General features: G+C 40.5%; 10 protein-coding genes across 19 annotated transcripts; 4 read left to right on the top strand and 6 right to left on the bottom strand.

Annotated features, from left to right (window-relative positions):
- Positions 1 to 5444: 5444 nt before the first annotated feature.
- cpxm2 (carboxypeptidase X (M14 family), member 2) lies at positions 5445 to 29990 on the top strand. Its single transcript, XM_046377578.1, has 15 exons — positions 5445 to 5514; positions 5775 to 6243; positions 8357 to 8458; positions 13282 to 13391; positions 15874 to 16013; positions 19432 to 19516; positions 20605 to 20755; positions 21695 to 21783; positions 23416 to 23539; positions 23741 to 23937; positions 24907 to 25086; positions 25913 to 26210; positions 26538 to 26677; positions 27317 to 27416; positions 28806 to 29990. Exons 2-15 carry the CDS (start codon positions 5961 to 5963, stop codon positions 29060 to 29062), a joined length of 2256 nt encoding a protein of 751 aa, XP_046233534.1. The 5' UTR covers positions 5445 to 5514; positions 5775 to 5960; the 3' UTR covers positions 29063 to 29990.
- A 9417-nt stretch (positions 29991 to 39407) lies between these two features.
- On the bottom strand, positions 39408 to 45648 carry LOC124053285 (G-protein coupled receptor 26-like). Its single transcript, XM_046378353.1, has 3 exons — positions 44598 to 45648; positions 43755 to 43868; positions 39408 to 41867 (listed from the first exon to the last, which is right to left on the bottom strand). Exons 1-3 carry the CDS (start codon positions 45263 to 45265, stop codon positions 41639 to 41641), a joined length of 1011 nt encoding a protein of 336 aa, XP_046234309.1. The 5' UTR covers positions 45266 to 45648; the 3' UTR covers positions 39408 to 41638.
- Positions 45649 to 59649: 14001 nt separating this feature from the next.
- si:zfos-911d5.4 lies at positions 59650 to 75576 on the top strand. 5 transcript variants are annotated; one of them, XM_046377499.1, is made up of 8 exons: positions 59720 to 59797; positions 59966 to 59980; positions 60454 to 60578; positions 60951 to 61051; positions 61452 to 61600; positions 62795 to 63023; positions 63213 to 63433; positions 73586 to 75576. In XM_046377499.1, the coding sequence occupies exons 1-8, from the start codon at positions 59735 to 59737 to the stop codon at positions 73751 to 73753; spliced, it is 1071 nt and encodes a 356-aa protein (XP_046233455.1). In that variant the 5' UTR covers positions 59720 to 59734; the 3' UTR covers positions 73754 to 75576. The 5 variants fall into 5 exon arrangements, with proteins under 5 accessions (XP_046233456.1, XP_046233455.1, XP_046233459.1 ...); XM_046377503.1 differs by lacking the exon at positions 73586 to 75576 and adding an exon at positions 65033 to 67100; XM_046377500.1 differs by lacking the exon at positions 59966 to 59980 and having other exon boundaries at positions 59650 to 59797.
- A 9141-nt stretch (positions 75577 to 84717) lies between these two features.
- bub3 (BUB3 mitotic checkpoint protein) lies at positions 84718 to 88779 on the bottom strand. The gene is made up of 8 exons (XM_046378027.1): positions 88593 to 88779; positions 87494 to 87688; positions 87330 to 87399; positions 87039 to 87190; positions 86561 to 86719; positions 86219 to 86396; positions 85785 to 86001; positions 84718 to 84950 (listed from the first exon to the last, which is right to left on the bottom strand). Exons 2-8 carry the CDS (start codon positions 87686 to 87688, stop codon positions 84941 to 84943), a joined length of 981 nt encoding a protein of 326 aa, XP_046233983.1. The 5' UTR covers positions 88593 to 88779; the 3' UTR covers positions 84718 to 84940.
- A 1476-nt stretch (positions 88780 to 90255) lies between these two features.
- hmx3b (H6 family homeobox 3b) lies at positions 90256 to 91774 on the bottom strand. Its single transcript, XM_046377374.1, has 2 exons — positions 91356 to 91774; positions 90256 to 91045 (listed from the first exon to the last, which is right to left on the bottom strand). Exons 1-2 carry the CDS (start codon positions 91633 to 91635, stop codon positions 90453 to 90455), a joined length of 873 nt encoding a protein of 290 aa, XP_046233330.1. The 5' UTR covers positions 91636 to 91774; the 3' UTR covers positions 90256 to 90452.
- Positions 91775 to 95161: 3387 nt separating this feature from the next.
- On the bottom strand, positions 95162 to 99124 carry acadsb (acyl-CoA dehydrogenase short/branched chain). The gene is made up of 11 exons (XM_046378155.1): positions 98997 to 99124; positions 98497 to 98659; positions 98308 to 98408; positions 97995 to 98201; positions 97627 to 97797; positions 97335 to 97460; positions 97154 to 97246; positions 96960 to 97049; positions 96719 to 96856; positions 96338 to 96437; positions 95162 to 95859 (listed from the first exon to the last, which is right to left on the bottom strand). Exons 1-11 carry the CDS (start codon positions 99027 to 99029, stop codon positions 95783 to 95785), a joined length of 1299 nt encoding a protein of 432 aa, XP_046234111.1. The 5' UTR covers positions 99030 to 99124; the 3' UTR covers positions 95162 to 95782.
- Positions 99125 to 99292: 168 nt separating this feature from the next.
- On the top strand, positions 99293 to 101827 carry LOC124053165 (zinc finger protein Pegasus-like). Its single transcript, XM_046378156.1, has 4 exons — positions 99293 to 99452; positions 99670 to 99826; positions 99914 to 100102; positions 100894 to 101827. Exons 2-4 carry the CDS (start codon positions 99691 to 99693, stop codon positions 101793 to 101795), a joined length of 1227 nt encoding a protein of 408 aa, XP_046234112.1. The 5' UTR covers positions 99293 to 99452; positions 99670 to 99690; the 3' UTR covers positions 101796 to 101827.
- Positions 101828 to 102918: 1091 nt separating this feature from the next.
- Positions 102919 to 105380, bottom strand: LOC124053166 (L-seryl-tRNA(Sec) kinase). The gene is made up of 6 exons (XM_046378157.1): positions 105041 to 105380; positions 104313 to 104565; positions 103619 to 103820; positions 103428 to 103503; positions 103232 to 103325; positions 102919 to 103145 (listed from the first exon to the last, which is right to left on the bottom strand). Exons 1-6 carry the CDS (start codon positions 105311 to 105313, stop codon positions 102928 to 102930), a joined length of 1116 nt encoding a protein of 371 aa, XP_046234113.1. The 5' UTR covers positions 105314 to 105380; the 3' UTR covers positions 102919 to 102927.
- A 432-nt stretch (positions 105381 to 105812) lies between these two features.
- zgc:174164 (uncharacterized protein LOC570656 homolog) lies at positions 105813 to 113112 on the bottom strand. Its single transcript, XM_046378147.1, has 22 exons — positions 112924 to 113112; positions 112553 to 112653; positions 112380 to 112456; positions 112215 to 112293; positions 112058 to 112131; positions 111339 to 111534; positions 111175 to 111237; positions 110850 to 110921; positions 110548 to 110717; positions 110359 to 110449; positions 109618 to 109748; positions 109064 to 109235; positions 108812 to 108901; positions 108494 to 108683; positions 108243 to 108354; positions 107788 to 107968; positions 107537 to 107623; positions 107345 to 107450; positions 106781 to 106922; positions 106578 to 106662; positions 106413 to 106450; positions 105813 to 106300 (listed from the first exon to the last, which is right to left on the bottom strand). The coding sequence occupies exons 1-22, from the start codon at positions 112988 to 112990 to the stop codon at positions 106177 to 106179; spliced, it is 2448 nt and encodes an 815-aa protein (XP_046234103.1). The 5' UTR covers positions 112991 to 113112; the 3' UTR covers positions 105813 to 106176.
- Positions 113108 to 135615, top strand: LOC124053163 (poly(ADP-ribose) glycohydrolase). 6 transcript variants are annotated; one of them, XM_046378152.1, is made up of 18 exons: positions 113148 to 113165; positions 113972 to 114064; positions 114178 to 114266; positions 114365 to 115068; positions 115522 to 115644; positions 116019 to 116105; positions 116350 to 116424; positions 119885 to 119977; positions 120737 to 120891; positions 122957 to 123036; positions 123123 to 123183; positions 123336 to 123411; positions 124704 to 124851; positions 128832 to 128910; positions 129294 to 129402; positions 131033 to 131138; positions 132318 to 132446; positions 132739 to 135615. In XM_046378152.1, the coding sequence occupies exons 3-18, from the start codon at positions 114179 to 114181 to the stop codon at positions 132912 to 132914; spliced, it is 2289 nt and encodes a 762-aa protein (XP_046234108.1). In that variant the 5' UTR covers positions 113148 to 113165; positions 113972 to 114064; position 114178; the 3' UTR covers positions 132915 to 135615. The 6 variants fall into 6 exon arrangements, with proteins under 6 accessions (XP_046234109.1, XP_046234108.1, XP_046234107.1 ...); XM_046378151.1 differs by lacking the exon at positions 113148 to 113165 and adding an exon at positions 113458 to 113611; XM_046378149.1 differs by lacking the exon at positions 113148 to 113165 and adding an exon at positions 113467 to 113821.
- The last annotated feature ends 6416 nt before the right edge of the window (positions 135616 to 142031 follow it).

Genomic DNA, 142031 nt, shown 5'->3' with positions numbered 1-142031 from the left:
TGCTTATTTCTTCACATAGTCTGCTAAGCTAAGCTAAGATACCATTGTGATTTTTCCATGCTCTTGCAAAGATTGCTGCCCACGTGGGGGGGTGAGTTGTATTTCCAAAGGGAAGCTAACACCTTCAGGAATATTTTAAACCTCAAGAGCTTCTTTTCATGGATGTTTTCATGCTAATTATTTGTCCTAATGGTTCTGTTTAGCGTTGACAAGGCTCCACGTGACTCAGTTTATTGATTCAGCTGCTGTGTTAGACAAATCACTCAAAGAGACAGTTCAAACCAATGTTTCTTTGCAGAAATCATGACATTCTTACTCAAGATGATCCACAGACCTTGTTGTGAGCACTTTCATATCGGTACAACTCTCCTTCTACCAAGCTACACAACTTAACTGTATCATGGATGTGCTAAACCACATTATATTTCTTCTGAGGGTTTTTGTTCCTGTCATCCCAGGCCTCTTGTGTCTTTGCTGTCGTGTCATTGTTCAACAAGGTTCCATGGATCCGGGGTCGTTGCTCCGCATTAGCTGTCATCTCAGACTCTGGCCAAGCGTTTCCCAACAGTGACACTACAGAATTCTAATGTGGTTACATCTGTGCCTGGGCGTACCACAGCCTTGCGAAAGCTAAAGTGCCAGATGTCCTTCAGGGTGCCCGTAGAACACTCACAGCTCCTTGCATGGTCAATATACCGAACGCAGCTGCATCATCAAATCCTTGATGGTGTATCGGAGAAATCCTTGGTGTTTTAGAAGCAGATTACCTCTCCAACAAACAGTTTGTCAACAAACTCCTAACAGCTGAATGTGGTATCAAGTTTTATTACATTTGCTTGTGCCCATATGCATGCCTCCTTCAGGATTCTCTTTCCATTCAAATTAAAAAAACGCTGTTATTAGATGAAAACATCTGGCCTGTTTTGGTTACATCCAGCTGGAACACATCCCAGCCACACTGAATGTGGACAAAGAATTAAAAACCCAGGTGTTCAGGAAGGGAGCGTTTTCAGGGAGGAAACTGAGGACGGCTGTGCTGAAACGTATCGGGATCCAAGTCACCAAGCAGTAAAGCTGACATTGTTACAGAGCAGCTTGAGGTTTAAGTGTGTGATGAATAGATAAGGAGCTTTTCATCACCCAAGGGTCTACGAAGGGGAGAAATTCTCAGTAACCCCTTGAAACCACAACTAGGACTTTGACAAATGTTTAAGTGTCTGCGTGGATCATAAAATACTGAAAGTAGAAAAGGCTGTAGCCAGTGCAAAAGACAGATGTTCAGAGTAGTTTTTGTGTCAGTTGGCCTGAATGAACAGCTTACTGTGCACTTTTACGTGTTATTTTTCACATACAAGTGAAAACATTTGCTTTAAGTTTTTAGCAAAAGTAACTTTTGCATTAGAGTATCAATAATTTATTCAATATTTATTCATTTACACAACACTGACATTGGAGCAGTGTTCCAAGGAGTTGTGTTTCACTAAACACCAGGTTTGGTATTGTTTTGATTCTGTATTACAAAATCAAAAGAAAGAAAGAGAAGCATCTTACAGCGCTGTTACCAATCAACCAAACCCGCAAATGAAAGATAGAAGAGTTACATATCTGATCCTGACCTTTATTTGCACAATATCTGAAATCTGCTTGAGCTTTAGAATCCACATAAGAAATATCATCATGAGACTGTTATATGATGTGACCCTGCTACGGCGCTAGACATAGCGACCACCAGTAAAAACAAATTTCGTCTTTCACTTGACTGGCAAACAGGTTGGGACTGCTGAGTTCCAAGAGGGCTACCAGGAAAACATAAGCTGACACAGACCTAAAGCCTCAAAGCATACTGTTCTGCATGTGTGCGAGTCCAGCAAATTGACCATCGCTACGTTTCACACAGTTTCCATGGACACGGGAGAAATCCTGCTAAAATCCAACACCAGCCTTTTATTGTCTTCTCTGATTGTACAGTGATCAGGAAGCCAAATTTGGAAGTGCACACAGCATACAACCAATGTGATATGATAACGTGATGTGACACGTATTTCAAGCCTCCAAATAGAAGAAGAAGAGCGGAACTGGCTCTAATGTGTTTATTGTTATGTTATTCAAATTTATATCACACCACCAAGTCAAACAATGACAGCTCTAAAAGCACTCTAGTGGGGACATTCAGTTTGTCTTTCAATTCAAGGTGAATGAAGATCTGGCTTGTAGATTTAGTTTCTGTGCCCTTTGGGGGGAGTTGAGATTGAAAGTGGACATGCTTTAAAGCAATAAATCTGGCCTTGTAATGTGCCAGGTTTTGGATCCATAAATGCATCACATTACAAATCAGACGTGTAAATTAACAAAATAAGACAAGGAGGGTTTGTCCCTGTCCAACAGGGGTGTATCCGTTTGTCCTCAATGAACTGTTAGCTTCGGAAATAATTAGAAATATTGGCCACAAGCCAGTTCGACACTCTGAAGGTTGTATTTGATGGATGATCACAAAATGTGTGTGTGTGCATACATTTATGTCTCTGAGCGTACAGAATGTGTGAGAATACACAACATTTAGCAGATTCTGCCCTCATGAAAGAAGCCACATTTTTTAGCCACCAAGGATGCATTTTTGATTTTAAGTCATGTAATGTTTAAATAGCAGAACTGAGTCGGTGAATCTGCTTTTATGTGTTTCACTTCGAATCTAAATCTTCACTAACTACAGGTTGTTGTCAAGGAAGATGTAGCCTTACCATATCCTGCTGAACAGTACAGTACCATTGAACATTATTCTTCTGACCCTCAGATTCTCTGTCTCAACCTAGTTCCCCCTTTTTCATCAATTACAAGGTGCCAGAGCAGCAGCAGGGTGATATTTGACACTGAGCTTCTATCCTGTCACTCTGAGCACTGATGTCCAATTAATGAGAATTCAGCCGGGGATTTTCCTTCCCTCAAGAGATTATGGAGAGATGCAGGAGCCGTCACTCTCCCACCTTGGGTGCTCTTCACTGAAAAGACAGCTATTGTCACAACATTCCTGCCTCAAGCTGCTCTGCTGCACAGCGTGATCAGAGACTGTTTGATCTGTCTGTTTCAGACCATAGCAGATATTTTAATAGACACATTCAGGCTGTTTTAGACAGCGAGTTCTAAGTAGTAATTTCATGCTTTAATAAATGTTGACTGTGTCTAAGTAACTCCTCAACTACATGCATACGTTGTCTGTCAGCCATTGCAAGACAAATGTGGTCCATAAAGAGAGTTTCTGTTCACTATAAACATATTTGTGGTTTATGGAGCATTTCTCAACTAAAAACATATGAAAGAACATTCTTAGGCAAAAGAAAGTCAAGGACAAACAAAGATGTTTGTTCAAATGCTTAGATAAACCTGTGTTTATGTTTTCCAGACAAACAGCTTATTATAGTCACGAAAATGACTACTGTCCTTTCTCAGAAGAGAGGAGGAATGCACAAGTGGTTTGATTTGATTTTGATCTCCTTCCAACAGTCAACATCCTGGTCTCTCCTTTAACCATGACCATACACGTTCAGCCTTAACGCCTGATGAAAACATCAGCACTGTAAAATATTCAGTTACAAAATCAGCAATACCTGGCAAATATGGCATGAACAGTTAGTCCATGGTTGTGTTAGGTAGCTGAAACATTTAAGGTCCAGGAAAGATTAAGTTAAGGTTAATCAAAGGGCAATTGAACATCTTTCAGGGAATGCAAACTAAATGCAAAAAAGTCAGATTAACTACACGCCAACCCCAACATCCACACTGTACGTAAGTAGAAATGAACCGCCACCAATCATCAGCATTGCCACAGAGTTGGGACTACATGTAAACCACAATGTGAAATCGTCCAACATGGACTTGATCCCTTGGGATGAACCTTATCTAAATGGTTTTTAGCTGTGTAACAACCAAATCTTGCCAATAGTGATGGCAAATCAGAAAATATGAATCATCTTTTAATGGTCAGATGTGCAGTTTTAGTAAGGCAGTACAATTGCATCCGCAGCCAAATTGATCACTTTGCCATCTTTAAAGGGTGGTGAACAGAAAAAAGAAGATGCTTGTGTTCATTTGCTGTTTTACAAAGCCTTAAAGTAATGGCTCATGTAAAGTAGACCTGTCTCCAGAGGCATCGCAGCTACAGTTTAGTCATGCATTCAGAGAAACCTGACACTCCGACAGGAACGGTTGTTTTGAGGTGAACAGGGAGGGAGGATATTTTGTGTTTTGAAGCCTTAGAGGTAAAATGCTACAGCTCTCTTGGCTGCCTCCCTTGTCACATCCCTCCTTCTGTTTCCTCCCCCCTTCTTCCTCCAAGACACATCAGGATGGGTGTAGTCTGGATGAGGAGTGGGCGAGCAGCAAATGCCTGCCTAGCTGGCGAGAGACTGTGCCAGCTGAGCATGGAGCCTTCCAGCCTTGAGCTGTCCACCCACTCCAGATCCTGTTCTTTTGTGATTAGCCTGCAGCCTGAGCCTCCTTTAGCCACCATTCAGAAACCCACTCAGTCTCAGGTGTAAAGTCTGAGTTCCATACAACCTTTTTGGACTTTTCTATACGCAGTGTCTACCCACATCAGTTATGTGTAATGAACCAGTGCATTTAAATTGGGGAGCATCCAAGCGGGGGATCGGGCTTGTTAAGGGATAATTATCTTTGCCTTAGTTTGTCTTGCCTCAGGTTTATGAAATGTCAAAGGCTGTACTTATTAGCTGTGCAAATGACTTCATCGAGCTGTGCTCGATGAAGTCCTTCTTCTTCTTATGATAAAATCAATTAAGCCCTAGCAAGACATTTCTGTGCCTCTGTGCTTGTGATGAAACCTACTGCTCTTTTTTTTAACGTATTTATTTAATTAATTAATTTACATTTAACTTAAAGAACTTTGAGACTTATACAATATGGATTTAATCATGAGCATGCAAGTTTGACTGCTGGGTTTGGGATTTCTTATTGTCTTCTTGAGGTTCCGTCAGCTGCTGTAGTCACATTTGTGTGTGTGAGTGTGTGTGATAGGCAGAAAATGAGAGAACGAGCTTCATGAGGAACAGACAGTGCTGATGAGATGAGCTGTGACACACCGGGTATGGCTCCATCCCTGCGTTGGAACATGCCCTCATGCTCCACGGAGAGTTTGTCCTGTTAAATTTCAGCTGCTTGCTGTAATGTGTAAATTACTGCAGAGTCCAAAGAGGTCTTGGCTGCAAACAAGAAAAAGCCTCAGCTTGAAGAGGAGCAACAAGTTAATTATCTTTCCCAGTAAAGGGACATCGTGAAATAATTACACTTTTACTAAACTAACAACTGTACACCCAGCTGCTACTGTTTGTTTGGGAATGCATATTTTGTGAACACACCCTGCAGGAAACCCGTCTGTTTCTCCTTAGGATAAACAGAATTGCAAACTGGTTACAAGCAGTTTGAGTTCAGGAGTTGATGACTGATTTCCTCTGGTCAAAGCTGTGCCTGCCTTAGACAGAGTGGGAGGAGATGGCGACGAAAGTAGGTGCTGAATGTGTCAATGTGTGTTTCTCAGAGAGATTTCTTTTTCACTTCTACCCACACCACTGAAATGACTCCGCATTGTCTCTGCAGCCTGGACTGGTTTCAATCTGAAAGAGAGAAAAAAAAAGGTTTCTTTCTGAGTCACCTGCCAGCATCAAAAGAATTGAACCGTACTGTCTGTCTCCCTGCCTCTTCCCTCTCCTCTTCCACATCTCATGCTCTCTGTTTTTCACCCTCCCTCACTGCATTTTTCCCAGGCTGAGGCGTCCATGGACCCTCTGGCTCCTCTGCTTTCGTCAGTGACTTGGAGCGCTCTGAGAACTTTGTGAACTCTCCGTGTTGGAATAGGAAGGGAGAGGAAGGGGAGCAGTTAATGGGACGCAGCCCGACAGCAGCGGCAGGCTCCTCTCGGGACTCTCAACTGGAGATAATCCCCCGGGGTCATGACAAGACAGCGCCACAGCCTCCTAACCCCCCTGGCACTGCTGGGACTCCTTGTGGGGCTTGCAGAACTCAGCCATGGCTCTGCCGGTGAGGATGAGGATTACTACATGCAGGAGCTTCTGACAAGAGATCAGTACAACCGGGTCCAAATGCTGGAGAAGCCTGTGGCCTCGATACCTGACAGACACGAGCACCCCAGCCAAAACCCTGTGAAGAAAGTGCCCAAGGGAAAGGCAGAAAGCAGCCGGCAGATGGATAAAACCACAGCTGATACAAAATCAGGTAAAAGAACTCTTACAGGGACAACTTGAGAAAGAGTTCCTTTTCTTAAGGTTTGAGTCTGAAGCTCTCTTGTGCATAGAGTAGCAAAACTTTTTTCTTTCTCTAGAAATCCTGACAAATTTATCTGTTTGTTTCCATAGGCAATCATTAGGCAATAAAGATTTTTAAAAATCTGACACATCCAAGCTGAAGAACTTGAGTTGTGATGAAAACTTTACTTTGACTTTATGAGTCAGTTTTGCCACTAGATGACAGTGTATGGCTAATCATTTGAGGTTTTTAATACATGTTTTTGTTAGATGTTTCAAACATATAAACATGCCAGCATTGTGTGCAATGAGAATGAAAATATATGTTTTGGAAGTAAACAGTAAAACAAAAACAGTCATGAGAAATAAGACCTGGTTCTGTGGCTGCTTCCGTCGGCTGAAAGCTCAAATTTTAGAAGTGGGAAGTTGCAGTTTAGTATTTAGAAAATTACTGTTGAATGTTTTTTTTCAATCAGCTAAAGTGCCCCACACACTCACACTGCTGAAAATAAGTTGAGTTCAAACAGAAAATTTTGGGTGACTTCAGAGGAGCAGCTGAATTCAATTGGCACAGTGATAGATGTGGATGGAAAAAAAAAAAACAAAAAACAATGACCTCCACAGGTAGTCCTCCTCCTCCTCTTCCTCCTCCTCCTCCTCATGCCTTCATAGATCAGAGCCATATTTCTGTGTGGCCTCTGCATGACAACAGGATTAACAGCCTCATGCATGGCAGAGGTCAGGACTGCATTACAACATAGGAGCCAGAACACGTGAAGTCCACGTTTTCCCAAAAGCAACGCGTCGCAGCAATGCAGTCCTGTTCATACAGAAATTTACAGCTTAAACCTCTCTGTCTTTGTTACTGTGCAGCACATGCAGTAGCAGGTTTGTAGGTATGTTTGAAATCCTGTCAGGTGATTGGAGGACAGTAGCAGACGCGAAGGCTTTGGTTGGCTCATGGCAGATGATTTAGAGCAGCTGTGTCGACAGTGACCTCATGTCTGAGGCATCTGGCTCCACGTGTCTCAGCAGAGATACCTGCGGCAGGTGGGACTATAGGGGAACAATGATAACAGCGTTAACAGTTGCAGAAGCCATACAGAGCTGCTTATCCCTTTCACACTGCACCATGTGAACAAGATAAATTGTTAATATAGGCAAGGATGTTCAAGTGAAATTATTTAAGCTGGGTTAGATGAGCTCTCAGAGCAATTTAGCACTTTCTAAAATGTCTTAAGTTGGAAAAGAGGGTTTTGCAGTCATTTGTATGTTAAAGCACCCAGAATTTAAAAACTATGGAGCATTTTACTGCTTAAATGCGTTTACTTAAAAATTATTTTTAACGCAGGACGCTTACATTTTGTGTTTATTGTGCTGTTATTACTTTAAACAACTTGAAATGGTCGGTATGAGCATTGCCTGCGCCTCACCAGCATCTAAATCATCATGTGCCAGAGCCGTCTGTATCTGTTATGCTGAACCACACATGCAGCTCGGAGCGCTGTTGAGGATTTAACCTGTCCCCGGAATGAGACGAGGATAAAGACTTTCAGATGTGAGAAGGATTGTTATCACGTGGGGCCTATCCTGACCTGACACTCAGTCAAATAAAAAGCACACTCCTCTCTTCCATCTTCAGCTGCTGCAGTGCGACTCCCTGCCCCCATCCTGCCTCTTGTACAGGACATTCCTATGACTGATTTGAACATTGGGGCAGCTATTTCATATATGGACGTATCACAATGTATTAAAGGAATGAGAGTGCAAATTGAAAAAGCAGCATTGCCTTATAGCTACCGTGAGGGAGACTAATGTATGGGGTGGAATATAAGGAGCCCAAGAGTTAAAAGTTTTCAAATTCTATGCCCAGATTGTCTCTTGGTTCAATCCCCAATCTTGAATCTATCCATATGTGTAGGACTGAATCCAACCAAGGCTTTTCTTCTGTGCTTTTCCCCTCTCTCTGTTGACAGCAATGATTCAGCTATTTTTTTTAAAGGCGATTCGATCTGTCAAAGCCCCTTTTAAAAATAAAAAAGGTTTTGTTTCTTTTCCTGTCTTAATATTATTTCCTCCCTTAGTGAAAGCAGCCAACAAAAAGACTGAGAAGAACAAGAAGAGCATCCTGAAAACCCCAAACAGCATCTCAGAGGGAGAAGGACAATACAGCTCCATAAAAGAGGGTGAGTGAACAAGCAATGTCACTCTCACTTGTTATGGGAAATTCACGATCTCATAAAAATTCATCTTCCCTTCATTGTGCAGGGATCATTTCTCCGCTTTCACAGGAGCTGTTACGATGGGAAAAAAGCAACAAATGATCAGAGACGATAAATATTTTGGAGAAGGGATGCGTTTTCAGAAAGCAGATTTTCTTTTCCTGAGAGGAAAAGTCTGACAACATGAAATGATGCTCTCACAGGAGGAGTCAGGCCACAGAGGCAATGATGTCCTCTTTGTATATGAAGCATTGTGTTTTGTTTCCATGGATCACAGCATATTTGCTAAACTGAAGCCAGGATGCCCAAGTAGCCTCTCCGTCATGCTGGTGACAGATTAAACTCACGTGTGCTTTGACCTCAGACTTTCCACAGCTCTTAACGTGCTGATAACGCCCTTATAATACTTATATACACAGTATCAGTTTCTAGCATCAGTTGAAGCTGTATTTAATAATGCTGGGAGTTGAAGAGTGGCCAACTCTAAATTTATGTGTTTATGTTGAGGAGATTGCATGGAACCTACCGAGACAGACAGAAAGTTTGCCATTTTTAATTTGGCACTTGGGAATGGGAGCAGAAAGTTGGATATTCTTGCATGCTGGAAAATGGGAACTCCATACCGACACGCCTGGCACAAAGACGCCCACACAGTCAAAGGCTCTGCTTCATGTTTTCACGACTAAAACTGTGACTCAACACCAGACTGTTTTCCAAGTTTGTTTCACCGTCTCTTGGTAGCAGCTGATTTATCCCAGTTTATTCAACACAGTAATAAAAAAAAAAATCTAGAAATTTGCTTCAGATTTTTAATTAATCAGCAACTGTTGGAAGCAAAGCAGAGGCTCAGTGTCCGCCACATGCACAAAACATAAGGGAATCCATTAAACTGGGTCTCTCACCTAGCAATCAAGGTTTGATTGAGCAGATGTTTCAACAGCTCATTCATTGTGCCCACCAGCGTGTAGAAACAAGGTGTTGCTCAGATATCTCAGGTTGTAACGTGTGCAGTCAGAGTTTGATTTCTGGTTTTGAAAAATTGAAATATTCGTATCGTGGCTGATGCGATATGATTTGCAATGATGATTCTGAGGATGTCACATCAAGGTGTGCAAAAAAAAGTTCTTTTTAACAAATCAAGAGCTGAATCAATTAATAAAATGGCCAGATTTATAGCTTATGCTATATACCCTTATGCTGTCTGCTATGGCCATTACCTTATGGCAGCCAGTGTCCAAACAATCCAATTTTACAATTTTACTCCATTTGTGTTACTTTTCCACTGTTTATTTCAGTGGGTTTATCTAAAAATAAAGTGAGAAGTAAACATGCCTTTGCTCATCATGAGAAACGTTTGTTATTTCCTGCTTTTGGTCCCATTAACACAAGTATCGTGAACTGAAAACTGCTCCAAGATGGAAGCCAGTTCATGCAGATGAAAGTTGGTCACTCATATGGAAAAAATGAAAAGTTTTTGCAGAAAAAAAATCCAAGGCTGTCTCACTTTGATATTTACATGACACCACTTTTGTTTGGATTGTTGCTACAGTCTCAAAACATTTCTTCAAATATTCACTGTCAGCTAAAAAAGTTTGAATATTCACAGTACATAAACATGATCATATGAACAAATTATACATTTCAAGTATTTCAATATTGTATGGCCAGATGCAGAGAAGACATAAAACATGTGGCACACACAGCCTGACTGACCTTTGATCCCAGAATTGAGAATTAGACCTCAGCAGTAACATGGCTGTGTTGGTCCTCTTGCGATGGATTGTATGCAGATGGTGCTAATGATTTAGAGCTTTTCAACATGGCAGACATCCATCTATTTCTTCATCCTGCCAACCTTTGGCATATGTTGCGATCGCTCCATTCAGAAAGCATGTGGACATACAGTATGTGTCTGGTTCCAAGAGGAATTTTAAGTATAGGCACACAGGGTCAGCAGTAGATGAACACATGTGTTTTATTACTGTATAACATTACTGTGAATACCGCAATGACTGACTTTACCAGTGGCTTCACCTCTGGCTTGTTAAACAGCTTTTATACTTTAGTTTTACAGCAGAAATTAATTTAGTCTAAAGCTATGTTTGCTTTATGCACCAAGCATAAATTGTCTCATGCTCGTGTGGATTTTGGATGCGGATCATCTTTGACTGGCTTCTCTGAAAGTTCTGGTGCATGTGATTGACGGTCTTCAGTGTCTCATACACATCAGGCTGCTGGGACAGCAATACAATGCAAAACCAGCTTCCTTTATGGATTAGATATACTTTGCTGCAGAACTAGAAGTCCAAGTTCACATTATGTACAAGCAAAGTCCTGATCCGCAGTTAGAAAATTCCTTTGTGCCTGTTAGAGTCCTGGATGTTCCTTTTCGGGAGGGCAGTCCTGGCCGTATGACAGCGACATGTGCAGCATATGCTGCATGTACAAACAGACCGATGCCCAATCGGAAATTCTTGCTCTGAAATTCCATCGCTGTGATCCCGGGAAGTCTGCAAACAGCTTGATCTGACCCAAAGAGCCGTCGGGCACAGGGGATTTCACATGTCAACCTTGATTTGCCCATTTGGCTCTCACCGGTTGATATCCATTGTAGTGTAAAAGATGAGCCAATCTCACACAAAGACCTCTTTTTAGTGAGCACCATCTCAGTTTCTCCACTTACTTAAAGACAGACATTTGTTCAAATGAACTGCAAACGCCCTCCAGCAGCACATGAGAGCATTTTTTAGTGATATGCAGCTTTCTCTCTGAAGCACTGTGTTTTTCCAAAGTAAAGTTAGAGTGCTTTAATAATGGCTGCATGCAGTGAGTGTAAATGGATAAGTTGCATGCTCAAGAGTTAATTACAAGATGATTATTCATATTGATGGCTGCTGTTTTCCATCATCAGTACAGCCGGGGAACATATGAGCTCTGAGACACGGTGCATCGTCAGTCACTCATGTCCTTTGGCTGGCTTGGAGGATACCTGCACAGTAAAATATCCCCATCTGCACTATTGAACACGTGATTTAAAATTCGGTTTTAAAATTTCAAGATTCAAATAAATTTAACAACAGTTTCACTTGTTTCTGAATTTAAGATCATACGTCGTATGGAACAACATCATTTGCATTGGAAATGAAACTGAAATGAAATGAAAAACCCTTCGAAGAGACTGAAAGAAATGTGATTAAATGGCATGCTCTATGTCATGATGAGTATTGTTTGCGTTGCAGCATTTCTGCCTGACTGGACATGCAGCCATACTGTACAACATGCCTACAGCAAGACATCAAGGTCACACGCTACACAATCGCCCCAGCATCACGTCGCAGACCTGTGCTTCACAGCCGTGTTTGAGCTGACTTTACACATCGCGGTCCGTGCGCGAGTCACGAAGAGCGATTTTCAGCCAGGAGAAAATAACCCAGATGAGGTCACAGTGATGTCACCAGGGTTATTTGGAAAATCCCAACCAGAAATAAGCAAATAAAAAGTCATTAGTAGGTCACATTATGGGAAATATAGTTTCCCTAGCATTTTTACAGACTGACCCAAAAGTCAGAATATCAGAGAACTATAGATAAGTGGTGCAAAAGATTTTGAAGGATCACAATTTTTTTGACCCATTTATCACCTTATCCACTGTATATTAATTGGACTGACACCAAAACCCTCTCAGTCTACCGAGTATACCAGCGTTTCAGCATACAGAGGGTTAATCAGGGCTTTTGTGCAGAAATTTATTCATTTTTAATATATATTTTATATGTTTAACTCTCTCTCTTAAAATGCATTTTATCAGCAATGTGAGGATAAACCTTTGTGTAATCCGGTGTTGGTATTTTCTAGTTATACAACCTGTGGATCCAGCTGAAAAACAAAATCCTCGTCATCAGTGAACAGTTAATAAAAAAATCTTTCTGACATAGAAAGATCTTCCTTTGATCAGATGATTCATGTTCTAAACATACTTGACAGGTTTACAGCTACAGTTTTCCCATTTTCTCTCTTTCACAAATATTGCTCTCATTTAATCGAGCATTCAGGGTTCAGTTGGGTGACTGAGACAGGAGTGAGTCACAAAATGACAAAAAGGACGTGTTCATACTCCTGCTGCTGTTAATCAACCGTGGAGACTGAAACGCTTTGAAATGCACAGCAGCTAAGACATCAAAGCTTCTGTCATGCTGCTACACTCCATCTCAGTCACGCAGGATCACCTTCTGTAGCACGATTTTCCAGGTATTGTGAAACTGAACTGTTTACGCACTCAAACACAAATGTGTGACATCTGACACACAAGAACTTATTTGCCTCTCCATTTAAGGTCAAAGTGTGATGTTGGTACTGCAGGTAAAGACATTTCTGCAAATCATTGCTTGCTTGATGAAAGAGTTTCCATCTTCAGTTACTGTTCTTGATTGGGAGGGAGAATAAAAAACACCAACACTGATGATGTCCGTTATCATAAGAATCAAATTACAAGAATGAAGCAGTTTATTGTCCTCTATGTGCTGACTGCATAAGTTTTGCTGTACAGAGAAAGCTATTATTAAATGTCTTCAGTAACAAACACAGACCCCAGCTGCTATCTCGTTTGCTCCACAGGTTTGAGCTCATTGTACAGAGTTTAAATTGCTCATTACTGTTGAGTCTGGCTATTAACAAATGAGTGGTCCCTAATTTAGGAGCTGCACTGTGCAGAAAGCAATGCTCCTCGAGGAATGCACATGATACATAACACTGCTATCACAGACCAATTTGTCATTCTTGTTACCTAGAATGCCCTCCCATGGGACTGGAGACATTGAAGATTGATGATTTCCAGCTTCACGCTTCAACTACAAAACGCTACGGCCTTGGTGCTCACAGAGGTCGTCTTAACATTCAGGTAAGACAGAAATACAAAGTGTTGGCGTAGCTTGACTACGACTACCAGAAATGTTAGGGCTTGCATCGTACCCGGGGCAATCTCCCCTGTCTTTGGAAGCTTTCATGTCCTGGGGAGGCTTTTTTCCCCCCACAAAAAAGCAATAAAGAAATATGATCAAGAGATAGTATCTTTTAATTTCACGATCAGTTTAAATTCCTATTTAAGCTCCATGGAAAGATGCTGGCAATGATAACTGCTTCAGGTAAATGTGGAGGACATTATTCTGTTTCAGCTTGCAGCATGTTTTAATACTCCAACGCTAACTCAATAGAGAAAATAATATCGTTGCCGTCAAATGAGGGCACATCCCCAAACCTAATAAAGAGGACTGGCATCCAGGAGAAGAGGCATTTCCTGTTAGTGAAAGCTGTGCTATGAGGGTATGAGCCTAGCACAGCCTGCAGCAAGCCTCATCTTCTTCAGGCTGTACTGCTCTGAATGCTGCACAATTAATTAATGAAAGACACTCACACACACATACACACTTTTAATTCATTCAAGACAGCAAGGCATTATGTTTCAGGAAATCAACAAAACTAAGGACTTGTTGTTTGCTTTGTGTGTGGACCCTTGTGCGCCTGTCGGGGATCATTGAGGGACAGAGATAATGTCTGCTCAAGAGAACAATTATCTATAAATCAGGAGAAACACAGAGAAAGCAGATGTTACTTGTTGACTCAGGCCTGCAGCCAGTGAACTTGGTTTATTTCCGTTTTTGTAGCTGCTACAGTTTGTTTAGACTCCAGACACCAAGAGTTCTGTGATGCAGTAAACTTTCTTTTGATAAAAAGAGATGAATACTGGCTCAAATAGGAGTGTTCGGCAAGTTATCTAACAAAAAGTTATCTGCCTTGTCCTGCCACAAAATACATATAGTCAATTATAGGACATCTGTAGCAGATTTTTTTCATTCAAATAAGTAGTTCTTGAAAGGGCTGGTCTGAGGTGCACCTTGATCTGGATTGGCATCAAAAAGCAATCACTTACTGCATGGCCAAACCTTCTCCATAATTCAAACTATTCCGTCACAAGATGTATTTATTTCTTTAGTTTCAGATATCCTTCTAACTGTGAACAGGACATAAAACAGAGTCTCCTTGGCAGAATTATTTGGAACCCTCACAAATCATTCACCAGTAAAATAGACAAGCATTTCTGCTTCAGGAAGTTGGTTGAAGGAAGCAGAACATCTGACTGCAAGTAAATCAAAGTGTTGATATTATTCAGAGACTTTTGCATTTTCTTTTGAACATATTTTTTTCTTTTCTGTTTCAAACCCGCATCAGCAGGATGGTTCTCCCTTGTGAGCCGGGTCCTGCTCAAGGTTTCTTCCTTTTAAAGGGGAGTTTTTCCTTGCCACTGTCTGCTTGCCTGGGGGTTCAGGCTCTGAGTTTCTATAAAGCACCTACAGACAAGTTTGGTTATAAAAGGTGCTATATAAATAAAACTGAAATGAATTGGATCCTGATAGGAGGTTGCATCAACCTGTCAGCTCGTTTCAAGCAGAGTCATGCAACACATCAAGATTTGTGAGATATGCTCGTTAGCTCCTCCATATTCTTTCCTTCACAGACCCACAGAGATGTTTACACATGTGCTAGCAGAACTGTAATCTTACCTTTAACATGTAAATTCAAGTGTGTTCAGTCCTATTCATCTGTGTTCAGATCTTTAAATAAAATATAAAATCAGTTTTGTACCTCAAAGGGACTTGACAGTCATGGTAAAAACCTTGTGTGCTGGGCATGTACAGTGCAGCATGTCATCATAATGCTTATGTTTGAATGGAGAAGATGAACAGTGTGGCTTGTCAGCATATGAGTGTGGCTGTTCATGCATCTTGACCCGAGCCAACAGTGTCAGCTGCTTCAGGCTTTATGCAGGGGTCGTGTTATAGGCATTCCAATTACTTCAGCATTTTCAGCTGTTGAATCAAGCGAGCATCAAGAAAAAGCATCCTCTTGTTACATCGGTGACTTAAACTGTTGCAGAAGGATGAGGAATGCTGGGAAATGGAAAAAAAAAAGCCCAGTGTTTTCGACATTCAGCTCTGTCTGACAGATGTGTCCTGCATTCATTCCCGTAACTCACTGCATTGTTCAGCCCTTGTTCACTCTATTTAAGTATGACCCAGTGTGCTTTGACTAATGTTGCTTTCATGTGTCTTGATCATCTTAAAAGACACATTCTTCTGCCTTATCTGATTCTTATCTGGACAGCATATTTGAAACTCTCAGATGACCAAATTTAAACATCTGAACCTTATTGACTTCTGCATATTTAACCCTCACCACTGTCAACATTTTAACAGTAATAAATTAGTAACAAAAACAAGTAAAGCAGAGGTTGTCAGCATTACCAGTTGCTGTGTTGTATATACAGTATGTGCACTGCATTTGCACATGAACATCTGGAATAAAATTCTGTTTCTGGCCTGCAGGCTGGACTTTATGAAGATGACCTCTATGACGGGGCCTGGTGCGCTGGGAGAGATGACCCGCTGCAGTGGTTCGAGGTGGACGCCAGGAGGCTGACAAAGTTCACGGGGGTCATCACACAAGGCAGGAGCTCCCTCTGGTCGTGAGTAGGAACCCTGCAGACATGCATGGAGGGCTGCAGATGGTCAGGGATGAGGATTTTCATGTCCAAGCTAACTTAAAAAGCACCAGTTTTCTAAGCTGATATCTGGTGATGGTCTGTTCGAAGGTTGTTTTGAACCATTAGTGGACATCGATTAGCTTGACAATCCAGTACCTTTAATATGGATCTCTATGAGCTATGTCAGATTTTATTGTTTATTGTGCAAAGGTATTACGCTCTGCATTGTACAATACTTTTCACATTATTTCAGACCTGTATATGAGTAAAAGATGAAAAGGAGGGATAGTATCATGCTCAGTGTTCTGTCAATCACACAGAATCTGCAAGGAAAAATGGAAATCTTGACCAGGAAACAGTCCTACAAAAACAATTTGCTATTAATGCAAAACAGTGTCCTACATGCTTGTGGAAGGGGAAGATAAGGCAAAGAGTATTCGACTGGCTGCTACCTCACTGCTAGATGCCAGTAAATACTGCTTACTTGAATATGAAGTTCATATAAAATAAGACTCAGATTAAGCAAGTCTGTGAGGTTGTACTTACTGAAGGAGCAGTGGTGCTTTGGGCAAAATTTTAACCTCAAAACAGTAAAGTGCTCGCAGTGGCAGTTCTTACAAAGGGAAATTTTTCTGAATATATTGCAATGTTCAGCAAGTGTAATGTTTACCATGTTTACCATCATAGCACGTTAGCATGCTAAAAATTGCTAATCACCTTTAAACAAAAAGTACAGTTGGGTGATGGGGCATCCAATAGCTGCTGAACTCAAAAATACAATCTCAACTGAATGGTGGCACTATAGGAAATATGGAGAAGTCAGTAGGATTCATCCTCTGGGGATCATGAATGTCAATACAAAATGTCATGGCAATCCTTGAATATTTGTTGAGATGCATTCAGTCTGGACCAAAGTGGTGGAATGACCAACAGACCAACGTTTCCATTCACGGAAACACGTCACTAATGTGGCTAATGAAAATCCAAACACAGTAAATGTCCAAATAAAACTGAATTAATTATAGCATGAGTTCCAAAATATGAAGTAGACACACAGCAATACTTGCTCCAGAACTCTAAATGACTCTTGGACTTTCCTCTAAACCCAACTGGAAAATCTGACTTCCCAAATATAAACAAAACAAGCTTTTCAATCTTGTCCACACGGCGCTGAACCTTCTCTGGTGTTTGCCCTTTTCACAAGTCTTTCCTGATCCCCTCACTGTGGTATTAAGGACTTATGAGTCTGATTGATTGGAGTGCAGCCTGGTTCTTTCATCTCTTTTAAAAGGTCACTACATTATAAAAATAACACTGGAGAGAAAATGATCACACTCAGATGATGGGGAAAAACAGGGATGTAACAAACGGAGATGATTCTTTACAAATTGTAATATTTCAATATATTTTATATTTACAGTTAGTGTTTACTGACTACAATATGGGATAATTCATCCAGCTGTGCTCCTAATGGTGTCTACAAAGCTTGTTAAGATATGAATGCTTAACTGCTAAATACAACGGGGATGGGTATAATTGCACCTCCAGCTGCCTCAGCTCATCAGTACTTTAGTCTGCCAGGTTGTTTTGGGTATGAAGACATTTCCTTGCTAGACATCCCCACTGTTTCAGCTACTATGCCAGAGTGTAAATTACTACTTCTTTTTAAGTTCAAATAAAGATCAATAAAGCGGTGATATGATGCTGCGTACTACCAGTATGGATAGTAATTCAACAATAAATACAAGAAAAAAGTTGCTGTTCTAATATTTTCACACAGCCTACTATACAAGACATTTAGCCTTGGGTTTGAGTTGTTTTCTACCCACTGGGCAATGGGTGAGGCTATCTCAGTGCTGCACTGATGTTATATTGAAAATGATTGAATCCTCAGATTTTTAGTGTGCTTAAATGGACGGATATTACATATTTTATTGAATGAGTTCTTGAGATATATTTGATATATTCGTTTATTCGTAAATTCATAAAGTAATTTGCGTGTACTTTAGAGATAATCCATTAATAATAACAACTGCAGGGTTGTCAGGTTGTGGTCACATTAAGTTTCCCTCATGTTTGCTCCGTGGTTACAGCTCTTAAAAGGAATTCTGCTAACAATAAAGTGATAAACTGAAGGGAAAAGTTGTATTTTCGTTTAACTGTGGCTTCTGTTCAGATTTTCCGTGCCATCTACCTACTCTGACTTTGCTCTGTAATAATATTTGACAACTTTTGGCCTTTGTACTTCTTAATTGGATAGGGTGGCACAGACCTCTGGAAACTGCTGTGTAGTCAGAGAGCATGGGGAGAATCTTTATCAGACTGTGTTTGTAATTTTCCTTCAAGGCCAGCACAGTCTAAGGGCGCCGAACACGCCAATGCCTGAGACAGGATATCTCCACAATTAGCTCTGTAGGGCATGTAACTGTCTGTGGTGCCAGATCGAGGGCTTCTGTCTATAACAGCGCTTTAATTAACAGAACTGGGAATTCCTACTGGGCTGGACCAGCTCGGCACTGATGTCTTTACCCAGAAGCATGGAAGTCACCGCTAACCTACAAACCGCACACACTAGAAGGAGCTCTGGCTCGATGGGACATTAAGTCATTAGTCTTTTTCCAGACATAAAAAGCACTGTATTATTTTGATGTTTCACCCTTTTTATCTAAGCTACTTGGATAAAAGTATACTTTATAGGCAGTGTAAAATATAGAGGACAACTCCTGTTCAGTTTATGTTTGTGTTGACCATTTGCAAGTCCTTTATAATTTGACTGTAGCCAGGATTTCAGAGGTGCTAATTTACTGACTCCTGGCACAAATCTCACTTGTCTCTAGAATTTTTATCTATGTGCATTTTTCATATTTAGGTTATTCAATTCAATATACAGTGTATTTTCCTCTAAATTAATATATTCAGCTTGTATGTATGTAACTCCTCCAAGGTGGCCCTCAAATGTCGAGAGAAAATGCTGGTGACTTGATCTAAGTCCCCTCAGTGGCAGGTTAATTATGGCCCTGATCTTTATGCAGTAATGCAGTTTAAGACTGATCATTAAAGTCTCTGCTGCATTACCTCATAGCAATAAGTCACCCATATAAATAATATAAGGCACTGTATTAGCTATACCACCCACAGTTCTGACTGGTTCACATGTATAAATGAACAAAAATAAGTATGAATGAATGAATGAAAAAAGTAGCACTTTTGTCTGATTGTTAGGAATTCGGTATAAAATGAGGTCATTCCTTTGACTCCTGTCCCATTTTCCCATTTTTAAACAGACTTTTACGCCATGTCTGCTTGTGTGCTGCTGCACAACTTTCTCATAGTGACCTGCTCCATTTGCATTGAATCCAACCTGAAAAAATATTTCTTTTCTCCCCCCCAACATTAACAGGAGTGATTGGGTCACCTCATACAAGGTCATGGTGAGCAATGACAGTCACACCTGGATAACACTGAGGAATGGCTCGGAGGACATGGTGAGTAACAATCGTGACATTTAAATGTAGTAGTAGCCAATTATTATCACTTTATAAAGCATTTGAGCTCAAGCATTATTATTCAAGTAGCTTTATACACGGTCCCGTTTCATGTGTCCCTGATTGACTGGAACCCAATGGAAAAGTGAATTCTTGCTTGAGAGCAATTACAGAAGAAGATTTAGATCTCTGCTTATTTCCAAGCTTAATGAGCTGAGAGGCAGTCATAAATACTGATGATCCTCAAACAGATGGGAACCTCATCCTGGCCCATTGTCAGAGTTGCGTCTCTTCTCTACTGGGCACGTCATGTAATTGAATAGACAGAAACCAAATACTGGAGTACCTTGACAACAAACTAAAGCTGAAACTGATCACTGATGCATTTGGCTGTGGAATAATAACAACATTAATGATCCTATTATCGATGAACATGCAGATCGGATTAAGGTGGTATTTTTGAGGGAAATCCTATCCTTGGAGCGCCCTTCTGTGATTCACATCCCTGCTAATGAAATTTTGGTGTAACTGTACCCTCCCCTGGTTGATGACTTCATCCATGTGGGAGATAAAGCCCCTACAGTAATTTAGTCTCTGCTACAAGCTTCTCGCTCACCCACTCCTTCACCTTTTATATGCCAAACTACACTGTTTGCCTTTCCAAATGCCAAAAGGTGCAGTGAAGAACTATAGCTGTGGGTGGTAAAATTTGCAAGAAACTCTCAGTGGTATCAAGGTTTAATGACATTCCACAGGTTTATGTGTTTGTACAAGGGTTATGAGGATCTCATCTCTTTTCAGTTTGCTGGACATATTCTAGTTCCTAAAGCTTCTTTTTTTCATGTTCTGTCCTTTACGCACTGTGATTTTTTAAAAATTTTATTAGATTTTTAGGGTACCTTTGTCAGTGGATGACAGTTTGCATTCTAGGCTACATTTGGTTCACTTACAGCTGTTGATGAAAAGTCGTTGTCCATGAGAAGCACAGTAATAAATGAATGACTGAGCTCAAATCGACAAAGGTTCACATTACAAAAAAAAATCTTGTTCTTTATTCACCCTCTGGTTGAATGTGTTTGCTTCAGTAGATCTTCAGGGGAAACAGGGAAAAGGAGATCCCGGTCCGGAACATCTTCCCAGTTCCAGTGGTCGCTCGATACATTCGAGTAAACCCTCGCTCTTGGTTTAACAGCGGCAGTATCTGTATGAGAGTGGAGATTCTTGGCTGTCCAATGCCAGGTGACGGGTTTGTATGGACAAAGCAGACACATGAATCTGAATGATACAGGTCCTCTTTGCTGTAAAGCCAAGCAATGTCATGCTGCAAGGTTGCAAGTTGACTAATGAAACATGCTCAATTGCAATATTTCATAACATGGAGAGTGCTGTTGTTTACCTTATGATTAACATGACAAAGTTCTCCAAAGTAAACTACAAAATATAGCATACAGGCTCACAGAATGACATGAATAAGCGTTTGATCAGATGCCACTATTGACAGTTGGTCAATACTAAAATTACACCTTCTTTTATTAATGAACACTTGGTTACAGTAAGAGTGCGATCATAGTCATGGTTGAGTTCCAAGTTCCAGTTTGTTATGCAGACTTTGTGGATCAATAACAACATCAAACTATTTTCTCCCTTGCTTCAGATGGGAAAGAGATGACGAACAGCACTAACTTCTTTGGGGGCATTTGCTCAAACAATCAGTGCTCTAACAGATGATCCTAATCCTAATGGCCTAATGTGTGCACAAAGGTGATTTTCTAACAAAGAACATTTTCTACTGAAAAATAGTCCCAAAGGAAACTTTGGCCAGCCAGACTATCCACAAAAACATTTTTTCCTCTGGAAAGACAGCCTGCCTTTGAGTTATTAATGTGTAATTGTTAATTGCCGGGAGCACAACTTCCTTTTGTTGGGGCGGCGGCTGAAACCTCAAAGGCAGATATCTCAAAATCCTTGGTACAAAATAGAAAACTTTCCAGATAAATTATGGTTCTTTGTCATTTGGCTGAAAATATCCTAAGCTAGAGGAAAAGGAGCAGATGCGCAGCATTTTTTTAGTTTTGCCACACCTGGTGCGATTGATCATTTCATTTCCTTTCATTGCAAATCCATTTCCTTTAATCTCTGAATATCAATAACTATCATGCTTTTTAAAATTCCCAACAGATCCAAATAATTATTACCACAGACGCAATGAGGTCATAACAACAGATGACTTGGACTTCAGACACCACAGCTACAAAGAAATGAGGCAGGTGTGTAACAACCTACTTACAGAGGTGTGGCTCTTATTTCTTATTCAGCAGAGACACCAGAGCGTGGAGCGATAAAACATCCCGTGTGACTGTGAGCTAATAGCACACAAGTTGTGTCTTTTGCAAGAACAAAGTGCAGCAGCAAATGAACCCAGCGCTGCCAGCCACATGAAAATGCATTAAGCATCTCCTGGGTTGTGTCATTACTTATTCATATAGTTGTCACGAACAGTAGCCTGTTTGTACTGAAAGGAAAGACAGCTGTATTTGTCACTACTTACATGGTGACTGAGTGGTTGTGAAGGTACAAGCACCGTGAATCATGATCGTCTATAATGTAGCAGCTCCCCTGTGCCAAACAGTCAACTACACGTGTCCTAAACTGCTGTTTATCCAGTTAATATTCTGTAGGTTTGGCTCATTATAAAACAGCAGCCTTTTTTCTGGTGTGACAGCCTGAAAAGTAATATCAAAGTAAATTAAATGGACTGTTTGTCTTGTCTCTCTGTTCGCACCTTTGAGGTTAATGTGTGTCACGCTGGGTTTGCAGCCTCAATAGGCCTTCACAAAGGAACGAAGGACTATTTTTAAAACTAAGCTTTTAAAGCCTTTTCACCCTTGACATTTCTTTTCTCCATGCAGGTACCTGGTATCGTATCTCCCCCTCGTTCACTGCAGTTTAAATAGTGCTGTGCCAGAACCTCAAAGTAGAGACAGTTCATTGTGACTTCTCAAGTAAAGTACATGCTCCATGAGAGGATTGACAAAGATATGGTTTACATTGTTTGTAAGGGCCAAACCAAATGGCAGAAGAAATGTTGTCACAAACCACAGATATGTTGAAACTATAACTTTGTTATGTTTAAACTTTGTGTTGCATTTCAATTTTTAATTTTATGTTGACAATGCTGTGCTTAAGATCTGGTTAGGTGTAACTCCACTTGGTTAGGATAAGTACAAAGTTGTCATGTTTCGATTTAAAATGGTTGGTTTTGTTGCCAGGTACATGGATGGGAAATGTGCCCAATGTCCCCAACATTTAACAGAAATGTGGCTAAGGAATGTCCTGACATCTCCTTAAAGATGTTTTTGAAATTTTGGCTTGAACTGGACTTGACCAGAGGTCTCAAACAGTGATCTGTCACTTGCCAGCCTTTTCATTTCGGCTTTGTGTCTCCATGTCCACTGATGAGAAAGTTGGCTCATATACGTACATGTAAGCTGAATGTAATGACACCTGTTGTAGAAATGTTGATAGGACGCGTATGAAAAATATGAATTTAAGGTTCCTTTGTTTTACAAGCAAAACCACATGCTTGTTTAATGATTTTCTTGGTTAGAAAAGTTAAGATGCAACCCAGACTTAAGACCCAATCACTCCTGGCTGGCTAATGACATCAATGCAGTTGCTTTACTAAACAACTTCACTTGTAGTTGTTGTTAATCAGCTCCTCTACAAGTCTGTCTTCATAATTACCCCCGCCAGCCCCGCCGCCATCACCAAGGCATTTTCCACTTCTGCAATATCTATGTTGAACCCTACTGTTGATGTGAGTTCTGCAGTAGACTACTTTCAGGTTGAATTTTATAGAATTTATCATGAGCTGAAGCTTCATTATTTACCCTCCACAGCTTATGAAGGTGGTCAATGAAATGTGCCCCAACATCACCCGGATTTATAACATAGGAAAGAGTCACAGTGGGCTCAAGCTGTATGCCATAGAGATATCTGACAACCCAGGAGAGCACGAAGTTGGTGAGTATATTTAAGACAACGGTGTACTTTAATGGAACAGAACACAATTACTCAGTTTAATGTACAATAATAACAAAACAAGAGACGTCACACTTTGTTCCCCAGGGTGTTCTTCTCGCTGTGGCTGTGCACGTAGTTGCAGTGATTGCATATTTATCTATCTTCCCCTCATGTCTCCCTTCATGTGAACCTGTTGACCAGGTGAACCGGAGTTTCGTTACACAGCGGGTTCCCATGGTAACGAGGTGCTGGGACGAGAGCTGCTCCTCCTGCTGATGCAGTTCATGTGTCTGGAGTATCTGTCAGGCAACCAGCGGATACGTCACCTGGTGGAAGAGACCAGAATCCATCTATTGCCATCTGTCAACCCTGATGGGTACGAGAAAGCCTTTGAAGTGGTAGGTCTGCAAGATGGCCGGGAGTGACCTCATATCACACGATGGCCTCTGGTGAAAACAGAACCATATCTGCTTGGCAGGTCCTCTCCTGATGCGAGCACATGTGGTGCAAGTCAGTGCCAGAAAACTGCTTTGAAAGAACTGGTGGGAAGTATAAAAGGAACAGTGTATTATTTGAGTGGGTATAATCTGGTTTTTTTTGGCACAATAACGATAACAAACAATCAGATAGAGACAGAAAAGGGAGGTAGGGAGATGAGGGAGGTCAAAAGCCCAGTCTGACAGTGGAGGCTTTCGATATCATGTCATTTGGTGACATGATTCTGTGTCAGCCTGCGCTGAAGTTTGCCCATGGACACGCAGTTAAAAGATGTTAACCTTTTGAACTCTATGAGTCAAGTAAGAGGGCAGAGCAGTCTCAGCTACAGTTTTATCATGACTGATGTAATGGCAGAAGCTTCATTAAGCTATAATGTAAAAGTGCGCCAAGTAATCTTATGCGCAAAAAAGTTATCCATAACAACTTGATCAACTAACAGAATATCCAGGCTGTGTTTCTGTGAGTTTTACTGTCCCCAGCTGAGACAAAATGACTCAGAGCAGCTTTAAGTGCCTTTTGGTTGCCAGTGTTGAGCTTCCTCTGTTCCACAGTATCTTCCTTGGTTCAATAGCTGTGTGTGTGGACTGCTGGGCTTTGTGATCAGTAGGAGGTCAGCAGTTTTATGATTTGTTCAAATGTTTCTTCTGGATGAGCTGTGATGACAGGAAGGGAAAGTATGATGATGGTTCCCTCTGCACCTGTCCTTGACCTGACACCTCTGCTGGGTCTCCTAACTGATGAAGCCAAGTCTGCACTACTCATCAAGCCATTTGAAACGATGTTACAGGGCTCCATCTGCAATCATACAACTTCCATTACTATTAATAACTTCTTCATGCTGTGTTTCTTTTTCTTTTCTTTTTACCCAGGGTTCAGAGCTCAGCGGGTGGTCTCTGGGTCGATGGAGCAATGATGGAATAGACATTCACCATAACTTCCCTGATCTCAACTCCATCCTGTGGGAAGCTGAGGACAAGAAGTGGATCCCTCGCAAAATGTTCAACCACCATGTGTCCATCCCGGAGTGGTACCAGTCCAAAAATGCCTCAGTGAGTCTGATCAACTCAGATTAGGTCTTAGGGAAATTCCACATTTAAAGCCAAATATCTCCAGGCTGCAGATTTTGAGAAATTTAAATTCTAGCATTTGGTTTTGTTCTCCAGATTTTGCACTTTAGTTTATAGTTACACCAGTTTTACGAAGGCCACTGAATTTCCAATGACGTCACCCATAGGTGACAAATTCCGACAAATCCTTGTTCTGCATTGAATGCCTTCATTCTCTTGAAAAGGGTAAAGCAACCACGTGGGCATGTCAGTGCAATCTATTTTGGGAGAGGCTGATGCGTTTGCCATTTGTGACGCAGAGGCTGTGAGCTAAAATACACCCAGCGATCTATTTAAAGCTCATCCTCACGAGTGTTTTGACGTTACTGAGAACCACGAGTGAGTCACACAAAGCCTCCAGAATAGCTGCTGCAGCTGCAGAGCCGGGATCCCCATCTGTGCTCAGGAAGCTGTGAAAACTGTCCTCGCTTGCCTCGCTGACCAGCCCAACCGGTACTTAGAGATATCAGGGCTGGTTTAATTACATGAGCCCAAACAACAGGGGTAATTTTATCAATAACTTGATTGTAACATGCAAATTCAAGCCTCTGAATGCAAGATGCCTTGCTGCCTCCGGATGAAAATTGTTCAGTTTTCAAAATAAATATTAGTGGAATTAGAGTTCAGCACACAGCTGTGTCACTCCCTCTTGAGAGCACATTGCAGTGAAATTATTTTCAGCACAAGGGAGTTAACTTAGCCACCACAGTGTTACTGAGATGATTGCACAAATTATGTTATCCTCGCCTTTCTTGTGTCCCTGCTGTAGGTTGCTGTGGAGACGCGGGCTCTGATAACATGGATGGAGAAAATGCCCTTTGTGCTGGGCAGCAACCTCCAGGGAGGGGAGCTGGTGGTGACCTTCCCATACGACAAAACTCGCTCCCAAGGGGTGACCAGAAAGCAGACCCCCACCCCGGATGACCACGTCTTCCGCTGGTTGGCCTTTTCCTACGCGTCCACCCACCGCCTGATGACCGATGCCAGCCAAAGGGTCTGCCACACAGAGGATTTTGCCAAGGAGGACGGCACCATCAACGGAGCGTCCTGGCACACTGCAGCTGGCAGTTAGTGTCCATATCTACCTGGGTGTTTTCTCACTGCTCCTAACACTGTGTTATGCAAGTTTTGTCTGCCTGGCTCTGAGCCTCTGAGCTGTAGCTTTGTTTAGCACCCATGAGCACATCTGCATATTCAGTCCTGAAAGCCTTTATTTTTGTTGTTAGCTTGAAGCATCATGTAAGAATTCAAAGGCATGCAAACAAAAACAGACAAAAGTGAAAATGATTCAAATCCGTTTCACTCTTAATTATCACCACAAACTCTGGCCAATAACTGCAAAATGCTGACCTAAGTTGATACTGGCATACAGATATGTTTCTCTTTCTTGGCAGGTATGAATGATTTCAGTTACTTGCACACCAACTGCTTTGAGCTGTCGATGTATGTGGGTTGTGACAAATTTCCTCATGAGAGTGAACTGCCTGAGGAGTGGGAGAACAATCGTGAGTCTCTTCTCGTCTTCATGGAGCAGGTATAGAGGCAAAGCAGCCCCCGCAACTCACACATACAGACTAGAAAACTTGTGTGCATGCAAACAAGCTGCGTAAAAATATGCTTTTTATTATTATTATTATTGAGTTATTTTAAGAATGTGGCAGTCCATATTTGACTATTAATTTCTTATTCTTATGTTATTCTTCTCAAAAGTGCTGTACCAGTGCTATATGAGCTAATTTACTTGGTAAAGGTTATGGTAAAGCTGACAGCCTTGCTGAAATGTAATCACTGAATACCCTGAAGAACACAGTACAAAAACATTGCTCCGTCACAAAATTCAAAGTGAGACTGACAATGAAGTCAGTCTCACTTTGAAGAGACTTTGAAATGGGACCAGCTTGTCAGCCTGTTATGTTGTATTCTCTCTAATGATGTGCACTTCAGAGGATCCAGCCTCATGTTGGGATACAGCTTGTATTTAAATATTGAAGCTGGACGAAGAGTAAAGAAATTAAAAAAAAATGCTTAGCTGTTAAACTGCAGATCCTAAATATTACATCATACCATCACATCATGTCGTATACATTGTGTGAAGCTATGAAGTAGATATTGATGGGGTAAACTCTGGAGAAGATTCACACATGCTTGCGTGGGTCACGCTTTTCACATGCAGGTGCATCGTGGGATCAAAGGCGTGGTGAGGGACGTGCAAGGCCGTGGAATAGCCAATGCAATCATCTCCGTGGAGGGCATCAACCACGATATCCGCACAGGTACAAAATTTGATTTCACCTGACTGTTATGTCCAATTTCATTTATGGTTCATACGAGCAAGAAACCAAATACCAAACAAACATGCTCACTTCAGATTTTTGTTTTCCTTCCCTCCCTTAACTGACTCCACATTCTCAGGAATGAGTCACCCTCTCAGAAAGGTAGTATTTTTGGTGTAAGAGGGAATAAAAAGAAAAAACAAAAGCAGCTGCTGTATTTTTAACAGTGCAGCAGGTTGGAGTCTGACTCAGATCACTGTCATAACCAGTATCGTCGAGGCCCTCTGCTCTGAATTTGACTATTGATTGTGCAGCCTCAAGGCAACCTCTACTGATGCAACCTTCAAAATTAAAGTAGTTTTGTACTTAGAGCGTGAAATTGAATGTCCAAAAGGACATTATCCATTATTATTCCTGGAGGTAAGCATAAGTCACTGCCTCCTCTTAGAGCCCTTGCTATTCTCAGCAGCAGTTAAGAAAGATCTGAAGGGTTATTTATTGTGAAAACTGCCCCTTTCAGCTGCTATGAATTTGCTTTTGAGCTGTATTCACATACAGACGTTTTCACACCAGTAGTTCTTCCATCAGGCTGAATCACCTGTTTGTCACTGAAAAGGCAGGGCAGACAGTCTGGACTGAGAATTCACAAGCTTATTAGCATTTTATATTTCAGGAAACAATTAGTGTCCCTTCTGCTATCTGAATGTTAATAATGTGAGCACAGATGTCAACGTGAAATTGTTCAGATTAACTGTAGATCAGCGGCAGAAACAGACGTGGCATCATATTTCATTTGTCCCAGTGGACGCTCGGACGTGTCAGTTGGGTGCGCGTGGATGATCAGAAAGAAGCAAAACTCTTGTTTCTCTGAGTGAGTCCAACACCACAAGCACACCCGTGTTCCTAGGTCTGAACATTCAGCAGGGGGAGGCCAAGAAAATCCAACGTGACAAAGCAGAGCTATTTTTAAAAATCTGAGAAGGAATATAGCACACATCCCTCCTCAGAAGTGGAACACAAAGAACTCTCCAACTTTCATTTTAGGCTTCAGATGAAGGCTTTTGTGATGCTTGCGTTTTGCTGCTGCTTAGTGGGCCGTTTAAATTCAGTTTAAAAGGATATGATCTGCATATTACTGCTGTTGTGTGTGACGCTTGCAATGTTGCTTAAATGGACAGTTCACCCCTAAGTCAAAGATATCGGCCATTGAAAGGTCTTCCCTCTCTCAAAACCACAAACTGTTTTTCTAGTTTTACAATACTATCCTAAATTTTTCACAAAACCAAACTGGATCAGACTAACTTTATCGCAAGTTATTATCTATTCTGGTAGAGCATTTAATCAAATAGGCCGCTTATTTTGTGTGTGTGTGTGTGTGTGTGTTTTCAGCTGCTGATGGCGATTACTGGCGCTTGCTGAACCCCGGAGAGTACAGAGTAACCGCCAGGGCTGAGGGCTACAGCCTCACCAGCAAGAAGTGCGAGGTGGGCTACGAGATGGGCGCCACCAGGTGCGACTTCGTCATTGGCCGCACCAACCTGTCACGAATCAAAGAAATAATGGAAAAATTCAACAAGCAGCCCATCAGATTGCCCCTCCGGCAGCTCCACGCCCGCAGGTCCAGAGAGAGACGTCTGGGAACATAATGATTATTCAAGGAAGAGGGAGGAAGAAGAGGAAGAATTAAAACCAAACATCTGCTCTGATCAGACTGGGGTGAACTCCAAGCCAGGGTTTGGACCTCCGTCAGATTCCAAAGTGCTGTCAGTGGAATTAGTGTCTGAAGAATGAAAATGTGGTTTAATTTAAAAAGGGATGCTTTATTTGGTTTTTGTTATGTTTCATCCCCAGGCATAAGCTCTCTCTGTGTTCACTGTAGTCATCTCATCTTCTCTTGATATCCAGTGTAAACGTTTAAGTATTTCACTCTGTCAGAGACAACATTTATATTTTTTGACCCCCTTTTTTCAGCTTATATTCCACCATCAATACTGCAATACTGATATGATGATATGGTGACAGATATGAGAATTTAATCATGTCAAAACTTATTTTTGTAAATATAAAAAAAGTTTAATTTAGCACCTGATTTTAGCCACTGTGAGGAATGGCCATGACTGTCATTATGTACATACTTATTAACTTATGTAACAGTTATGCAAACCATTACAAAAGCTTTATTACCTGCACTTGTACAATTTTTGGTCCTTTAAGAAAAAAAGAAAAAAAAAACTTGTGGACTCAGTGACCTTTTGTGCGTCATTGATAGTTTTTGTACACTTTGCTTTTGACAAGTTATGAAATAAAGACAATGTTTGCACAGACTGAAGCTGTTCATTAGCTAATAGGGAAGCATGTGGCTTTTATTCATGTTAAGCACTCTGGAAATCAATCAAGTTTAATTTGTAAAGTACCTTTCACACCGGTTAGTGCAGTTCAAAAGTCTTTGGTAATGCATTATTTTACAGGTAAAGGTTCATAATCTCATGATTGTGCTTTGTTTTAAGGTTTTGTAATTGTTCCCTGGAATGAGCAATGCAAATTGGTAGTAATTAAAGAAAACCTGATACTCAATTTTGACACTTTGACTTAATTGATTGACCAAACTTTAGAACGTTAGAAACGTTAATGTTTGTCTGCAAATAAGCATACAGTTCAAATTATATGTAGTAATAAAAGGAAAATGTTGTAAGAACTGAACTGAGAAGTTGAACTTAAAGATAAAAAAAGATGCAATTTGTGGTTAGCAACTGAGCAGTTATAAAAACATTCCTGTTGTGTGAATTTGTTGTGTTAGAGGGGGCAGCCATTTTGTTTACATTTAAATTACAGATTGTGATTTAGAATATAGGCATACAATAAATAAATACTTAAAACTGTAAAGATCAAAAAAGAATCAAAGGAAAAATTCCATTCTATGGCCTATATAAGCAGCAGCTGTTCAGACAGTCATATCGTTCCAAACCCTTCAAACAGGCAACTACTGTGAAAACGTGCCGTATAACAAATGAAAATTTTCCCAAGCAGACACTGTTACAGAAGACATCTGCTCACTGGAAACAACATAAACCTGAGCGTAAACATAAACAGCAAGCAAAGAAAATGCAACAAGCGAGGAAAACAAGAGTGTTCCACAGGAAACCTGGACAGAGCTTCACAGACAGGTCCGGTCAATATCCCTCAATGGAGTGCTCTGTACCTCGTCAAGAAATTGATGAGCTGAAAGACGCTTTGGTGAAAGAGAAAGCCCTCTATTCAGGACAACGGAACAGCATAAAAGAACTTAGGAAGTAGCTGGACGAGACAAAAGAAGAGCTGAAAAGACAGAAAACCCTGAAAGTAATGTTCATCAACAAGGGAAAAGAGACAAAGAGAGAACTTGAGAGGCTGAGAGCTTACAGAGATCCTCACACTCTCTGCACTGCAAATATTGCCGCTCAGGTGAGAGATACTACCAGGGAAAAGAAAAAGAAAGTCCTCCACAAAGATTATGAGGAACTGCAAGTGGCTCACATAATCAGCCAGGAGAAGTTCACAGCTGAGTTCCAGGCAGAGATGGCGAAGAACCAGGCTCTCCAAACAAAACTGGACACAATTGGTGCTCAATACCATGAAATCACCCAAAAGCTTCAAGCTGAGATCAACATGGCCAGACAGCAGGCTGACACTCTTCAGTGTAAACTTCAGTGAGAAGGAATCGCAGCAAAGGATGATCCTTCTAAAGTACTATGAGGAGCTGCAAGAGAAGAACAGAAGACAGGCCTGCAAAGAGAATATGAAGAACTGCAAGCAGCACACATTCCCAGCCAGGAGACAACCTCAGCTGAGCTTCAGGAGGAGAGGGAGAAAAACAAGCTTCTCCTAGAAGAACTGGAGAAGATCAGAGATTCATACCGGGATATCAACAAAAGGTATGAAACTGATGTTCTCACTGCCAGACAGCAAGCTGACACCCTTCAGTGGCAGCTTGACAGAGAAATCAAAGCGCACTCAGAAAGCCGTTCAGAAGGTTGGAATGCAATCAACAAGCCGAAGGCTGAGAAGGAAGCCCTCTGTCAAAAGATAGCTGAGGAGAGCGACAACCTTCAGCAGAAAGAGAGACTTTTTGAGCGATAGCTGCAGGAGCTGAAAACACAGCTCAACGTCCAGATCGCACACAACAACAACAAGCTTTTCACTGAGCTCGAGGCAGAGAGAAAGAAATTGAATATTATGTGGCAAGAACTTGTACTTGTCTGAAACAAAAGACACCATCCACAGAAACACGTGCACCTCTAACTGGTATTGTCACTACTCAGCCATTTGAGCTGGTGTCAATAGATTTTCTCCACCTAGATGAGTGTAGTGGGGGTTATGAATATATAGGTTATTGTTGATCACTTCACAACAGTTTTGCACAGTCTAATGCTATGACCTCCAAGTCTGCCAAAACAGTTGCTGATTGAATATTCAACGATTATGCCTTGAAGTTTGGACTACCAGCACGGATACATCATGATCAAGGTGGTGAAATCGAGAACCAGCTTTTTGCCCAGCTGAAAAAGAACTGCATTGTACTTGACACACAACACCTTATCATCCACAAGGAAATGGACAAGTTGAACGCTTAAACAGAACATTGCAGTCCCTGAACAAGTTGATCTATGTATATAACTGTACACGATGTGATGTAACTGGTTTCTCTCCCTTTTATCTTCTATTTGGAAGGTCCCCAAGGTTACCCACTGATCTTTTGTTTGGCCTCACCACTGAGTCAGGAACAGAAGACCAATGAACCTACATGCAACAATGGAGACAGGAAATGCAGGCATATCACACAGTACAAAAGAACGCAAAAAAGTCATCAGAGAAAAGTAAAAGACATCGTGATGGAAAAGTAAGGAGCTCAGTGCTGCACCCTGGTGATTGCATTCTGGTGAAAAATCTGACTCCGAGAGGAGGCACTGGAAAGCTTCGCAGTCACTGGGAAGAGAACATTTATTTTGTGATTCACCAGGTTGGAGAAGACATCCCAGTTTATGAGATCAAGCCAGAACCGGGGAGAGGAAGTTCAAGAATCATACAGCGAAAACTTAATGCTGTTATGTGATCACACATCTTTGGAAATTCAGCTGAAAGCAGTAGCTCCAAAAAAGAAAAGGATGAATGGGACAGCAACAGAAAACATAACTCAGAAAAGGGATGAGAATGAGGCAGAATGGCAGTACTATTACAATACAGCGGTACAGTCTCAAATTCCCATCAATGACAAGACCATCGAACATGTCAAAATACATGCTGAAACACACGAAGAGAGAAAACAAGATAAAAATACATAAAGATATTCTATTAAAATTAAACAAGTTGAATATATTCTGTTAAAATTAAACAAGAAGGTCAAATTACACATGTATAAAATAATGTATGAATTCATTTTCTGTTCTTTATGTTTAACATGATATTGAGTTAGCAGTTGTTTGTAACACATTGAAATGATCATAAATGGAAGGAAGGTTCTAAAGTGATGAATGAAATCAAAGCATTTCCAGCAGAGATTAGGATGTAGGTTGTTATTTATGTGATTAACATTAAAATGAACTCATTTTACAGTCGTCGCTGCTTGATTGTACGTCCCTGATGTGAAATAGATTCCATTTCATAACTTGGTTGTGGTAATCACAGTGGTTAATTTTAGGCATCATATCATTTGATTTCTGCAGTAGTGAGATCGTATCTTGAGTGTGCTGAGGAGGAATGGCTCTAATTAACAGCGCTCTGCTGGGGCTTTTACAGATCACTGGCTTCCTCTGACAACAACACCAGCCTTCCTCCTCTCTGGCCAGCATGCAATTAGAGGAAGACCTCAGACTCGTATCTCCTCCTCCAAAGGTTATTGAACAAAAGCTCACACAGCTGTCATCATCTCAGAGCACCGAAGAATAGAAGACATAACTGATCATGTTAATATTACTATGCCATCTGTAGCACCGCACCATATTCACTATGGTAATAGTCTGTCTGAATGCAAAACAGAGGGAAAGCATATGTCAGTCCTACAGTGGACTTTTGCAGGTTTGCAAATGGTATAGCATCCAAAAATACAGTGTGTTAGATCATACAGACTGCCACTGGTTTTAGCTGTTGAAAATTAATCTAAATCAATTATCTCAAGGAAATTCAATCGAAAACACTAGTCCCAGCCTAGTCATGCGAGCAGGAACTGATGAAGCCTCTTGGATGAGAGGTGAAACGTCTTCAAAGACAAATATCTAAGTCCAGTTGCTTTCGATTGAATTTCCTTGAGATAACCATGACCTGGATGAATGAGAATATTCACAGGCTTATCTAAATCAATCTTCATTTCTTTCAGAGTTGTTCTCTTGACAAGTTTTAGTCTGGAGGACAAGACAGACATGGTTATGTCTTCCTCTGGGTGAATTCGCAGGAAGTACAACATCCCACAACGGTGAGGTGGTATGGACTTGGATATTGTCCATAAAGACGTGGTCGGATGAGTTTAGTGTGGAAGAATCTGACACAGAGCCCTGACCTCAACCCCTGCCAACACCTTTGGGATGAACTGGAATTGAGATTGTGAGCCAGACCTTTCGGTCCAACGTCAGTACCTGGAGTCACTATTGCTCTACTGCATGAATGTGCAAAATCTTGTGGAAAGCATTTTCAGAAGAGTGGAAGCTGTTGTAGCTGCAAAGCTGTCTATGTATTGTGAATGCGATGTCAGTAAAGACCCTGTCAGTGTAAAGGTCTTGCAAGGTATCCCAATAGCTTTGTCCATATAGTGTAGTGTAGTGTAGTGTAGCTTTTTTGCTGCAATGGTCTCATAAATAAACATTTAAATCTACTTCTAATTTCTTTTTGTAATTTTTTTGTGTTTTAATGTGCTAACATTTGCTAATTAGTGTAAAACAAAAATACTGCAGAGTCTGCTGCAGTCTGCAGGAAGGTATCAAAGTATCTGGTAAAATTCTGACCTAATGATGGCATTGAGGGAAAAGTCAGGGAATCTTCACGATTATTACAATTCATCATGTGGGAAAGAGCAGGAACATAGTGAAATTACATGCCAGTTCTTTCAATAGCTGTTAAACTTCATTAAAAACCTCAAATGTCAATCTGCTCGTGACACCAGAAGGAAAGTTAGGGGATCACTAAGATCATTATGATTCAAATCTGGTCACTATAATTATATATACAAAATGCCAAGGCAATCCTTCCCTGAAGCCGCTAGCATGGCTAAAAACAGATAACTGTTTTGTTATTTGTCCAAATTTGCACTTTGTTTTAAGACCCTGAAGTTCTCTATCTTACATTCTGGGCACTTTCTCCCAAAGTCAGTTAGGTATTACTGGAGACACTGGGCATTTCCTTGTAGCACATAAAAGAGATGTGGTTGGCAGGTATGCTTAAAGGACCAGGTGAGAGAGGTGTGACAATTCAGAAAGTGTCTTGTACAGTAAGTTGTAAAACCCGTTGGTTTCACCTTTAATTGGCCAGTAAAACAAATCTGAATAAGGAAGGTTTGACCATTAAACAGTATTGATGTTCTTTAATAAGAAGAAATTGCAAGACCAAGTGAGGACCAAGCATCTTTCAAATGGACTGCAGACAGTCCCTGTAAGTTAAGGTGGGTGTGGATGGGGAGGGGGGTTGTATAGCCTGCAGGATATGCGCTGTGGCCACCATGGCCTGCAGCTGTGATACCATGCATATGTGTGGGAAGACACAGCCAGCATTTGACCTTGCCAGCAGTTCAAAGGCCAGTGCTTCTTCAGAAGTCAGTCCAGCCTTTGAAGTGTTAGAGGAGTGAGTCACAGGAGTGAGTTACCATGCAGCGTTGGTGAACCAGCATTCACAGGACTGAGTTACCATGCAGCGTTGGTGAACCAGCATTCACAGGAGTGAGTTACCATGCAGCGTTGGTAAACCAGCTCTTAACCTCCACTCTGAGACATATTAGACTCCCTGGCTAGTTCTACAGACATCAAAGACGACAACCAGATAAGCAACAAGTCATTTCTGGATTAATTTATCACATTAGACACATTATACAGTCTTCAGTTTTGCTTCGCTGTAAGACAGAGACAATATTATCTTTAACTTGTTTCCACAAAACAAAATTCCAGTTCCTTGTAGCCCAGCCATACTTCCCACTGGCAATAATAACACTGTAGCTCTTGTAGCCTATGTTGTACTAAAAGTAATTGCAGACATCTGGGAATGTGGTGACATTGCTAACACAATGTCTGATGCAACAAGAAACACGAGCAGTCAGATGACTGGAAAGGTTTTAAACAAATCTCAAAGTTATTAAACTGTTCTGGAGGACAAAATGTCAAGAGTTTTAGTCAAACTTTTATGTGCAAGCATCACATATTACAGGCCAAATTCTGACCATTGCATTGACCATTGTAAATCTGCAGCTGATGACAAAAAATTGTGCTAATTCAAATTGTGGTGTATTTAAATCTTAGTTTTTGGAACACTATACAATATACTACTGGGTGTCTATTAAACAAGGTATGAGTGAATGATTTCAGACACATGCTGCATTCATGTTACATTCCCATCCATCCATCCATTTTCTATACCGCTTATCCGTCAGGGTCGCGGGGGAGCTGGAGCCTATCCCAGCTGACTACGGGCGAGAGGCGGGGTTCACCCTGGACTGGTCGCCAGTCAATCGCAGGGCTAACACACAAAGACAAACAACCACACACTCTCACACTCACACCTAGGGGCAATTTAGAGTAGCCAATTAACCTAATGTGCATGTTTTTGGTATTGTGGAAGGAAGCCGGAGTACCCAGAGAAAACCCACGCAGGCACAGGGAGAACATGCAAACTCCATAAAGAAACCCCTGGAACCCTGTTGCTATGAGGCGACAGTGCTAACCACTGCACCACCGTGCCGTGTCACATTCCCATTTCAGTGATTTTTGAAAACTTTTCCCCCTAAGTTTCTTTGAAAAATGTTTCAGATGTCATAGCGAGCAAACAAACAAAACCAAACACACAATTCTCTTCTGTGGGAGCGCACTAATGACACTTTGGAGCAGCAATACGTGTGTCATAACCTCGCAATATCAATTTCCGTCACATTTTCTAGCTCGCAGAGTCAAACCAAAAGCATATGGTGACGTGTGGGAGAGAAACAAGGCAACAATAGGCAGCACATGCTTTGCTTTTATTGATATATGAAGCAGATGCTGGATTCTCCATCACAGATTTCACTAATTCTGATGTGGAGGCAAAAGCCAAGGTCAAGTTTGTTGGGATTTTTGGAATTGAGGATGAGAGACAAAGCAGAATTTATAGCCTTCATTTGTGTCCTTTGTGCATTTTGATTGTTTTATTTTATGATTTGCTGCATGCAGCAAACACAGATTATTTGTTGTCATTGGTCTTTTCATCCTTTCTATATTTTTGGTTTTTGAGGCTTTCCAAGTACCTGTCAAAATGAAAGGTTACTCCACTCTTTTTTCACCATTTATTGGATAAATGTGTCATTTTACAAACATACAAAGACAAATCTTCACTGCACCTTTGTACACAACTTCGTGAAAGCATGAGTATGACTTTTATATCAGTGATCAAAAAATCTACTGCACCTAAGATTTAGACTTTCAGAGCTCTGAAGTTCATCTCTTTAGATTCCTGGTCCCAAGTCAAAGTGTTATGATGAGGGAAAACAACAAACACTCCTTTGTTTTACAGAACGAGGTGTCCACTTTTCACTTTGAGTTGTGCTTTATTTCTCACTCAAGGGGGTTGTTTGACCGAGTGGGTTCAGGCCAGCCATGATTAAGCTCTGTGTTATGGTCATCGCTGCCCACCTGAAGATAATCACTGGCTCCTGGGATGTGAATCAGTGTGCAGAATCTCAGTCATTTACAGCCGAGGCCATCTCAGCCTGCCGCTGATGTTGTTTCATTCCCACCTGCGCTGTGGTGTGAACAGAAAAATCGCTTCCCTCTGGCTCAGGCTGATTGCAAGTGGAAACAGTTGGAATTGCTGCGGATACAAAAGTTATAACGCTCTTGTCAAACTGTCCTCCTGTCCTCTCCTCAAATCCAGGGTGGATTTATTGCTCGACTGTAGTGGCGGTTTAGGCGTTACGACCGGTGATTCATCGCCATTGAAACTTAGCTGCATAGCCAACCTACTCCAGACTGGGCGAAACGTGAAATAACAGATCAAAACATATTGAAGCACCACCTACTAACCATTCAGTTGTCTGGAAAATGTCGTCAATATCATTCACAGACTGACGCTAAAGCGCTAAAGGCTTTTTGTACATACAAGATATGAAAGTACCACTTTGAATTTATATTTCATTTGTAATTTAAGTCCATTTGACATTTCTTGGGTTGGAGCTGAAAGAAAAAAGATTAAACTGTCATACATGTCATAAGAATATCTAAGCTCTACTTGTGCCCTAATTATGGGACAGTGAAATTATATGTAAACCAATTTATGTTGGGAATTCCTGGTTGACTCAATCATCAAGCTGATAACCAGCTTCTTGTGATTGCTTAGTGTGACTGTGACCGTTGCAGTTCATGAACAGAAATCCTCAGTATCCTGAAGTTGCTTCATCCTGCATCCTTGTCTCAGATCACATACTATGTACTAGGAGCCAAGACTGACTCACTTGGACCTGAGAAAACCCATGATGACCTCCAACCTGTCCAAGCTCTGGAACGAGTTTCAGCTTTGTCTCTAAATAGATGCTAGGAGAACGGAGGCTAGCTTTGAGAGAGTGAGAGCTGTGTTTCTGTGGGGTTGTTTTGGAATTTCTCTGCCTAAATAACATAATAATAAAGTTAACACAACTTTAAATACTAAGAGTCTGGGAGCAGGCTTTTCTGGAGGATTTGCAAAACCTTTTTTATTTTTTTGTCACAACAGTACCGAACCACTTTGGTAAAGTCTACAATATACTTTAATCATCATGGTCAAAATCTGACACAGTCATCCTCGTTTTCACAGACATTACAGTAACAGTCACCAACAAAATCAAATATGTTCATCTTATCATCAGCAGATGGAAGCAGCAGCTATCATCATCACCAACATCTCAGCCGTCTTTAGCAGCAGCAGCATCAAGCCAAAGGTTTAATAAATTAGGCGGTACATAACAAAACACTTCAGGCAGTCAAGTCAGTCACCATAACAAAATGAGGTATATTACACTCAATTCATTGTCAACTATCCACAACAAGTACATCTGAATTGCATTTGTAAGCAGCACATTCTGTAACACTCAAACAAATACAGTGTGGTTGTAAATCACATATACGTATATCAAAAAGACACAAAAATACTTTTCACATTTGTCATTTATCTAAATCTGTCAACATATATTGTTCCGTGTTTAGTTTTTCACCAATAACCATAGTCATTTATTAATGAGAAAAATAACTACTCTACATCAGTGCAAAACATCAGCAGGAAATTAACATGGAGAGCAGGATTAGGGTGCAGACATACAGAGGCAGATTCTAGATGATTATGTGTTGGTTAACAGAAGTGAATAAGGCAATGATTGATTTTATCTATATTGTTCAAGATATCCATATGCCATTGTGAATGGACAACCTCTAAACAACCATATATTACAGAATTTAAGGCATCGGTTATCTTGGAGTGTCATAAAGTACTGCGCAATGCATCATATGTCCAAGACAACCATTTCTCCTCTGTATAACCACAAATCCTTTATATCAAGGACACAAAATAAAAAGCAAATAATTCATAATTACATAAACATTTTTAGGAAATGAACCGCAGCTACAAATATTTGGCTCACTGGGCTTTGTAGATACTTTTGGCACTAACTGTAGATACATACAGAATCTCACCAGAGGCCCACTCAAATGCACAGTCTGCAAGCATTGTGAATCAAAATCCATGAACTGAAACAAAATCAGCATCCATAAAGTGAACTTTCCCATCCTGTGTTTTTTGGACTAAGACATTAAAGTACCTCTATCTACAGTAAGTCAACTCTATCACAAGTGGATCCCATTCGAGAGCCCTTTGACACAGAGCTGTGTGTCTTCTGATACAGAAAAAAATGGACATAATAGGTACAACATGAAGGGAGTCGGATAACACTTTGTCAGTCAAAAGGGCTTTTGGGCTAAAAAATGCCTGGAGACTATAAGCAATGGGACTAAATAAATATACAGTATATGTATCTACTCAGTGTGAGATTTAAAAGGTGATATTGCCGTCCTTCTATATCGATGCATTTTAATAATAATAAAAAACAAACTGGTTGCCAAGTATCTTCCTTACAAACACTGCAAGTGTCATTTTGATTTCCATGGATACATTTAACTATGCTGATGGTTATTTAGTTCTTTAGTTATCTTTTTTTATAGTGAAGAGAGGTTATTTCATAAGAAATGAAGTCTTTTTTTTTTTTTGCACAAACCCCATCTGAACTCTGCAGGCCCAGTTAAGCTGAAGGCTTACAGAGTTTCAAAAAATGAAGGTTAAAGTCATGACCATCAGCCAAACTTACACAATCATGTGCCAAAGCCTTGCAAAAAACTCCGAGTGTGTATCCTGCTTATAAAACTATGAGTGTCATGGGATGATTTTCAACATCTATTGCTTTTTTGGTTTGTTTCTGTCCTACTGTTTTGTTTTTTTTTTTGTTTGTTTGTTTTTTTTTTAAAGAAAACCACAAGTCACCTCTGGAGGTAGAAACTGTTGGGTCAGAGGCAAGGGTTAATATGGATACTAGTTGTTGCACTGCTAACTTAAATATTGCAATCTGGCCAGACTGAGGACATTTCCATTAGCTTGTTAGCTTAGCTGATGTGCTACATTCATAGCAGTCATACTACCCTAGAGAATGTATAACTGCTATGGTCATATCGGCACGTTGAAATTAATCTTGATTAGGAACATGATGATTCCAATCATTGGCTCTGATTTGCATTACAAACAGTTCGGTATTCAGTGTTCAATAACTTGAGAGCGGTGCCTTCGAGGTGCTGTCAGAAAGTGTTACACGTTCAGTGTGTGTCAGATGTTTGGTGACAGAAGGCAGAGACTATTTCTTTAGCTTTACCACTGATTTAGGCAGAGATATCATTTCTGCTTTGTTTTGGGGAAAGTTTTTATCTTTGCGTGGGCAGCTTTCGTTGCTTTTAAATACAGACATCAAAATAAAGACATAATAAAAAACATCGGATTTTCCTTTCTCGTCCAGCTTGCCCAAAGTTACCAGAAAGCATGAAGCAGTCTAATCGGGTTACTCCTCTCTGTGAGGGCAAATCCGGGTGAGTACAGTCAATCACGCTCCACTTGACCAAACAACCTGAGGGGCACATGTCAGTCATGAGGGCAGAGGCAGCCGGATTGAAAGTCCACTTTCCCCATTAAACCCTTTGCTTGACCGGGTCAATGAGTCCTTCACAATAGCTGCTGGGAGCACAAAGGAGGCGAATATGTTTATGCACATGAAGCACAAAATAATACAACATAACCTTGCTTTTTTTCCCCTTCATTTCACTACAAAGCGGTCATGTACTGCAAAAATTAAAGTACCCTAACATTTGTTTCACTGCATGTGTGTTTAACCCCATTAAGCCTGGAATAACCTGAGCCAAACTGTGTACTGTCTGCAGTATGTTTCCATCTGTAATAGTTAGGGGTTTTGTATCAAGTTTTGGCTTGGCTAGATTTCAGTGCTACATACAGTATCAGCATGTCACTTTGCACAGACTAAAACAAACAACACAGCCATTCCCCATCCTTTTTTAGATTATATGAACATAACTATATATATACTCCAGTAATCAAAACAAACAGATGTTCTGCTGAATTAATATATATTGTATCAGACTGAAAGCTACCCTAGTTAAAATCATGAGGCTATGAACCGGCTGTTCTTCTTGGGCGAGCAGATCTGTCTCTCCAGGTGAATGTGAAATCTGCCGTTGCTTACTGTCCTCAAAACGAGTTCACTGCACTGATCTGCTGTTCTGGGCACTCAGTATGCAAGCACAGTGGTATTACTGTGCAGGGATTTGCCCTTGTTCGTTGTGACTTTCTCGTTTTTAGTGATGGGGTTGGGGTGGGCATGTCAGACCAAATTCGAGCAGACGTGGACAGGAACAACCGATATTTGTTCTCTTGTTCATCGACGACAAATCAGCTTCATATTTCCCTGACAGTAGCCAGGTCGACCCTCTGAGTGCTCCACGTCACTCCGCCGTCGGTATGCTGCTGCCTTGGTTCTCATGCCTGGGCCCAGATGCGTTCAAGGAGCTGCGCTTCAGCAGCCTGTTGATGATGTCAGTGCATGTCTTCTTGTACTGGTGTCGGAGCAGGGAGTACACAAATGGGTCGCAGGCGGCCTTGCTGTAAGTTAAGCACTTGGAGACAATTCCCCAGTGGGGGTTGATAGGCACCGCTGGAAATAACTCCACGATCCTGTAGGCAAGCATAAAGAGGGGATGGTGAGAGAGAGAGAGAGAGAGAGAGAGAGAGAGAGAGAGAAATGAAAAAGACATGCATGCCCTAAGCTTATTATGCAGAAATAGAAATACATTTGCAAGGCACTGCTGCCCATAACATCCTTTTTTGGGAGCAGACTTCTTTACTTCTGAAATTATGCAAGAACACATGTTTATTTATATATAGTACACTTATTCTGTCTTCAGTTATTATTTGCAGTCACGAAACTTGAGGAGCTTGACTCTTTTTCTCTCGCAAGTGGATTAACAGTGTGAGGCTGCTTTTCCTTTCATTTCTAATCTGCAGCCAGCATCATTTCATGTCAGAAAAGGTAGAGCCACCTGAAGCATAAAACAGACCCGCTGAAGCCATAATGAGCATCTGGAAACAAGCCAATTCACTTTCATTATTATCTATTACACTGAGGGCTAAGCAGAGAACCTTAAAGAACAGTAAGTTGTTCCAGCAGTCTGCAGGAAAAATTACTTCTTTATACTTAAAACACTAATGAGCTTCACAGTCTTGACTGTTGTTCGCATCTCAAAGTGGCTGATCTCAGTCATGCTCATAAAAACAGAAAATCGGTGCTTTCACACTAATTTTTGTCAAGTGTAAAAGTATTTTACCATATAAGGGGTGTCATAAAGGGTGTAAAAAATCGCTGATCTTCTACTCCTCCACTCTATGTGATTACTCTGTCTACAATCAAGCTCCATCAGCACATTAACACTGACCTTACATGGGCCAGTAGCCATCACTGGAATTTGCCCACACACACACACACACACACACACTCCATGGCACTGGAGCGAACAGGAGGTGAAGTCAGCTGCCACACCACACAGCAGGACTTTTACTACACACATGATGAGCCCGACAACAAACGAGCATCAGAGGAGTCAGTGGAGGAGCTTTTAGCGTAATATATTCAGATTGTAATTAGCAAACCGCCATCTGCAGATTGAGAGTATAGACAGTGCTGCCATGGTCGCCCATTACTAACAGCTTACTGATAACAACAGGATGTCCAAGTGTGTGAACAACTCAGTACCAAAGCTTTTATTCATGACAACTTGGCTTCATTTCAAAAAGGCCAACTTGTCCTAATTTGAGATTTTAATTAAAGATGTTAAAGGGGAATGTTTGCCATAAAAATGACTGATGATTTCATATCCTACCAGACATTCATCTAATATTCATCTTCATCACCACAACATCTTTTGAACAGATCAGTTTGAAATAAGATATATGTACTAATCATTCAACAATCAATCATTAAACATTTCAAAACAAGTTTAAAGTAGCATAAAATTGAAACACTTAAGTCAAGTACAAGAAATGCCAAACTGTACTGAAACAATGAAAGTGAGATTTAAGAGGAACCAACGCCAATATGGTCAGTAATGATTTCTTAATTCAAAAAAGTGTGTCACTGCACACTGTATTAGTTTGATATTCTCACGTCCACTGTAAATAAAACTTCCTTCACACGTCTACTCGCACAACACTGAGCCACATGTGACAGCATCTGTTTGTCCAGTGATTGATACCAGTGGACTCTACCTGACTAACTGATGCACCCGACGAACTTGAGCAGAAAAGTGCTAATGCAGCAGCAACAGCCGAGCAGAGGCATATTACTTATCACAAGGTCAGCCAATCTCATCTTCCAACTCCGGCTGGTGTGGAGAGGAAGCAGAGAGGAGGTGGTAATGGGGGTGGGAAGGCTGACAGCAAAGGAGGGAGGTTTGGGGGATACCAGCAAAACAAAAAAAAAAAAAAAAGCTGCGTATGCCGCAGTGTGCCAGCATGGCTTCCCCTCCTCTCTCTCTCTCTCTTTCTCCCTCTCTCTTTAGCACTCACCTTGTGATCACATAGGGAGCGAAGCAGAACATGAAAGTGCCAATGAAGGTGCTGATCTTCCTTGTCGCTCTTTGTCGTCGCCTCTTCTGTTCCTCCAGGCAACGTTGGCGAACGCTGGAAACACAGAGCGTTCAGTGGGTTTATAATCAGTGGGACACACTCAGGGAAGACCACAAAGTGTCTCTAAAAAACAGCAAGGAGTGGATGTACCTTCTGTTCACCTCTGCTGTGCATGGGTTGATACAGGAGGAGCTAGCAGAGGCTGAGCTGAGGTAAAATCATAGGTTCACCCCAAAGACTCAGGTGTAACAAAATGTGAGGATCCCCACTTTAAGTCTGCAATTTGCATCTCCTGAGCATGCATGACTTTGATGTCCTGATGATAACACCCTGCTTCCAGTAATATTTTATCATCAAAGGAGGCTATCAGTGTGAGTCGAGGCAAGTGGGAGCTGAAGCACCAGCACACAGACTGTAGCTGTCATTTACAATATGTAACCCGGCTTACACACTGGCTACATATTGGTTTTTAATCACTCTGGATTTCAATACACTCAGTTTCGCAACCCCACTGAATACGAAGGAGAGAATTAAAATGTTAGCGCAAAGATGTCCAAGCATTAATAACTACAGAGATAGAATGTGACAGTGTCATTTCAGGCTTTAACATCACTGTGAAAAGACGAGGTTTATATTTGTTCTTGTTGTTCTAAATGGTCTTTTCTACCTGAACAACCTTCAAACTTTTTTTTTTCTTTGCAAACGTGAATCCACATCGTGGATTTCAAGAGGTGTCTGATGCAGGTGTAATGCAAACAGTGATGACACGTTGAGGGGGCTCACCTGGGGTGTATATCCACCAGCAGCACCAAAGTTTGCATCGTAATAACGTCGATCCTCTTGCAGTGAAATCTTGCCACTTTAAGCACTTTGAGGTATGTGACACACAGCACTATAAAAGACAGGAGAAAGGTGAAGGAGTGGAAAAAGACGGTGAAGATAACAAACTGGGTCCGAGTGCTCGCCCTCGGGTTGGACAGGGTGCAGGATGCGTAAAGTCGGTGGTATCCCACCCAGGAAAGGCTGGTGGCCACCGTGGAAAAGGACATGGAGTGCGCCCACGTGTACCCGAGCACAAAAGCCGCGTCTTTATGGCGCATTTTGGAGTGGTACCTCAGGGGGAACACCACCGCGATCCACCTGTCGATGCTCAGAGCTGCCATGCTCAGCATCGAGTTGGTGGACAGGAAGGTCTCCAAGAAGCCCACGATCTGGCAGAAACCGTCTCCTCCCGGTTGAGCCTTACTGACAAGTCCCACCAAAGTGAGGGGCATGTTGGACACGGTCAGCAACAAGTTGCAGAATGTGAGGTTGAGGTTGAACAAACCTGGGACCTGCTTGCGGATCTCCGGGTTGTACAGAAAGCAGATCAGCACCAGGACGTTGGACAGCAACGACACTATAATAATCACAACCACCAACACAGAGAGAATTATCTCCGCAGTGTCCATCCTGCGGGCCCCGGAACTCACTTATCCCCACTTTTTATGTGCATATCCAGTCTTGTTTACCAGCTGCAAAATGGCATTAATCACCCATAACCGTGTCCATGCATCCCCAGATCTCTCCATCGGTGGAGATCCCCTCTTTCTCTCCACTACATCGTCTCTTTACGCGAGCCAGCAAAGATGATCAGGAGGGTTCCGGCATGGTGAGAAGTATGTTTGTGGATTGGAAGGAACGATCTCCTTTTCTTCTCCTATAAACTATCGGAAAGCAGCTCCCGTTCCAAAGCTGCTCTATTCTGGCACTGCGTCTTGCAGTGGGGTTTTCTGTCGTCCTGTGATGCGCTCTCGAGGCATCACCCCTCCGCGCACACCGCACAGTGTGTGGGCTACTTGATCTCTCCCCCGTCTCCTCTGAGAAACAGTGAACAGAAAAAGAACACTAAGAAGGGTTAAGGAGGGATTCCTTCTAGAAAATTAAAAACAGAGAGGGAGAATTTATTTCATTTCACATGCTTGCAGAAAAAAAAGTCATGCAGATAAATAATGCAATAAATGACACAACTGATGTGTGTGAAATTATTTGTTTTATTTTTTACTTGAATCATTATTTTTTTTATAAAAAAATATAATTCACAATACAAGATGGCATCATTGTCTGATTCAGTGTGTATTTCTTTTGTTTTTTTTCTCTTCATCTGGCTAAGAAGGCAGCATGCAGTCATGACAATAAATGCCATACAAACAACATATTTAGGTCACATACTGCACAAATAAGCATAAACAAATTGAGAAGTTCATATTTCAGTTTTCAAAAATCATCACAAAGCAACGAAACCGGCTCAGTGATAAAGCAGTTGTGATTCCTTTTCTCCACTCTGGCTCAGTTAATCAGATTGACTGATAAAAGACAAATGAATTCATGTTAAGCTGGTCAAGTCTGGTTTCATTACTTTGAACCATGCATTCCAGCAGCATCTCTTCCCTTCATCCTTTACCCAAATATCTTTACAAATTAAGTTTGCTTCATCACATTGATAAGGAGCAGCATCTTCTGTTCCCCCTGGAAGCCGGATGACGCCCCCGCACTCTGCTGCCCCTCTGGACTTGAGCGTGGAGAAATTTTCCTGTGAAGCGTGGGACTCATCGGAGTGTGCTGCGGCACGTGAGCATCTGAAGGAGCTGGAGCAGGGTGAGGTGGTGTGGTTGTGGTTGCAATGAGGGGAAGAGGGGAATCAGAGTGAGAGTGTGTGGGTGGAAAGAGTTATTGTTGCTGCAACACACATGCACATGGTGGAGACGTGATTGTATGCAGGCCACCGTGTTCTCTTCACTCTCTCCTTAGTGGCTAAAGATGAACACGGAGAGGAGGAAATTTGTCTTGAAAGTGATGCTCATTAAAATGCTGTCCTATACAGTCACTGTGCCATCCTCTAATGGTGTCTGTGGAGTATATGGACTGATGTTTGCTCTCGATGCAAACAGGAGGCGACTGCAGGGGAAAGACAGACAACCCTGCCAGCTGCTGGGTGTTATTAAGCTGAAATGCAGCTCAGTCTTGCCCCTGAGTAAGGCATGGCTATGATGGATGCATTTCCACTATTATGCTTTCACATGTGATGGGGCAGTCAGCCTTTGGAGAAAGGAGCACTCGAGTGCTGTCATGGAACTGCTTATGCAGCTCTCTCCTGTCAGTTCAGAGGCCTTATCAACACCGAGCCACCAGTTGATCTCAGACACAAGTGCAGCTCTCTTTAATTATTCTTTTCATAATTAAATGCCAGCTTCACAGACAATAATGTCTGTGGAAAAAAGGAGGACTTTAAGGAGACTGAGTGATGCAGATGGATGTTTAATGTGCACAGGCGAGAGGATTCTACTTACAAGGCATCTTGTTTTTCTACCTCCCAGGTGTTCTTTAAGAAAAGGTGACACTAATGTTTTGCTAAATATGTATCAGAACAAAGCCACACAAACATCTCCATTAAGCACCATACCATATTAGACAGATGTGAATGCAAATAGCTTTTGATAGATATGGACGCTGTTTTCCAGCATTCTAAATCACCCTCCTGCATTCCATCTGAAAGAGGCTTTATTTGTAAGAGAGCATTATGTTAATGTAGATGCATGTAAATGAGGTCTGATTCAAGGTGGACACATGGGCTTCGACACCTCCTGGCCTCAGGTAATATCACCTTGAATTAATACAGCACAGCAGCTCCTTTGTCTGCTGTTGGCAGAATGTGTCTCACAGATTAATCATGCCAGATAGAGACACAATAATCACACCAAATATTGAGGACACCTGCATATTTTTATGTTGTAAACAGCACTGACGTCACTCCAGGTTAAAGCCTTTATTATCTCTTCCTGATTTCATCCATCACAGATTATTGATGAGTTACATTTTAATCCAAGTTAAAGACTCTTTAAATTGTCTTTACAGATTGTCATCTTAACTGTGTAAACTGGTAAAGATGGATCTTATACCTCCCAAAATCAGAGTTTCTGGATGGGGGGGCTTTGTGTTTACGTTTGAGACACGTCAAGACATCTCAAGTCAGCAGATCTGCACTTTGAAGATAATACTTCCTGTCAGAATATTTAACAAGTGCAGGACTTGACTGTGAGAGACGGTAGCATGAGAGAGAGAGAGCCTGCAGCACTCCCCCTTTTTGCTGTGACAGTGCGGATGTGAATTCACTGCCAGGTCCAATTCCACACTTGACTTCCCTCAGATTGACAGGCTGGCGTAAATTTTAAACCGAAATGTATGTGCTGTAGCTTCTACGTTTTGCAGACTCACCTTTTTGAAGCGAAGACTTGTCACTTGCATTTTGAACATATCCCAACCAGTGACACAGGATTTCTATATCAAGTTGAGAGGAACAAGGAAAAAGTTTGGGGAATTTGGTGTAAATTTGACAATTGAGAAACTTGCAAAACTCAGACTTGAGACCACATATTATGCAACTCAAGAGAGTGCATACATGTAGGCCTACTGTATGAGCTGACTGGTAGCACAGCAGTCTCATGGCTCATAAAGGTTTCAGAGGTGAAGACAGGAGGGGGACTCACTCTGACAGTTTCATACAAACGGAGTGAAATGCCATCCTGCAAGATGAAGGCGGAGGGAAGGTGTTGACACCTCTAACGACAGAGCTGAGATGCCAGCTTCCTCTTACCCCTGGCTTAGTCATCACCACTGCAAACCCGTCTGATACTGAACAGAGTTTGATGTGACAGCTTGCACATATATTTAAAAAAAACATATGTGACCAAAGACTTTGTCCAAGGCTGCCGGATCACTTGATGATGTTTTTTTTTTAGCTGCTCTAAAAACTGTGTCCAAAACTTTTATTTATATCTCACCGTAAAAATGTTGTGATATAAATCTTCTAATTTCCCTAAAATCAGTAATCCAATAATTGAGATTTTTCAATAAAACCAAAAGCTTAAAAGTAATTACGGTATTGTAATCAATTGGATAAAATAAACTTGACCTAATTACTTGTATATATATACAATTTTAGGTAATTTTTCCATTTTATGTCACTGTAAATTAATACATTTATACAGCAACTCTATTGCAATTAGAGACTTTTTATTTAAGACATATATAGCCATATACATATATATATATATATATGTTATAATGCATTGTTGACGCACTGTCTTCCCAAATGAGTAAGATTAACTCCATCACATCTGGCTACAATATTTAAATGCTTCTTATGTTAATGCTTCAGACATAATAATCCAATCATGTAATAACACAAGACTCTGAGTGATAAATGAATGTTAGAAAAGCCTCCCTGTTGAGAGGTTTTTGTTCCACTGCACCACCAAAACCCTCCTGAACAATCTGAGGCCACCACCTTTTAACATTAGCTGAAGTGAGGTCAAGGAAACCTGGCACTGAAGCCAGAGCTCGCAGTCAGCAATTTATAATCAGAACATTGTTAATACAGGCGCTGCACTATAGAGTACAAGCTTATTTTCATTAAGCATGCGGAAAGGTTTTAGCAACGGGACAACATGCTTCAAACAGGAACCTGTCACATGTACAATTGTTTAATGTGCATGCATTGTTTTGCAATAGGTGCTGACAAACTGTTTTTTTTCTAGCCTCCTTGTTAATTTTAGGACCATAAAACACTGAGCTGCAATTATTTTTTGTAGCTGGACAATTTTCTGCAAATGTTTGCTGTTCACCATCTGCTGGATGGAGTCAGATTTATGCCATAATTATGTAAGACTGTTGAACCTTAGAGAAGAGAGCTGAAATGAGCTGTATTTCAGGGCTGATGTTGACAACAGGAGAAGGGCCACTGGATTTGATACCAGTGGGATTTTTGCCACACTGAAAAATAAAAGACAGATGTGTTTGCACCCTTGAAGGTGACAAGCCAGGTCATATGACAACTCAGATGTGAGTCTTTCATCTCTTTATTTCACAGATGAGTTCACTTTGTCATTATCAGCTTTTCTTTGAAGCCTGTGCTACATCAAACAGCAAAAGAAAACAATTTGCAATGTATTGATCTTCTTATTAGCGATTCTCCAGCTAAGTACCAAGTGTAAGACTTGCTTTGATGCTTCAGGGCTCAGATTCAGTAAAATCCAGATGAACATACAGCTGAGGATTTTATTTTATCATATTAATATACTGAGATTCACAAACTGTATCTTGCAACTTAATTCAATTTTTCCTTTGTGCTGGAGTGTGAATTTTTAATCAGTTTGAGATTCATCTTGCCATATTTTGAAGGAGAAAGCAATCCTGCTCTCTAATAGACCTGCTATGTTTACTGCTTGAGATCACGACATGAGTGTCAGGCAGCACAGTCCAGTGCTAATGTAAAAGTCAGTGAGCAGATCAGTGATTATCGAGATCACTGACATATAAAGCCTGGAGCAACAGACTCAAAATCTTTGACTTTTGAACTTTGACCTTTAATTGACCCCATTAAAGATGAACCCACCTATCCCAATGAAATGTCAGCTGTTTTCAGTACATTGTCGGCTAAATAATCAATGGAAAATAAATAACTAGTATAGAAGAAAACTGAGGAAACTGATAACAACTCCTGGAAGTGTGGAGAGCCTAAGCTATGGTAACATTTCAGAAAATAAAAACACCAGCAGTAAAGGATTGTCCCAGCTGATTGAAAACGCAGTTAGTTAAACAAGAGCTGCTGCTGTCCATCCCTGAGAATCACCTGAGCTCAACAGCATGCGGCGCGTCTTGATTTAGACCAATCCCACCTTCTCATCCCCTGCTTTTGTTGAAAAGTCAATTTTCTCATTCAATGATCTAATTCACTGAAAGGATTAATTTGCTCCCTTAATTTGATTTCACAGTTATTTAATAAATCCTTAAAAAATTTCATCAGTATTCCCTTCACCTTTGAGGGAAACCTTAATTAGAAAAGCTAATGCGTAATTATTCTTTTATTTCCGGCTTAACGTAACCAGCATGAGCAGAATGCAACAAGGGGATGACAGCGGATTTTGCGCTTCAGAAAATTAATTTCACATCAGCATGATTACATGACTATGACAGTGTAATTTGTTTTTTTCCCCCCCAGTTTGCAGTCGCTCTATCCAGCTTGCAGAAGATTGCAATTAACCTCAAGTGTCCCCTCTCCAGCATGCAACTCTCTCACGGCGATGTAAGCATGAACGCATCATTAAGGTACCTAATTTGATGGAGCTTGTTAGCTTTACACAAATATTTGGGATTTATGACCAAACAATATGACTTATAATCACCGTGGATGCAAGTAATTTCATACGTAGAAACTATATGTGGAAAAATCGTGGATGGCCAGAATGAAAAGCAAAAGCTCTGACTCTCCTGTTTGTTCAGGTGGTAGCTTTATTAAGAGAGATTATCTTGGAAGTTCACAGCCATGATGACACACACTCAGTCATTACAGCATGCACTCCTGCCATCTAGTGAAACACTGCAGTATTACAAACCTTTGAACTGCTGCTCCACAGAGCAGTGAGCTATGACGGCAGCAAAATTTAATCAGTGGTTCCTCCTTGTGGCAAAGCAAGGTCAGTGCTGTTTTCATCTGCTTTGTCATTTTCCTGTTATTTATAGTGCAGGGCTTGTTATGAGGAATTTTGAAATTGGATGCCCTGTATGTCAAAGATGTATGAATTATTTTTGAGCGTAAGCAAGACGTGACTTATAGACTGGGATTTCAGCCAGGAGGCTGTTTGACAAGCTGAAATATTATTACCAAGTTTTTTTTTCTTTTGTAATTCTACAAGACATGACAAAGTGCTGTATTAATTTCTGTCCAAATATTTGCTCTTGCAAAACACACTGCTTCCATTATGAAAAAAAAGACTGTGCACGCACAGAAAAGTAATTCAATCGGGACAATATTCCTAATTTTACGGACAAGGTAATGGCAAGTAAAGGTGAGCCCACTGCTAGGACCTATTTAAATGTCACAGAGGGCCCAAGACAAAACTCCAATTAATCTGTACAGTGTTTTGGGAGGAGTTGTCCTTCTTCTGCAGCTGCAGTGAAGCCACTTCACTCCTTGTTGAGATTAATAGCAGGCACAGACAAGGGCCATTAATGTTGAAAAGCCACTGCCCCACCTCTTTCCCAGTGCTACCCTGGGAGCCACAACCTCCATAATGGTGCTACTTCCTGAATTAATGGCGCTTGCTGGCCATATGAAAAACCGTGATTTTAATTATAGGCATTGGTGATACCAGTGAGGAAACCTTTTGTGCCTTCAGAGGCGGCGCAGCCAAGCTAATTCAAGCTTTCATCAAATCCCATAGAGAAGAAGGGTTTTACTGCACGTGAAGTGAGACCGAAAATTATCAAACAGTTAATGTGTTTGACTTTCCCTCAAAAGTGTTTTGCTTAGACCTGGACTTCACTGTGTACTTTTGAAATGTAACCTCTAACTCACATGAGAATTTGGTTTGTCATCTCTTATGAACGTGTTTGATTTCTTTTCAGTATTTGCTTCTGAGGTACCGCTAGCATTATTTTTGCTTTACTTTCTTAACTTACATGGCTTTGTAGCCATTTATGAGGCAGGACTACTGCTGCAGGCCCCATGCCAGGCTCGGGATGTCCCCCTGCTGTCTGTCTGTAACAGTATCCAAGCAGAGCTGGACGAGCAGAGCCAGCACCTAAAGTAAATTTCCACAATCAACTGACAGCAACCAGCAGAGGATTTCTGAAACTTCTAAGCCTGCAGGAACAAGATCCCAGCACACTAATAAACAGATCATCATACAGATAATGTTTCAGACTGCAAAGCTTTCAGAACTGATTTCTTACTGGTCTTGTGCTTAAGATGTAGTGACATGAGTTAGACTGAGAGGCAACAAAGAGAAAAACATAGATTATTTTTGTTTTTGCAGATTTGTGGCGATGAATTTATGATGTCTTTCTTTGGTTTAGATGGGATTTAATAAGCCCATGGTAGATCCTCAAACAGGATCTGAGGGAGTTCTTCATTACAAAGTATTAGCAAAATCTTCCCATTGAAGCAGAGGTATTAAAAATACACATACTGCTGCATAAATAGGACACTCAGCGTTTACTGAGCCCTATAGAGGGCAGGGGAGATAGCCAGTCCATTGAACATCCCTTTCACCCGAAACCCAAGAAGCACCTCTTAAAAAGAGTCACTTGCAATCAGAAAAACCTCCATTTAATTACAACACACAGGAAATTACCGAGTGAATGGGTCAGGCGCTGATAAGAGGCTAAGCCCCAGGGATGAGGCTAAGCCCCCAGGATGACAGCTCCTGAAACCTGAGGAGACCCGATCTCAAAGCCGACTTATCACAAAGGCCAAGTTTGGAAGCCTGACAATCTGATTGTACTGTCATCCAGATTCATAATTAATATATTTATCAAATTAATCTCTGAAAAGAGCCCCGGCCTCTTGAACAGTAGGCAGATTCATTTGCCACCGGCTCGGCTTACCCCTAATAACGGTGTTGTCAGTGAAATAGGCCGAGAGTGGGCCAGTGCCCCAGACCTCATGACAGACAAATTGCTCATCTGTGTAGAGATGATATGGGGAATTTAGAGAGTGAACGAAAGAGAAAAATGTCATTGTTTGGTGACAACCACAATTGCATCCTTGTTTTGGATTGTGAGTACCAAGTTGGAGGGACATGAAAGGGGCATTTTCTTCTTTGGGAAGAGATGAAAATAGCTGTTGTTATACCTCTGGTTTTACAAATCACTCATCAAAGGAGCTGTCTCAGTCACTGCCACATGTTGTTCAAGTGGAGAAGAATGTTCACGATATTTCATCACCTGAGTGAAAATGAAACAGTATGATGTAACTCTCAGCCCCCAAAGCTCCTAGTTAACCAAGAAAACACATTAACTTTCACCAAGGCAAAATCTTATTCCATTATAAAAGCACCAGCACAGCAATACAAAGGTAATCAGTTACACGTAAAAGTTGTTTGTTCAAAAATCCCATGTGAATAAAATTATTGGCAAAAGAAAAAAAGAGTCTGTGACTGATATTTTATTATATCTGACACTATTGGCATTACTGTTAATCCTGATGCTGTGGTGAGTAAGCAGCATTTTAACTGCTGTATGTACAGTTAAGTAGTCCAGTGACTCGTTTAAATTTTCACAAGACAAATCTGAGGCAGTTGTAAGATGATCTTTAGGAGACAAAAGAAAAAAAATCTGTATTAACTTTTGTAAAACCTTTAATCTTTGACTTTGACTTGGTGAAATATTTCTTCTTCGGGCCTGAAAAGGTTGAGAAGCTTAGAGGGAAAATCTCTCTTGAACTGCTAACAACTTCCAGACACATTCTTAATCATAGTCTAACTTCTATGGAAGATCATGGAGTCCTGAAGTACTTCAGCCTCTGTACATTTGTGTAAAAACCTTCAGGTGTACAAAAGTTTCGATTTGGTCTTACTGTAACTTTCTATTACTTATTAGTTAAAAAAGAGCTTTTTTGTTCTCCCCCTCTATACGTTGAAATGAAATAGAGAAATGAATTGTGCTGTAAATAAAGAAAGATTTCACAGCTCTGTCAGGATCTGTGCATACACAAAGCTTCCTGTGCTGTTATTGTTGACAACAGAGCGCCCTTTAATTAGAGTAGACCTTTTCTCTGTCAAAGACTATCAGACATGTCAGGCCTTGCTCTGTTGGAGCTAATTACAAATCGGATACATATGGTTCAATTTGCAGCACTAATGAGAATCTTGAAAAACTGCTCATGGGGCCCCTTTTTGTCACCTAAATTCCCATCTGGGCCCATGAAAAGCATGAAATGGACCATAATCATTGGTCATCAACCCAGGCCATCAGTAACTGATTGTGGAGCTGTAATAGCATGATAAATGTCTGAATTATACATCTCAGAAACTCCCAGAAGACAAGGATCATGGACAGAGACATGCTTTTATTTTTTATTTCTTTTATTGCTTACTTCCTGTAGAGTTTATTACATGTAACATATTGAATAAATGAAATTAATGTTCCTAAGAATCCTGAAAAAGCAAATAGTCTCTTTCTTTGACAGTCTTCACATTTCTGTTGCTTTTTACAGCTGACCCTTCTGCTATATTTAAAATACTGTATACCATACACTAACTTCTCAGGTTCTGAGGTTTTGTAACTACCTTGATGCTTTTGTCTTGTTTATTAAAAATTAACAAATAAATTAAAAAGTGATTGTATAAAATTAAATTGAACAACATAATAACTGATAGAACGTGTGATAGAGCATTCATTGCATCATTGTGGAAATATTTCAAATGGAAACTGTATATTTCACAGTCAGTTTTGAAAAATAATACTTGAAGTTAAGTAGTAATGCTTTGTTGGCCTTTACTGAGAGGACACTATACAGGAAAAAAAATTAATCTCTGAGCCAAAACTCAATCCCAGACTCATTTGGTTTCAATAAAAGCTGCACTCAGAGGACATAAGCATGCAAAGATAATAAATTGCTACGCTGTGTGGGTTTTGGTTATGTCTATGTCTTTTGAGTTTTGGTCCACATGTCACATTTCATGTTTGTCTTGTCATGTGTATTAGTTTCCATGTATTATGTTCCAGGTTTTTGTCATGTCCTGTTTTGTTATGAAGGCGTCACTTCCTCTGTGTGTCTCTGTTTCATGTATCTTCACGTTGGTTCTTCTTGATTGCTTGCTCCTCCCTGATGTGTTTCACCTGTGTCTTGTTGTCTTGTCTATTTAGTCCTCGTCTTCCCATTCACTCTTTGTCAGTTTGTTGCTTTTCTGTCAAAGTGGGGCTGATGAAGAGAGCTGAACCCTGATGCAGAGACACCAAGCGAGGCAGTGGTCCAAAATAATAGTCTTTTTAATGCTTTCAAAAACTCAAAAGTGCACACTTATTGTGGCAAAATGAACAAGAAAACTGTAGCGACCCAATATGGCATGAAGAGACAAGAGATTCCTGGCATGAAGACGAAAAGAAAAGCAAAAATCAAAAGACAAGACCAAAAACCCACACAGCGTGAAATAAATTTAGTACAAAGATGAGGACAAGGCAGTAAAAATGTCCCAGGACAGCATGAAAAGACATGAAAGTGTTCTCATAGGCACTTCCAATGAACAATCTCTTGTTTACTTTGTAATAATGTTGTTTTAACATGTTGTCCTCCTCAGTACTTAGTTGGTGTTTATGCTGTCTGTCAGCAGCTAGTTGAAGTCCTTCTCCACAGTGAGAGCCCGGCTGGCTCAGCTCTGCAGGCTGAAAGGCCCAACTCTTCACTGCCAACGACTGCGCCAGGCAGGTAGCAGCGGCTTTTCAGCGCTGCCAGCCTGCATCAATCAACTTAGTTAGAGGGCTCTCTTTGTAATTGCTAACTATTAGAATATGTGACACGAGGGGTTCAACACTATTTTCAAACATGATGAAATGGCATCAAGGCCTCCTCTCACATCCAGTGATAATTGAACAATTAAACTTTAGCATACAAATTACCTCTTCATATGGCATAGCTAATTATTGAGGCAGACTAGTCACGCAGAAGGCCCTCCAGGTTTGATACCAAAACTTTTTTTCAAATTTTCAAGCTTAATTGTTGAGCCAATGGGGTTTATTATGTCAGTGGGCTGACCAGTTGTTTATTTTGTAAGTAATATTGCATTCAGCACTTTAGCAAATAATACAAAAAACAGCTCTAAAAAGAAACGTAGAATTTTAACAGTTTGAACCCCTGTTAAGCATCCATACTTTTGTTCAGTTAAAATTATCCTAATTATGCAGGTGATTGAGACCCAGGAACATTTTCAGACCGTTTATTTCAGGTCACCCGGCTGGAGGCCCTATTAAACATCCCGATCAGACAGGATTTAAATCCCCTGGTTTGATTGGGGCAGTTAAGCTCTTCACACTCTTCACTGTAAAATGCTAATTCTCTCCGCAATGAATGGACAAGAATACTCAGAGAGCATATGGAGAATCTCTCGTATTAATAATTCAAAGGAAATGAGCAAAAATGAGTGAGCAGAGCGTCAGCGGTGTCGTGCAGCCATTATTTCTGCAAATGAGAAATTTGATTTGAAAGACCGAAAATGGAAATACAACTGGGGAGAAAAATTTGGATTCTTTTTTGATTATTTTTTACAGTAGTGGAAACTGAACGTTATCTCTTTGTATGTGACAGCCTGATTCTGACAGATGCATGAAATCCATACCACTATCATTCTCCAGGATGCTTGTTTCTTTCTACCCTGGGCACTTAGCCTTCTATACAATAGTAGATAAGCCTCACATAATGAACCCCAATGCCTAACTACATTGTAGAGGGGACCTGAAAGTCCTCAAGCGTTTCCTCACGCATGCAGTGGAGCACTTCAGGTGCATTAGGTGAAAATGACATTAATGCTGACAAAAGTAGCAAGGCTTCTGGAGCCACTCAAAGCTGGCAGTGGGCCTGAAGAGGGTCTGGATTTGAGTCCATGACAAAAGGCCAAAGGCAGCAGCAAGGGTCTTACAGCAGCAGAATGTATAATAAGTCCAAAATAAGAAGTCGCTAAATCATGTATGAAGTATTTCTTTTCAAGGATTCAAGGATTCAAGGAGCTTTATTGTCATTTCACACATGTAGAAACATGAGGTGGAACGAAATTAGTTTCCCCGGTCCCGGTTAAGCCCAATTACCTAACAAAATACCTAAGGCAAATAAATATAAACAACACTATATAAATATAAAAAACCAATCAGAATAAGAGATATAAAACAGTACTGCGATTAAGTATTTGGCGAGCCTAATGCTTACAAGAATATAAAATCTAGTCAGGGTAAAGTTTGTGCAAGACAAACATGCGTCCATGATAAGGTCTGACACCACTCCGCAGTGGACAGCCAGAGATGAGACAGATTATGAATGTGATATTAACTCTAACCGAAAAGGCCAAACCATAGGAGCACGAGACGCATTTAATATATAAACGTGGCTGCTCACACACACAAGTCATTTGCAAGTTCCAATACACAATGATTATATGCGCTGATATGTCAAGGCAAGAGATGGAAATGATTGGAAATATATCATGAGGTGGTGATTGTAGACAATATTAAACTCCACAAAGAAGCTTTTGTTTGCGAATTCCTGCAGCAGTTCAGCCAGTATTGCCTCTGCTTTAATTTAATATCTATTTATTTTACTCCATTGTGTGGGTTTTATTGAGGTTGTGCCTGTTTATCGTCCTGATCTCTACCAGAAGTGAAGGTCAGGAGAGGCAGAGTGCCTCTGTTTATTGGCTTCCATTGAGCCCATGCGAGCTGATTTGGCTATCTGTTCTTGATATTAAGTTCTTTCATAGTATTTTGTGCTATCCGGATATTGTTTATCACCACATTGAGATATTCACTGTGTATTTACTGCTGAATTAAATATTCTTCATCACTTTTGTAATATCCTCTCTGTAGGCTCATGCAGGATGCGAGAATCCCGCTGGATGTGCCAGTGAATTCTTAGCAGACTATCTACAAGTTCAGCGGAAAGAAACACGATATATGCTTTATCAGTGCCCTCCTGTAAAAAATGTAAAATATTATTATTTTCATCCGACTATTGGATAAAGCCCTCCACACTATCGTCATAAGTCGGCTCTCTGTCTTCTCAAGGGTCACCTGCACTTATGAATAATAATTTTATTCCTTAATCACCTCCATCCTGTGCAGCTACATCATAAAATTAATCATTAGAAGATAGTTAGAATATAGCTCTCTAAATTATTCTGTATTTTTCTTTTGAGGCCAGACTGAAAAAGATTAAAACTATCTCTTGTCTACGTTTGCTAGTTGTTTGTGGAGGCACATATTGATGAAGATATGAAGAAAACAGATCAGTTATGCAGCTCTTAACAATTAACTAAGAACATAATAGACTGGAATTAAAGACTACAGTATTTTTTAAAAGGCCGTGTGAAATATTTCAAAGTCCATGATGATTTAAATTCATTCTGTCAATTATTGATAAAGTGGCGCATTCTAAGACATTATTTGTAATCAAAAACATAACAAACATTCCCCAGAAACAAAACAGAAAATCTGCCTTCAAACATAAAACCACAATTCACACACACTTCATGAGTGAATTCGACCTTTTCTGTCTTCATATCACTGCAATTACACTCGAATTTGTTCAGATTTACTATATATTATGACAAACCCATTGAAATATAATAAATTTTTACCTGAGTCCTTTATCTTTCGGCAACAAGGAATCCGGTTAATCTTGTACCACTGCAGCACAAACAACTTTGGATGCAAAGTTTTGTTGAATGCACTTAATAGTATGTTAGATGGTATCATGGATGGTATTGCATCCATTTCCTGCTTGTATTTCCCAAAGTTCTGGAGAACTTAAGTCTGAACAGAGTGGTTCATTTCTTCTCATGGTATGAATTCTTTCTGCCTGCAAAAACAGATGGCAATTAGTCTACATTTACTAAGTACAGTTTAAGGTATTTGGATAAGCTCATGTTGACATTTGGGGAGATTTTTCATTATAATGTAGTTTGCAGGCTTAAGTATCAAGCAAATAACTTTCTCCAGCGGTCAGCTTTTTATTAACTGTGTAAAAGAGGCATTTTAGGTGAGACTTCTTTCAATCTGTCTGCTAGATGAGCATGTGATCAACTGACCTCCAAAACGTTTGACACAAGCCCATTCTTGACCAGGGAAACGGCAGCTGACCACTGCATCTGTTTTGGTGCCTTTTATGATTCCAAATGATCTTTATCTACAGTTGGAGACGTTCAAGGACAGCTGGCAATGTCGGTGAAGATCTGAACAGATAAAAGCACCGGAACAGCTACCGAACGGAGCTCGTGCAAATGCTCCTTTACATTCACAACATTAACGGTTCAAAACATCACCTGAAAAGGATAAAAACGCATCATGCAAACACTGGGTGACGTGTCGCGACGTCACGGCTCAGCGGGTGAAACGCGATGCTGCGCGTGGTACACGTGGTCTGTTGTTTACTTCTTCTAGGAACACTGGAAGTGCTGCTGGTAAGGAGAGGCGGGAGGGGGGGTGGAAAAATTGTGAAACAGCCTCCATGGATAGAGTTACGTTGCTTAGCATCCGAAAAGAGACCCGCACTCCGACATTAAACGCCGGGAAAATGTCAAGCTGAATTTTCTCTTTTTTTGCCCTCCTCTTGAACGGCTCTTACACAGCGCGAGACCTCAACAGTACGTATTGTTTGGTTTTAGAGCTCGTGCGAGTTCGGCGTGCGGTGTTTGTCTTTGCTCTTTGTTCTCTTCGCAGGGTCCCGAAGTTCAAGTTCAAGCGTTCAAAGTGGTGTCAACAAAGCTGTAAAGCCTGAATGTTGCGGGTTAGCATGCTTGCACTGTGCGTTAAAAGGCAAAACAACTAGGCCGAAGCAAAGGAGACGGTGTTTCCACTTGGATTTGTGGAGTGAAAATCTGTTTGCTGGGAAAAAAAACCCAAAATGGTGGATCTAGCCAAACTTGTTCACAAAAATGCTTTTGGCCAGAGCAGCATGCTTAATATAGTTTAAGCACTATGTTAGCATAATCTTTGACTGCAGCATGTAACTGATGGAAGCCATCAGCTGCAGTATTTTTACTGTATGTGTTGTCTGTCAGCCAAAGCAGTCAGTTAGATGTTAATTTGTCCTGTCTTCTTATTTTTCCACATGAAGACTAGAATGCCTCATCTTGGAAGTCTGTTTACCCAGTTTCCCCTCAGCCCCAAAGCTTCAGAAACTTCTGCAGGCCAGAGCCCACATCAGACACCAGAACTACCTGATTTTTTACAGCATGTCAGGTAAGTATTGTGAAACTTAAAGCTGCATTTTATCACTATCTTTTTCTACTGAGTCCAGCTCCAAACACCAGGCAAAGTCAGCAACTAGGGAACATAGTGGAGATTTTAGCAGCCAAATAGTCATTTTTCTCAGGAGTTGGTGGACTAAAACAGACTTTAAAAGAGAGTAAAATGTACAGAGGTACAACTCTGAAATGAATCCTAATGTTTCCTAACACACTTACTGTCCCAGCTTTATAAATCAATTGTATGTCATTATTGGGTTTGCAGCTTATTCCACTGCCCCCAAGTGGCCAAAATTAAATCAATTAATGCAGCTTTAACTTTTTTTCTATGCAGGAAGTACATAATATTTTCGTTTTTCCACCGTAGGAAGCTCACTGGACTGAGAAAGGACGATATTTACTGCAACCTGCGTGTCCCCGACCAGTTTCAGACCACCAAAGATGACATCAACATTGTTATCCTTACAGGTAGGTAGCTAGAGTAAAGTGTTAAACATTTTGTTTTATCGTAGAAAGAAAAGCACAATTGTTGCCAGTAACTTTTAAAGTGTGTTTGATTACTTCAAGTGGAATTTAACCATCCTCAATTTTATTACTTAACTGTGACATTTGTTATGTTCCAAAACCACCGGTAATGATCACCAAGTTATATATTCCCTTATGTCTTGAGGTATTTGTTCTAAAATCTTACTATATTTGTGTTGGTTACAGCTATTTTATTTATAATTAGTTTGAATATTCAGAAAATGTTTTATCCATTTTACCTGGAGGCCTTCAGGGGCGAGCTATCTGTGTATGTGTGGTCTTAAACAATCCTGATTCTATAAATCTCTTGAAATAATGTTTTTTTTTTTTTCTTTTTACTAAGGCCAGGGGATCTTCTGCATAGATGTAAAACCCTGGAGAGGCACAGTGTCGGCTCACAACCAAAGCTGGCATGTGCAAGTGAAAGAAGAGGACCAAAGCTTTACCAACACCTGCATTGAGCAGACTGAAGATCCCCTCAAAGCGATCATGGTAAAAATAAAAAAAAAAAAAGACACATTCAGCTGAAACGTTGAAATGCCATCATGAAAACCTAAATGTCAAACTGTCTGGTACACTTGTGTCCAAGGTCCAATCAATTGTCCAGTACATAGTTTTCATCCAAACTCCAGCTGGGTTAAGAGATTCTGAGTCACTGTAACAATTTATATGGAAATTTCAAACGCTACAACAGGGCTTTCTAAACTTCCCAAGTGCTTGCTCTTCATTTGAAAGGCCATAATTGTGTTCACGGTGGTGGGGGTGGGTGGGTGGGTGGTGGGTCAGGGCAGGTGCCTAAACACAGCTGTCACCTTATGTGCCTGTTAGGGGTCATTCATTTCCATCTCTATAGATGTTTCAGTTTGGACTGGGAGCTTGACAGAAGAGTCTGATGGCAAACACGCACTGCGTTATTTAAATAGTGCTGTTTGAATTGGACGTATTAACTTCATTAATCTACACAAAGCAGATACAGCTCGACCGTCTGTGCCAGTTCAAAGCTGTATGATTTCTTTAACTGAATCCTTTTAGAAATTGAAGAGTGGATACTCGAGCATCCTGCGTGAATGTTAGAACGTCCTGACAAATTTCTCTTTTCTGAATTACAAGACTCTCAGGCTTAAATTAACTAATGCTGGGATGATAAGTCCATTAGTTGATTAGTCTGCCAACAGAAAATAAATGAACAACGATTCTGATAATTAATTGGTTGCTACTTTTCTTCTTTTTATTGCACTGTAAATGGAGGACAACTGTTGCTTTGTTGGACTAAACAAGCTAATTCAAGACATCAGCCTCATGGCCAAAAAATACATTATTCCATACCTCCCTTGAAGGAATACATACATGTTTTTTGTACATAAATGTTGTTTAAATGAAGACTGAAGAGTGATATTGGCCAGTTAATCAGCCATTGGCTTTATCTTGCAACAAGCTTTTGTTAATCTATTGTCATTTGAAAATGTTTGAAATCAGCCTCTACTTTAAACACAAGATACAAGTAGAATTAAATATTCCATTAAGAGTCTGATTAAAGAAAATTAAGCAGGACTACAAATCTGACAAGACATTTGGTACACATTTTGATCAGTACTAAAAAAAATAACTGATTGCCACCCATAGTCAGTAATGATCATTTTTGCAATAAATCAATACTGAAACTAATAATACATCCTTCCCCTCTAGACCAAGACAGCCAACTTATGTGGCCACTTGAAGAGGAGTGGAGTGTGTGTGCGCCAAAGCCTCTTCTTCCCCAGGGTTATCTTCCTGTCTCCAGACTGTGAGTTGGATGAGGAGCTGAGGAAGAGGAGGGAGCTGGTCTCCCACAGCCAGATAGACGACTTCCTCAGATCATTCAGGGAGGGCTACATGGCCTGGATATCAGATGCACTGACTCCATCCTGGCTCTCTGGTGAGTGGCTCCTTGAAATATATACATCATTATTTGTGGCATTCATTTGATGTTCTAATACACTACAAAAATGTCCATCTTAGCATGCTGAGACGTAGTCCTTGATTGTTCTTCAGTATAATATGATTAAATTGGCCAGGCTTCTGACAGGAACAATATTTTGTTGGGTTTTTTTTTTTTGTCCTGCAGGTCATCTGTCGTACAGGCAGATGGAGTCAGTGCGGGAGGTCCTGAGGAGGGTGGGAACGTGGGATGTGGTGCGGCTGCATGGCGGCGAGCAGCTGAAAGGAGACTACCAGAGCTGCCAGTACGTCGCTCTCAACCGACAGGAGACAGACACGCTCGAGTTTTCCAGAGTCAAGACCCTGTCAGCCGATTCACTGTGGGCCCTGCTGGGACACACTCCTCAGGTCAGTTCGCTGCAGGGGCTCTGATGAGCCGGAAGACCAGCAGGTGGCAGTAGTACTTTAGGACCGACTCCTTCAGGTTCCAGTCATCCCCATCTTGTTCTGGGAACTGCAAAAACACACCACACACGCACACACACAGGTACACACACACAGACAGGCTGAAGACTGCAGAGCATGACAGCTATTTTACAGTTATTTGAAAACAGTTAGGGCAATTTTTAATTAAGAAATGCCAGGATATTACTACGCACACAATAGATTAATGATCCCAGAGCAATTTTGTATTCAGTTTTTTGTTTCACCACATCAGAGACTTAATTTATAATTATCAAGCTAAGTCCGGCTCATTACAGATTTTATTTATTTAGAAGTAAAGCAATTAGACTTATAGTGGTCACTTTTTTTTAAATGAAACCTTGATTTCACAGTGTAGATAAAGGAAAACAGGGCTTTTTTAAAAAAACCTTTTTGACTACTGCCACTGTAATGTGCTCACTTAGATCATTTCCATAAATACTTCTCGTGTTAATTACTGCTTAACTATTTCATTTTTTTTTACCGAGATTAGTCATTGTATCTGACTACAAAGTGCTCAGTGGTTCCCTTGATTGCATTGTTGCAACTGCACAGTCTAAAAAGCCTCATTTGAACTTATTCACATTCCCAAATCAGTCAGCATTTTGGATTATTGTTTATTTTATTAGGGCAATGATTAGATTTGACTAATTAGTTGCATGTTGTCTCTCCAGGTGGCATGGAAGGAAATATTAATTGTCGCTATGACGATAAATGCAAAGGTTACAATGGTTGAATTATGATACTTACATAAAATAATAGTTGTTTTGGGTAAAAGCGCTCCAGGACATGGCAATACATTGCATTAAGTAAATGTGAGACAGACAAAGGTCAGAGCTCTTGAGGTCCGGTGAGTATGACCCGTGGCCAGCATCCATTACAGATTTCACACCCAGCCTCAGCACCCGAACACTGTGGGCTTTCCTTACAGACTGCACTCAGGCTTTAGTTCGCCCACCCCCCCAACATCCAGACTGTATGTGCTCTCCCCTCTTGCCTCCAGCTGCTGTGTATTTGATACATGACCCAACAATCATTAGACAGTCTCCAGTGGGCCCTTTTGTAGCCCAAGGGGACACACACGGCGACAACAAAATATATTATTTTCAAAGAAATATTTGTAAATGGAGTCAATGTGAGGCAAACCCTCCCCCCCATATTTCACAAAAAAGTGTGACCTTGAAAATATAAGGTAAATATTCTTGTGAGGTTCAAATACAATAGACGGGCCTGCATGTTTGTTTCCTATTGTGAGATTAGCCATCAGGAATATTTGATTTTGCCACTGGATTTGTAAAATAAAAAGCACAAAGTAAAGCATTTTAAGATATTAATTCCTTGGACTGATGAGTGTGTCGCCCACTTTGTCTTAAAAAAGGAAAAGATCTTTGCTTCTGTGACAGCTGTGAGGGATGCTTGGGGGGAGGGAGGGTTGCAAGGAAACTTGATACCCCCCCCCCGGGCATATTTTCAGAGCCCCGAAAAAAAATGCATGCTTTTGATTTGTTACTTGTAAACACACAGGGTAGAAGATCTGCGATAAGACCCGCAGTTCCACTCAGGCATCTGTTCGGTTGGTTGGCACCAGATGCGTCCACAAAGCCACCGTGGAGGCACTAGGTGTGCTTTCTGTGGGCCCGGTCAATTACTCTGCAGAGAATGGGATGTCTACATGTCCCCAAAGTGGAGAATGATTGAGTAGAGTGGCTGTAATTTATTAATTATGGTCTTTATTCTTAGACCACGGTTCTGGCTTCATTCAATTTGTATGGATTGAGTGGTAATTACTGTGTGTGTGTGTGTGTGTGTGTGTGTGTGTGTGTGTGTGTGTGTGTGTCTGTGTTGGGGAGAGAGAGAAAGGGCTAAAGATCTATTCATGTCATAATTTCAAGTGCAGGTTACTTATGTTGTTCATCTTTATGTCGTCTCCCATTCTGATATTTGACAGTTTCATGAAGGCCTTTGTACCAGTTTATACGAAGATGTTTGTTCAGGAGGAGCAGACATGGAGCCCCATGTGCTTTAAAAAAAAATAAATAAATGAAAAAAGCCTCCTTACTCACCTTCAGCTTATCGTGTCTACTAATTGCATAGCTGAGAAACAACAATTGAGTTCCTTCAACCGTAACTTGACTACACAGTCCTGTCAGCTGATTAACAGGAGGAAAGCCACCCAGCTAAAAAAGCTGCAAATTCACCAAAAACATCTCGGCTAACAAATAATCTGACCCTCGGTTACCGGAGACGCATCTCGTCTCTCTGACGGCCTACAGATTCCACACAGATGCAGCTTGTTAATTTAACTCCGTGCCACATTCCTCTCTGTTTGGCCATCTCCCGGGCTGCACGCGTCACAGGGCTGTAATGGACAGGCTGGTGCGCCTGGTGCTTAGCACAGAAAAGATGGAGAGGGGAGACATCAAGCGCTTTGTGGTGATAATGAATGGAGACACACAAAAGGCCAGGAGCTGCCCATTGACCAAGCCTGCAAATTCTGCTCTCTAAATAGGTGATATTGGCAGCCGCTGTGGCTTTTTGGTCTCTTATTGTTTAGAAAAGGATAATATTCAGCCATTTAAAGAAAATATATGCAGTGTCCGTTACTGTTAATAACAAATTATTTATAATAAACATCACAGGATCTTATGGATGCTGTATAAAGCTGTAATATGGCTCATATAGAAGAAAACAATCTGTATAAACAGGATAATATATGGCCTACAAATTCTTCAAAACTCTGTGTATTTGTGAATTAATGGTTTTTGACCACAGAAAAAACAGATGTTTTTGCCAGGTGCAACCCAAGAAAAGGATACAGGATCAGCCTCAGCCCACCGTTCATCAGGGTCACCAAGTACCCCACTAAGCTTGGTGGAAATTTCTGCACTGAAGAAAAGTTTCAAAAAAAAAGTTTTCTGAGGAATTTCCCAGAAAGAAAGATCTATTAGTTGCACAACATTTTTCAACAAAAATGAAAATTGTGGGGAAATTACCAGGATGTTCAGATTTCTGTAATTGCAGCAACGCTCTTGAAAGGAAACTGGAATTGGAAATAATTTGCACCGGAGTGTGTGTAGGAAGCTGCAGAGGAAAGCTAACCATGCAATTACACATGAGAAGAGTGCTGCAGAATCACAAGTGTCTGTAATGAACTAGTGAAGACACCAGCACTTAAACAGTGGAAGGCAATGATAAAAGCTGCCTTGTAATAGCGTGTGATTAAACTTGGTAAAATCTATTTTTTCACTCGAGCACTAAGCCACTGTGAAGAGTCCCGTGGAGAGATTCTGCATCTGTCAATTTGAAGATGACTCAATGTGTTTCCTCCAAATTCATCACCCAGCATGCAATACCAGTCATTTTAAAGGGCTCTTCAGGCGCTCTTTTGTTAATTTAGTTAAACATCAACCCGTAGAGTTCATGTTTTACACATTCCTACTTAACACAGGTGGAGATTGAGTTTCAGTAAATTTGAATACATGTTTAAAATAAAGCTCCAAGCCATTAATATTCATTACAAAATAATTTCTCTGAATGTGCAGTGGGCTGTGGTTGTGCAAGACACACAGTTGATAACACTATCTGTGATGTCCATCAGTATTGTAGTCTTACTGCGTGCATCTCAACAGACAACAGAATTTGAAAAGCCTAACACTAGATTTTTACTGTATATATACTGTATATCCAGATATCAAATTGCATAAAACACCTGTCAAACTATTGAGTTGATGCTCAGTACAATGAATTGTGTCCTTTTTTAAAAATATATATATATAATTTAATAACAGAATTTTTCTAAACAACATGATTTGTTGAGCTGAAACCTCTAGATGATTAGTTGATCAACAGAAAATGAATAAGCAGCTGTTTTAATGTATGATTTTTTTTTTTCTCATCATTTCTCAAACAAAAATGCCAAAATGTTCTCTGGCTCCAGCTTGTTAAACATGAGAATTGTGTGCTTTTCTTCGTCTTGTATGACAGTAAACTGAATATCCGATTTTTAGACTTGTTAGTTGAAAACATCACTTTGGGCTCTGGATCAAGGTGATCTTTATTTTTTACATTTCATAGACAAAATTAGGAATAGACTGGTTAAGGAAATTATGGACAGATTAATCTGTAATGAAAATAATTGTTAATTGCAGCTGCAATGATATGATCATATCATAGCAATATGGCTCACTGAAATTCAACCACTGATAAAACTGAATTATAGCATCTGCATATTCAGTAAGACCATAAAGGTTTCAAACACAATTTTTTTTTTTTTATTAACGATTCTCTGACATCACCCACTCTGGCACCAAACGCTGGATTTCGTATGAACAGAAACTTTTCTTTGGTCACTGGCCAAGATGTTAATTTTATCTCGGGAAGCGCAGCTATTTGTTTTTTTTTTTTTGGATTCAGGATATTACAGTGATCCCCATAGTATAGTTAGTAAGATATGATCAATAGGGATTCATGAATAATGAAGAGGCCGAGTGGAGCAGAGACACTTAATTACGGTTTCAAAAGCCATTCTCGTTAATTGAGGATTATAAAGGTGGTGGAGTGGACTGAATTTTTGTCTGTGACTTTTTTTTTTTAATCATTATTATTATTATACAGCAAAAACCCTCAGTGTTTGCTAAAAACACCAGCTGGTAATTGGGAAGTTGTCACTTTTTTCCCAAGCTGATGCATGTCTGTGTTTGACATTTAAAGTCGTCGTTTATTTTGTGTGCTCTCAGTCCATTTCCTCTGACCACCTGTGAGCAGACTATCGTTCTTTTAATGCGAAGACTAATGTGCTGCATATCCAGACAGTGTGTGGCCACTGTGTGCAGCAGATACAGTATATAATTGACAGCCCTGCCATCTGTTACAGTTATGTGAAATTATGGATAAACTAGTTAACAGACACTTTGGCCCATTGTCTGTTGTTTTGATAATCACCCTTAATAACGGACGGCATCAATATGGTCTTTAAACCTGATTTGGGAGTTAATGGAGTCAGATGGGGGCGGTCAGTGTATGCTCTGGGGGTAATGCTGTTAGAGATGTTTGTAAAGAGCAAATTAAATCAGTCATAGATTGTGCCCTCTCAAGTCAGCCAGACAACCAGACCCATTGAGGACTAAAAGGACGGGGGGGATTCATATTTGAACCTCTTGCAGAAAATGCACTTATATGTGCATGGAAATAAAGTCAGAGCTGGGTGAATGGATGCAAATGGTTATTGCACAGACTCTAATGGCTTCCTGTTAGCCGAGGCAGGTTGGTTGGAAAGCAGAGACGTAGCTTATCAGAAACTAACCAGCCGTCTTTTGCATTCAGGACCTTAGACAAATGTAGTTACTGACATAGACGGTAGTGTCACCGGAGCAGAGTTTAGGCATCTTAATGGATGGATGGATTGGATTCAGTTATGGTATTTAATTATGATGCTATTGGACTGATACCATTCAGGGGGATTATTAACTCTCCTCTTCCACTGAAATGATTGGCTTGACAACAAAAAATGATTAATCATTATTTTTTTGACATTTGATTCACCAAACAGTCAACCTGTTAACTGATAATAAAGCGACATCCTTTCAGCAGGTAGTTGTGCAGAGATTTGTTATTTTTATTCAAGTTCTGTGTGCTGATCTGCTAAAAGAGTAAAACAGTCTAGGTGAATCACTGCTGGCATTGTCAAGATATTAATATTATAACTAACGCTGCTCATGCCTTGTAATAACTGTGACTACGGCTGCTACTTGTGTCCTCAGCACTGTTCAGGCTAAAATAAGTAAAACACATCTAACCATGTGATCTTGGTCAGAGGGCCTTGAATATTGAGACACCATATTTCTTAAGTTGTAGGTAAAAGTACTCTGCTGTTGTACCTGTAGCATGTTCATATTCATGTATGTTCTAATATGCAGTCTGATTAAGTTTGGCAGAGTGGATGGGAAAAGGTGATTTATACCGACGGAAGTGTTTTTTGATTATTTCTGTCTCATTCAAGGATAATGTTAATATCCTAATTCTGTTCATTGACCTTACCGGAAGGATAGCTCATATTATTGCATATTTGTTCAACGAATACACTCATCTGTGGTTATAAGAATCTTAACGTAATCGAATTCCTGATAATCCAGTGATTCATACTTCTCAGCAGGTTGCTAATTTATTCACCCAGTGAGCCAAACCGCACAGCGTCTACCTAATTGCCTTGTTAGATCCAGCCGAAATGACAGCGAACCACTTTTGGTCCAATTCCATCACATTTGGCTCGTCGACAAAGATGTTTGGTGCGCCAGAGGTGTGTTAGTCAGTGTTCCTCCCCATCTCTTTTTGGTGAGACACGGCGTGGAACAAAGAGGCCGTCGTCTGAAGCTGGTGTGGCGTTACGCTCACTCAGAGTTCACCTGAAACACTGCACCCATGGCTCCAGGTAACAGCCCCTGCTGACTGATACCCCGCCGGGATTCTTTGACTTTATCGGGGGGAGGAATCTGAACTTTGTGAATGGCAATACACGCAGGTGGTGACACGTCCCTACCCATTTACACAGTTCCTCACATCATTCATATTTGTCACACTTGTCAAGACCTTTATTCACAATGAGTTGCTTTATTTTCGGACAGCTAGATGAGCAGAGCCCATGATGCTTGTTTATTGGTTTTGTAAGTGCAGTAAACGTGCCTACAGGTAGGCGATAAGGAGACCAGTAAGGAGATGTTCTGGATGGAGGACGAACTGTCGTCTTGAGTTTAGGAAGGTGAAAGGTGAACGGTGAACCAAAGACAGGATTTATGACTATTTAGCCGGTAGACGGTAAATAAGGAGGCGGAGTTTGTCTCGTTGAAATGTGAGGAGTGATGTCATTCACACGACTGCCCTGACACGGAAAGTGAGAGGAAGATCAGGGGTAGACACCGTTAGCTGAGCTCTCAGCCCTTTGTGTGACACCCAACCTTAGCCCCAAGGGTCCTGTCCTCGCCATGAAGTGTTATATACACACACATTCAGGCCTGCCTGTGCTTGAAATAATAATGACTGTCACGCGCTTGTGGATAGTGCAAAAGTGAGACATTATTGTTAGTAACTATTGATCTGCTGATCTTGACTTGTTGACAGTTGTGCAGCTGGAACGTGCTGCATTTTATCTTAAGTGCAGAATGCAAATTGCACTTTGGATGACATTGTTGTTTTTTTTTTTTGCAGTGTCAGCAGCTCCTTTACGCTTTGTTCTTCGACAGTAATTTAGATACAGTATTGTCTTAAGCCTCAGACACTTGCCTGAAGTGGCTGAGAGGGTAACATGCAGCAACAGTTCCTGTACCTGTCACACCACCTCTGCTGAACAGCACCTGGCAGACAGGTGAACTCCTATCTCAGAGTTTGTGCCAGAGATGGCGGCATACGTCTTTCCCTGTGGTCAGGGAAGGACGCATGCAGCAAATGTTCAGTATTTTATGTAGCTTTTCTGCTTGGGAATTCTCTGCTTTTTTTAGATTTTCAAGCCTGTTTTATTTACTTGATAGCAGTTATCACTAGAAGTTATTGCAGTTTTACCCATTTGTATGAACTATAACGCTTAAACTACTCCAACCACATTAGACATAGTCATATAAGTCATATACTTAAAGTAACCATGCAAAATTGTTCCCTTTGGAAGACAGAAATGGGCTGAATTTAAATAGCGATGAATAAAATTTTGCACAATTTTAATCCTCATACTAAAAGTTAATATTCTCAGATAGGGTTTGGGTATCCTCCTAAGAAACCTTGACCTGCCATCAGCCTGTGAATATGATTACTATTATAATTATTCATATTTTGATGCAGATCTGGATCAAGATGATGATTTCTGACAGTAAAATCACATTTAGAGGATCCTGCAGCCTAGAGGATGCTTCCCCACTTGTATGTGTATATAACCTCTTTTGCTATATGAAGAAAGAAATGTTTTTTCTTCTTCTGTCTGGGTTTGAATGTAATGCAGAACCTGCATTGCGTCTGTGCCTCTGTCTGCAGCTAAACAAAGATGCAAGTACTCAACTTTAGTTCCATTAAATCAGTTAATTGCCGATCACCAACTGTTACATATGACTATTATTTGTTAGAATAATTCCTCTCTGATGTCTTTGTGTTGGTTTATGTGCCTCTCTGCCACCAGCTGTCATGAAGCTACTTTTTCATGCATCCCAAATTAATAGACACTCACTCGTTCTGAAGTGCTTGATGCTATTGTAATACAAGCCATGTGGCATTCGGCCAAGGCTGCAATATAAGACACAATTGTTCCGTTTTTTCTCTCTTTCTCCCCGTTTTAATGCACAGTAATAAGTAAGTAAATGGAGGAAAGATGTGTGTCTGAAATCGCGGTGGCCTTTGTTGCGGATAATTAGTTTAGCGGCAAGAGTGTGCAGGTGTTGAGGGTGTGCTGTGCGCTTGTGTTGTGTTATCGACTTGCTCATATTCGTAGGCTGTCAGGGGTGTCGCTCTTCCCATCAGCCCCGAAGCTCACCAACCTCTTCACTATTAAAATGATCACTTTCAATAGCAGACAAAGGAAAGAGGGAACATATCTAGTGCAGGGTATTTTCCCCACCTCTAATGCTTATCTGCCTTTTGATGTCGCCGTAATAAAAGGCCTATTGGGCTTCCACAATGACCTGCAAAATGGACAAGGGCCGATATACTGGGCTCTGACTGTCGCTACCATTAACTAAAAGGCCCAGACATTATGGAGAGCCAGGGATGAAAGAACATGGAAAAAAAATAATAATTGAAAAATTGCCTAATGCTAAAGTGAAAGAAAATGGAACTGTGAAAAGGCACTGTAATATTCTGTTATCCCCTGTAAATGCAGCCAAACAAGAGATGCAGCGAGGCATTCTTTTTGAAATGGATGTGGTTCAATTACCCGCATGTCTAAATCTAGTTAAGGCTTCCATTGTCAGACTCAAACATAACAGGCAGTTTTGATGTAGTGTTAAAGTGTAATATGCCCTACAACCTACAGAAAATCAAGCGAGGTATGACTCCATTCAAGATGTGGAGGGGAATTAAAAAAGCTCACAGTGAAAATAAGGTTAATTTAATATTTAGTCTGTTTTCAGACAGATGTTTGGATCATAATTACAAAAGAGACGCAATATTTTTGCTGGGTTCAGGAAAAATTTTATTTATTTATTTATTTATTTTTGGAAGGCCATTTTAGTAGATGACTGATTGGGTTCCTGAGGAGAATCTTCTTGCAAGTATAATTTTACATTAAAAAGAGAACTGATTTCTTTTAGCATGTAGGAGGATCTGGCATCAACCCCCAACAAAGCATGGCTGAAAAAAAATGCATAGATTAATCAAATGGTTGATCAACAGGAAGTGAATCAGCAGCTGTTTTGCCAATCGTTCAAGTAATGTCTTTGCATTTGAACTGTTGTTCAAGCAATTGTTGTGGGCTCTTTAGAGAGTGCAGGTTTTCAGTTTATAATCTAACCAACTAATTCATTCATTGAGTAAACAATCGTCAGATTAACTGGTAATGAAAAGAATTTTTAGTTGCAGCATAGAATGGATAATTTGCAGGTAAAAGGGGGATTACAGCAGAAATCAAGCTTAAAGCCAAGCTAAATGTGGTTTCAAAGTGAATGTTTTTTAGATGTTTAGTTTTATGATGTGTTTACTATATGATGTTTTAGTTCCTTGCTAGAAAGTGAAATGTAGTCATTTAAATTCTTTTAAATCAAAGGTAATATGTAACCAAAGCCTCGTTAAATAATTGTATATGTTAAATGTTTGTTACCCTTCATTAAAGCCAGTTCCTCTTCCACCAAGCCACAATCAGTAAGTTTATACTGGCTTCCTTAGTCTACAAAAACAGACTGAGCAACAGCTTGTACTTGTAAAGGTCAAAAGTGAAAGTCACGAGTGTCTGCTTGCCTCTAGCCAGAGGTCAGGAGGTCTCACTCAGGGCCATGACCCCAGCAGTGTCCAAGAACAGCACCTTGTGTTTTTATCCACTTAAAAACACGCTCGCTTTATAGCCTTAATAATCTGTTTTTCCTGTTTACTTCTCTCTGTCCTCCTGTGCAGGTAACAGTTAAAATGTACAAGCGTGGATCTCAGGGCTGGCTGGGTAAATCCCTGAACGCCACCACCACTATCCCCTCCAACACCTTTGTGATCTTCAGGATCAGTGGAGAGGAAGCAGACGCCAGAATCCCGGCAAACACCATACACAGCATCACCCTCAGCATGTGACGGTGTGGGTATCAGTCAGTAAAGAGGACAGAAATCTCAATATGGCGCTGCGGGGGGGATTCTTAATTACAGTACAAGTATAATTTTAATCACATATTTACTGAGTGCCTTTTATTATGCAGTGTGTGTGTTTTGTCAGATTGTACTAACACAAGTACACTGCAACACAGATTGGATCTCTTTAAATGAGCATTTATTGTAAAAGCAAAGAAAGAAAGAAAGTAAAGACCTTTTGCCAATTTGCTCGTTTCTCCTATCCTCAGAGGCAATATCATGTTAATGAAGATGGTTTCAGACGATTAGCCTGATTAACTTTCTCTTGTTTTGAATTTCTAGGGCTGGCCCACACTTTACGCTAGCCATTAATGAATCATTATGATAGCTGATTCTGTCACATCAGTTCAGGATTGAAGTGTTTAATGTGTTAATTGTGGCGGCTAAAAACTGGTGGCCTCTAGCACAATGAGGGCCGAGCATGTTTCCGCCTCTGGTTTAATGGGCGGTGATTTACGGTCTGTTTAGACGGGGTAACTGTAAGGAGCTTTATTAATATGCTTCACCGCACAGAAGAGATGATAACATATTCAAGAGCGCACAGGCGCAGACACCAGCACCATTCATAACTGCCTCTGAGTCACTGTCCATCAGTTACCGGGCTTACGCAGCTGCGCTAACAGCTAGCAATTGTATTTACTGTGCCTGGTAGTGGCCAAAATGAAGTTATTTCCATCAAGATATCAGTGCCTTTAGCTAATGCAATAGAAGGAGCTCTCTGTGTTGATGGTATCTCTTCGCATGGCATCTCCCTACCTGAAACAACATTACACTGTACTCAAGCGCCTCACTTTTTTCAAATGTCTGTTTTGCTGCTTTACCTGAGGCGAAGATCATTGGTGGTTGTACAAACAGCACTGTGTTGTTCTTGGTTTTTTTTGCATTTGTAGACGCACATTTTTTAGGCTCTGTTTGTATGGTCGGCTCAAGTTGTGATGCTGTGTAAAACATAAACGGAACAGAATTTGTTATTCCTTTCTGTCATACACTCAATTGAAAACAGTACAAAGGTAATATGTTTAATTTTCTGCTTGGTTTTTGTAAATATATGCTTATTCTGAGTTGGATGTCAGCAGCGTGTTTCAAACATTTTGGGACAGGAGCAACAACAGACTGAAAGTTGTGAACTGCTCAGAACACACCTGTTTAGAACATTCCACAGGTAAACAGGTTCACTGGTAATTGGGTATAAAAGTGGCATCCTCGAAGGGCTCAGCTGTTCACCACTTTGTGAAACACATGATATATGAAGGATGTTACTACGCAGGTTTGGAAACACTTCATAAAACTGTTGGCAGCAAACAGTTTCTTTGCGAATGACTTGCATTCAGTTTTTATTTACGTTTTACACAACGTCCCAACTTTTTTGGAATCAGGGTTGTACAAGGGTCGTGTTTGCGTATTTAAACTTAAAGAGTGTTCTCAGAAACTCTTTTCTCCACTTCAACACTTGAGAAACAATATTGACAACTTCAGATGATCTGGGACATTAAAGGAATGGCAATGTTTTATATGCTAAGTGGTGGGTGCATGCAGGTTTTACTGTAGTGTTATTATACTTTAATATTGATATTTTGTACGTTTAAAAAAAACAAAAAAACTTCAAGCACTTTCAGCATCACGCCAACTTAAGAAGCATGATTGTTAACCATACTCATTCAGCTGACTGATTTTAGCATGGTGGGTTTTTTTTCAATCATGATGCCATAAATTTTTATGTTTACATATATTTGTACTATCTGGTCTCATAATAAAATGTTTTGATGGTCTCAGGCTTCTCATAGTGATTTACACAGTTTGGGAATGATGTGGCCTCTCCTGCGTTTCTTTCACCGAATTGCATCTTTCAGACGGTGCAAATGAGCTGTAATATTCAAAGTCATTCGTCACAACTGGGTCACAGGGTCTCCTCAAATCCTCGTTTGGGAGATGGAGGGCATCCATCAGCAGCTCACACTGCCCTTTGAAAGCATGCAGCACGTCTCCAGTGCAGTAAAAGAGTGGATATTAGCAATGGATGACTGGCCACAGGGACAATGCGAGCTCTGTTGGGCAGCGTTGCGGCCAAAGGGAGGGGAAGCTGAGCGGAAATGGACATGGAGATCAGACCAGAACATAGTGTGACAAGGTAACAAGGTAAACTGATCCCGGCTGCAATTCCTCTGGAAACTGAATCAATGGGGGTTCTGTTAAGATGGAAATCTTCCCGGATATCGAGCACAAGACAATCTATAGCACAATAGAATCACCTGTAAATACAGTTGTTTTTCTTTGTAGTGAACATGTACGTCATACAACATACAGATGAGCTGACTATCTTTAAGTTATACGTTTTGACGCATAGAAAGACTTGGTGAGCTGGTACGACCGGGAAGCGAAGAACTTGAAGTCTTGAGTCTTGACCATGTGTCCAACTTTGACCTCTTGCCATTCGGCACAGTCCAGAGGGTTGTCAGGTCAGGTGACTGGTTTGACCTTTCCTTTGTGCAGGACGTGGGACTGTAGCTGCAGCCCGTTTAGTTGGAAATCCTGCACCACAGTTCTGCGCTCATATGGGTCAGTACCTGAGGACATAACGTTCTTTTCACCTGCTAGAACACAGACACAGTTTGACAGCCATATTTCAGTGTTGAACAGACTATTTGACCACATTATGCAAACCCTCATCTTCTGTGATTTTGCTGCTTCAGCTCGACTGGCTCAAAGGTTCTGATCGGGCACAGGTCAATACACTCTTTTTAACTGTAATATTTTCTGAGATGCAGCCTGTTTCATCTGTAAAGAGCCCTAGAGATGAGATTGTGTTGTTCTGACAGTCTAACCCCACGGGAAAAAGCTGTGTTTACTGTAAGTGGGGAAACAGTTAGGAATGACAATATGCTCTGATTACGCTACAACATAAACACAATGTGAACACCAAAATGAACTGAAAGTGTCCATGCTTTAATATTCAGTGGTCAGTTCTGGACATCACTTTGCATCTCTTATCTGGGCTACCTGTAACCGTTGCTGCAATATCCGCTCAAAATTCTTCAGTTTCACACAAGAACACCTTAATCGCAACTTAAACTGCACCATGATATCCAGTCATGCGGAAAGCTTTGCTTTTACTCCAATGCCTTCACTGGAGGTGAATAGATTTTTTTCACAGTATTGATTAAATACAGTACATTTAACTAGACTGAAAGTTAACAGCCATGCTAGCAGCCATGCAGTGTTTCAGCACATGGTGCTTTGAGCTAAACGTTAACGTCAACATGCTAACAGGCTGATGTTGTGCAGGGCTGAGCACCAGTGGCTCCCAACCTTTTTCCATTTTTCTTGCAAAAACTCCATTCAGATTTCTTAATGTTTTTCAACTGAAAGAAACTGAGAGGGGAAATAATTTGTTGATACTCATAACTCAAGTGAACATGACTTTATATTAAGGTGTCACAAATTAAACAGGTCCAGACTCAGTGGCATACAACATTATTGCAGCTGTATAAACTGCTGTGAACATATGTAAATAGTTACATAGTGACATACATACATATGGTAAAATGCATATAGTAAAGGAATTACACCTGAAAAAGCAAATAGCAGAGATTTCACCCAGTCATCATGAAGACTGGGTTACTGGGTTAGCCCTGCGTATTCATATAAATCTGATGTATCAGAAGGTTAAGAGTACTTATGAGAAAATAAATGCACTGATGCAATGCAGTGAAAAATCTCTTAATGCATTTTACAACTGGACAAAGTGTAATTGTGGTGAAAACATAACTACATTTTGCAGGCTTTTATGCAACTACAACAATGTGATGATGAAAGGAGGCAGGCTGTCCTGCTAATGCGCAACAACCTCTGGTCTGTGACCGCTACTTTACTGAACAGCATCAAAGCTTTCAGAGTGTGAAAGCAAAAGGACTCATAGAAGATTAAATGTTTTTACACCTATTGTAGATGTTCAAAATTGGGTAGGGTACTCAAAAGTATCATCAAGACACTATTAAAGATTCAGCTATTAATACACTTCAGTATGTGACAGAAAAAGAGAATCTTTCAATTGTGTTTCATGGAAAAATAAATAAAGGCATGGGTAACAACAGGCTGGGGGCTGCAGAAATTAGGCATTTTTGAAACAACTCTCAAAAGCACCACACTTGTAAAAACCCACAGTACAACAAAAGACACGCAGGAGTGAATGAAATGAAGCTTCCTTGCCAATTACTGCTGCAAACGTGGCCGCACTGGGGCTTTTTGTGCTTCACACAAGCAGTCTTTTCTCCCCTTGTCCCCTGCTATTGAGAGGGATACATTAGCCAGGCGGGATGGATGGAGTGGAGAAGAGCAGAGCGGAGCGTTGGCAGTCAGACAGCTCACTTCACGCCTGGTGTTACAGACCTCTCTTATGACTTCACTCACAGTGCTCGCACAGAATGTGATTTTTTTCTTTTTATTTTTTCACAATCTCATTTTCTACCTCCGTTCTAAGATGCTGACAAAAATCCAGGCATGTACAATATCTGCTCATGTTCTGCTCTTGTTTGGACGTTCACGTGTGGTTTGATTTCCCATTGTGTCAGCTTAAAGTTTATTTTAGGTTTGTTCTCGAGTTTTTCCACGAGCACCCTGCCACTAAACACGGTGGTGTTCAAAAGAGTTAAGTTAAAACTGGTTGAAATTTTATTGAAGATTTTTAGGTATTTAGATGTAACTGCAGACCTTATTTCAGTGACTATATTTCAACCTGTAGTCTGCTCCACAGTGAAATGTTATCTTTTAAATACTGATAAAACGATAATTATATGTAATTATCGACAACCAACCAAACAAACAAACAAAAATAGACATACTATGACCAGCAGATGCTTGCTCAGCTGCAGCACTATGTGAAGTTTTATTGTAATTTTTCTCCATACGTGACCCTGGACCACCTCAGTGACTGCTCAGCTCTTTTTGTGGGCCCTGCAGGGTCACAACTAGGCCTACATGTGCCTAAATGGGCTGCCTGTGACAGCTATCAGCAAGGTTAATGCTGCGCATAACAGCATCCATCATTCAGTTTCATTAGCGCTGTCCTCTGACCTGTTCCACATAATGTTGTCAAATGTGTCAGGCGGCAGATTATTGGGAGGTATGATGATCAATAGAGAAATAAGAGAGAGCTGTGAGCAGCGCTGCTAGCACGGCTGTAGAATAAACTTTCATCCAGCATTCTGCCGCCTGTCACAAATCTGAAAAACAAATGTCCTAGCCCAAGGCAAGAGCCATCAATAATAATATAATGTGTCGACAATGATGAGTTAGAGGCCAGACGTCTCGGTGCGTTGCCATTCCACGCACGGAAACATCACCAGATGAATGCACTGATCGTTGTATTCACATTAGTTTGCTTAATCTGCATTTGAGTCGATGGGTCAACGCACTGTTTCACTTCACCGAATTCAGAAAAGTTAATCATGTCCAATAATCAGAAGCTGTTTATGAGAACACCTCTTTTTTGTGTCATTGATTTGACTCTGTAATGCACTGCAGTCACTGATCACTCAGACAGAATGCACTTAGGAAATGACAAATGTATTTTATATTCAATAACATGGATTTTTCCCCGCTTAACCACAGGTTGGACTTTAGACAAACAGGCAAAACATCGTATTTCCACACCCATCATAAGTATGGACATCAACTGATAGTAATTTTAGCTTTCAGTTTTCCCACTGAACTCTAGTTTTGGGTTTAAATCACCTGGTAACTGTGTCATTTCATCCTGATGTTGCCTTGATTTCTAAATATCTCAATTAAATTGTACTTTGTACAAGCCTGACTCTCTCTGCTTTGACAGCATTCATGCTTTCATTTGTTCAATATTTATTACATTATTGCATCATTTTGCTCATATACATGGATTTTCTTGGCTGTAGGTGTTTTGGTAAAGCAGTCAAGCATATTTGAGAACTGATTTATAGGTATTAACTGAGGAGGCCTTTACTGTCGGACCCATAATTTTAAAAAATGCATCATATTGCAGCATTCATTTTTGCTACGGTTCTCAAACAATACTGCAGTCAACCTACATAAACATCCGTGGATTCACAAGTAAACTATGTAATATTACACAACTCAGAGAAAGCTAATAGCAGAAAACAGCTCCGAGCTGCCTCGTTTTAGCAGTAGTGTCACTTAAGACCCATGAGATCCCCACGGCCCACAAACTGCTGCAACAAAAGCCGTGGTGTAAATGTCCCCTATATGCTGAAAACAGCCATGAGATCACAGAGTCTTGACCTAAATGTCACAGGGTAAGCCAAACAAGTAAATAATGACAAAACAGAGCATTTTTGTGAGAAAAATGTGAGAAACATGTATAGATTGATAATGAAACAGAAAAGGCTCCTATTGATCTGGGATGTGAAAATGATCGCCACAGGAGACTCGGCTGCTGTGTATAGTTCAGACCCTTTTATTATTATTCTTTTACCTATATAACTTGGAGGTGTACAGTAGCTACATGCTACACGGTATTCACAAGTTTGCCCATCTTCTCGTTTTTTTTAAAGTGAAAAGAGTGAAGACTTAATTGCCTGACTATAGTTGGATTATAATGGTATTCTTCAGGGGATTTTGCAATACCACCTAATAAAGCAGGTTGAAATGAATACAAAGAGTCAGTTAAATCTCGCCTCCAGTCACGCAGAGGCACACAGGGAACTTGAGCTTCAAAGATGTGGTGCATTAGTTCTGCTAAGCTAACCGTGAATGCTAATTGCAGGAAGGACAAACTGTAACCCTTGCCCTGTGGCCATGAACCCATTAAACAGTACAGAGGGCTTCTTAGACATGGAGAGCATACAAAGAGGCTGGCCTGAAAAGGCCTGCAATCTGATTTTCGTTTAAACTGGGATAACAAGTTCTCAAAAGTCCCCTATGGGACTTCAGCGTATTTTTTCTTTTTTTTTGACAGTGCAAAGAAAACTGCCCATCACCGCAAAGCTGACAACTAATCATCGATACAATGCAACAGTCTGTGTTTTCAAGTGGAATATGTTGTATGATCCGCAACTCCTGACAGGTGTCACTAAGACGTGGATCAGTTATGTTTAAGTGCTTGTGGTTTCACCCCCCCTGGAGGAAATTAACAAACCAGTCACAGAACAATATGACACCCTATCCATGGGAGAGGTGCTCTTCATCAGTAGGAACCATCAAGCATTGTCTCTTTGTTTAGTAGGCAACACCTTATATTCTTAATTGGAACAAAGCCTGAATAAAGCAATCAGTGCGCTGAACTGTTTCCTTTTCTCTGCGAGCAAAAGTCATAAACAGAAGTTCACGTTTCTGCGTATTTTTACCTTTAATCTCAGCAGCTCTGGTGCCCCCTGGCCATACATTTTCAAACATGACCCCAATGCACTGACTGCCCCTGCCGTCTTTATACATACATTCATCAGTCTGACAGGTGGCATGAAAGCTGATTTGAACGCTGGCCTTTTTTTTTTCTTCCAGCAACTTTGCACATTTTACCTTTTCAAGTGAATGTTTACAGGGATTTCTATTTGCCTGACTTTAAGGTGAGTATGAATTTATTTTTTAATGATCCAAGTTTGCCATAGAATTGAATAAATGCTGAACATCTCCCTTAAAACTACGAAGGTAACTTTTTGGTGGCACGAGAGGGGAAGTTGGGGAATCACCAAAGTAACACAATTTTATGGCAATACATCAAATAGTTTCCACCTGAACCAACATTGTGAACTGACCATTACCATCTGTAGAAAGTGTGGGAGAAGTATATCTCCTTAGATTCATTCTTTACGGTCAAATCCTCTAATCTAAATTCAGCATGCTACTATAAAATCTTTTGTTTCACAGTTTCACATCACAGTCAGATGATTAATCTGCAGCACAAAGCCTAGGAGCCAAAATCTGTGACCCTCCTGTCACACCCAGAGATGTTTGATTTACTATGACTGAGCTCCCAGGTGAGCCTTCCCGTCACTAGTGATCCCCATGCTGCCTCCCTGCGTGGCCGGTGAAGAGATGGATGGGTGCGAGTGTGAAACCTAGCAGTGGGTTACATGGCCTTGAGCTTTGCCGCCTAATTAGGCTCTAATGTAACTACAATGCTCTCAAGGAGATGTTGTCTTGCCCACCAAAGGTCTTTAAAAGCCTCCCCAGGGCAGGGGCAGCTCTGAGTGAGGTGCTGTGGCAGGCCACAGCCACATGCAAGTGCAGAGCTCAGGTTTCATACTCTGCTGGGATGTTCTGCCAATAGGATGCCAAGCCTTTACAGAACAAGACCAGGATCTTCACTTTGGCCCAGTCTGTTGCCTGTGACCAAACATTGAGCACAACTTCCTCAGATGAACAAGGAACACGCTGCTCTTGTAAATTCAAAGGCAAACACCAATGTCTGGCCTGACATGTTACACTTCTATAGCTGATTATAATTTTACATCTACCTTCACCAAACTGCTCTTATAATGTTTTACAGATCAGTAACAGTAAACAATAAGGGAACCCTTGGGCTGCCAGGTTGAGAAAATAAAAAAGTATTGTCTGGTATATTATCCACCGCAGCATCGTTTATGTCATCAGGGACGACCCTCCCTGATGACATAAACGACCAATGACCACATATCTTCTGGAAAAGAGTTGCAAAGCATCAGAACCAAAATAAATGTCTCACCAAGTCATTAGCCCACACATTCCTACAAATACAAATCGACAAGTGCAGGGTTGAGCTCTTATTATTATCAGGTGAGAAGGAGGTCAGCAGCGCCTCTCTCTCTCTCTGGAAATCCTGGTCCCTATGCATGTCCTCCTCTGCTGAACACATGACATAGATGGCACTATATGGAACTGTTGGTTTGATAGTGGTCACCCCGGTTTCCAGCCTTTATGCTTATACTGTTGGCTTCTTCGCATTTAATGGACAGAGATGGGAGCCGTGTGAATCTCCATCAAACACTGAGAGAATGCTGTGTGCTTCTTTAAATGTATCAAATTACTTCATCTTCACTACTTGAAATCATGTATTTACTTTACTAAAGAAAGTGCTTTATGGCAAGCAGTCACTATATCTTCATCTCTGGTTTGCAGCATGTGGCAGTGAAACAGAAGACAAACCATAATACAGATTGTTGTCAATATTTTCCTGATGCATCATGTGATTTCCCCTTTTCTGCACAGCTCATGGAGGATGGTATCATCAGCTTGAAATAATATTAGAAACCGGTCCTGGGAGATAAGGTGTCTGGCTGAAGGTCATCTGTGCCCTCTTGAGTGAACATAAGAGCCTTTTGTGGTTGGGTTAAATGCACATGACAGGCTGTTGGAGCACAATCACCCATTTTAATTGTCATGTAACGGTTTCATGTAGAGCCAAAGTGTCTGCAAAACTTCAGCGGTTGGAAACCAGAGCCTGGCCGCACAACCACAGATGTGGTTGACATAAAGAAAAAGAATAACACAAAAAACAACCTTTGGAGCTCTTTGGAGACAGGCTGATAGATAACAACAGATTTATCTACTGAAATTTGTCAAATTATCTTCATAAATACTTAAGGGTACGGAATAAAAATTGACTACAATTTTAACTTTCTTTCAAAATGTGCATTACATTTACAAAAAATACTAATTGCTTCACTGCCCCTGTCAAATTGGCGACTAAATTACTTTCCCCTACAGAACAGCTATCCAAAAGAGACAAGAAAACCTTGACAGTCTTAATGCACACTCAAAGAACTCAATTTTCCAATTTAGAGGAAGCCAAAGATGACAGGAAACAAGGTAATTCGCTGTAGCCCAAACGACAAACCCTTTGCCATTCTCTGTCTGCTTCATGGGCAGTAATTATGTCCCAAAATGAATGCCATTTCATATTAAGTTGCAGTCATAATCCAACGTCAAAGATGGAGTCATTATCGACAATCATGGGAATTAGTTACATCATTTAACCAATCCGAACTAATCATTTCCAGGATACTGCAGAAGCAGATAGAGCCATTAGAAAAAAAATTGGAGCTCTTAAATAGAATAATTGACATCGAGATCTTCTCTGCTGCTTTGGCTGAAGGGCTTCATAAATTGCATTAGTTAAGATTGAAAATCTGAACTGGGGGGAAAAAAAAGACACCACTTAGACATTTACAGGACGCTGCTCTGTGCTCCCTATTCCCATTCATATGATGCTGAATACTGCATTAAAAAGGTCTGCCTTGCATCTGATTCTGTCACCAGTGTAACAACTTACAAAACAGCAGCAGATAAATTCAGGGATAATGATGAAAAAAGTATTAGCCCACTGAAACGTCTCCATCATCCTTTAGCTTCTATACTGATAAAATCTGCCGAATGCACCTCCATGGTATGATTTTCTCTGTTCTGGATGGAGTAAAAACAATCAGAAAAACGAATAGTACTGTGGTTTGCTTCCACCTTGACAAACCTGAATTTACCACCCACGGCACTCAACTGATAATGCACCATTAAAAATGAGAGAAATATAGAAATATAGCAATGGATGCAACAGATTCACCCAGTTTAGTGGTTTCCTTTAAGTTTTCCAAACAATAAAGCAGGATTTGGTTTAGGCCGCGGACCTCTGATGTCTATCAGCACAGGTCACTGTCTGGGGGCAAGTGCAGCCCTCGGCAAGACGAGCGGATCATCGCTTTCCCTCAACACATCTTCAAGAAAACAGCCCGACACATTCCTGGCATTTCTCAGGTTTTATTGCGCAGTGCGTACATGTAACAAATGTTAAAGGTTGTACTGACTTCATGCTGTTGATCCAAATTTTATATAAAATGTTTGATTATGTTGCAAGTATCAAAAGGTACATCTTAAGAGTTAACACAAATTATCATCAAATCAAAAATTCATGTTTGATAACTCAAAAGTGACAGAGCATACAATGCCAAAAGTGTATATAGATCAGTTTTAATGGACAAAAACAACAGTTCATTGTTAGAACATACATGGAACAATGAAATATTTAACAAGAGCTAGAAAAGAGAAGAAAAGTTTTAATAAACACTGTAGAAACTAAATGACAGGAAACAACATGATAATAGTTCACTGGATGCCAGCAGATAACCCAAATGTGATAAAGGCGTCATACCCAGTGGGAACCATTTTGAGGGAGCCTTAGGTTGACCTGTAAACCAAAGAACACATTAATTCAGGATGGAAAAACATTACTAAGCGCAATATGTTGTTTACAAACGAACATAAAGGAAACACAAACCTGTTAAAAGAGATGTTAATTACAATTGGATCCACAACTGGAAAAGGTATTTTAGTCCAAAATCTGCACTGTGCAACACAGGTGACTGCAGATTCACCCTTTGTCCTCACAGAGCATTCATGGAAACAGTCAGCCTCAACAATGTGGTATATCCACATCAAAGCTTAAACTTCCATTGACAGATAAATGTTTGAATAAGCCAACCACGTGACAGAATGTATGTCTCTGCAAACTTTGATTAGACCACTGGTATATATTTACAAATTAACTGACCACACTGACATGGTGGCAGATATTTCGGTATGTTTCACAACCACTGAGCCTCCGGTTAAAAGCTAACTAATAACATGAACCAAAGATCATTCAGATACAATTACTTTTCACCAATGTTAGACACACAGCAGATTACTAATCTGAATCTGGGTTTGACTGAGGCTCAAGCATGTAACATGAATCTCTCTAATGTTTTCGCCAACACAAGCCATCTTAATGTGCACTAAGCACAACAGACTTCTATATTTGTATTGTCACTGAGTGTACATTTACAGCAGAGACACATCAACCTGGGGAGGGTTTTTCCACGTTTTCATCTTTCAACTGTCGGATATTGAAGAGTGGACGGACAGAGATACAGATCAGCATATACTGCAGCTGGACGTGCTCCTTGTAAATGCAGCTGCTCACAGATTCAGCAAGTACCAAAACGGCATACTGTGAGGACTCATAAAGTGAGGGAAAACTCACTTGGGTTTGGTTTCAGCATCTGTGACTTGGCGGATGAAGATGGCGTCCTCTGGATGGCTGATGTCTCCCTTCTCGTGCATGTAAGAGGAGGCAATTGCGAGCATGGTGCCATCATTATTGAAAGCCAGTGAGGCAATGCTGGTCGGGTACCTGTGGAACTGGCATAGACGCTTCTTATTGAACGGGTCCCAGATGTTCACGAAGCCATCCGAGCCACCTGGGAGAAGGACAGGCTCAAGGTCAACCACCAAAAGATTTAGGTCATGTTACTGCTGAGGTATTAATCTATAGTAACATTGTGTTCCTCATGCAACCTTGGTTGTTCAAGCTCACAAAATTTATGAGTTTTCAAAAACAACTTGTTCCATTAGAGAAACAAACTAAATGTGGGAAAACACAAATGCTTTTGTCAAATACTGGCTAGACAATCATACCCGTGGCAAAGGTGTTATGAACACTGTGAAATGAGATTGCATTGACAGGGTAAACATGCTCAATTCCTTCTTCTTTCAGCCTGTGGCACTTGAAGGCGTATTTCTTCTTCTGAACCTCCTGGCTTGGGTCCAGGTACTCCACAGCTACACGTCCCTCAATTGAACTCAAGACGTAGCCCTGGAGCCAAGAAAGAAGATATGAAGTTAATATGCAGCTTCTTCATATTAATAAGGGAATCTGTATCGGTAACACAACCCTCTATTAGGAGTAAATTATCTGTCAAGTTTTAACTCTTCTCTGCATCTTTCATTACAACTGTGTAATTCTTATTCAAAGTGTACCTGTTTGTTGGGGAAGGCTCTAATGCAGCGGGTCTGATATTTGAGACTGGACTCTCTTCTTTGCTGTACGTAGCCCATGTTCCTCAAATCCCACACCAGGACTCGTCTTCCAGCCGTGCCAACAATCAGCCTATCTCCAGCCACGGAGAGGGTATACACCTATCAAAACGACAACAAGTATGAGACAAGAGGGAGACGCCACTAACAATGGCGAGTCTTACTTGATACCTATGTGAACACGTGTAACAATGAATGAGTTACAATAAAATAACAATAAGACTTGAGTTCAGGGTAGGCTACAGCAGGTCAATTGTGTCAGGTTTGCTTACTGTCATTGTTTATTTTCTGCAAAAAATTTCACGTCACTGCTACTTTAATACTGTCTTAGTTGGAATTAGAAATCAAACCCGAGACTGTAAATCTGACATACATTTACTGCATTTTCATACTATACAATACTGTGTCTACTATGCTTTACCTTTTCTGGCTGAGTAAAGGTGCCAGCATTGCAAGGCGTCCTTGGATCCCACAGCCGAACTGATCTGTCCCAGCTACCCGTTACCATGACATTTACCTCTGGACAGTATTCCACACAACGAATGGGAGCATCATGTGTTCCAACTATTGTATCTGTTGGAGGAAAATAATAAACAAAAACATGAATAAACATATACAGCAAATATAATCACAGAGCTTTGAAGATCTGCAACAAGTTTAAGTAATACTACTGGGGATCTTAAATAGTATTTAGCAGGTTCATTCGACATACCTTGGTCTGTGTTCAAATCATGAGTTTTTAGCTGTGCATCTAATCCTCCACTCCAAGAATGTGTTGGATCCTGCAAGTAAAAAAGTTTGTGTTATCTGTGTGGGTCTATCGGACTTGTACATGGCCACGAGGAACATTAACAAACATAAAAATGTGTGACGTACATAAAAAGCACAGTCAAGAACTGGAGCTGTGTGCTGGTACTTCATCCGCATGGTGTTGTTTACGACATCAAAGAGACGGACGGTGCTGTCCCAGGAGGAAACCAGCAGGAACTGGGCTGTGCTGGGGCTGAACTTGACAGCAGAGATGCTGTCCTCTGGACCCTGGTTCAGCTTGTATTCATTTGAGCCTGTCATCTGCAAAAAGAAACATAAAAACGTCAAGTTCATTAACCCCACAAACTACAGCTATAGAGTTTAATCAACACCTCTCTAAATTAGGTGAAACAGTTATTGAACTTATAGACTTGTATCTGTAACTGTGTTGTACATATATTACGATCCATTACAATGAATTCCTACAGGTGGTGTTATTCAATTCAAGTCATTGTGTTCATTGCCTGTATATTACTGGTATACTTTCATCTAAAACCAAATCAGCTGAAACTAAACCACAGCTGATGTCTACAAAAGCTCGGGATTATTGTCTTCTAAATGTACGTGAACATTCAAAGATTCTGAGGTTCATAATGTTAGAGGTAAACACATGGCACACAGATTTGCTCTGATATGGATAAAGTATATCCCCAAACACTGCACGACAGAGCTGAATCAGTTCATTGAGTTAAGCAGGATCATTCATTTCATTTCTTTCCTAAAAAAAGAAATCAATAAAAGCTTTAAACCTAGACTCATACAACAAGCGTGTTTTATCCTTTCATCTTTCTAAAAATTATCTCAAAATCTTATTTTCCAGAGTTGCACTGGGAGTAAGCTACTAGGATACCGCTGGATCGATCGCATGTTGTTCTGTATAAGGGGATGTCGATTTAGCCAACTGGCCCCACTGAATAAATACTTGCCTTGCTGACATTCAAGCTAAATAAGACACTTTCTGATGCGAAAACTAGCAGAGCAATCCTTTCATTGTGTGGGTTTTCGATTACTTTAGTTTTTACATCAAACTATAATCAAACCTTGTAACATCCAGCAATTACACCAAGCCCACTTGCACTGACACGGGTGTTTGCTAGCGCTAGCTTCTAAAGATAACAATAAAGTAGACTATAAGACGTATTGTTAGCCGTTTCACTTTACTTACCGCTTCAGTTTGGTGTCGTCCCCACGCGACCGGGCTTTCTTCTTTACTGAAATGGATTATTACACTCTCGTTTATAATGAAATATAAAACATATATCGCGGAAAGTGCTAGAAAGCAATGTGGGGCTACGTGAAGCTAGTTGCCTAGCTAGCGCTGCCGATTCTCCAGAGGATGCTGATTGGTTGAGATGAACGTTCAAATTCCCGCTCACAATATGATTGGTTGATTTGATTTCAATGGCGATTTCCGTTGTCACAGAGCAGATCACGTGACACAGGATGTTTTCTCTCTCTCTCTCTCTCTCTCTCTCTCTCTCTCTGTCTCTCGCTGATATAAAGGATGTATTTCCTGGCTAATTGCCTTTCATATAAAATAGATACAATGCAAATGTCACTATACAAATATAACACTATAATACACCACACTTATTTCTGCACCTGCAAGTGTACATGCAGTCCTAACCACGCTAGTTCAGGCTATTTTATATACTGTACTGTATACTGTATATACATACCATTTAGGCCATATTCTTTTCGGTGGTTTGAGGAGAACATGGCCTAAACAGGTGTGACATATAGTCTTTACCTGCAGGTCATAGGCTTTTTCTGCCCTCTTTAGAGAAACTCGGCCTTCTAAACATGATATTATCATGTTGTTAAACTGAGTAAGAAATTAACAATGGCTGACTAGTTAATCCCTTCAATTTGCCTTTTAGAGCGACATAATCTATCGTTATCTGTACAATTATCGTTTATTTAAGATATACTATGCGGCAATACAACAGGCGTATAGAGCAAAGGATCAAATGTGCTATAACCAAAATAATTTATTCTGGAATTAAAGTCCAGCATATGGGTCTGTTTAAAATAAGGCTATACCTATAGCTCACAATTTCTCAAGTCATCAGATCAAAAAAGATGGTCATCATTAATTAACTATTAAAATGATCCAATTTCATTTTTTTGCAAGGCACCGTCATCGCTGCTGACCGACACTGCGCCTTAATTGCCTCTTAATAATTATGTTTTTTTTAAAAAAAGAAAAAGATCACTCGATCCTCACAAATGTTTGAAAACCAAAATCTTTACGACAAGACTTAAGTGAATGACTCCTTTTCCATGTACATCACAATTATATTAAGGATAGATACATTGTTTTTTAAACGAAATAATATTTACTGAGTGTAAAACCGTGTAGCCTAATATACAGACTTTCAATGACAACATCCGAGAAAAACCATTGACAAAAACAGAGGTTATAACTGGCTTTTTCATGGCTTTAAAACGACCAGTAAAACATCATTAAAACAACTGCCCATCACCTGCATTTTGTCGGGGTTTTTTAAGGATCACATGATTGTCCTCACTGTTACAAAGAGAAAAGGGGTTTCGTTTTTTTTCTGTAAAAATGAACTAGCCTATATAGGTGACAAAGGCTGCTATAGCCTAATGTGAAGCCAACAGTATTGCACAATATATCAAAATATTAAATTCCACATTTTTGCTACAAACACTGACACAAATCTCTGTAAAATACAGTCAACCCTGATCAAAACAAGTGTTATTTTGGAAACGGAATACATTAAAATATAGTTACCCACTCTTGAACAATTTCACCAATGAATAATAATAATAATAATAATAATAATAATAATATAGCAGTCGTTCTAATTGGTGTTTTGGTTGCAGGGACTATGCGTCTCTCGCTCAAGTTCGCTTCAGCAGGACAAAATTATCAATAATAATAATAATAATCTAACATTGTGCCCGTTGAATGTACAAAATATACAAAATTTCATTTTTATTTTATGGTCACTCTTATTTAAAAACATATGTACAGCGCGTACTGACGGAGTCCGTGTTAAACAGGCCTCAGCAGTGGGACCGGGTGAGAATAGTACATGTGGTGAGGAAAAGCCAAGAGTGACTGGCTGCCCTGTGAGTTTGAAGCGGGACCCCCGGCCGTCTCAGGGGATCCGTTCTCGTGGTAAAGTATGGGAACCCGCACAATCCTCTGCGCCGCCGCATGGCTCAGGTTGGCCGCCTCCAGCTCTGCGGCCAGCTGCCTTTTCCATTTATTCCTCCGGTTCTGAAACCAGATTTTCACCTGCGTCTCCGTCAGGTGCAGGGACGCGGCCAGGCCTGCTCTCTCCGAGCTGCTCAGGTAGCGCTTTATGTCGAAGGTGGACTCCAGCTGGAATACCTGGCTCCTGGAAAACACCGTGCGCGTCTTCTTCTTCCGGCAGGGTTTCCTATCGGAGTCCAGCTCGCCAGTTTTGCCCCTCCATTCATCCTCCTGATCGATGTCTTTCTTTGGCTCTTCTGAGTCACTCTCATCCAGTGCGATATCGTCGTCAGCGCTTTCCTCTTTGGCATCTTGGTCGCTTTTTTGGAGATCCGGGGACCGCCTGTCCGGTGCCGGTGATGTTTCTCTAAGGTTGGCCTTCTCACACCCTGCAGAAACAAACACACAGAGTACTCATATTTGATCCTCTAAGCCATTAAACGTGTGATCAGCACTGGAAATCTTTTTAAATTTTTCTATTCTAGACGTTCAGTTTATTGGTGGAATACACATTTTTCATTTTGTTAAAACCTTTATTTTTAAATCCATATAATTCAGGATATATTCCATTAAATTTAATGATCCCATATTACTCATATTATATTCATTGGTTTGCTTTAAAACGAATCTGAATCCAAACATTTCAAGACTAAGACACTACATTTCCTTTATCTACACAGTTAAATTAATCCTATCTACCTCCAGTCCTCAGGTGAGTCCCGAGCGTGTATGGATACCACCAGGCAGACGCTCTCTCCAAATACTGCGCTGATAGTCCAATTCTCTGTGTGGGCAACTCAAATCGAGGGAAAGACAAGTCGCCGAGCCGAGAGAAGAAGCTGCCTTCAAACACTCCTTTGGACGAGCCGAGAAAGCTTTTCGGCTTTGCGGGTTTGTCATCAATGTTCAGCAAGTTCTTAATGGAGAACGGCGAGTCCTTTGCGGGTTGGCGAGTCTCTTGCGCATCAGAGTCTGCCATCACCGTTTACTGTCCGATGTGGATCAGCATCAAAACTTATCGGGGAAAAGAAAACACCTGAGAAGGACTGTCTTGTTTTAGACTTTGTGTTAAAGTCATATGAGAGACAGAGACAGAGAAGGAAAGAGAGACAGAGAGAGAGAGAGAGAACAGAAAGTCGTCCGAAGCTTCCGTCCAGCTCTCGAAGATGATCACACCGACAGCACAGAGATCACTGCGTCAAACTCGAGCTGGATTGTAGTGATGAAATCGAAAATGCCTTCCGAGTTAAAACGCGCTCGGTCGCTGCTATTGGGCAGGTACGATAGCGAATGGGATTTGAGATGAAACCGCGAGGGGGTGTGACGAGAAAAAACTCCGAAGAGAAAGGCCGCGCAAGCGCTTTCCATTGGACTCAACAGAACGCACCCACTTATCATCCAATTAGATTAAAGAGGAAAATGTCTTTGGGTTTTTTGTTTGTTTGTTTGTTTGTTTTGGGGGGGAGCCACAATCATCTGTTGGTTAATTGAATAATCGATTCAGGAATTATCACACATCAACACGGAGCTGTAAGCGGCGCGCTTTGGCACAAATATTAAGCAAATTATGCACACTTTACGCACCAATGCGAGCCTTAATAAACCGTATTATTTTTATTTGTTTTAGAACTAGACAGGTTTCTTACGTAGAAGAAGAAGACGATGATGATGTTTAACACTGTGACCTGCTGAGGATCAACCTGTCACTCATCTGTTGTATGAAATATTCGAACATCATCTGCTCCACCGGTGTGCAACAGGAAAGCATTACGCACCGTGTATTTCTCCGGGACCGGGGCTCATTGACTTGGGTGTAATTTTATTAGTCAGGAAGCGCTACAGGCAGACATCAAATTGAATGCTTACCATTGTGATAAAGGCTTTTCAAATCAGCTTTGTATAAAAGCCTGCGAACCCACAGGGGCTGCAGGTGATCAAATGCAAGAGGATGACACAACAAGTCTTGTTTCTGTCACCTATTACAACAATAGCAGAGCTCGGATGCAGCAAATCATATTTGTATGTGTAATGAGACATTCATATGATCAAGTGTGATCAGATTAGATGATACAGACACACAATGAACAGGAGCTTGGAAGCTTTTAAACTGCTTTTCTCTCAACACTGAAGGAACTACTTATGTTTGAGACAAGAGACCAGGTACAGATATGGTGAATATTGTGTTTTCTCATTAAACAACTCTCCTCTGCAAAGGATAATAGATAAGGCAAATGTCACGTAGAAAATTCTAGTCTAATGATGAAAATGTACTCGTCAGGCAACATTTAGCTCATACTCATTAGTATATATGGCCAAAGATGAAAACATGTGTGGAAAATCACAACATACGCTGAATTTAAGAATCATCACTTAAACCAGTGCTGGAGCAGATGCAGGGAACTAATCAAATCAATTGAATTTGCTCAACCTACAAACATGCAGCCTGTCCTTTTAGCTCGTGGAGCGCTCTCCAGCTCTAAAGGACAACACTGTGTTTTGTGAAAAGCTACTTGAATCCTTGCATAATTAGAGGTCTCATAGCTGTGTTAAAGATGGGGGCGGAGAAAGAGGGTGGTTGAGCTGCGTTTGCCAGCGCAGGGTGAAAAGCAGATAGCTCTGTTTTCATCAGATTATGTTCATTAAACAGAGACTTGCATAAATGACAGGATAAGCCAGAGTGGATCAGAGGGGGGAACAAAGTACAATCAGTCTATGATGCAAACGCAGCCCTTAGCTCCCCCCCTTCAGTTTGGTCATTTAAGTGATTTTTATAAACGTCTGGGCAAACATGGAGCTGATCTTATTGGCATCATTTTGCTTTTTTGCTCGTTTAAGCTTCATTTTGAACCTGTTGTGTCATCAGCCCCTGTCGTCAGATCCAGGGCAAGGTTTAAAGTATAGAGGTTTATATCTAATTAGATCACACATAGCAGACTTCACTCGTGTTAGATTATTAATGCCAGGCTCAGTAGATCCAACTCCAGATTTAGATTTTGTCTAAACAGATCCATAGAGTGACACTGAAATACAAATAATCAGGCTTCTTTTACAGGACAGGATGATGAAAAGACTCCAGTGTTGGTTGTTCCCTGCAAATTTTCATGAGAGCAAAGCATATTTCAGATGAATCTATTTTCTTATGTGCAGAGGTTCTTAAAATTCCAGTAAATTTAACAGTTCACACTGAATATTTCTCATTTACTAATGTGTGAGTATAATCTTGTGATCACAATATTGAATTTTAACTATTTTCTATGACAGAAAACATAATCAGGTTACACAACATTTTGTTTTATTGCAGTGCATTCAGTAAGTGGAATGGCCAAAACACCATTAGTTATTATTATTACTTTAAAATATGTTGATTTTAAGATTGCGAAACATTTTTCCTGAATACAAATATACAAATGCTGAATATGTCCTGTGCCCTTTATTAATATTTGTATTTTAATGATGACAGTAGAGTTTTTATTCCTGTTTATTTACACTGAAAAATGGAGGATGAAAAGATTGCCAACTCCTGGAGGTTCCTGCATGATGATGAATGCACACAGCACACCTGTGGATTCATCCCAGCACTGCTTTTGCAAGGATTATTTCATTTGACCAACTGTAAATGCTGCATTGTATTTGTATCGAACAGATTTTTGAGATGTTTATAGAGAAAAAAAAGAATCTTTGTGGAATTGCCCATTTTTTAAATACAAGGTACAATATTTTCAGTGTCTGATTTTGAAGTAAAGAAAAGCATTGAGATAAGATAAGATTTCCTTTATTGTCTCACAATGGGCCAATTCACCTTGTTACAGCAGCAAGTGGATAGAGGAAAAAAAACAGAAGTAGACATTGGTAATAACATCTTACAAACAATTTACATAAGTAAGGAGAGAATAGTAATATAATATAAAATATAAACACTATTCAGATTAGGTTACATTCTTTTGTAATCAGTGGTTTATGTTACTAATTACTACAATTCCCATGCAGTATGTATTCAGTGACTGACTACATTTTAAAGTAATCTGAGCCAAATATAAACCCCAAACCACAATTTCTACCACAACAGAAGCCATAAATCTGATTTCTTCCATTCATTTTGTGTCAGTGATTATTAGCTTTCAGAACACGCCATTTATTTCTACAAAGAGTCATCATGGGTAATGGCTGTTACCGTTATGGGTCTGTATACTTGGACACAGCTTGTCTGTGTTGTGTACGACAATGGACCTCATTCTACACGGCACATGTAGGCCACAGAAATGTAATCAGTCTCACCTGAAAAATGATTAGTGAGTCAATTACACAAGGCAGCCGCTTTTCATCTGAAGCACCGGTATAATTAAATTGATATGAAATATCATTAGAGGTGACAGGCTGTTAAAAGACGTGGTAATTGACTGCTCTTTTCAGTGAGAGGCTGCCTCAGCTCGGGCTGCTGTTGGAGAATGATGCCATCTAGTGACAGAACTCGGTATTAATCTGCAAACGCCAAAAAAAAAAGACTGTTCACTGCACAACAGCATACTTTTATTGATATCACTAATGATTTTGACAGATCACTTCTTACAGATAGCTTCGTGATAATGTGTGAAATCACTTCCTTATTTTCTCTACAACAAACTGTACAGTATTTATGGAGCATATGAGTGTTACAACACGTCCATTTTCAGAGACTCAGAGTTCATAAAAGACACTTTTAAGTGATTGACCTCATTCATGGCAGACCTTCTGAAGGCACTGGAATATTAAATAAAAGTTTTTAAAAAAGCATTCCAATATTGCACTATGTGGATGAGTTGGATGAGACGCATCACTATAACTCAATAAGCACATGAGGACCAATATGAAAAGAGGGAAGAGGTCTACATACGACTAACTTAATCATAGACTCTTGTAAAGGCCTGAAGAAAAAAAAAAAAGCAACTTTAACCCTAAAGCTGGGAAAATGTAACCACATCAGTAACAGTTTTAGGAACTACTTAAACACGAGTAAGAGTTGGTGATCGAGGACAAACTTTTGGAAGACACGAAAGGCAAATATCCAGCAACGACCAAGGTCATTTGAGGAAATGAAAATGGAGTGCAACACAGCAGAGTGGAATCCATCAGGCTGCTGTCAAATGGTCTCAGTGCTCAAACTCCTTATCAATGAACTTAGAAATTGTAGATAGCTGGACATTTGTTGTCCCTTCATAAATGGTACCTGCACACAGAGACAAAACAAAGCGTTAGAATGAATTCCTGCTGTACAAAACAAGGTCGCGTTTGTCAAATTCCCCTACAAGAATCTGCAGCTTTCACTACAGGGAGACAAGGGGGGTTATTATGCAGACTGCTGGTGCTCCAGCTGAACAACTGGAAGAACTGAGACGGTGGTGATGAAAGGAAAAGTGACATTTTGCCCTGGCAGCTTCCTTGGCTGTGTGTTGGTATAACGGCACTCTGAAGAGGTCAGACGGGGGAATTCCTGCAGGGTCTGATTACAGCCACTGCTATCAGCACTTCTCACCGCCCCTCTCTGGTCCAATCACCTAACAGCTACTACACCTGACCTGCCTGCAGCCCTCATCAGTCGTGTCCTTTCCACAGCTTCAGTCACAGTTGACGCAAACAACAAACAGTGTGCAAACACAAGTCTGTATTTGTGTGGTGATGGTGCACGTTCTTCCAGTCATGCTCACCAATTTTACAGTCTCTGTAGTATTTCTCAATGGGGTAGTCTTTGGTGAAGCCTACCCCACCCATCCATTCAATGCATTTAGATGTAGTTAGGGTTGCAAGCTGAGGAAGATAAAAACAGAACAGATATTACAATGTCTTCAATTCAAGCAGGAAGACGCTTCTGTGAAACTGAAATTTTGTTTTTCATGGGTGTCTCCTGGGCAAGATAGCAACCCCACATAAAATAGATAAAATATTTCTACAGAACATGTAACATGTATGAGATCAGAGAAAAGATGCGAGAATGACAAAACATCTAAACAGTATCTCAAGGCAAAAATCCCTGCCGAAATTAACCACAGTGATCACAATAAATCCTGGAAATGAACGAGGAAGCTCACCTCTGCGCAGAAGTATTTAGCCATGCAGGCCTCCTTAATGAAAGGCCTACCGGCTTCCTTCAGACGAGCAGCGTTGTACGTCAGCAGCCGAGCAGCTTCAATCTGTGTCGCTACGTGGGCGATTTGGTGCTGCATGCCCTGGGATACAAAGGGTTCTGTAAACAACATCTTCGAATACACAGGTCTGCAGAGTCATGTGAAGGATCACAAACGCTTTATCAAAAGGGACTGGAATCTTTACCTGGAAGTCAAAGATTCGTTTTCCAAACTGCACCCTCTGTCTTGTGTAAGGAATGGTGTGATCGAAGCAGCCCTGTGCCAGTCCAAGCATCTGAGGCACACACACACAAGATTACCAATTTTACACTTATTATCTTGAATATAGCACGTTTAGCTTGTTTTGAAACATTTAAGAAAATATGTCTCATGGTTTACCTGAGCAGCAATTCCAATCCTGCCCTCGTTCAGCATTCCAATGGCGTACTTGTACCCATGACCGACCTGTCCCAAAATGTTCTTCTCTGGTACCTTCAACGGACAGTAGAAAGTTGGTAAAAAAAATCACAGCATGCGGTTGTTTCACCTTCATCCCGCTCAGCACGAGGTGTGGCCGTACCTTGACGTTGTCAAAGTTGAGCGGGCAGGTGGAGGAAGCACGCAGGCCAAGCTTGTTCTCCTTCTTGCAAATCTCAAGCCCCTCCGTGTCCCGGTCCACGATGAAGCAGGTGATTCCTCTGTAACCCTGTCCATCAAAAGCCAGTTTGTCTTTAAGAGCTTTTCCATAAAGGATGTTACTCTTCATTGAACACCGTCTTTATGGTGTGAGATGACAAAATCAAGCATTTTTACATTAAGATCCTCCTGAAGAATTGCTACAAATAAACAGAATAAGAGGAGCAGCTACTCACAGCAGATGGGTCCACATTGGCCATCACCAGGAAAACACCAGCATGCTCTGCGTTGCTGATCCACATCTTGGATCCGTTAATGATGTAATAGTCTTTATGTTTCTCGGCACGTGTCTTTAGAGAAAAGGCATCGCTTCCTGACTCTGCTTCAGAGAGGCAGAAGCTTCCGATCTGTGTGACATGACATATATGACGGAAGTGCAGAATATCCACTGAGTTAATACAGCCACAATTGTTCAGATTAACAACATTTTCACAGCTGTTGTCCTCTTCAGATCACGAGGAGGAAAGCAAATTTCTATCTACGCCAGAATAGTATTTTCGGGTTTTATTCCACACACCGGAAGACAGCGTATCAAACTGCTCACCATGTCAGTCGACAGTCGGCTGAGGTACTGCTCTTTCTGAGCAGGCGTACCCAGTTTGGCAAACAGTGTGTTGATCAGCGTGTTCTGGATGTCGCAGAGCACGGCCACAGAGGGGTCCACCTTGGCCAGCTCCTCAATGACCAGAATGGAGGAGAAGAATGTGGAGCCAGTGCCGCCATACTCTGGCTCAATCTCAATGCCCATGAGCTGTAAAAAAATAATGCAATATCAAAGTCAATGTGTAGAAAAGAAAGACTGAAATTAACCTCATAATAGTAACACGTGTTAATTCACAATTAAGTGAGGTACATACACCCTGTTCAAAGAGAGATTTGATCACTTCCTCGTCCATGGCCGAATTTTCATCCATCTTCGACACAAACGGAGCAATGCGCTCTTGGGCGTACTTTTTCACTGTCAAACAACACAGATGTTTACTGTAGTACTGATTTCTCCAGCTGTCAGCAGCAGTAGGACATATCATCATGGATTACGAGCTCACCTGCTTCCCTCATCATGTTCTCCTCGTCTGAATACGTCTGAAGGGGAGGAAAGGAGACCATCCCAGCTGCCTGGTCTGAAGCCATGTCTGGGACAGGCGTGTTGGACAAGCTCCTCCATCCAGCCCGGCATGCACCCCATGGTCGAGAGATCTGTCTGCACGACTGAAAGCAGAGCAGGCAACAGCTGAAATGTCTATCTGTGTCTTGGAACTTATGCACAGTTTCAATAAGAGTGATAAATAGTCGTATCTGCCATCAGTCAGGACCCGCGTTAAGTTAACTAGCTGAACGTTTCATTCAGTGACCAGCTGCGTTGCTGCCAGGTTTTAACTTTTGCTCTCAAGCTAACGTTAGCCGTCTAGCTAGGAACGTCACATCAGCAAGAGCCAGCCAGGTTACGTAACTGGAGAATAAAGGATCGATGCAATGCAAAACGTTTTAAAATCAGCACAGAAACCCTGCAAATGTAAATAAGCATGATCGTAATGTTCAGACTCACCTTTGAGATAATCCTGACCAACGGGGCAGCCATGATACGTTACAAAATGTTTACATGTGATGCTGCCTTAAAGTGCCCCTCGTACGAGTCATACACTCGAGGCTGTGTATTAACGTAAACAATAAGACGATGCACTTCATGGGTAGATTTAAACAAAATAAATTTAAATCACTGTACTCTGAACGAAATGAATGAATATTTGTGTTGGCAACCTGGGTGACCGACAATTCTATCAATGATATGAGAAGTGTGTTTGAGCGCCTATGTTTGTTTTTTTTTTTACAACAGTATAGAAAGGCACCAGTTGCGTTTTAGGGGACACGGAAGACAGATGAATCAGACGAACGGAAGCGGTTCAATTGGTAACAATGCTACCCGGATAATTTATCACAAGGCCCCAATTTTCAAAATTTTCACGCTTCTCGGGTAACGATTATGTTACTTATACGCTGAAAGGTAAGGTATGAACGGCGTTTAGGATGCTGTAAGTCGGTGTTAATAATAAGGGTGGATAGATCTAATAACAGTCGAGCTAGCTAGGCGACGTTAGCTTTGTTGTTTAGAGCTATGAGCTAACCATTAAGGTGTTTATTCAGGTATTGTGTGTCATCAGCAGTTACATGAAAAGCCGCATTGCCACACCGTCGACTCATCTTTTGTGGGACTCTTTCAGCATCATTACAAAAGAAGCAAAATGGAAACGATGAAGACCGAGCCTGTGGATTTTGTGAGGGAATTTCAAGAATACCTGACACAGCAAACCCAGCATGTCAACATGATCTCAGGCTCTGTGTGCGGAGGAAAGGAGTCAGGGGAGCCATTTCAAGACGGTGTGCATGGTGTACACCAGATTATACATCAATACTTAAAAAAAATACAGTGTAAAATCTTAAAGTCATTGTGTTATTTGTTTTCAGCTGCTCCTAGGAGTGAGCAGAATGGTCTGGACCCTCCGTCTGTGGAGGTGAGCCTGTCCATGGAGGATGGGCCAGATGCACAGATGGATGGCCTGGAGAGGACCTGCGATGGGAAGTACAAGTGCAGCTACTGCAGCTATGCCAACAAGGGCATGGCCCGTTTAATCGAGCACATCCGCATCCACACAGGTATACGTTTCAACTACATTCATTTATTATGGCAACACCAAGCCTTTAAAGAAAAACAATCTGAAAGTCTGCAGGTCATCCACACTGATTCCTGAGGATCTGTTACATGACAGTGACTCTCAAGGTGGGAATCACTAGAGAACTTTAAGGTGATTCCCAGAAAAATGAAACATTCATAAAAACGAACTGTTTTTCACTGGGAATGTTCCCAGTCAACTACTACATTATATCATACCTTAACCCGTCACATATGTGGATCTCTGAGTCTAATCAGATGCGAAATCCTTCCTGAATTTGTGACTTCAGAATACAAGACAATGGGTGGAAATACCTGTCAAGTTACACATAGTTTGACATTCTGATTGGTCAAAGGCTGTGGTTAATTAAATCTCCCAAACCCAGCAAACACCTGTCATTTATGTTTCATTACAAGTATGCTAGTGTTTATTTGTCATAAGTCATTGGATTTTGTAATATTAATTATAGTAATACAGTTTGAATTAACAATAAAAGCTAATAAGCAGATGTTTATGTCAGAATGAGTGAAAACTTTCTTCTAGTGAAAATTAGTTTTAGTTTGATTCAGTTTTGACTTGTAATGCTCAAGAATGGAATATTGGAGGATATATCTATCTCTTTCTGTTCATATTGTTTAGCTCCATTGTATAATCCCTTGGGCGGTACATAAACTACATAGCACTTACCGCCTTGCCTCTGTTTGCAATTTCATAGTTAAGTATGCTCAGTAATGTCAATATTCTAATGGCAGTGATTTCATGACTGTCACGCAGGAGAAAAACCTCACCGCTGCCAGCTGTGTCCATTCGCCTCAGCATACGAGCGCCACTTAGAAGCCCACATGCGTTCGCACACGGGAGAGAAGCCATACAAATGTGACCTCTGTGCCTTCCGCTGTAGCGACCGTAGCAACCTCTCGCACCACCGCCGCCGCCGCCACAAGCTTTTGCCCACGAGGGTCGTCCGCTCTCCTTTCTCCACCAAGAGAATGCTGAGCTCCCTGCAAAAGAGGACGGGCTCGCTGGGCTTCAGCAGGCGACTCCTCATCAACTTAAACCCTCCCTCCGTGGGACTGCCAAAACCAGATTATCTGAATGACTTCTCTCAGAAGATCCACCACCATTTGAACAGCAGTGAGTTTAAGAACCTTCCCAAAGTAGATGAGAATGACAGTCACAACAGAGGTGCAAATGGTTTGACTTTTAATAACTCGCTGAACCAGCTGTCCACACTTGCTGGCCAGTTGGTCGGCCTTCAGCCTGAGTCTCAGACTCCTGCGTCCCCAGACAGGGAGTCCTTAACAGACGAGAAGCCCATCCTCATACAGCAGGTCTCTAGTGAACATGTTGCCATGTGTTCAAACGGAGTGCAGACTTCACCACCTACAAAGGAGTCTCCCACCTCAGGCCATGGGAGCTTTGAGAACAACACTCTTACTGTAAGTGTTAGCAACAGCGAGCCGAGCACGCCCGCCCCTGCGCTGACCACACCGGACCAACCGCTCTTACATAAATGCCAGCACTGTGATGTTCACTTTCTGGATAATATTCTCTACACCATTCACATGGGCTGCCATGGCTATGAACATCCATTCCAGTGCAACGTCTGCGGTCACATGTGCATAGATAGATACGATTTTGCATGCCATTTTGCCCGTGGACAACATAAAAAGTGATTGTGCGACCCAGCTGCACATACAGTCTTAAATCCTGGTTATTTCAGTATATTGCTTGTGTTACATCTAATCATGATCACACAGCTTTACATTTTATAGTTTTTGTTATGTACAGCTTGCAAAACTCCTTTATTTTATTTTATTCAATAACTGCACTATATTGTTGCCTTACTGCAGTCTTACATGAGTCCAACTGTTGAGGTTTTCTTATTAGCTTTGGACCGATACATGCATTCACAAGGTGTACAGAACGGGAACAATACAACAGCTCTGCAGGAAAAGCACAAATCGAAGTGTCATTTGAACTCGTCCTACAGCCAGTGTTAGTTAAGGCATTGTGATTTCACTCAGCTCAGGCAGCTATATACGAGACATTTTAAATTAAACACCAATTAACAGTATTTAACACAGAAAACTATGAGCTTCAGCGGTTCAGTTTTTATTGTTGAGCTGTTTTAACTGTAATTTTGTCCACCATGTTGCATGTCTAAACATACACCAAAGTGACCAATGCAGCTGAATCACTTGTTGTGAGACAGGCAGGACGTTCAGAGACTGTCAGCCTAATTGGCCCATTTTCTGTTCAGAACAAGTTTGTGTCCAGCCAGACTCATTATAATCTTGCTTGATGTGCTGAGATTTATTTATACCTCACTCCAAAGACTGCAGAAGGTGTCAACCAAGTGGAACAGTAATATTTCAGATAGATTTTCAAAATTGTTTTGCCCTCTTTTTGTTACTAATTTATACACATGAAACGACTTTCTACAAACATTTATAACTTGAGTAGTTTTATGGAATTGCACATACCAATTTTTGGTACATCTGATTTCACTGTAGCCACTTATTTGTATATTCAAATGTGTGTAACTCTTGGATTATTACTTATTTTGGACAGACAGTAAGCAGGCAGAGACCATGTAGATGTCCACTAGTGCATCACTGTATCTTGGCTACAAATACATTTTGAGACAAGTTTAAGAAAAAAAAACCCAACTTTCTATCAAGTAATAATAAATAAAATTATAGTACGCACACATTTTCTTTGCTTGACTGGTCCACAGACTGAAGAGCAAATGTGTGAACTGCCGATTAAATCCGCCTTAGTAAAAACTCTAGAAAAGATTTTTAATCATTTATTTTCATTCATGACCCTCAACAGGATTTCCTCTCTTTCCCGATCAAAGACGTCGACTGCTCTTTTCACGACACGTTCCACGTCAATGTCCTCCTCTTGAGTGAAAGACGTATTCTGAAGCAGCTGCCTCCGCAGGTTGGGAAGAAATGTTGCTTTGGATTCATTCAGCTGAGTGGCCAAAGACCTCATATGGTCAGGGGGTACTTGATTTTCTACAGTTAAGGTGACAAAATGGGCTAAAAATGACAAAAGTGAAGAAAATATCAAATGTGTTTTATTTATGAAGCTCGGGACTGACCTCTGGCTGTTTTCATGGCTTCCGAAATGAGCCGTCGACAGGCCTGGTCAGCCTGGTGTATCACACTATTGGCACATTTCAGACGGTCAGCCTCCTGCAACAGTATGACACCACAGCTTAAATACATTCTCCATTTCTGAAGTTGCATATTTAAAATCCACAGTTAACTGATTTTATATCAGCTACTTTTACACACCGTTTGTTCAGTGTTGTCCACAACCGGGCTCAGTGGTTTGCTCAGAGCAGAGGAGATCAACTCCATCACCCTCTGGCTGAGGAGAAGCCATGAAGGAAGAGAAGCAGACAGAGGCATCAAATTAACACCTGCATGTGAGGCACGTGAACATAATGAATGAGTGTTCAAAAATGTTTACTGTACAGTCTTACATGTCACATTTGGACAGACTGTCTGTGGTGTTGAGCAAAATGCTGTTTTTCTCCCATGAGTTCTTCTGAGGATTTGGAGACTCCAAACGCTTCACCATCTCCAGTATCACCTCTCTGGGAATGGGTTCAGGCCTGCTCTGGTTTCTGCTGATGCAGGACTCCAAATCACAGTGCAGATAAACCTGGCAGAAACCCAGCGAATCTAAGAAGACAACTAACAACTTAACTCAGCCACAGGGACACCATTTAAGAGGCATGTGAGTAGTTTTGTGTGTTTTATCCCACAGTGTCCTTCTGTTTTCTTGTCATCAAAACAGCCACCACTATGAGCTTTTTCAGTAAACTGAAGCAAATTTACTTCTTATACTTCTTGAGTCTTAGGATCAGTAATTCATCATAGTAAACATTTAAATGCCTTTAACTGCCTTAAATCTTGAGTTATGCTCTCCACCATGATGGTGGTTTTGAAAATATGAACTGGTGCGTTCAGGCGCTTCAGAAGGCTTAGATCTTCCCAGATTTGACAGCTTTGATAGATTTGATGTATGAAATATTGCAGTATGCTTGAAAATATTGTAAGAAAATATCTAAAATGTACAACATTTGTGCTTAATGGGCTAAAACGTGCAAGAATAAAAGTGTGGTTCTTTATGAACATTCAAGTTGTGCTGTTGACAGAAAACAAAGTGCTTACGCTTTCTTGCGAGTTGGTACACTTCATATCTCATGCTTGGATAGTAGAAGTTGTCATCCAGCAGAAAGAGCAGCGGAGCCCAGTCGGTCTGAGAGCGATCCAAAGCTTCAGGCTGCCGTACAGCTCGGATGCACTGTTCCCATGCAGCCCCGTTGATCTGACAGCCGCTCGGCAGCTCGGCCAAAACTTGTTTCTCCAAGAACTGATCGATGCACCGTAAAACTGCTTGTCTGTGTACCTTCCATTCAGTGTGCTAGAAAAAGATTTATAAAAAGACACTGATACAGCACAAAACAACAGTGGGCACATAGAATAAAAACCCAGGGGGAAATGACTCTAGTATTTTATAGTGCACATATGATTTACTTTTTAAAACCATTTTACTTGTGACATGGCAGAAAACAGTGCCCTTCACAAGATCCCTGAGCCTAAGTGGGCACATTGAAATTGCTTGTTCAGTTGGACCAACCTCTGCCTTTATCATCATGAAATAATCCCACGACACTAAAACAAAACTTTGAACTTTTCTGCAATATCTATTTGTTGTTCACACGATGCTGCAAGGTTACCTCTACTGTAACACAATATTGTAACTTCCAACATAACTGACATTAAAGTGGCAGTTTGGTGACGGGACCTGTTGGGGCTGCCACTAGAGAGGGACGCCATACGACCAATTTATCCTGAACATGCACACAAATCTGTCAGTTTAGCTGAACTGTCTTTACCATTTCTTGCAGTCTGACACCGTCCTCTACTTCTCTGGCCTGAAAAGCATGCTCGGGGATCAGGTCATCATACGGCACCACACTGGCTCTCCATCCCTGCAGTGCAGCGCTGTTGACGACCATGCGGGCCAGGGTGGACTTCCCCGCAGCAGGTAGCCCGCAGAGGAGGCACAGACAGGCCGGAGCCCGGGCCACAGCTCCAGCTTCCTCTGCTGCCATGAGCTGCCAGAAAGCCGCTTTGAAACTCAGCTTTTTACATGATGCTGTGCTCATGAATGACCGCAAGTGACAGCGAACTTCCGCATCAGGCCGCGTCAACACATAAGGAAATCACGTGACTTTCGGCTAGCCTGTTTCAAAATAAAAGCACACAGACTGAAGTTAGGCAAGCTAAGAAAGGGGATGCACTAGAAAAAAAATGGAAAATGTCCTCTTATGACGTTCTGGTCATAAGAGACCAATTATTGGTCAGCTCTATGGTGATGTACTGTTGTCTCCACAATGAGGCTGCCACAAGGGGTCAGACAAACAGTTATTTTGAAGGGTCACAGGTCGAAAGTGTTCAGAACCACTGGAACCAGTCAGATCTTGGATTTTTTTGTGTTATTTCCATGCCCAAGAGCATGAACCGTCGTTAAATTAGTTCATTTACTTAGAGAGAGCAGTGACACACCCGGAGTGTATACATTATCAGAACAAGGAAAGAGTATTTCTTTTCAGATCCACTTTTTTGAACACTGAAGCAAAAAGCATACAATAAAATAGGTTGAAATTCATTGCTCGATACATATTTTTATTACAATTCACACAATCAGAATTCATAATATATTAAGTTGAAAATTATACATAATCACATAAAATACAAAAGATTCGTTTTTTTTTTTTTTAAAAAAAAGATATTATATGTGCACATATTTCCAATGACTGATAAACAGGAATCCAAAAAACAAAACAAATAATAATAAAAAATACTGGTATTCCACCACCATCTTACTACAGTTAACCTTAAAAAGTGCTGTCAGTAAGTCTGTTATTATCACAGTGTTTAAAAATAAGAAAACCCATTATACAATATTGAGCTTTAGTAAACTTCATACATTCACAATACAAGTGAAAATATTTGGTTAAAAAAAGAATCAGTTTTGTGGCCGCTTGGGCGGGATTGGTCTGGGCACTCCAGGGCCCTGCCCAGGAGCTGGTGGTTTTTCAGGGGCGGTGCTTATTTCTGTGTTCCAGTAATCCAGTTCTCCATACCTGAAACTGACAAGTTGTATACAAATTCAGCTAAACCAGCCACACGAGTCTGACTGTGCAGTTAAGGCTTTACTTTCCATCTCTGTGCGAAATAAAAAAAAAAGTAATGACTACATACCCAGAAATTGGAACTGAGGTAGCTGGTGGATATGCAGGCTGAAATTAGAAGGAAAAACAAGTCAGAATCCTCTTTTGATTAATATACCTCTTTCCTCTTTTGTGACTGATTACCATACTTATAAATCAAAATTGTACAGCCTTTCATTCAGTATATAACACCAACCCTTTCAGGAGGGGGCTGAGGAGGTTGGATTGTGGTATGAACACTGCTGTTTGATGGTCCATTTGCATTTTGAGCATTACGTGACCTGTGGGGGGGAAAAAAACATATGAAAAGCAATAATGTTTTAATCCAAAATATGAAACACTGTAACTGCAGCCTTTAAAAGATCCATCAGCAGGTTTTTAACATGAGGTGACGTTTACTTGAGACGGCTGGCGAAGCTTCCTTTCAGGCACGGGTCCAGGGAATCTCTCCTGAAGATGTAGAGCAGCACCAGAATGAGAAGTACCAGAACAGGAACCACAAGCAGGAAGAAAATCAACAGGCCATTCCTGAGGGAGTAGTCTTAGATACAAAAGGTCATGTGAGGATAAGAAACATTACTGCATTGATTACACCAAACAGTCAAACATCAACAATTCTTGCAGATTTTTTTTGTTGTATGAATGGACAAACATTATTAAAATGACCTAAGGACACATTCACATCTGCACACTGGAGCAACAGGTATAACACATAACCACTGCTACCACAGCCATGCCAGCAGAGAATAGAATGATTAATATATGAGTAATATGAAGCCCTTATAGAGGACTACTATGGCCCTCCCAAACCTTGTATTAGATTACAGTGTATCTAGTGACGCATTCAGAGAACTTCATTGCTGCTTTCCATATGGTGCCCCAATTAAAGAGTGTGGCATTAGATGAACTGTATAAAATAAAGCGCCTTTGACTATGTGTGTTCTAAAATCATTTTAAACTCACCGATCTGAGCGGGACCACTGTCTATGCTGCCCCCTCGCCCTGACTCGTTACAGTTAGGTGGGGCCCAACCATTTTCACAGTGGCAGTGGCCTTCGTTATTGCACACCTGAAAGACATTAAAACAGCAAAGTCAGGCAACAGTTATTACTGGCTGGTATCTTAGTAAAGAGAGAAAATTAACTGTCGTCTTACCCCTCGACCGTGGCAGGTGGTCCGAGCATCACAGTCCAAGTTGGGCAGCAGAAAGGAGGCGTTAACACATTGAAAGTTCAGGCAGGTCTGCGAGGAAAGACTTATAACTTATTGATGGAGTCAAAATGAGTCATTTCCATTTTAACAATTACAGTAATACCCTGGATTAAGTCACATCACTTTTAGTTCCTGGTTACATTCCTTCTCTTCTTAACAAAGATTCCATTCGTCGAAGTTTGCTTACTGCTTACCTTTCCTTTATCACAAGGGCTGCCAGGATTAACGTAAGCAGGATCCAGTACATCTGGGCCAAGGTTGAAGTCTGCATTAACACAAGTCGACCCTTGAACAACTTGGACACTGACTTGGGCACCAGGAGGGATAGTGCTGAGGTCCACGTCAGTGCACTGCACCTTTCCACACTTGGCGTTCCTGCAGTCAATTCCCACAGTTGTTAATTAGTTGTACCACATAATTTTGTTGAAAATGACCATCCTAAGGAGGAATGATTTGATTTTAGATCGCATGTCATAGGAATAACTGTACCCTGAATATCTACCCCAAACAATTTGAATAAGTGAGGTTTATGACAATTTAGAAGTTTAAATCCTGCTAAAGTTTTCCTCAGAATTACACACTTTATTTATAGCATATCCACAATTAAATTCATATCATTCAATGATAAAAAAAAAAACAGACTACTTACGCTACACTACACTTGATAGGGTCTCCTGTGCTGGAGATTCCACAGTTTCCAAATAAGTTTCCCCTGGTATTTGCATGCTCAAAACAAATATCATCAGCCTTTTTTGCTGGATCTGCCCAAGAGAAACATAATATCCAAGATAAAATATTAATGACAAGAGAAGTTAATTAATATCCTACCAGGGGGCCACCGCCTCCTATTGAAATCAAACTAGCTGCAGAGGTCTTTGTAGCGAGTATAACTGAATGTACCTGGTGCAAAGAGGTGTTTGCACTGGAAATCATAAGTCTGGCATCGGCCCTCATAGCAGTACGCATCATGACAGGGGAGGCCATCCATGATATAGAAGTCATCAGGACAGGACGAGTTCTTGCCATTGCAGTATTCAGTGAGATCACAGAGGTTAACAGATTCTCTGCATGGCGTTCCAGCAACTTTGATCTAAAACAAACAATAAAAAAACAATCACAACAACAGAGATATATCTACTTTTTATTTTACAAGTGAAATTTATTTCTTTGATTCAATGCAGTCATGAACTCATCTCACAAGTCCGGTATAATCCTGACCTGACAGTTGTCGCAGCAGCTACCCTCCGCGCAGGCAGAACCACGTGTTAATTTGCAGGTGGCAGCATCACAGCATTTATTGTTGCATTCCTGCATGAAATGGAAGCAGAGAAAAACTATGCTTACCACCACACTAAACCGATTCCAACAATGCCACAATATCTTTATTCTAACAACAAGATCAGATCACTTGGTAAAGCCGACAGCAAATGCATACATCACTTCTGTGGCTTCCTGTGGGTTCTACACTACCTCTGGTTTGCCACAGTCACACTGCTCTCCTTCGTCCAGTCGGCCATTGCCACATTCAGCAGTACCAATCACATCTGACGGAGAGGGCTGGTTTTTGAGACACACGCCTCCTCCACGGATGATCAACGTCTCAAAGTCTTCTGCGCTGCAGCTGCTGAAAGTGGTGGATCCACTGCAGGGCAACAGGATCAACCATAGATGGAAAAATCAAATTCTGACCAGCCTCGCTAAACAATTTTTGACCACATAACAGAGGACATTTTTTGGTTGTCAAAAACAGTAATTAGTAGTTTTATGTATGACAGGAAGGATTTTCTGAGCTTAAAAAACAAATTCTGCATAATACTGACAGAAGCATTTTGCTTTAGACTGGTTAAATTCTGGTTTTCATGTAACAAAGAATATTTTTAATTTCAGGGGAGGATTAACAGCTTGTGTACCATGTGTTTTGTAAAAGATAGAATGCACTATGTACATATTATAGGATTTTAAACAATTGCTTTTTTAATTTCATGTCAAGGACTTGGGAGATATTTTGTGAAAGATGTGATTACCCAGCAGAGGCTGCCATGATGCAGCTTTTTCCATTACATTTGCAGCGCGAATCGTCGTGACTCATGCCCAGGTTATGGCCCATCTCATGGGCCACCACAGTGGACACATAAGCCAGGTTATTATTGCTGAACTGTCAAAACACACCCAATACATTCAGTGCCAACATTCACCATTGTTTATATACCTAAATTTATGATCCTGAACTGCACATTGAAGTTATCAATCAAAAAAGCGAAAAGGAACTTCAAGTACACATGATCTTCATAAAGTAGAGAAAGAGAGAGAAAATTTCACTCAATCAGTTTTCTGGCATATCACGATCCATTAAAAGTGTAAACCAATTGTAAATATTCTATGATTTTGCACACGTGTATAATATTTTGAGTTGATGAGGAAGTAAAAATCAGTCACTATTAATGTTGAAAAATAATGTGATTTTTAACATAAAATCTCAAACTTAGATGGTTTCTTTCCAATGTGACTTTAAATGATAACAAAACCTCACAATACATAACAATGCAAAAGTATTGAAACAATCCAACAAAGCTGCCTTGTCATGGTGCTCAATAAAACTGTCTAACCTGTTAAACCACTGTGTTATTCGGAGCCTGTGAACGAACTGCACTTACAGGACTTCCCATGAATAATTCATACAGTGTCAGTTTCTGCACAAAAGCTCATGCTGCCCAAAGCATCATGGTGTCAGCTGGCGTTAGAAGTTAAAAGGAAGTTAAACTAACCACGTTGATTCCTCCAGAGCTCGATACAGAGCAGACTGTGCCCACGAAGGCCATACCTAACACACCTCCAGCATACGGCGTGGGCTGACCTCTGAGAAACAAATGAACAAAGAGACAAGTCACAAATTTGGCTCTGATGACAACAGACAACAACAACATTAACAACAAAAAATAACATACAGTACTTACACAATGAGTTGACCAATGTCATGCCTGATCCTTGGTAACAGAGAAGTCTTTCTCCAGTCAACAAAACTTCCCAACACATCTCCTGCAGACCCTTCCACATTAAAGGGATTACTATCCTTGAAAATCTCAAGGCCCACCAGGATCACACGGATATTCAGCATCTTGTAATACTGGAACAGAAACAGAAAATTAAAGCAGGAGATAATATAGCACAACAAATCACTAGCACACAAATCACAAGAGAACACCAGAATTAATAAGAATTATGCCTCTTTTCTTATACAAACAACTTAAAATCTCACCCCATCCAGCAGATTAGCCAATTCCACCATTTCCTCTCGTACTGCTGTCTCATTTTGTTTCTTAAAATTATACTGTTAATACAATTAACACAGAAATAAAAGTTACAACAGACTGGTTAATATTTATTATATAATATTTAAAACCACTGCAACATTTGTGGGAAAAAAGCAGATTGTTAAATAACTATTTCCAGGTTGACGAATCAGTGAGTACAGTTAAGGTGCTCATTTACTTGCATTTTATTGAAAAAAAGCAAACATGTTGCAGCCTATTCACCCCCCCACCCACATACCAGAAAATTCAGAAACAAACGAACACACTCACCCTGAGCTTATCGACAACTAGCACCAACTCCACATAACTGGTGTAAGGTAAATTGCGCTTCCTCTGTTGCAAGACAAAACAGTGAAGAAGGCAAAGCAGTCATTTGGATCTTCAACCACTTTCCACTTTAAAATCTGTTCACACTATAAACATAAGTTTCTAACCCGCAGCAGAGAAGTCAGCGATTGGCCAGGCTCAAAAGGTTTATGGTGTTGTGTTGATGGTGTAGCCTCACTGACCACCCCACATGTGACTGGGTCGGACTGAATATCTTTCAGCAGGTAGAGAAGGTGCTCATTGGTGGTAGACTGTGGCACAGGCTCAAGTCCGTAGGTATCATTTCCCATGAGGATCACACCCCTACAGAGAAGTAATGCACAATAGATACCACCATTAACAAAATACCTTCAGTCTGTTGCATAGCCAGGGAGTGGCAATCCCACAACACTGCATGATCTGAAACTGCGGCACACAGATCAATCAAGTCTGACTGATGGACCTAAACCGAGTACTCTTCCTATAATAAGTGGGATAAAATATGTCTGAGGCGATGGAAAACTGTCCAACCTGAATGTGTGACTCGACTTGTGCTATGGCTGAAGTTGGTATCACATCTTCATGAAAGTATAATTCAGTACTGATGTGACAAAAGTATGCAAATATCACAAAAAAAACCCCAAACTTCTTACCAATATGATTGATTGGACTGTGCTATACATTAGACACTGTTTAATCTGTTCAAGTTCAAAACTTCAATAAAGCCAGTTTATTGCTCTCAATCATTAACTTAAACAACAAAATATATCCTATGATCCTCATACGCTTCCAATGGAAGTCAATAAATGTTTCCTAAAAACACAAAAAGCAAGAGAGATGTCCAAACCTGAGGCCAGAGCATGTACTGAGCGCTACCAGCGAGTTCTCGTATCCCTCCACCTCTCCATGGTAATAGCAGTGCTTTGAAAAGAAAATTAAAAACCGGTTCAAGTATTCAAGTCTATGCCAGACTAACTAAGCAGAATGAGTGAGTGTCCACATACCTGTGTTTTTGGATAGGATAACTGGTGGTTATTGGTGGTGTTGTGGAAATACTGAACAAAGTTTGGGTGTAAAAAGTCCCTGACAAGAACAGAAAAAAATATATCAGGCAATTAATCCAAAGCATTAACAAGAATTTATAATAATGTCAGTGTGTCTGTGCATACCTGTTCTTTTGTAGATGCAGAATGTACTTTCTGTTGTTTACAGTGAGTGCATATGTTACTGTCTCCTCTCCATATTTCTAAATGGGTAAAAAACAAAAACCCCCAAAGCATTCTGAATGCTGTCATGTTAAAACATCATTTATAAAGATCATTTAATTAGGGCTGTTACTTACCTCTTCTGACTGTCTGTTGGTGCTCCTTGTCCATCTGTGAATCACCTGAGGATTTACAACAGAGTACTTGGAGAGTTTTAACGGAAGTCCATTGAAAGTGTCTGGAGGAAAAGTAAATACACAAAGAAACTATAATTATTAACAAGATATTCTGGGATTAACTAATGCTTTTCGCTTCATAAAGTATTCTATCCATAAATAAGTGAATCCACAAAGAAGAAAATGAATTGAGAAATATTTAGACCTCAGTTCTGGGGTACCACATTCTTAAAATTCGTTTAAAACAAGAAAATAAAAAACACAAGCAGATTTGATGGCAATCGTCGTTGGAGACGTGTACAATAGAAAAACAAGCGCTTTTCTCTCCTCACCTTTGTTGTCAATCCCACAAATGTAACACGGCAATAAAACAGCGAATAAGATGTATTTTGTGACCATGATCCTGCTTAAAGTGTCTAGATTATGTCCCCATAAAGCCCAGGGTCTATCTACTGTTACTTAGTTCGAGCATTCACTTCCTTCTGCTGGTCAGGTGCGTCTTGGTGGGTGTGGCTAACTGCAGGTGAGCCAGGCAACTTGAGAAACCAAAGTTCAATTGTTGAGCGAAAAGACGGTAAGTATTTGCGGAAGGATACGGAACTAGTCTATTAATTATGGTGTAAGTGTAAACAGACGCGTAAACAATACTTGCTTTATCACAAGTTAATTGTGTCAAGTGGAGCGAGTTGCTGTCTTCTATCACTTCTCTGTCCATCGGCGTTGTTAATATGAAGATACAATAAGTCTACTGTAAAATAACACTAGAGATACCTGAACTTTGACATTTTACATCATTTAACTGCACACAAACAATAAAAAAATAAAAAAATAAAAAAGACCAATCAACTTCGAAGATCTCGCGTTATTTTGGCAATTATCGCGCCATTCTCACCCGGATGTTTATTGGCGCTGAGAAGGGTACTGTTGAATTGTTGCAGTGTTCAGTAACAGTATAGAAATTCTGTTGTGCTTTTTAACGTTAACCAAAAACCAACAAATGTTGTTTTAGTGAACTTTGAGGTATTATTAACAGAAAGCTCACATTTTATATAATAGCTGCACAGGTGTTTGACGCTATTATAAAACAAGCTATTGTTTTGACCACTCGATGTAACGTTAGTTAAAAGCTAGTTAGCTTGTAAGCTAATAAATTACGGTTGGTTGACAGTTGTTTATACACAGTCTGTTTGCCTGTCGTCGGACACAGACTACCTGCGACCCGAAGCAAAAGTATGAATAATACTAAAGCAAAAGCATAATCTTATTGTTTCGTAGGTGCCAGTCGAATAGTAAGACAGCTTATTGACGTTATATATTTTAACCGTCCACTATGTGTTGAAATAAAAGTGCGTCATGTATGGCTGCAAACCATATTTTAAGATTTGCTGACAAATTGAAGAAAGGACTACCCAAGAAGCAAGTCTGGACAACGCTGTCTAACTCCTCATTCGTGGTGTCAGCTCAAGTTGTATTGTGAGTATACGTTTAGTGTCTTCCAGTGTTTTAACTGAGAAGACACCCCTTCGTCTCAAAATACCATGTTAAATGTTTATGTTGTGTCATATGTTGTTTTCCTTTTTTTGCAGAATGACTGCAGTGACAGACTTTGAACCTTTAGCAAAGAGACTGAAGATTGAAACCAGTGCCAGAACGTCCGCTTCATCTTCTCTCAAAGGTAATTGGATAGGGAACTCTCCTGGAAATGTACAAGTTACTGGCTCCATTTTAGTATGCTCCCCTTAGTGAAACACTGTTTTTTTTCTTCTTTTTCAGTACCATCTTTATGTCATCAGAGCAAAGACAATGAGACAGTAGATCAAGAAAAAAGACAAAACAACTTAGAGACAAGTATGGACATACAGCCAAAGTCTGTGGCAAATGGTTTGCGAGGTGTAAAGATTAAAAGTAATCATCAAAGAATCAGCCCTAGACAGCAACAGAAGTTCAAAAACACTCTTGAGCGATGGTTGGTTAGGCCCTCAAAAAACACAAGTACAGTTGAAATGTGCCAAACCCAAGAAGATGTAGAAATGACAGATGACAGTGATTTTCAAAGCACCTCAGCTAAGTCTTTGGACTGCCAAAATGTTGGAAAACCTACTCTCTCTGACTCAGATGAAGAAACACAACTGTTGATATCACAAGACCTGGATGGAGACAATCCTGCATCACCAGCTTCTAAGGAAAATCAGGAAACGAAGGGATGCCCTGCAAGCTTAGAGGGAGCTGTCAAGCACAGTGCCAAAATAACAGACTTTTTTCCAGGGACCTCATCTCCAGGTTTATCTGTGAGACGAGGCGGGCCAGATGACCTTCCCCAGAAAGAAGATACAGACAAGGATCAACGATCTGCTGTTGTCAAACCTGTTGTCAAGTGGCTGGGGACGCCAATCAGTGAGCTAAGGAGAATGCCTGGATGTAGTGAACCACTTCCACCACTGAAAGATGTTCCTGGCCAACACACTGTGATGATAAGGGTTTGAGCAATTATTCGTTATGTATTATTTTAACAGTACTTCGGGTTGTTTAATAATTTCACATAAATTTAGGTGCTCAACCCAAAGTCTTTGTGGCATTGTGTTTGGAAATGTAGAAATGATCATTCTAGCTTGTTTCTCTACCATTTTTAGTGCATTTTTACATTACAAGAGTACAAATTCTGCTTCTACTTATAAGTATTAACATAACATTACTACAGATTTCTTTTCATTTTAATCACATCTTAATCCAGTATTTTAACCAGTTTTAAACCAGATGCAAAGATGGTACTGGGTAATGGAATCCAACTTGAAAAATAATGTTAATAATAATAATAATGTAATTTTTCTTCTTTCTCAAATAACTATATTGTATTATCAGTAGGACTATTTGGTTTGCACAGAGGTATTACATGTGCTAATGTCATTTGTTTCATTCACTTTGTTTGACAGACGGACCTCCTTCAGAGTGGTGAGGTTCCTGTTCCATATCCTACTAGGTTTAAGGATACCTGGGATGATGTCCATGTCAAGATGCCCTGTTCGATTTGGAACCTGTTTCCTGTAGAAGATGAGGTATTGGTCCAAGAGTCTATAAAACTGTTATTTATGTTACAAAGATGTATAAATGCCACTTTAAAATATGTGCTTGACTGTGTTTAATTGCATAGATTGCACACCGGTTTTCATGTAAACAGTACAGTGATATTATAGATTTAAGTTTTAAGTTAAGTTTTAACTCTTAAAGTTAGACTGTCACTCTTTTCAACACATTATGATGCTTATTGATTCAGGCTGGAGTTGCTATTCACACTCACGTTTCATGTCTCAAATCTGCATGTGCATGAATAATATGAAATCAGTTCAAGAAACAGACACAACAATGTGACACATTTATTTTTGGCATATGAAAAGCAAACTGAATTCACCCTGAATTTGTTTTTCCACAGGAAACACAAGAACGGCAGAATAAGAGTCGATGGGAGTTGATCAAGGAAACTTTAAACAAGAAATTTACAAGTCATTCTGAGTTAAAGGCAAGTTTCACTTGTGTATCCTTTTAATGACTAAACTTAAAGGGCACAGTGCACTTACAGTTGTTGTTGCCAGACAATACCATAAGATGGCGCCATGAGCCCAGAAACTGAGAGGCACAAGGTCTCTCAGAATTTTGACCATATATAGTATTAATACACTCAAATAATATTTATGTCTTAAAATGACTGTTTAGATTGATTTTGCTGACTGATTTTGCATAATGATTGAATTTGCTTGTTACAGAATGCAATACTGAAATATAATGCCTCAAATGCCAAGAAATGGGACTTCACAGCATTACAGCTGTACTGCACTAAGGTAAATGATATAAATACTTGTTACAGTTACTGCACTTTTTTTGAATATCACTGAACCCAGAAGTCATGAATGGTTTTTTTTTCTTTTTTCAAAAATGAGCTCTTGGAAGAGTCACTGAATTACTGACATGCAGACATGTAAACGCAGATGGACACACGTGGAAAATGTTAAAGGATTAGTCGTAGACTGATGAAACATCAGCTGTCCAATCATGACTGTTGACTGCAAACAGAAGGCGTCGTAAAGTAGTGTTGGTGCCTCTGACACTGCTTGGGTCAGAGAAAGTACAGATGGCTCATTAGTTAGTGATGATATTATCTTCAGTTTGTGGAAGATCCAGTGATGTCTCATTTGACACCAGATTAGATTTAGCTTGGTATAAACAGAAGCTAAGTGACATTGTGAATCAGAGTCAATAGGTAGGCCTATATGCAAAAAAATCACCACAATTAATCAGTTGTTTCCTGAAAACTCAGTTATGAGTTCATACAGTAAATAAGCCTCACACAGAGTGGGTGAGATTCAAAAATACTTCTTTTTAAAGGAAATACTTGCCTATGTTTGGGAATAAAGTTTGGTTTTATGAAAAGATTTGTTCTTTATTGTTACAGAGCTTTCTCGTGCACTGTGTGCCCATATGTCTGTACCTTATGCTTTTGCAGCGTTGCATAAATAGTGCCAACCTTTCTGAGTTGACTGTATATGATCCATTTGATCATCCATACGATCCATGTGCTGTCTGGACATCTGTGCTGAGATTCTAAAGTTGTATTTTAAAGGCATAGTTTATGTGATTTTTATTTATTTGTTTTGCTGTTGACAACTTAGTCATTTTCTTCACAGGCCAAGGGTAAAATAGACCTGAGTTGCGTCATGCTGGCCAGAACACTGTTGGTTCATTGGTTGTCTTCTCCAGCCTTGTTTGGAGGCCATCCATCATATATTGTTTTGATGTGTTCTGCGTCATCCTGTGTAGAGAATCAGGGAGGGCTGTACTACTGTCCGACTCATGAAAGGGGATGGGAATATTCCATTTGGAGAGATGGGCCTTGTACCCTGTAAGGGTAGACAGATAATAGACTTGATTTTCTTTATAATATGGGAGCACTCATCCAGTCTGTGCTGTGTGGCATCATCTAGAATATATCAGGTGCATGTTTTTGTGATATCCCATATCTCAGGAAAAAAGTACATAATATGTTTGTATCTTGAATGCCAGTATGTCAAATGTATTTCTGTCATTTTGCACAAGAACAGTAATGGATTTCACACAGGAGAATGTTGCAGCCCTTCAGAGGCAAAGTGGCAGTCTAGGGAAATAATTTAATCTTTTGCCAAAAGGTCACATTTAGTAACTTGTCAAAAATGGTTGACATTACATCCCAGAGAATGCTTTACTCCAGCCTTGTGCTGTTGAATCAATTGTGTGCCATATGTATGTCATAAATCATGTTAGAATGGGAATTTTATTAGATAAAGCCTGAACATGTTGAGAGACTTTAGCCATAGGCCAGGCTTTGTTGTTGCTGCTGGATCTGGACTGTGTCTACAGGAATGGCAAAATCAGATTTTTGCCATGATGCAAAACGTTCAGTGAGATGCCACTTAAATTGCCCCAAATAAAATTAAACATTTATCCACTCACTGTTTTGCTCATCGAAGTGAAGATAGTATATTTGAATAATTAGTGATTGGTTGCTCAGTAGACATTGTTAATGTTGAATATTTGAATATAAAATTGCAAAGTGTTATAATTTTGTTTCATGTTTCATGCAGTTAACTTTGTAAAACCACATACATGTCATTGTAGCTCACACAGAACATACTTGCTTTATTTATATCCTCTATTATTTGAAACAAATGGTTCCTCTTAATGAAAGCCGTTTATTGCTTGTACCCCTTAAAGATTTTAGCTTGAGCAAGAAATGAATCTTAGTTTTAATATTCTAATATGTTGAAGAGGCAGTAATTAGACTGCAATTAGACTGTGGCACAGTATACACAATAATATATCTGTATAAACTAGCACATATAGTCCACATTTTATAGTGTTGGTATTAAACACATTTTATTCACATTCATCACAGGATTCTGTTTGTTTGATTTATTTTCAGTACAGCACATGTGTAAAATAGGGTACGGCAAATATTGCAATGCAATGTTGTAATCTACCCCATTTTTCACTTAATTTACTTTTTCCCTGGAGATGCCAGATTGGAGACACTGTAGCTGGAAGGTTTTGAGTGTCAGAGAAAAGTAGACATGAATGGCATAGAGTGACGGGCCAGGCACCTTCATCGAATATTCATCTTGGCACCCACACCTTATGAATAACTGAAAAGCCATTTGACGGACAGCATCGGTTTTGTTCATTTCTCTTTCTCCAGCCCAGCCAGCGTTGTATTTACGGTTATGAGCGCGCAAGTGTTTTATTTTTACATGGTCACACGTCCACAGACTCAGTCAAGCAGATTGCTTTATTGCTCGGACCTGCGGGGAATCGGAACAGGAGTGTGAGGTGTTGTGTTAAATCTGTATGGAAGCTCTGGTTTGTCACTGCCCACACTCCTGCATCTTGCTCTATTACTTTGTCAGTTTGGTGTGATGTACAGACCTGTAACAAGTCATACAGAGAGTTAAGTTCAGCTGATTTGATGCACTGTCTTCTGCTGATTTAAAGAGCTTGGCTTAACACTACCTCAGCTATATCCACCGCCTCGCCCTGTCAACTGCTTTCATTTATTATGCCCAAAGGAACAGTTTAAGATGTCAACCAGGTCATTACTTATGACAGTGTTTAGTCAGGCTTCCTTTGCCATAATATAAATGTCCCAGGCTAAATCACCAGTCAAGGCCCCTTGTCTTGGGAACACACTGTCCTTTCTATTTCAAAAGCTTGGTCATTTGCATCTCTTCCAGGATGACTGTTTAATCAGCTGGCATGGCCGTGCAACCTTGATGAAATTGCTCTGTGATTGATCATTCTGGCATCTCTGACATTTTGTAGCGAATATGGGTATAAATAGGGGTTGTATGTACTGTCTGCGATATGCTAGAGCATTTAGGCAGTGTTGTGAAGGCAGTGGTTGGTATTTTACTTTAATATATGGGCCTGGTAATATTACCGTTAACAAATTTTTCAGCTAAAGCCAGGTGTATTTTAATAATATGAAGCTGTGTCTAGCTTTTGCATCTGCATGCATAGTATTGTAGGTCTTATTGTAGAAATAAACTCATTTTTTAAAATACAGTTTTGTTCTTTGTTGTTTTATATTGCTTATATTTTATTAATGTTAGTTTCTCTTTAAAACTGTAAATAACACAGCAAGAATTTGATGTGGATCGGAGCTGTTAATGTTATCTATCCACCTCAAATTAATAATCACAAACGGTTAATAATGTCACAGCTGAGTTTTGTGGCAAAACAACAAACATAAACAGATCTCTTGCTCTCTCCAAGGTCCTGGAGCCTGATGCATCCGAACATCTGTTTGACTCCCTACTGCCAGACATGGTGCAATTAGCACTGAGAGCATCTGAGCTCTGTACCAAGGTAACAGCCGTCACTAACCAACAGACACTGACTCACTGGTCTGTGACACAGTAGATCACCGCAGCAGGTTGATTCCAAAGGTCACGACATGACAAAGAATCCTGTGAAATGGTAGTAAAAATGGTGAGGTCAAGGCACGTAGCTATTGATGGTCATTTGTCCGATGTTTTATAGTCTTTTTTTGTCATCTGGTTCTTTGGCGTGTGGATAATGAAGAGCAATGTGTGTTCATGAAAAGGTCTCATTTGAAAGGTTTTTGTGTGTTCACTTGGCAGCCAGTTAATCTAATTTAGGTTTCGCGTCTGTATATTAAATGTACGACTAGTTGATTGATTACATACTCGTAATCAATCAACAGTAAATACAAGTAAAAATACTACCCATGCAAGCAGGTTTGTCCTAAAACAGTATTTTATGATACGTGTTGCAGGCCATCAAAACTAAACATAAGTCTACACATGAGTAGCTAATAGAATAATCTGTTTTTTAGTGGATGGAAAATTGAGTGGTTAGTCTAATGCCACAAGCTCCCCATGATCATTACCCAATTGCTTATACAGATGCACTATTTATAAATCCCATAGCCTTTATAAGGAGTATGGATCTCTTGTAACCAAGGATGGAGGTAGACTGTAATTATTATGGTTGATTCAAGAATCACAGAGTACGTTTATGCAACATACTTCAATGTCTCATTTGGCAAATTGACGAAACAAATTATTTTGACCTTCCTCAGTTGTACCTCTGTTCCTCCCCTAGCCGATACCCCTCCTCAAGAGAGGCATGAACCACTCCATCACCATGTCTCAGGAGCAGGTGGCATGTCTGCTTGCCAACGCCTTCTTCTGCACCTTCCCCCGACGCAACTCCAGAAAGACGGAGTACTGCAACTACCCAGACATCAACTTTTTCAGGTAATGTGGAGTCATAGTTTCATACATGATGTTTCAGGTTACATAATCGGATTGAAACTGATGCTGCTGGGACAAATTTCATACTACTGTATATGCTTTCCGCAATAATGATTTTATCATTATTATTATATGGGTGTTACAGCAAACAAGATTTTTATTTTATAATCACAGTAATATTGATGATGGTGATCTGTCAGACTTATTTACACACCGATCTGATAAATTTCACTTTTTAAAACAAACAGACGCTGAGATGGTCACTCACTGCTTAAAGACTTTTCTTAATCACATTTAAATCACAGGCAGATGTTTACATCAGCCTGCTCTAATCCGCACAACAATACAATACATTCTATTTTTCTGTTGCAGGTTTACCAGAATAACAAATATGACAAATAGGAGACAGGAGGGTCCTTTTTTTTTTTTTTTTTTTTTTTTTTTTAAATTCCTGCAAGCTTTCACTGTCGAGGTTGTCTGGGTGGCATAATGCAACATCAGTCTGCAGATGACTGCTCAGTCATGTCCCCCATCTCTGTTGGCATCACAGTGTAATTACCTAAATGGAACAGGGAATTAAATTAACATTGACTCAGATCGCTGCATTTGACAGTGGAGAAGGCCTTTGGCTGTTTTTCAGAAGGCTCTAACAGAGTTCACTCCCATCAGTATTTCATTCACGTGAAGGTTTTTCTGCGATTTGAAAGGAAGGTTAGAGTTTAGGCTGCTGCTAGTACGGTAATTGTCCTGAATCACAAATTTGGTGAAAAGAAGAGATTAAATTCTTTGAAATGTGTGTGTTTTTTGTCATTCAGTTATTTGTATTTTGCTACTAACAAATACCTGAGCGATCCAAAGTCTTTTATTTCTGCATTTTTTTCTTTTTTTCTTTTTTTTTTCTTTTCCGAATGAGTGCTGGTTCTTGTAGTTCAAAATATTCTTAAGCAAAACTTTGTTTTATTATTTTACCATGAACTGCATTTAAGTTCCCAGGCTGAACTTCCCTGTTTTTTGAAATAGCAATTCAGAAACCCTGCTGTATACAAACTGTAGTCTTATATCCTTTTCCTGAGTTACATCATAGCTTTCTGTGGATCTGCTGGTGGTTGGGGGGGGTGGGTTGTATTGATGTTATATAATTGTAAACTAATTCTATATTCCTCAAAGACTGTATTGCAATTTGTTACTAAAAGCCTGCTCTTACTAGTGACTATTTCAGAGTCATTTGGCCTGAGGCCTACATGGTACAAGATTGTTTCCAGGGGCCACACTGACACAAGAAATAGAAATGAATGCAGGAGTTGACTTCGATGAATGAGTTTCCTGGCCCCTGAAGGGCTCTCAGTGCATTGAGCTTTAGTCGTTATTTCATTTCACTGCCATGAAATTTCTTTCTCTTTACTATGGCATGTGAGACTGGCTGTGGGGTTCTTTATAGAGTTTGCTACAGCGGGACATAGCAGGCTTAATGCTGAAAGTGCATTCAAAGTCTCCCACTGCACCTCACTACCAGCAGCTTTGTGTGTGTGAGTGTATGTCTGCATGTCATTTTTCAGGGGGACTGACCTCTTTACCTCCTGAGGACTCTGTTTCTTAAAAGGGACATAGGGCTTCTTAATGTATCCCCAAGGAGGAAGCCCTGTTTCCCTCTCTGTTCCGTTTTTTTGTGCGAGTGCTTTGAAGTGGCACGAGTGTGACTCTGTGATGGAAAGCCTGGGGCAACTCTATTGTCGTAACGAAGGAACTCCAACATAATCGGCTAGTGACTGAAAAGTGAAGCTGAGTGAGAGGTGAACTAATTCATATCAAAAGTTAATGCATGACTGAGCTCACATGGCCAAAGTGGAGGTCTTGTGCCTCTCTGGTGCTGGTTGTACAGAGAGTCATTTTTCCTGGTCTTCTGCAGTTGTTTAATCCTTGGTGAAAATAAATGAGTTGGTGTTCAGCTGTGATGCCATGTATAATCTGTTTGCTTAAAAAATGTATTTCATTTTTACAAGAGGAACGTAATATGTAGTCTAATATTAACAGTAACTGAATTCAATCCATAATCTTTTCTTGTCATCAGGCTGTTTGAGGGGTCCTCGTCAAGGAAGGTTGAAAAGCTGAAAACCCTGATGTGCTATTTCAGAAGTTTCACTGAGGAAAGTAGGTGTTCAGATTCAAATTTCAAATGTTGCACTAATTTATTATACAATCTTGATTATTGTAACTTCACTTTTTTCAATTTTCAGAGCCAACTGGACTTGTGACATTCACACGAAAAAGACTGCATAAACCTCTTACTTGGAAAAGGTGTGCCATATTGACATCATAATCAAATAAAAGTATTCTCAAAACTATGAAGTAGTCATAGTAGTGGTAGCATGATAACTGGTTCTGCCAGAAATCCCTGCGGTCTCAACTGTAGCTGGTAACTTGAGAATAATTCATCCTTTGTGTTTCAGCTCACAGACTCTGCTCACTAAGCTCCACATTACTTGTGAAGGGACCATTGAAGATGATGGTTATGGAATGCTTCAGGTAAGACACAAAGGAAGAGAAGGACACTTGGAAAGACAGCATAACAGTGTGATTTAGAGGGACTTTACCTTGCAGAATCCTATTTTTTTTGCTTGGTGGAGCTCTTAGTTCGGTGGATACTCCTCCTCCTCTTCCTCCTCCTCATCCTTGTCCTCCTCCTCCTCGTGCTTTGTTCCTGTCCTCTTTTCCTTCTGTTGCAAGTCAGTCACTGAGCCACCACATTCTGGAGTCTTTCAGCCAGAATGCTTACTACTGCTGAAAAGGCCTTTGAGGTGCCCTGTGACACATCGCAGGGAGTGTGCGCTGGGACTGGGGTCGAGGCCTCTTAGCCTCCTTTGCTCTCTGTGTCGGCCATGCTTCCAGTACACTGTCAGGATGGCCCATTCTCCCTTTCACCTTTTGTTTGCCTCCAGTTGCCACGAGTTGACAGTTGACGTGCACACATGACCAGCTTTGGGGCAAGCTGCGGCCCGGATTGATGGATGCTCTGTTGGGGTGGGGGTGGTGCTGACAGCCTGTCAAAGCAGACTTTGGAGGCTGGCTGGCTGTCCCAGAGTTGAATGACCAGTTTAGGGAGATCTGCTCTCAGACTGTTGCTCACCCCTTCGCAGCATCTTCCTCTGGGTTGTGACGGGGTTGGTGTAGGATGTCTAAAGGCCAATGAGCAACAACTGTCAGTGAAATTGGATGATATGTTGCACGTGACTGCTGTCTGACTAAAATAATGAGTTGTCACACCTGTGTCTGAGCTGAAACAATGACATGCATATTCTTTTGAATCGTAAACAGGCCAAAGTAAACAACTAAATCAGAGTCACCCATCAATCTGTCCACAAATCTGAAGGAACACAAGCAGCAAAAGCTACCTCTGGCATCAGTCGGCAGTCAGGTTATGACTGGAGGGAGATGTTTTCTTAGAAATGTACGACTGCTCACTTGTTTTGATATTTGCTACGAGCAGCAGCATACTTAAGTGCTGCTCCTCTGGAGAGATCATTTTGGCATGGGGGGACGGATGTCTGAGTAATGTCAGCACCTCAGGCCACCTTCCCAATCAGCTTGTCAGGGATTCTGTCACAAATAAAAGAGAAAGGCCTGTGACCCTTTCGTGAGGTATTTTACTTCTGTTGTCCAAGTTTGGGAAATGGTAAATTACAGAGTTTCACAAGAAAATGTTGCTTTTGTCTAGATAATGTTGTATTTAAGCTTTATACAAATATATATGCATGTGACGAAACAAATGAGTAGATTTTTCAAGGGCTTGGATGGATGTCCTCTTTCTTGATTTGCAGGTGGATTTTGCCAATCAGTTTGTTGGAGGAGGAGTCACCAGTTCTGGTCTAGTTCAAGAGGAAATTCGTTTTCTGATCAACCCTGAGCTTATTGTTTCTCGTCTCTTTTCTGAAGTCCTGGATGATAATGACTGTCTGATCATCACAGGTTAGTGATGGAAAAAACTTTCCCACACCTTGTTTAACACTAATGTCCACTAAAGGAATTCTGCTGTTCAGGTTTTCGTGATTTAGTCGGCTGATCCAGATCAGATCAATAATGCCCTGTCATCACTGTTCCCATGCTTGACCTATAATTTGACAGAAGAAACATAACAGACGTTTCTAGTCACACACAGCATGGGATGCACATTGCACACCTCCAATTTACCCCATCCTGGCTCAGCAAGAGGCCCAAGTATGTTTGTGGCAATTGCCCTGTTTTCTGTATCTGTCCTTGTCACATGTTTCCTTTTGATTGGCTGCAAATGGGGGAGTCGCATCAGTTGGGAGTTGGAGATTTGGCTGTGTTGATTGCTTTGTTTGGTCTTTCTGTAGAGTAAATCCCGCTGACTTCAGTATTGAGTGGTTGCAGCAACAAACAAGGTTGAGACAGGCCAGTAGATCCAGTAACAAGACCAAGACTTAAGGAGTCTTAGCAAGGGGCTGATGGCTCCCATCTGTTTTTTTTTTTGTTTTGTTTTTCTTTGTCTGACACTGTTTGTCTAGACTGTAGCTGCATGATTGCATTTGATAGAGGTTAGAAAACTGTTATGTAACATAGTAATAATTAGTTAGAACTAAAATCATTCAGATTAGTAATGTATGGATTTTGCAGCTGCGTTACTAAGAATCACGACTGCTTCAATATAAATTAACCTGGTAAGCCCTTCAGTATGTAAGTATAGCTGATATTAATTAACTAGACTCTCTACTGTCTAACCGCTCAGGCCCAAGATTCTAGCACAATGAAGTGAACACATCAAATTGGTGATTAGGCTGTGTAAATGCACTTATCAGCTATCGTCAGTTTATTTTTCTGCTTATATTGGGTAAAATTTAAGATGTTATCCTCAGCTCTACATATGTGTTTCAGCTTCTTAAAGCTCTTAGTTTTAGATTTGTAGCCCTTATCTGTATTGACTTAATATTACCAGATAACCAGAAAGAGGACTCCAAATGAATGCCAGTGTTGCTCCATAGTTTGTGGATGTGTAAAAAAACTAATAATAAATTAAAAATATCCCCCACCTATAAATAGATAAGCTGCCTTAATATTGCATAGCAAGTGAATCTGATTAGAAGAGAGTCAGACAACAGAGCCTCCACCCTCTTGATCAGAAACCACATCACTACGTCAGCTCTTCTCACTTCGGCAGAGTCACCTTCAGACTTTTGCCGACCATATTTCCCCTACTTCCACTTACGCCACTTAATGTTATTACTGGGGCCCAGAATTAATTATGGCTGGAAGACCTGCCCAAGACCTGCTCCGCTAATGGACTCTTCCATTCCATCATCTTTATTAAACCCTGCCTGTATGTCTTGTACTCCCTGTTAAAGTCTAAGCTGCATTGCGGCCATGTGGTAAATCACATTCCCCAGTGATATGTTTTGGCATACAGTAGGGAAGGTAATGGATCTTACCTCTGCTCTGAAATTTACCAAAGTGCCTGGGCCTAATTGAATTTTCCTTGATTACTAGATATCTGGCTGCCATTGGGGCGGTCAAAAGTATAAACAGTATCAAGGAGAAGTCATATGATTCATTGATGGCAGTACCGCTTGCAGTGCAAGCTTGACGCATGCAGGATATATTTAGATACTTTTCTTGCTTCGGCACATATCTTGCTTTTGTTACTATTTATAAGGTAAACATTGGTTTTACATTCATGACAATAGCTAGAAACCAGTGGTCATCTTGTTGTTTTATAACTCCCTTTTTAACATTGTGTAATGTTAGTCCTACTGTAGACAGCTATGATTTTTGTAACGGTGAGCAGCAGTCTTACCACGTTTGTTCATATGCAGATGTCCTCAGTTGCCCACTTTTGTCTTGACATGGCAATGAGATGCGCCTCTGACCTTTTACAGTCTCTGGTTCACCATAAATATGAGACACTTTGTTTTGATGTATTTACACATGAATGGAACAACCTTCAGGAACATTATGTGTTATACCTGCCGATTTTCATGCAGCCTACTTGTTATTTAGAAATCATTTCTAGTAACCAGACACGTCTTCCCCTAGCCAATATTGTTCTGCTTTTCACTGTAAACAATTTGTGATTGACAATTGGGTTTGCTTAAAAAAATCTAAATAATAATTATTTTTGTTTGTGAAGGTTTTCTCTATCAAATGCAAATCTGGTTTATCATAGATTTTGATATTTTTGGAGGACCGGTAAAGGTCAGGGGTTTGCATAGTTCGCACAGGGCCATTTAGTTTTATAGCAGGAGTGTTAAACATTATCAACTATGTCAAAGTGTGTGGTGTCTTGTAGTGACTGTGCTTCTATATCTAACTTCTAGCACTAATACTAAAGTTTTTAAATATTCTTATAGAGAGGCTACATTGACAAGCTAGTAACTATCATGCTTGCTGTAGATTTAGTTATTATTTTCTAGTAAAATAGTTCAACTTCTGCTTTTTGTCTTTGATGCAATATTCATTGTTCACCATTAATGTTCTTTAATGTGTTACAAGCAAGAATCCATAACCATTGTCCATAAATCTCCATACAGCCAAACACTTAACCAATACAACAACGCCGCAGTCAAAAAACTATTTGTGCTCCATCCAGCAACATCTGTTCCCCAACTCTGTGTTCCCACATGTATTATAAGTGACCCAAAGCAGGTGATACCTACTGGACGATGTGGTGTCTTACATACACTACATATACATTAATAGAACAATGATAATTAGTTAAGCATATAACCAACTAGTATCTCTGGTGCCAGCTAACAGGGGTAACAACCTATGAATGTCTAGTCAACTAATCGCACACATCCATATGACTGGCATACTTTCTGTTGTAGCCACTCAGTGAGTTTATTGTATTACTTTGATAAACCAGAACAAGATTGGATGGCCATGCTCAGCACGGTTCTGTTGTGCAACGCAAACAAATAGGTGATTCAGTTATCTTCCGAGTCAAGATATTTTACTGTGCCACTTTAGGCCATGTGTGCCAGTGCACTGTCCGGAAGACTTATGAAGATGCAAAATATCCAAATTTTTTCTCAGTAAATTGTGACAGTATCATAAGAGCTCTCTGTTTAGTGTAGATATAATTCATCTATATTCCGGGTTTGCTTATCTGTTTTGTTTTAAAGGCGAACTAGATGAACTAGATTGGGGCCTTCAGTGTCTAATTTAGGCAGCAATTTTACTCATTACTGGAAAAAGTGAGAGGTAATATGATTATTAGTGAAATGTCTGTCAAGAGGAAAGCGCCCCAGAGATTCCCTCCCCCCTCGTACACCTCCTAATACCTGCTGACCAAGGCCCCACTACTAATCAGTTGGTTTATTCACTTTGCAGCGTGAAGCATCTCAGCGAGTGCTCTCGACAGCCAGGTACTAATGAGCTCTAATGAATGGGAAGTTAATTTGTGGACTCGTTTGTTTGACTGTGCTGTTGCCTCCCCACTCTCCGCGCCCCTTTTACGGGTGGTGAGTGTTTCCCTTGTGGGCTGGCGGTCAGCCCCTGCGTCTCACATTGTTTCAAGAGGCGTGTGTGTGCGGGTGGGTGTGCATGCGCGTGTGTGTGTGTTGGGGGAGGGTAATAGCTTGACCTTCCTCTTGTCAGGAGACATCTGTTCCTATTTCATCCGATCACATCAGGCAGAATCATGACAGACACCCCCACTGAAAATTTTTTGTTTTTTAAATGAATTGCAGGATTTTCCTTTTTGTGTTTTTACTGTCTACTTGTTAAATTAGGATTATTATAGCAAATGGGAAGTCTCTTATTATTTAACATCATTGGTGGTTAAACTGGATTGTTTGAAGTCTTGCCATCGAAACACAAATGAAAGTATTCTTGAATTCAGACAATGTTTACATATTGAGATTGATTTGCTATTGCTTTGTTTCTAATGATTTGTGCCACTAATGTCACTAATGTCTGTTTGCTATCACCAGGTACACAGCAGTACAGTAAATACACAGGTTATGCTCATACCTACCAATGGAATGGCAGCCACCAGGACACAACTCCAAGGTATTCATAGATGCTTTAATATTTAATATGCTTAAATAATAACTAAATGTTAGGTTTCAGCCAATTCATTACAGTTCTTCTAGTCAAAGATGGCCATCAGCTTTTGTACAGACATTTTTGTTGCCCTCTGAACTGTAATAACTAATCTCGTTAATCTTGTTACCTTTTATCTAGTGCTGTCTTCATGGAAAATTGAGACTTTTAATATCATACCAGAAAAGAAACAGTCACAAATCATTCTGTGTTCAGATTTATCGACTTTATTTTACAGTCTTATTTCTCAAGTCCCTGTAACTACAAGAAATTATTGGCCCATTTGACTAAAGCCCAGCTGTTCTTTGAATCTAAAATGGTACAAAAACCATCTCTGTGATTTGTTTCAGAGACGGGTGGCAGAGAAGATGCACAGAGATTGTGGCCATTGATGCTCTGCAGTTCAGGAACTTCCTTGAACAGTTTCGCCCAGAGAAAATCAACCGAGAACTCAACAAGGTTATCTTTTTTTCTCTCTTTTAATTTATTTCCTGCTTGTTTTAGTTCTTTGAGTGTCTTTGTTTCTTTTTGTTCTGCATATTGCAAAACAACTGAACTATGTTGTGTCTTTGCTCTTGTGCTTGACACCGATTCAAATTAGTAACTGTGTTATCAACTTATATGAAAAGAGATGTTACTAACTGTATGCTTAGTGCTGCTCTAAGTGTTTGTTTTGTAGACACATGAAGAGTTTGTATAATTTATGACAGGGGAAGTGTGGAGGCAGTCTACCACTGCTCTTTGAGTTTGCATTGTCATGCCTCTTTAACAGTGTACGGATTGAGTAATGTTATGTTTTGACTTTACCATTTAACTTCATGTTTGGTTTGCACAGATTTAATGACTTGAGTGTCAGTCCATTTGGATAATAATTGGAACGCCATCACAAATATCAGTTGAGGGGCAACTTGACTAATGTTTACTTTTCTCAAGGTAAATGTTTGAATTAAAGATAAGTGTCATATTTGTGTAATAGAAACTGATGGATTGTCGTATTTGTTGGGAATAAGCTTAATCTTATTTATTACACTGTACATTAGACCTGGAATTAATTTGAATGAATATAAATGACCTCAGGGAGTTAATTACAATTATTAACTACATCACAGATTTTTTAAATAGGAATTCAAGCGTGAATTTCAGTATCTTCCTAGTCAGAGATGTCCATTCGTAACAGAAAAATGAAGATGTTGATGTTGTCAAGTTGCTGTCAGAAAGCATGGAGTAGTTTGACAGCTTTGACAAGGGTGTGTGAAGAATGCACCAACATGAAGATCAATCCTGTTTCGAATATTGTTCAGCTAACTGTCACATCTGCCCTTTCAAAGGAAGAATTTATGACTGGTCGAGGGGGAGGATGGACACACACTCATTCGCCATTTACTTTATTTCCAATGTGAAAATGAATGCCCAGGGCCCATTCAGATCTTTAATTTAACATCTCCTGCTTTTAGAAATTACGCATTTCGTATGTGACATACAACCCACCCGACATATTATCATGTTGAATGGTCTTGTTCATGCACACGGGTATAGTCTATAGCGTCCAATTATTAATATGTAAAAACCCACGCCACTTTCTCACCAATTACAATTCAGTTGATGGAAGGGGCATGAAATGACACAGTGTTAAAAATGTAAGCCCAGCGTGTCAAACTAACCATTCATTGTTTACGTATTGAATGATGTGTCAAGTGCAGGCCTGCAGGCAAATGGAATTACTTTCTGCCTTTGATAGCATGGAAATGTTATGTCGGCCTGGTTCTTATAAAACGTACCCGTGATATTTATATTCTGCCACTTTATTTGAGTGTAAAAGAAGAAGTATAAAAATTGTTTTTTCAGCATACATCCTCTTGTTTGCCTAGATCCCAGTGCAAGTCTTTCTTCAGGTGTGCAACATCTCAATACACTGCTCACCATAGACTTGTAGTGTTTACTATACAGAGAGTATGATTTCAAAAAAAGCAAATGTTTTATGGCGCACTTATCTCATTGTGTCTGGTATTTGTCCTATCATATCAAAGTGTGTTTTCGTAGCGTTCTCATATGTTACATTTAATGTTCCCTTTATTCTGCTTTCATTTAGGCCTACTGTGGTTTTGCTCGCCCTGAGAGTCAAAGGGAAAATCTTGCAGCAGTGGCCACGGGAAACTGGGGCTGTGGTGTTTTTGGGGGTGACACACGTCTGAAAGGTAAGCACTGACGTAACACTTTTTTCTCCACTCTGTGGAGAAAATGCGCTCCGATCATCTTTGTGCACTTGGTAGTCTGACCCTGACCCTCTTTCCTGGATGTAACGGAATAAATTTGAGATAGAAAAGCTCCTGCGGATCAGTATGGGCATCCATTTGTCTTCCGGGAATGCGTTCATTTAGTTAAGGCCTACTCGTCGCCTTCCTTCTATTGATCAAATGACAAAGTTAATATGTTTCATTAATAGTGAAATTGATCGCCTGCTCGAGTACATCAATCCGTTACAGCTATTTGTCTGAGCCTTGTATCACTGTCAGTGAGCAGGGAGCTTCAGGAGAGTTTAGGCTAACCGTTTGCAGCTCTGTTGGGCTTGCAACCGGTACATACATTCATGCATATTTATTAATTAGCTGTAGCAAGGTACAGCTCACCATAGGCACCTACTGTCTTACTGTCTGCTTAATGGCATGCCTCCTGGGAACACTTCAGTAATTCAGATGCCATACTCCTCCTGGGCTTACCTTCTGTGGCCTCACATAGCCACCTATTTTTTAATTGTCAGGTAATTTGAAATAAAAAGCAGTTAAAAGAGAGGGGGGCAGAGGAACTGTGTGTGTGGACGCAGTCAGCTTAGCCCTCCTCTGAAAATGTTGATTCAGTTTTGCTTATTAACGTGCCGTAGTCCAAACCTTCATTTATCAGCAGATACATTTCCAGTCTCTTAAAATATTCACAGCTCTCAGGGGCCAGACCTGGGCCCTCTTTATAACTAATCCTGAGTTCTCAGTGGGGGTGAAACTTAAAATAATAATAACTGTAACAATGACAACAATAATAATAATAGCAATGAGGTCAGAAAAAAGGCTCATATTGTAATAAATAAAGCAAAAATTTAATTGAAACAGTGAATACATAGCAATACATATCCAACTCAATAACAAAAGACAGCAATTCCACATACAAAATGGAGTGGCAGTGCCTCCACAGTCTGATATTATCTATTCCCCCAGTTATTTTAATTTTTAATGTACATGCCACAGAAATTGGTTCTGCTATTTTCAATGACTCTTCAGATCTGTTTACAGGACGATGAGAATAGCCTGCAAAAATGCCTTAAATCCTTTTTCTGTATTGTCACTCTCACTGTTGAGGTTTACCACTGCCTTCTTTTCTTTCAGCTCTGCTCCAGATGCTGGCAGCTGCTGAGGCGGGCCGAGATGTGGCCTATTTCACCTTTGGTGACAGCCAGCTCATGACAGATGTCCACAACATGCACTGTTTCCTCACTCGGAGGAAGATCAGTGTTGGTAAGGCATGCAACTGCCACGTCTCCTTCTTGTTTATGTGTGCATGTCTTTGTTTGTTGTGTCTTTTTTTTTTTGCCTTTTTTTGCACTTTTTTAAGCGGTGTTATGCATGAAATAAATACTTGATTATTGATGTTTTTGAATATTTTGTCTTAAGATTCTGTTGTAAATGATGTGATCTCATGAAACAATGTTATGGCTGTTTATTAATTTTTAACACTCCGCATTTTGCTTGCTACAAAATCCACTGTAGAATCTAGACAACATACATTGTCTCCTTGTCTCCGTCACAGGACAGGTGTATGATCTCCTGGAGCAGTACTACAGCTCAGTGTGCAAGAGCTGCCTCAGTCGGCGCCCTGATGTCAACGTCTACTCCTTCATCTACCAACAGGTCAACTCCTCCCTGGCGCCAGATGACTCCGACAGGGGCTCAGCCAGATCACACATCCCCGTAGGCTGCAGTTAAGGTCAGGTGGCTCATGAGTCACCGTGCCTTATTGTTGGAAAATGAAACACATACCGAATTGACACATTATTATTGTTATTTCAATTTTGTTTGTCATGAAGACGTTTAATTAACAGCTTCGGATATACTAAATGTGGTTTCCACCACTGGCAGCTGTAAATCTCCATGAAAACCAAGCATGCAGATCAAGAACAACTGAACAGCAGAAGGTGATTAGTTATGACCCCGTCTGGCTCTGCAGTCCAAGCTGTGTTCATTTTGCTGCTGCTGGTAATACGCCAATGGATTGAGCTTCAATATGCTGCAATCGTGATTTTAATGGTGAAGCAAAGGTTGCCATCCATCTTCTCAGTTTGTCATGTTGCCTTTTTTACACCCACACATATCCAGCCTAATTGAATTGGCTGTCAGAAATCAAGTTAAAGGAAAAGAATAACAAGGACGGGGTTTAGAAAGCTTCGAGTGGTCCTCAGGAAAGCGGTTTGATTTAAAGAGCACACAGGCTCTTTGGGAAATAATCTCTTATCTTCTGCATTTATAGCTAAATTGTAGTTACAACTGTGGATCCATGAATACATTTTTTTGGATTCTTTGCTGTATGTTGCACATGCACCAAAGAACCCATTTGTACTTAATGAATTTGGTTTATTTCTTCCTGTATTTTGCAACTGATTTCAATATAAATTTGTTATTTGTAGAACTATTTAATTGTTGTATAGCCATGCTTCAGTTAGAAATGAGATATTTTTTCCTGACAGATTTAGTTTTTCCTAAATAAAATCCATTTTAAATAAATGTAATATTCAGATTTTTAATATTTGAATCCACCATTTGAATGGAGCCACAAATAACAGTAATACAACTATGAAGAATGAAGAATTAGAGCTTCTTGTCCCATAAGCAAAATGAGTTTTTACACAGCCTTGCCATTTATCTTCAGCTATTGCTTCACCCTTTCACTCACAGTTTAATAAGGTCATACCTTTTATATAAACTGTACATGACACCTCGTTAACTAAAGAGTAGATCATAGAACGTCCAATCAGAGCCAAGCCTCGGGCAGTGTGGCTCCTGGGTGACTGTCTGTGGGATGAAACTCATTTGCATTGACAAAAACCTGTTTTTGACCTTTGGCACTTTGTATTCGGGTTTGATGGCATGAAATTTGTTTTAAGTTACGTGCGTATTTTCTGGTATTTGTTAACATGTAAAAATCACATTTGCACTATGCTCGCAGCCTATGATGATTTTCTTGATAGAGTAATGTGCTGATTATTTTCACAATAAATTGAAAAAAGCTTTCTTTCCCCAACCAACGGTCCAAAAAACACCCCAAAGACTCTTCATTTACTTTCATAAATGGCAAAAAAGCAGCATATTATTATATTTAAGAAGCCATTTAAAAGCCAGCAGCCATTTTTGCTTGAAAAAATAGTGATTTTTTTGAAGTGTCTAGACTACAGATTTGATGAAAGAGGAGAGAAAGTTATAACACCCTGTTTGATGCTGAGTGTTTTGGCCTTTAAATGAATTTAAAAAATGGTTTGTTGATTGTAGTCACATTTCTTAGTATTGTAGCGATTCATTTTCTGACTTACGGTGTGTTGTCTAGTTACATGGTCTGCAGTGACCGACAAGTACAAAAACGCTGCGTATAATAAAACAGATGCAAAAGGAAACGTGCAGCACGTTTCTGTATTTGTCTGTATATGTAGCGCTTTTGTACTTGTCGGCCACCGTACATGGCTAATAGGCTGCTGTTTGTCAGTTTAAAGATTACCCAGTCAGCAGGAGTTTATTGACTAAATATTTTTAGTTGAATGTTAAATTAGGTTTGTCCCCGGAGCATGCTGTACTGAATGGACTCCTGGGAGCCTGTAAGTGAATGAATGAGGTGTAGGCGTCTCTAAACTTGGTGCTGTCTGCCTTCATGGAATCAGGACCTGAAGCAGGGGGTCTCTCTCTGTGACTTGCTGAGTTCAATAAAAGCCTTTGGTGGCGTCTCTCCCGAGGGGATCCACCATAGACACACAGGGGTATCCTACTGGATTGATCCCTCTGCAGTGAGCCCCATGTGTCTCTTTGACCTTTTGGCTGCCATCTGTCACGAACAGTGTTTAGTCTTTTAAATATGATCACACTTTGACATATGACTGCAGGGATGGAAAAGTTTGGTAAATAATGCAGTTTACAGACAAGACTTTGAACCCCATCTTCCGTGAGTATTCAGTTTCTCTCAAAAAATTAACTTTTCCCTGTTGAAGAACTATGTTATGAAGAAGAACAATCTGCTTTATCGACAGTGTATTTTTTACATGCACTGAATTTTTCCTCTGCATTTAACCCATCCTTGGTTGAACAGACATACAACACCCAGCATATTACATGCAGTGGGCTGCCATGTCAGGCGCCCGGGGAGCAGTTAGGGGATTGGGCGCCTTGCTCAAGGGCATCAGCCGTTAATAACAGAGGAGGGAAAACGTTGATTATTCACACAGGGATTCTGACAAGAATAAAAGTTTTTCACCTTTCAGAGCTTGTTTTTATAACTCTGACTGGGCTGGACAGAATGCTTCTCACTGAAAATTATTCCCGGGAACCATGCATCATCATGCATGTTAATAGTGATATGTATGACTGGTTGGAGGAGGCACGTGACCCCGAAGCAATCATTCTAATTTTCATATTTTCAGAGATGAAATAAGCAACCTAGAAAATGGATCAACAGAATTTTTTTCTCACTCACCACTCAGAACTTACTTAAATAACAGATAATAATACATGTATTGTAATCTGAACAGAGCTCTCTACGTTGTGTTGAGGCTTTACTACTGGTGCTTTGGCAGTGACGTCTCCTAATGGTGTGATTAAAAATGTTAAATGGGGAGGGGGAAGCAGGATATGCTGGACTGCTGCCAGATTGATAGATTTCTGATTTTTGAGGATTGTGTTGCAGTATGAATAAGTAAGTTTAACTCCATTGCAAAGGGGCAAATTTGGGTTTGAGTTCTGTGTGGGGAATCAAGAGATCAGGCAACTGGTGTAGGGTGCTCATACTGTTTAAATGAGTTGTCATACACACACAGCACTACAGTAATGCCAAGTTTTCTTTATTCTGTTATATTAATTATTAGTGAATTCCAGAGAACAAATAAAATCCATCAAACAGTTCATCATTAGATTCTTTTTGAAGCTGGAACAACATTGCCGTATAATCTTTCCACTTTTGCTTTGTTTCCATCCAAGAAGGTCAACTCCAGTAATGTAGGATGCTGTATTATAAATGGGGAGATCTATTTAAATTCATCACAAGCTATTTACTTCACACTCCCTGACCATTTTTGATCATTAATGGAAACTCCCTGTGGTCTTTGGATGAGTTATGAGAGGTTCTCTTGGCTGCAGATTAAAGGGATTATCAGCTGAATATTGATATGTTTGATGAAACCCTGGGAGCTGTGGCTTACATTTGTTTGGACTGAAGATATAAGACAAAAATAGGATTCGTTGTCATGAGCTCCTTTTTGCTAATTATTCATACTTTGTCCTTTCCATGATAAAAATCTTATTTAAAAAAAACATGGATGCTGCTTATAAAGTACACCTGGGGCATTGGAGTGCTTGTGGGACGTAACTTATTTGCAATTAATTCTAATCTTGGAACATCATGAATTATTACCATTTTGTACTATTGGTACTAGTGCAGCTGGTCGATATGTAAAGAATATCTAAGAATCAGAAGCTCTTATTTGTAGATACACACTTTAAGCAAGACACATAAAATGACCATGTGATTGTAGAACAAAACAATTACAGGATCCAGACTGACAAACACTAATCATCATTATTGGACCAAATTACAACTGAAGGGGTAAAAGACAATTTTCTGCTACATGCCCATCAGTATCCCTAATATTTTTTTGCAGATGGGATCTTTGCCTCGTCATGCTCATGTTCTTTAAACGTTGCTCATCTGCTAAATCAGTTTTGCACCATCACCATTAACAGATCATGCTGCGTCTGTAAATGTCCTCAACTCTCAATGCTGTAGCTGTGAGCATGTTTGAACTCGATGTGACTTTAATGTTTCACCACTTCCACTCGGTCCTGTGTGACGCCTCAGCCTTGTGTCATAGCCACCGTCGTTTGATGGTAATTGCGTCTCTCCTCCGGCTCTACACATGCTGAGATGGTTCCTCGTCCGAAGGCAGTTCCTTCACTGCTCTGAAAAAACCTGCTTGCATTGTCTTTTTACTCGGTCTAAATAGCCTCCGGTCAAAACCCCTCTTAAATATGTGCTGCTCTGGAGGAGGTGGAGGCGGCATATAAATCCAGCGCAACAGCAATTATTTATTAGTGACAGCTTTCTATGGCCATTTTAGTTCAAATGTTTCCACTGCAATTGATCCAAAAGAAAAAAATCCATTTTTATGTGATAGCTTTAGCTTTTAACCAAACTGACTGCTCCCTCCTTAAGGTCAAGGATTGAGTGAGTGAAGTTATTTTAGCTTCTCGTGTTATTAGATTGCCTATCTATCATTGGAGTGTTGTGTGATTGATACTGACTCAGCTTGAATGAAAGATGGAGCAAGGCCACTGAGTAAGGAAGAGAGTAGGCTAAGGAAAGTGACCTGATCGCCGGTGCAACTTGTGTAGAAATGACCAGCTTACCATAGGTTTCACTTCTTATTTAAACTCCACATTTAAAATCCGCCTCAGTTTTCCCTCATAAAACCTACAGCCTCAGCATGTTTAATGAAAAAAGCAGCTAGATAGACAATTATGGGAGGATGATTACCTCCAATGGCAATGCTGTTAGGCACAGTCCACATATTGCTGACCACTTCAGATGGCCTGAACTATTCATTAGCTTTCATGTATGCTTGCCGGTTTCATTTTACCATATATTAGCATTCCAGCAGTCAAATTTAACTTTAAACGCATCAGGTATGAACTTTTTATTTTGCAGTATATGGCCAACTTGGTTTACTTTCCAGATTTTATCTGTTTTGAACTTGAAGGCATCTCTTCAGGCCTTTAATTGCACACTTGTTGCTCCCTTCACCCACGAGGAGAATAACACCATCTGCTCTGTGTCCACACAGGAGCAATCATAATTTCAAAAAGAGAAAAATATATTCTGTTCCCTGGCAAAGATTTCACAGCGTTTACAGGAAGCTTATTAGGGAAGATGAAACGCGTGTTGTGCTTTTGCTTTTAAAACTGTTTTAAATTACACCTTCATTTGCACAGTGTGACATATTAGAATGAGATGCTTAAATGTACATGTATACATTGATCTTAGAGTACTTTGGGCACGTTATCCGACAGATGTCTGTCTGGGTTTCAAAGGTGCCAGAGACAGATGTTTCCCACACATTTCAAAGGAGATGTTTCACTGGCTTTTCTCCTTGATCATTTTCAGCATATTATTAGGTTCCAACACATGTCAACAGTTATTAACTGAGAGAAAAACAAAAGTAAAGAGAAGAAGTTAGAGTTTTACTTTCTTAGATGCAGTGCTGAAACAATTGGTCAAGTGTCAGAAAATTACTGTTTTGAATGCACATTAATTGCTTAAATTGTTAATCCAGCGGAAACACCAAACAGTGACTGTTTCCAGCTGCCTTCCTCGGTTTTACATCAGTGCATTTCAGGTTTCAGTTGCTGTTTGAACAAACAATTTGAAAGCCTTACCTTGCGTTTTTGAATTTCTGGAATCAATAACTCGACACCCGACTAATCAATTAATCTTAAAAAATAAGTTTCAATTAATGATTTAACTTATCATTAACTGCAGTCCTATTATTTTGTGGTCAGTACTTGGAGAACAGGAACCTCAAATCTCAGAGCTCTTGATATGTTGTGTGCTGCATGTATGTGAGGACTCTGTGACAGTGGACTGTGGGGAATAGCAGAACCGAGCGGCTTGGGGTGAGGGCCTGTCACGTGTCGCAGGTTGACGCTCTGTGTCCATAGAGAGGAGGGATCCGTCTGCATGTGCCTTTAGTGCTTTTCAGAGTAGTTTGACAGAGTGGACCTCGAGGCTCCTGCTGTGCACTGGGCTTGTTATGGAACTGTCACACATAATGCAATGACCTTCTTCCCAGCAAGTTGGACTGGATTTATATGGAGTGTAAAAGAAATGACTTCTGTTAAGACCACTGCTTGTGCTTCCTTGCCTCTTGTTCACAGATAAATGAAGGAACCATCCAGCATTTGTCTGTTTCTATGAAAAAAAGACACTGTAATTACAGTGTTTTGAATGCGAGTGTTTTGAGAGCCAGTTGATTTAGCGGCCAGGGTGCACGGGGGGTTGAGGATTTCCTGGTTAGAGAGTGAATCCCTGCTGGGCCTTTTTACTGAATGTTAATTGGATTTCATCTGTGAAAGCCCTCCAGTCCTTACAGAGACATCCTTTTTAATCAAAACATAAATGAGACATGCTAAAGTGATTGCAAGTATCATAATCCAGGGGGATTTAGGACTTCTAATTGAGATGAGAAGTGCTTAGATTCTTTTATCTTTGCTCTCTGCTTAACATCATATCATCATGTATTTAATTTGGGACTGAGAGGATGTATTGATATAGAGTAAATGATATGGTGGCATGGCCTGGGTGAAAATATTTGCATTTACGGGTTCTAATTGCTTTGTTTGGGATAACATTTAGATTTTTTTCTGTATTCACATACAAAATATTCAAACATCATGCAATGTGTGCAAAATTCAGTGTCAGCTGATTTTTCTCTGAGTCAGATTAAAGCCTGAAAGTACTGTATAGTCTGTCTTTTTGTTGGGTAATTGTAAACTACAGAGACAAAGTCTATTTGTCATCCCCGTTGCAGCTGTCCAATGGGCCAGTTTGCCTGACAGGTGTGGTGTGAAGGGCCATAAAGCAGCACTGCCACCATTTCTCAGTCCTGCCCTCTGTTACCTATGAATAGTGGATGAACTGACAGGCTTATTTGCACCAGGACGCATGCAGCTTAGATGATACCATCGCTCCAGTGCCAAATGCTGCTGGTTCACAAACATATCTCATTGACAAACTGCTGTGAATGAAAGGCAACAGACAGGAGCTAGAGAGAGAATACCAATAGCAATTCACCAGTCATTTAGATTGGATACACTTCTTTTATGGATAAGTAGATCAGACTCTTTTTGCCTCTTGGTGTTCAATTACCCCTGCACCCCATAAAAACCTGAAGCTCTGTCTCTGGAGTGAGATATTGTTGCGCTACACGTAGAAATAAGAGTGAGATTTAGGATGAGCATTTCCACTGTGACAGAGGCCCATCAGAGGGACCCTCTCTGTCACCAGATATTGCCGTCCCCAGCCGCTCATTATAGATGAAACCATTACTTTATAGCTCCAGCTTGGGTTCTTTTCGCTCCTCCTCCATCAGCCCTCACAGCCCTCTGGAAGTAAGTAAACACAAATGAGCTCAGGAATGTACAGAAAGTGCGTGAACCACAGCTGTGAAAGGCGGCCATACAGTATCACTTCACAGCTGTGTGGCCCATTAAGTTCCTAATGCCTCTAATCACATTTCTCATAACATCTCTTACTGCTTGGATTAAGTTTATTTCAGAACAAACTCCCCTGTGAACTGTGCAACGTAATGTGTTCATTGATCTTGGTGTGCACGTTCCCCAAGGCGTTCTTTGCATTTCAGCTGTGCTATTTGCTTCACCAGCACGACAGTCACAGAGCTCATTTGTTCATATCTGATAGTTTAGGTTGTTTGTTTATTTCGATCAGTTGCTTGACTTTGTGGCTACCAATGTCCAGTTTTGTGATCAGGTGATACACCAGTCCTTTTCATTGATAGTTGTGGAAAATAGTGTCCGAATACCATGCATTAAGAAAATGACTGTGGTGTATGTTCTAGGTTGACTCTCAAATATTTATGGAAAGGTAGAACCTGCAAATATCAGTAACATCTCATAGTTTCGATTTCTTTTATCTAAAGAAATTTATTAACAGTTAGTGTGGTAAATATTGTGTTATATGGAAACTTTCAAAAGTGTGTTTTGTCCTTTTAGACCAGATCCAGGAAAAAACATAAGCATTAACAGTGTTTGTCTCTTCTCCCACCAAACAAGAGAATGAACACACCTCTGTTCTCCCATCTGTTGAAGCTACGTTCATGCTTCTTAATGGGTCATTGTAATTGGTGGAGTCAGGACGCGGGTGCTGCTCCATGGCGTGTGGTTAAATTACTGGAGCCGTGAGCGTGATGGAGGCAATGGCAGCTGTGGGCTTGAGGAGAATGCTGCTGCTGCTGCTGCTGCTGCTGCTGTTGTTCCTGCTCCTCATTGCAGGCCTCTGATCATCTCCTCTGCACTCCACACAGCTCTGCTCCACGGGGACAATGCTACTGGGACAGATGGCCACCTGGGAGCTGAGCACTTAATGAAGCTCACGTTTTTTGTTTTTTTTACTCCTCTTCTCCTTAGTCGACCCCCCTTTTCCCAACACCAACGGTCCCTCCATCTCACATCTGGCCTGGCAGCAGAACCGATCTGTTGGGGAACTTGGGGAGTGAGGGAATTGCCTTTTTCAAAGCATGTGTCTCACATGACCAGAGTCACAAAGCTTACATGCATGCAACTCATGCCTTTTTATTTGTCTTCATAGACAATATAGCTATTAGATGCCTGGTAGTTGTTTTCACTTGTCAAGTATTATGAGATATCCTTCAGAACTCATGGCCAGTTCACAAATTTCTCTGCATTGCTGAGATAGGGTTTGTGAGGAGGGTGCTGTACTCCTAATGAGTTCTCTCCATCTAACTTTTCTCCCTCCTGTCACCTTGGATCCATTCATATCTGGCACTTATGCAACCAGCTCTCAGAGCTGCTCTCATGCTGAACTGTGAGGCCACCCAGGCAGGCGAATGGTTGTTATTCTGATGTGAGGAGAGCATTTAAGCGCTTGTCTCCTCGCAGTGCTTTCGTGGATGATTGACTCCGGTCTTGAGATGATGGCCTGGCACAACCATTTACCTTCTCAACTCACACTGAGTGGTGAACTCTCAATTTCTCCCTCCTTTTTGCTTTGTTTATCTTGCTCAGATCTAGTGAATGTGTGTGCTTCAGTGAAGTCTAGAC

This window comes from Scatophagus argus, chromosome 21 (genome assembly GCF_020382885.2).
Source record: "Scatophagus argus isolate fScaArg1 chromosome 21, fScaArg1.pri, whole genome shotgun sequence".
Taxonomy (NCBI): Eukaryota; Metazoa; Chordata; class Actinopteri; family Scatophagidae; genus Scatophagus; species Scatophagus argus.
Note: the sequence above shows the minus strand (reverse complement) of the source record. Positions and strands in the feature narration are given on the sequence as shown.

Excerpts from the sequence above, each read along its gene's own strand:
- cpxm2 (XM_046377578.1), top strand. The coding sequence starts at position 5,961 with ATGACAAGACAGCGCCACAGCCTCCTAACCCCCCTGGCACTGCTGGGA. Across the intron at positions 23,938-24,906 it reads ACGAGAAAGCCTTTGAAGTG|GGTTCAGAGCTCAGCGGGTG; the intron begins GTAGGTCTGCAA and ends CTTTTTACCCAG. Across the intron at positions 25,087-25,912 it reads ACCAGTCCAAAAATGCCTCA|GTTGCTGTGGAGACGCGGGC; the intron begins GTGAGTCTGATC and ends TCCCTGCTGTAG.
- acadsb (XM_046378155.1), bottom strand. The coding sequence starts at position 99,029 with ATGGCTGCCCCGTTGGTCAGGATTATCTCAAAG. Across the intron at positions 98,202-98,307 it reads AATCTCTCTTTGAACAGGGT|CTCATGGGCATTGAGATTGA; the intron begins GTATGTACCTCA and ends ATTTTTTTACAG. Across the intron at positions 97,050-97,153 it reads GGATTGGAATTGCTGCTCAG|ATGCTTGGACTGGCACAGGG; the intron begins GTAAACCATGAG and ends TGTGTGCCTCAG.
- zgc:174164 (XM_046378147.1), bottom strand. The coding sequence starts at position 112,990 with ATGGTCACAAAATACATCTTATTCGCTGTTTTATTGCCGTGTTACATT. Across the intron at positions 112,457-112,552 it reads CCAACAGACAGTCAGAAGAG|AAATATGGAGAGGAGACAGT; the intron begins GTAAGTAACAGC and ends TTACCCATTTAG. Across the intron at positions 106,663-106,780 it reads AGCTTCGCCAGCCGTCTCAA|GTCACGTAATGCTCAAAATG; the intron begins GTAAACGTCACC and ends TCCCCCCCACAG.
- si:zfos-911d5.4 (XM_046377499.1), top strand. The coding sequence starts at position 59,735 with ATGCTGCGCGTGGTACACGTGGTCTGTTGTTTACTTCTTCTAGGAACA. Across the intron at positions 61,052-61,451 it reads CAACATTGTTATCCTTACAG|GCCAGGGGATCTTCTGCATA; the intron begins GTAGGTAGCTAG and ends CTTTTTACTAAG. Across the intron at positions 63,024-63,212 it reads GACTCCATCCTGGCTCTCTG|GTCATCTGTCGTACAGGCAG; the intron begins GTGAGTGGCTCC and ends TTTGTCCTGCAG.
- hmx3b (XM_046377374.1), bottom strand. The coding sequence starts at position 91,635 with ATGGCAGACTCTGATGCGCAAGAGACTCGCCAACCCGCAAAGGACTCG. Across the intron at positions 91,046-91,355 it reads GACTCACCTGAGGACTGGAG|GGTGTGAGAAGGCCAACCTT; the intron begins GTAGATAGGATT and ends TTGTTTCTGCAG.
- LOC124053163 (XM_046378148.1), top strand. The coding sequence starts at position 113,949 with ATGGCTGCAAACCATATTTTAAGATTTGCTGACAAATTGAAGAAAGGA. Across the intron at positions 129,403-131,032 it reads TCAACCGAGAACTCAACAAG|GCCTACTGTGGTTTTGCTCG; the intron begins GTTATCTTTTTT and ends GCTTTCATTTAG. Across the intron at positions 132,447-132,738 it reads TCGGAGGAAGATCAGTGTTG|GACAGGTGTATGATCTCCTG; the intron begins GTAAGGCATGCA and ends TCTCCGTCACAG.
- bub3 (XM_046378027.1), bottom strand. The coding sequence starts at position 87,688 with ATGACAGGCTCAAATGAATACAAGCTGAACCAGGGTCCAGAGGACAGC. Across the intron at positions 87,191-87,329 it reads TGATTTGAACACAGACCAAG|ATACAATAGTTGGAACACAT; the intron begins GTATGTCGAATG and ends TTCCTCCAACAG. Across the intron at positions 86,720-87,038 it reads CCTTTACTCAGCCAGAAAAG|GTGTATACCCTCTCCGTGGC; the intron begins GTAAAGCATAGT and ends TCGTTTTGATAG.
- LOC124053285 (XM_046378353.1), bottom strand. The coding sequence starts at position 45,265 with ATGGACACTGCGGAGATAATTCTCTCTGTGTTGGTGGTTGTGATTATT. Across the intron at positions 43,869-44,597 it reads CTGGTGGATATACACCCCAG|CGTTCGCCAACGTTGCCTGG; the intron begins GTGAGCCCCCTC and ends CTGTGTTTCCAG. Across the intron at positions 41,868-43,754 it reads GCTCCCTATGTGATCACAAG|GATCGTGGAGTTATTTCCAG; the intron begins GTGAGTGCTAAA and ends GCTTGCCTACAG.
- LOC124053165 (XM_046378156.1), top strand. The coding sequence starts at position 99,691 with ATGGAAACGATGAAGACCGAGCCTGTGGATTTTGTGAGGGAATTTCAA. Across the intron at positions 99,827-99,913 it reads AGGGGAGCCATTTCAAGACG|CTGCTCCTAGGAGTGAGCAG; the intron begins GTGTGCATGGTG and ends ATTTGTTTTCAG. Across the intron at positions 100,103-100,893 it reads GCACATCCGCATCCACACAG|GAGAAAAACCTCACCGCTGC; the intron begins GTATACGTTTCA and ends ACTGTCACGCAG.
- LOC124053166 (XM_046378157.1), bottom strand. The coding sequence starts at position 105,313 with ATGAGCACAGCATCATGTAAAAAGCTGAGTTTCAAAGCGGCTTTCTGG. Across the intron at positions 103,821-104,312 it reads GTACCAACTCGCAAGAAAGC|ATTCGCTGGGTTTCTGCCAG; the intron begins GTAAGCACTTTG and ends TTGTCTTCTTAG. Across the intron at positions 103,146-103,231 it reads AGCCATGAAAACAGCCAGAG|AAAATCAAGTACCCCCTGAC; the intron begins GTCAGTCCCGAG and ends CCTTAACTGTAG.